This window comes from Muntiacus reevesi, chromosome 20 (genome assembly GCF_963930625.1).
Source record: "Muntiacus reevesi chromosome 20, mMunRee1.1, whole genome shotgun sequence".
NCBI classification, from domain to species: domain Eukaryota; kingdom Metazoa; phylum Chordata; class Mammalia; order Artiodactyla; family Cervidae; genus Muntiacus; species Muntiacus reevesi.
Genome location: NC_089268.1, coordinates 45757498 through 45901304, shown reverse-complemented (window position 1 = coordinate 45901304; position 143807 = coordinate 45757498). Strand labels below are relative to the sequence as shown.

Genomic DNA, 143807 nt, shown 5'->3' with positions numbered 1-143807 from the left:
AATCCTTTTAGTTCCCATCCAGTGAATTTTCCTTTAAACCAATACGTCTACCTGAGACCCGCACGCGTGCATTTCTTGGAACCCCAATGCATTCACAGATTCAGGCATCGTGTCTGCGGAAGCTGAACCAATGCATTTCAATGCAACTCAGCCAATTTTCCACGACATGTATTCAGATTCTCTGGGGAATATAAAGTCTCCTATAATTGTAAATGCATGTGATTGCGAGGGAAGGCAGGAACTGTCCTGCCTGGATTGTCAGGGAATACCACAACTGTGGCTTTCGTAAAACCTTGATACCCGACGTGTGCTCTGGGGGCCTGCAGCACTGCCATTCTGGAAGCGAGTGCGAGAGGAAGGCTCTCAGCCCCCATCCAGACCTACTGACCCGGAATCTGGATCCTAGCAAGATCCCTAGTCGATGTGTTTGAACAGTAAAAATAAGAGAAACGCTGTGTCAAAACAAACTCTTTAACAACCGTAGTTATCTCTGGGGTGATACTCAAAGTTTTCTGAGTTGCGCGCTTCTTCCAGTGGATGGACAGTTTGATGAGACAGAGGTTGAAAGCAGCTTACTTTATACACAAAGGTGACACTACCCCCTTTTGATTGAATACTTGATTCATGCATACATTTTCTTTGAATCAATTCACACATACACTTTCTTTGAATCAAATGATTTTTTTTTTTAATTAAACCATTCAGGGCTTCCCTGGTGGCTTAAGTGGTCAAGAATCTGCCTGCAATACAGGAGACGTGAGTTCAATCCCTAGGCTGGGAAGATCCCCTGTAGAAGGAAATGGCCACCCATTCCAGTATTCTTGCCTGGAAAATCCCATGGACCAAGGAGCCTAGCAGGCTAGAGTCCATGTGGTCATGAGAATAGGACAAGACTTAGCAACTAAACCACCACCATGAACAAGAGTTACTAGAGTTAGCAATAGAAATAAACAGTGAGGTCACTGGTGACCTGGATAAGAAACTGGTCAGTAGTGCTATGGGGAAGAACTTCTTTGCAATGGTTTCATAAGAGAACGGCCAGAGAGAATTGCTGGCGTGGTGTCCTGCAGCAGGAAAGAGATGGGTGGGATGCTTAGCCTGAGGAATAAGGTCAGTCCATCCACATCAATAGGAGAGAAGGTAGAGTGTGTGGGAACTGATGCAGGTGTGTTGAAGTGATGGGGGGAGCTTGTAGTAGTTCTGTTCTATTTACTTCACTCTTCTCAGAGAATCAGGAATTATGTCATTAGCTGAAAGTGACAGCTGATGGGAGGAGGAGTTGTTAAGAGGCTTGAGGTGGGAGAAGCTACGAAACAGTCACTGGGAGAGAGGGGGAGTGTATGGAGCCCACCATGGATTTAAAGTATTCTGCACAGTTGGGTGCTTTTCAACAGCTTATTCCAGCTGCCAGGGTACAAGCGTAGAGGAGGCAGGGAGATGGGTTTCAGCAGCCTTGTGGTTGAGCCAGGTGGGAAGGACTGAGCAAGGGACAGGCAGGAGAGTGGTGGGGTCAAGCAAGAAGTGATGGTAATAATGACCCTGGAATTTAGTTGGCTAAGGCGGAGAAAATGAATGTGGGGGAAATGTAGGAAGTAAAAGGATGATGGGATCAATAGGTTAAAGTCCCACTGGGGTTAAAGGATTGTTGGAGTTTGAAATGTGAGAACCAAAATACCTGGAAGACAGCGGCGGAAGGGGGTGAGTTATGGACACTGAGGTTGTGTGGGGTTGTTGTTATTGGCCACGACAAAGTCACGGGCAAGGACATGGGAGTGAGCGGCCAATGTGGGGTGGTCAGTAAGACCGCTGGAGGAGAGGCCGTGGAGTGGAGAGGCCAGGGTGTTGGAAGGATCACCTACGTGGACATGGGACCCACCAAGAATTAGGGCAGCCGTGGTGGGCAGAGGGGCCGTGTGCCTCTCCACAGAATGAGGGTGTGATCCCAGGCTCAGTAGGTGACCTTCAACAAAGAGGAATCGTGGGTGGAATCATCTGATAGTGGCATGAGGTTCATGGCTAATGAACCTCATGGTTTCAGCTAATGACATAATTCCCGATTCTCTGAGAAGAGTGAAGTAAATAGAACAGAACTACTACAAGCTCCCCCCATCACTTCAACACACCTGCATCAGTTCCCACACACTCTACCTTCTCTCCTATTGATGCAGATGGACTGACCTTATTCCTCAGGTTCATGGTATGTGGGAGAAGAGACGGAAAAACGGCATGAAAGTGAAAGTGAGGACCTGGAAGATTTCCTCCAGGGCTAAGCTCAGTGGCGCCAAAGGATAGAACAGGGAACAGCCCTCTGAGAAGCTCAAGGAATGTGGGTTCCTCCTGGTGGGAGGGGAGCCAGGTCTCAGGTATAGAAAGAAGGTGAAGGGATGGATCCCCGATGAGCCTGAAGGAAGGGAGCTCGCAGAATCCCAGCCCTCGAGATTGTTCAGCTGATTTAGCAGACACCATCATTTAACCAACATTGAGAGCAGTTTGCTTTTGTTTTTTTGGCAAGCTCATTTTTTGTGTTGCTAATAGATACAGAGGAGGTAAATCGCTGTTATCAGAGAATTAATGCAAAAGCAGGTGGTAACTTGGACGCTATACAAAGGTGAGGTTTTATTATTAGTTGAGAGAGACACAGCCTTCTACCCCAGGCAAAACTGCCCCACTTGATGGCTTTCGATGATGGTACCAGAATTTCTTATTCCTGCAGGAGGCCTCCTTTGTCAGCTAGTCTTTCTCTGTTTAATTGCCTTCATGGCGCTTATCACCACCTAGCACATGTGTTATTTATTACCTTTTTTGTTTCATGGTGAAGGCAGGACTTGGTTTTTGTTCATTGTTTTATCTCAGCGGAGCCTAGATGAGCATGTAGCTCAACAGATACTGAATGAATGAATGAGAAAATGCAATGGCCTCTGTCCAATAACAGGTCACCAGACGTGGTTTTAGAGTAGGGGAAAGAGCACAGGTTTTGGAGCAAAAATCCTAAAGGGGGACTTCCCTGGCAGTCCAGTGGTTAAGGCCTCACCTTCCAGTGCAGAGGGTGAGGGTTCGATCCCTGGTCTGGGAACTAAGGTCCGACATGCCTCGAAGCCAAAAAACTGAAACAGAAGACAGAGGCAATATTGTCACAAATTCAACAAAGACTTTTAAAGTGGTCCACATCAAAAAAAAATTTTTTTTTAAATCCTGAAGCATACAGTCTAAAGCATAGCCTCTGAGCCTCAAGTTTCTTCATCTATATAAGAGATGAAGAATTATTGTTATTAAAAAAAACAATAAAACCTCTCACAATTGTTTTGGAAATTAATGAGGCGTCAAATGTACGACAAGTACATGAATAGATTTACCCAGCTCATAACAACCCTGTAATTGAGTTCAGTTGCCGGGGCCAGGGGTGGACACTTGATCCAAATGAGGGCAATCAGAAGCTCCCTCCTGGAAACTAGACATCAGCATTATGATATTTTGGAGCTGCCTATCTCTTGAGTGGTGGGCGTGTAAACTCAAGAATTCTGCAGTGACTATATTTTTACAGGTGGTGGAAAAAGAGAGTCTATTCAAAGAGAGAAGAGAATGACTAGTTACATATGTAACTTAGACATTTTCACAGCTGGTTTTTGGCTTGGAACCTCCATAAGACTTATTTGGAGCCTTTTCAAAAAAATTCCTTTATTGCTCAGGCTGGTTCAAGAGGGTTTATTACTCGCAAACAAAGACTTGTGATAAGAGAATGTAGTCACTCTACATTCTCTACATTGTGCGGTGATCTCTATATGCTTAAATACATTTTCTAAACACAAATGGAATACATATTATATATTACATTTTTTTCACTTGTCTACATGTTTCTAACGTCGGTCCTTGTCCATATATTTTGGACAACCTCAGTCTTTTTTACAACCACGTAGTTCTCCATAGTATAGACACACGATCCTTTGCACAGCCAGCTCCTTATTTATGGCCATTTGGGTTGTTTCTATTTTTGTTTCTGTTGCAAACAATGGTATGTGAACATCCCTCAGCATCAATCGTTGCGGCGATGTTGGAGAATTTTAGATTAGATTCCTAGAAATTGAACTTTAGGGCCAAGAAAAACAAATAGAAGGATAAAATTAAGAAACACACACGATACTATGTGGGCTCTCAATCTCTTGCGATTGGGCAAGAAAGTACCAGGAGTTGCTCCAACTCAACAACAACAAAGCAGTTTAAACCTGGGCAAAGAACTTGGAACGTTTCCCCAAAGAATTTATACAAACGGCCAATGAGCACACGCAAAAATGTTTAACATCACTAACCATTACCCAAGTGTAGATCAAAGCCACAAAGAGATACTCTTCACATCCATTAAGATGACCACTATCACTCTTTTCTGTGGGGCCTCGGACGCAGATGGGTGCCTCAGAATGAAACTCAACATCTCTTTCCCAACCACTGGCTGCCAGAAGCTCATTGAAGTGGACAATGAATGAAAACCTTCATATTTTCCAGGAGAAGCATACAGCCACAGAGGTTGCTGCTGACGCTCTGGGTGAAGAATGGAAGGTTATGCAGTCCGAATCGGTGGTGGGAATGATAAACAGGGTATCCCCATGAAGCGTATTTTCCCTGTGGAAATGGGGGAAATGGAAGAGAATGGGGAAGTGGAAGAGAATGACCTGTGGCTGAGTCTGACTGCAGCCGGGAAGGGGCATTCCTATTCAGACCAAAGAGGGCTGGAGACAGAAAGCACAGATCTGTACAGGGCTGCGCTGTGGATGCCAACCTGAGTGTCCTCAATCTGGCCATCGCAGAAAAGGGGGCCAGAGGGTATTCCTGGGCACGCTGATCCAACTGTGCCTCGTCACCGAAAGAACTAGCTGCTGCTGCTACTGCTGCTTAGCGGCTCGGTGGTGTTCGGCTCTCTGCGGCTCCATGACGGTAGCCCACCCACCAGGTTCCTCTGTCCATGGGATTCTCCAGGCAAGGATACTGGAGTGGGTTGCCATTTCCTACTCCAAGGGATCAGCCCAACCCAGGGATCAAACCCATGTCTCCTGAATTGGCAGGCGGATTCCTTGCCACTCCGCCACCTGGGAAACCCCCATAAGAGATGGCAAAATCCGCAAACTTTTCGATCTCTCTAAATAAGGTAATGTCCACAAATACGCGGTGAGAAAGCCCCTAAACAAAGAAGGTGAGGACTCAGCGTCTTGGTACTCCGTGTCTTCTGCCATGTTGGTGCTTTACTCCGCAGAAGCATCATACCAAGAAAATTAAGGAAGAGGCTGATGCTGCTAAGTCAGGTCAGTCGTGTCCGACTCCGTGTGACCCCACAGACGGCAGCCCCCCAGGCTCCCCCGTCCCCGGGATTCTCCAGGCAAGAACACTGGAGTGGGTTGCCATGTCCTTCTCTGAAGAGGCTGCAGAAGATGTCAAACTTTTGGCCAAGAGGTTGAAGGAGGTCAAAGGAAAACACCTGGAACAGATTGCCAAGAGACGGCGGCTGTCGTCTCTGAGAGCTCCTGCTGCCCAGTCTGAGAGCAGTCAAAAACAAGACGTCCTAAGAGCAACAAATAAGATCAGACATCAAGAAAAAAGAAAAGAAAAAGACGTTGACTCTAAAAAAAAAAAAAAAACAAAACCCAGCAATAGCAAATTTTGGTAAGAATGTGCAGAAATTGGGCCCCTTGTGCATTGCTGGCGGGAAGGTAAAATGATGCAGCGACTATGGAAAACAGTATGGCGTCTCTGATTCCAATCCCACTTCTGGGGGTATCTACCCCAAAGAATTGAAAGCAAGGTACCGAAGGCATATTCATACCTCCATGTTCCTTGCAGGATTATTCACAGTAGCCAAAAGGCAGAAGCAACCCACGTGTCCATCAATAGATGAATGGGTGAACAAAACTCACTGTGTGCATACAATGGAATATCACTCAGCCTGAAAAAGAAAAGAAATTCTGACACAATCTCCAACGTGGATGAACCCTGAAGACATTATGTTAGGTGAAATGAGCCAGAAAGACAAACACTGTATGACTTCCCTTACAAGAGGTGCTTAGAGTATCAAGTTCACAAAGACAAAAGCAGAATGCTGGTTGCCAGGGGCTAGAGCGAGGAAGGAATGGAAACTGCTGTTTAATGGGCACAGAGCTTCAGCTTTGCAAGACGACAAGGTTCTAGAGATCTGCAGCACAACGTTATAGATGTACTGAGTACCACTGAATGGTATACTTTAGCATGGTTAATGTGATTTTATGTTATGTGTATTTTACTACATTTTTTTTTTTTTTTAATGCAAGAGAGAACTGTAGAAGACAATTTATGGAATGGTTATAATTTAGTTCTTTTTGCAGGAGACCCAGGTTTGATCCCTGGGACTGGAAGATCCCCCGGAGAAGAGAATGGCAACCCACTCCAGCATTCTTGCCTGGAGAATCCCATGGACAGAGGAGCCTGGTGGTCTGTATAGTCCAAGGGGGTCGAAAAGCATCAGACCCACTGAGCGACTAATGCTTTCACTTTCACTTTGCTCCAAAAAAAGAAGATACAAGACTGGAGGCGATGACCAGGCAGTTGAAGTCTGGGATTGAAGACCAGAGAGCCTTACAGAGAAACTCTCATCTGCAGTGGAGCCCAGAGAAAGCTGAGGACACAGCCCGTGGATAAAGCGTCTGATCCCAAAGAAGGCTAAACTCCCAACCTAGCAGATCAGCTGTGCCGAGGTCAAGGCCTTGCCTGGGAAAGCATGGGGCGCTGACACAGGATCGTATATCTGTGCTGATGCCCGGTCTTGAATTTCTAGTTTCTTCTGAACCCTCCCAGGTGGCTCAGTGGTCAAGACTCACCTGCCAATGCAGGAGACGCAAGAGATGCAGGTTCGATCCCTGGGTCGGGAAGATCCCCTGGAGGAAGAAACAGCAACCCACTCCAGTATTCTTGCCTGGGAAATCCCAAGGACAGAGGAGCCTGGGGGGCTACAGTTCATGGGGTGGCGAAGAGTCGGACACGACTGACTCGGCTGAGCACAGTAAAAGACCATGGCCCTAGGGGCAAAACACATGTCAGCAAGGACACTGCACAGTTGATACCATCAGGAGAAACTGAGAATGGATAATCAGAAGGCTGATGGCAGGTACCCCAATAAGAGTCAGAACAGCCTGCCCTGACTTGAGCACCCCGAGTGAGAAGGATCTTGCAACACCAGGGAAAAGGGCACAGCCACAATGCTCTGGGTCTTTCTGCAGAGGAACCTAAGGACTCAGTGAACTGTTCACTGGGGATGGAAATGTCAAATATTTGGAGAGCTGGTGGGGCTGACAGTGAGACATGGAGACCTGAAGCATCATCACGCCCCCTGGCTCTGTCGCTGTGAGGCGTCAGGTACTGCCCATGGTGGAGGCTCACCGTAGGTCCCACAGGTCCACAGACCAGCCAGTGGTCTTTTCCCCAGACCCCCAGTACTGTTGGAGTAGATCTTCTCAGAAGTTGGCACAACCCTCACATTGGGTCTTTGACCTGAGGGATAAGAGCCTTCAGTGGGAAAAACCAACTGCAATTTACTGAAACTGCCCCCATCCAACTAGCCAAGATAGCAATTAGCACCATCGAACGGTGACAAAATGGAAACATCAGGCTAGGACTTCCCTCTAATATTTCCAGTTCGTTAGCTTTTGATGGGGATCTGATAAGACCAGCAGAAGAAAAAGAAAGAAAGTTCCTGGAGAAGGCCATGGCAACTCAGTCCAGTATTCTTGCCCGGGAAACCCCATAGACAGAGGAGCCTGGCGAGCTAGGCTCTAAGGAGTCACAGAAGAGTTGGACACAACTTGGTGACTAAACAACAAAAGCTTGATGGTGATTTTAAAAGACTAGCAGAAAAATAAAAGTAGAAAACAGTTTCCTTAATTTTTTCTTTTTTTTTCCCCACACCGAGAGACACGTGCGATCTGAGTTCCCCGACCAGGGATCAACCCCTCACCTGCGACACTGGAAGCACAGACTATTAGCTGCTGAACCACCAGGAAAGTCCCCGATTTACTTACATTTAAAACAAATCATTGTAATTCACGGCTTTCCTGGTGGCTCAGGCGGTGAAGAATCCACCTCCAATGCGGGAGACCCAGGTTCAATCCCTGGGGTGGGAAGATCCCCTGGAGAAGGAAACGGCAGCCCACTCCAGTGTTCTTGCTGGGAAATCCCGTGGACAGAGGAGCCTGGGGGCTACCGTCCATGGGGTCGCAAAGGGTCTACTGAGCGGCTAATACAACAACAATTGTAATTTACAGCGTTACCTGCAGGTGGCGGCATATCACTGCTATTTTGCTTTTTCTCTTATCCACTGTGTTTCTCTTGGTTTTGTAATGTCATCCATTGGCAGAGTAGGCAATGAAATGTATAATGTGGTACCGCGGACACTAGGAAGACTTCCAGAACGATTTAATCTCAAGTTGAATTTAAGTTTTTATACTCATCAGATGTAGGGTCCTCGGAACTACGTGGGGACAGGTGAGATATGACTCTAAAGCAGAGATTCTCATACTTCTTGTTTATAATTTAAAAGAACACTTTATGCACTTAAAAATTACTAAGCACTAAAAAAATTTTTGTTTATATGAGGTATATCCATTGATATCCACCACGTGACATTAAAACTAAGAAGTTATTGAAATACAAAAATACACAAGTATATATGACTTCCGTCATTGAAACAATGATGGTATATCCTATAGCTTTTGAAAAAGCCTACCATACACATGTGAGAGGATGAGAATGTGAAAAATAAGAGTTTAAATGGCAAATAACGTCACAGCATTATTATGAGAAAAGTTAGATCCCTTGGGTTTCCTTAAAGGATTTTGCAGCCCCCTGTGGTGTCAGAAATCTATTTAATGTTATCCTTGCTATAAAGCACAGGAAGCCCCTCCGTGATGACCTGGAGGGGTGCGGTGGGGGACTCCAGGAGGGAGGAGATATATGTACACTTGCAGCTGATCCACTTCATTGTACAGCAGAAACTAACGCAGCATGTAAATCAAGTATATCTCAGTTTTTTTTAAAAAGCTAAACTGAATAAAGAAGAAAGCACCTTTATAATGGATGGATCTGACTGACACCACCTTCGCTTTGCCCAAAATAAAACAGACTGAGTTTAGGTCTCACACTGGGATCCAATGAGGGATGTAAACTATCACCTATGTAGCAGTCAGGTAAAAAACGTTTCAGTTGGTTCTAACCATAAAGAAACAGTAAGGACTGCCCTGGTGGTCCACTCCTTGAGACTCTGCCTGCCAATGCAAGGGGACACGGGGTTTGATTTCTGGTCCAGGGATGGTCCACGAAGATCCCGCCTGTCTTGGAGCAGCTAAGTCCGTGCGCCACAATTACCGAAGCCCAAGTGCCTAGAGCTGTGTTCCAAAACGAGAGCAGGCAGGACAACGAGAAGCCTGTGCTCTGCAACCAGAGGGGAGCCCCCCAACCCCTCACCCCCCGCCGCCGAAACTAGACAAAGCCACCAGCTCGCAGCAGTGAAGACCCAGCACAGCCAAAAATAAATGAGTAATCTTTTTTTAAAAAAAGAGCTCCCCCCCAAAAAAATAAATAAATAAAAAAGAGCTCCCTGTGAACATTGCAGGGTGTATTTTTTTAAGCTAGGAACTTTGCAGTTCAAATGAGATGGATGCACCTAGAGCCGATTAGACAGAGTGAAGTCAGTCAGAAAGAGAAAAGCAAATGTCATATATTAACACACATATATGGAATCTAGAAAGGGGGCACTGATGAGCCTGTCTGCAGGGCAGCAGTGGAAACAGAACAGACTCACTGACCTAGTTGGGCGCAGTGGGAGGGGGAAGGAGATGGTGGGACAAACGAGAGAGTAGCCTGGAAGCGAGCGCACCCCCGTGTGTGATGAAGACTGCCAGCGGAGGTTGGCTGTAGGGGCTCAGACTGAGGCTCTGTAACAACCTGGCGGGATGGGGGAGGGCGGGCGGTGGGAGGGAGACCCAGGAGGGAGGGGACCCATGTATACCTGGGGCTGATTCATGTTCCCGGCTGGCAGAATCCAACGGACATGAGATTGAGCAAGCTCCAGGAGCTGGTGATGGACGGGGAGCCCCGGCGTGCCATCAGGTTGCAAAGAGTCGGACACGACTGAGTGAACAGTGACAACGGCAGATACCAAAGCCATATTGCAAAGCAATTGTCCTTCAATTAAAAATAAATAAAAAGCTAAGAACACTGAACTATTACTGTGACCTGCTGTCTCTTCAGATGTCCACCCAAATCTCCTTTCAAATGTGTGTAACGATAAACTGGCCACACTTTTTGTTATGCTCTCTCCCTTTATAAGATGTACTTTATACATTTGTTTACCTAAGAATATAAGAACTGCACTCTGTGGATCCTGAAATAATTTCTGGAAGGTGGGGATGAGGATCTAACCTCAGATTAATTCTCGTAAAAATGGAGAGAATATAAAAAAAATTTAGGTGCTGAGAGGTAGTGATATGTACTTGCCTAATTTCTTCCTGTGGACAGACTTTTTAGCAAACAGCAAAAGCCAGATTTTGTAAAATTTCAAAGTCTGTTGTCTTATTTCCATAACAGGATTCAGGAAGTTAATAGTTCCTAAGAATATTAGGAAGTTAATAGTTCCTAAGGTCCTAAAAGTTCCTAAGAATTCTTAGGAAAATACTTTGATCATAGTTAAAGTTTCATAAAAAGAGAAAAAAAAGTTATATCTGTGATTTTGAAAATACTTCTATAGGAAAAATTCTTATAGAAACCAACACTGTAAAGTAATTATCCTTCAATTAGAAATAAATTAATTTAAAAAATCCTTAGAAATGGATTTATTGGGCAAAGAATATAAGCATGTAATATTTTGATAGATATTGAGTCATACTGCCTCAAAAAGTTTATGATAATTTATATACCCATCAACAGTACAGGAAGAGGGATGGGATGGATTGAGAGATCAGAATGGACAGCTATCTACTACTATGTATAAAATAGATAAAAAGGACCTAGTGTAAATCACAGGACACTCTGCTCAATACTCTGTAATGACCTATATGGGAAAAGAATTTTTAAAAACAGTATGTATGTATATGCATAACTGATTCACTTGGCCATACACCTAAAATTAACACAACATTGTAACAGACTTCCCTGGCGGTACAGTAGATAAGAATCAGACACAGGTTCGATCCCTGGTCCAGGAAGATTCCACATGCCGTGGAGCAACCAAGCCCGTGAACCCAACTCCTGAAGCCCCCACACCCGAGAGCCCGTGCTCTGCAACGAGAAGCCCCTGCAGTGAGCAGCCCGTGAACCACAGCTAGGAGGAGCCCCCTCTCGTCTCAGCTAGAGAAAGACTGCACGCAGCAACGAAGACCTGGCACAGGCAGAATATAAATACTTACACAAATAAGTAATTTTTTTTTAATGCGACATTGTAAAGTAATTATACTCCAATAAAAATTTTAGAAATTTAAAAAAAAAACCATATAGGAGTACCATTCCCCGCACATCTCAGTCAACCCAGGTATCATCAGACTTCCTAATCATAGTCTTATTTGCAAAATAGTGACCTGACTATTATTTCATTTTGCATTTTCCAAGCACGAGGGTGAAAGAGGAGCACAAAAGGCTGGCTTAAAACTCAATATTCAAAAAACTAATAAGATCATGGCATCTGGTCCCATCACTTGGTGGCAAATAGATGGGGGAAAAAGTGGAAACAGTGACAGACTTTATTTTCTTGGGTTCCAAAATTACAACAGATGGTGACTGCAGCCAAGAAATTAAAAAACATTTGCTCCTTGGAAGAAAAGCTACGACAAACATAGACAGTGTATTAAAAAACAGCTATCACCTTGCTGACTGTGGCCTGTATAGTCAAAACTATGGTTTTTACAGTAGTCAGAAATGGATGTGAATGTTGGACCCTAAAAAAGGCTGAGCGCCAAAGAATTGACACCTTTGAAATGTGATGCTGGAGAAGACTCTTGAGAGTCCCTTGGACTGCAAGGAGATCCAACCAGTCCATCCTGAAGGAGGTAAGTCCTGGGTGTTCATTGGAAGGACTGATGCTGAGGTTGAAACTCCAATACTTTGGCCACCTGATGTGAAGAGTTGACTCATTGGAAAACACCCTGATGCTGGGAGAGATTGGGGGCAGGAGGAGAGGGGGACGACAGAGGATGAGATCGTTGGATGGCATCACCAACTCGATGGACATGAGTTTGAGCAAGCTCCAGGAGATGGTGATGGACAGGGAAGCCTGGTGCGCTGCAGCCCATGGGGTCACAAAGAGTCAGACACGCCTGAGCGACTGAACAACAAGCTCTCAACAATGTGGGTGGGCCTCGTCCAATCAGTTGAAGGCCTTAAGAGCAAAATCTGAGTTCTTCTGAGGACAGCAACATAAAAATACTGCCTGGGCTTCCAGACTGCCTCCCTACCCTACAGATGTCAAACTTGTGTCGCCCACAGCCTCAGCTTCACCATACAAAAGAAAAAAAAGAAAAAACCAGAACAGGCCAAAGACGGCTGGAACTCTGATTAATCTATAGCATGTTTTCTTCTCTGTTTCAAACTCAGAAAGAACCAACTGCAGGCGTGTGAGCAGGAGCCCAATTTATGATCATTGTCCTACCTCAAGATTATCTGAACTCTCAAGTTTATTGTCACAAGGGGTTTGGCCTGGTTGTGGGTCCTTAGTGTAAGACTATAACGTATTGATGACATTACGAAAACGTTGGAAACTGAAGAGCAGGCCAGGACTGACTTGAATAGTGATGGATCACATAACCAACGGAAACTCGCTAATAAACCCTGCAAAGATCCAAGGGCCTGCCTAAATGGTGAAATTCTTAGGAATGATGTAGTCCAGAACCATTAAGACATTCTGTAAGAGACTAAATATAAACTGCTGTCATCATTCACCCTTGAGGACCCAACCAAGACTCCAGCCTTTGGTTAGCTTATCTGGATTTTGGAGAATGTGTATTCTACATCTGGAAATACACCTATCTGTAAGGCAACCCAGAGGAAAGTCGTACCTGCATGAGGATCTGCAGAAAAGCAGGCTGTGTCTGAATTACAAAAAGTGATGGCTCTCTCACCGGCTTTGGGCCCTTGTGATCAAATATGATTTGGGAAGTGTCTGCCTCCTCAACTCATGCAGACCAGTGCATGCATGCTAAGTTGCTTCAGCCGTGCCTAACTCTTCGCGACCCTATGGATTGTAGCCTGCCAGGCTCTTCTGTCAGTGGAATTTTCCAGGCAGGAGTACTGAAGTGGATTGCCATTTCCTTTCCAGGGGATCTTCCTGACCCAGGGATCGAACCTGTGTCTCCTGCATTGCAGGCGGATTCTTTACTGCTGAGACACCTGGGAAGCCCCATGCAGACCAGAGCCAATGGTGAAAGCCAGTGAGTGCCTACCAGTGGCAACCACTTGGATTTTGCACCAGAAAATTGCCAAATTCTTCCTCCCCAGACAAATTATTGGAAACACAGTTACTAGTGAACTATGGGGCATTGATTTGGACTGCCTCAGGGACTGGAGGTCATCAAAACTTCTGGAACCTGAAGTATCCATAATGTCTTGGTGATGTCAGAGAAACACGCTGGTAAGAAGGCAGTGCTCAGAGGAGTTTCATAATAAAACGGAAATGGTTCGGGATTTCCCTGGTGGTCCAGGGGTTACGGCTCTGCACTTCCACCGCAGGGGGCGTGGGTCCCATCCCTGGTGGGGGGACTAAGGCCCCACCTGCCGCACATGCAGGTGCAGCAGAAAAATAGGAAATGGTTCACCCAGGAGCATGCTGCCAGGGGAATACAGAGATGTTCTCACTCTCCCTTCAGCAGGTAACTTCTTTTTCCCAGGACTGATTTTGGAACCACTTTGAAGAGAGCTGCTGCAACCCACTGCCACATGAACAGTGGCTGTGTGAACTCTGAACTGACTGAAAAAGAGCTGCCTGGTTACAGATGAGAGTTGAGAGATGAATAAGCAGTATCCTGTCTGGAAACACTGATTAAAGCAAATAAGAATAAACCAGCTCAGTGGACTGGATGGCGTGCTCTTTCCCTAGCAGCGATGGAAGAATTGAGCAATGGTAAACGCTCCTCCGTGTGGGTTTCCTCCCACTCATGTGCCCAGCTAACGGCCTGGTCATATTGTGGCTGGACCATGGAGAACTGGACTGCTAAAGGCAGGCTCATCTGAGGTGTGCCCCTGTGCAGGACGTACTGATAGGAACTGAAGGGGTATGTTTTCCCCAGCTTTATTGAGATGTAATTGACATGTAACTGTGCAAGTTTTCAAGGTGTATGGTGTGTTGATTTGAGACACATTGCAAAATGAGTATTATCATGTGTGTTCAGTTGCTCAGTTGTGTCTGACTCTTTGTGATCCCATGGACTAAAGCCCACTAGGCTCCTCTGTCCATGGGATTCTGCAGGCAAGAATACTGAGGTGGATCGCCGTTTCCTACTCCAGGGATCTTCCCGACCCAGGATTCGAACCTGTGTCTCTAACATCTCCTGCTTTGCAAGAGGACGCTTTACTGCCGAACCACTGAGGAATCCCCATTATTATCATAGTGTCAGCCAAAACCTCCATTACATCACACAAGTACCATTTCTTTTTTGTGATGAGAACATTTAAGACTTCCTCTTTTAGCAATTTTCAAGTATTCTATACAGTATTGTTTTTTAATTTCATCCCAGAATGTTTTAATACGCATTTCTAAAAATAAGGCCATTCTCCTACATCATTTGAAAACATACTGCACCTGAAATCATTTAACATGATCCACTCCCTCCCACTTCAAATTTCCCCTTTATTTTTCATACACACATATATTTTTTTTTTCAGATTAGGAGCCAAGTCAAGATTTAGGCTGATATTTGGTTGTTGTGGTTCTTTAGTTTCTTATTTTTTCCTGTAACACGAGTTCTTGAAGAGACTGGGCCTCTCCAGTCATGGAGAGTATTGTCCTCTCGTCGTGGAAAGTATTCCGTATTCTGGATTTTTCTGCTTGTTTCCTTACTGTGTCATCTAACTGCTTCGGTTACACCACTTTCCCGCTCTTGCTCTGTTCTTTACCCCCTGGCTGTTCTCCTGTAAAGAGCGGGTTAGATCGAAAGACTTGATTATTTTCTGGTTAAACTTTTTTTTTTTAAACCATAGTCCTTTGTGGGTAATGTTTACACCTCAGTTTATACCTTTTTATTTTTTAACTTTTTATTTTGTATTGAAAGAAAGAAAAGTGAAGTCACTCGGTCGTGTCTGACTCTTTGCGACCCCACGGACAGTAGCCCACCAGGCTCCTCCTTCCACGGAATTTTCCAGGCAAGAATGCTGGAGTGGGTTGCCATTTCCTCCTCCAGGGGATCTTCCTGACCCAGGGATTGAACCCTGGTCTCCCGTATGGCCGGCAGATGCTTTATCAGGGAAGCCCTATTTTGTAATGGGATATAGCCAATTAATATTGTGATAGTTCCAGGAGTACAACAGAACAACTCAGCCACATACACACATGCATGTACACACATATGTATAATGTACATGACCTCACACAGAAGTGTGACAAATACAGTATTTGTCTTTCTGTGTCTGGCTTATCTCAGCTCACACACATGCGTGTGTATATACATACGGGTGTGCAAACACAGTGCAGATACATGTGTCCATTCTCTCCAGGCTCCCCTCCCATCTTGGTTGCCACCTAACACAATCATTTGTAACGATGATCATCATGCTATACGTTAGACTCCCCGCCAGAACTTACTCATCTTGAAACTAAAAGTTGGTCCCCGTTGTCTGACATCACTCCATTTCTTCCAACCCCACCCCAGCCACTGATAACCATCAGCCTACACTCTGTTTCTGAGAATGGCTTCTTTAGTTTCCACATAGAAGTGAGGTTGTACCGCGTTTGTCTCTCTGTGTCTGGCTTATTTCAGCTCACATAACGCCCTCAACATCCACCCCATCCTCGCCATCATCTGTCACCTCTTTTTGATGCTAACCTTGCTAATGGGTGTGAGACAATACCTCTGTCTGGTTGCGATTTACATTTCCTGACAATTAGGGATGGAGAGCACCTTGTCTTACATCTTGGCCGTTTGTCTGTCTTCTAAAGAGACATTTGTGGTGTGAAATAACTAGATTTAAATGAGCTCACTCTTTTTCATTCTTTCTTTTTTGCTTCTCTGAATAATTTCAGTTGGTCTGTCTTCAATCTAACTCTGGATTGGTCATGTCTGCAGCTGGCACTCTCTGTTGAATTCTTCAGGTCTTCCGTGGTGACTGGTGACTCAGATGGTAAACAATCTGCCTACAATGCAGGAGACCTGTGTTTGATCCCTGGGTCGGGAAGATCCCCCTCGAGAAGGGAAAGGCTACGCGCTCCAGTATTCTTGCCTGGAGAATCCCATGGACAGAGGAGCCTGGTGGGCTACAGTCCATGGGGTCGGACACGACTGAAGTGACTTAGCACACAGTATTAATTATATTTATCATGTTGTATGTTACATCCCTAGTATTTAATTATAACTGCAATTAAATTGACTCCTTCATCCAACTCTCCCTTCCCTAGCCCCCTCCCCACCCTGTCCCCCCTCCCTGTAATCACAAATCTAATCTCTTTTCCTATGAGCCTTTGCTTGTCTGCAAAACTTTTAACCCCTCCATGAAATCTGAATGAAAGCCTTTCCAGGTAGCATATTCTTGGTTGTAGGCTTTTCCCTTAAATCACATTAAATGTATCAAGCTACTCCCTTCTGGCCTGCAAGTGTCTGCTCACTGATTCATTCTTCTGCATCATCTAATTTATTGTTAATATCTTTTAGTGCCTTTTAGTGTATCTTTCATTTCACTTACTGTAGTCTTTATCTCTGTTTGTTTCTTGTTTTCTCTTCTTTAAAAACTTCTAACTTCTCACTCTGTGCATCCGTTCTTCTCTCAAGTCCTCTGAATATCTTTACCATCAATTAGTGAGTGAGTGAGTGATAGTCGCTCAGTTGTGTCCAACTCTTTGCAACCCCATGGACTGTAGCCCACCAGGCTCCTCTGTCCATGGAATTCTCCAGGCAAGAATACTGGGGTCAGTTGCCATTACCTTGGACTTTTTTTCAGGTAGATTGCCTACCTTCATGTCACCTATTTTTTAAAAAATAAGCTTGTTTATTTATTTACTTGGCTGTGCAGGGTCTTAGTTGCGGCATGTGAACTCTTGGTTGTAGGATGTGTGATCCAGTTCCCTGACCAGGGATCGAACCCAAGCCCCTGTACTGGGAGCATGGAATCTTAGCCACTGGACCACCAGGGAAGTCACTCCAATCAGTTCTTGATTTTATCTTATTCTTTGTAGGAAGCATATTCTTCTGTCACTCTGTTTTTCTTAATTTGCTGTTTTTATTTCCTCCTATTTGGTAGGTTGGTTACATTTCCTGACCTTGGAGAAGTGGCCTTTTGTAGGAGACATCCTGTGCCACAGTCCCCTCTGGCCATCAGAGCTCTCTGCTCCGGGGGTGCCCCCTGGGTGGGCTGCATGGGTCCTTCTGTTGTGGCAGGCTGACCGCTGCGGGCGGTCTGTTAGGCATGCTGGGGCCCAGTCGGGGTGGTTGCCAGGCCTTGCCCTGTGTAGAGGCTGCCGGCCCCTGGTTGGCAGAGTCTGGTCAGGAGGTAGCAGGCTGCAGTGTCTCAGGGGGTCCCAGGGCTAGTGAGGACCCCCTGGTGGGCAAGGCCAAGTTCTGGGGTGGGCAGTCATGGACCAGGCTTGCTGGGTCTAGCGTCAGCCTCCTGGTGAGTGTGGATGCTTCATGACACGGCTGTCTGGGGAGTCCAGGGTATCCCCAAGCTGGTCTCAGCCCACCGGTCAGCAGGGCCAGAGCCTGGGGCTGCTGGCAGAGGGGCTCAAGACTTTGTCCTCTTTGGCAGGCTGTGGTAGCACTGTGGCTCATGTCTGCCCATATGTGGGTGGGATCAGGGTCCAGGGGACCCTGGGACTCATTCCCACACCCTGGTGGGTGAAGCCGGATCCCAGGATCTCTGGCCGTTATGCCCAGGGGGTCCACGGGTTTGGGTGTCAGCCTCCAGTAGGTGGGACCGGGCCCAGGGCTCCCTGGGGCTGATGCTTGCTCCCCGGGGAGGGAGGCTGGTCCCTGGGCTATGCTGGCTCTCCAGCATCTGGACGGGGACCTGAGCCCTCTGGTGGATGGGGTCACGGCCCGGGTTGCTGGAATCTCAGAACAGACAGCAGGCCCATTGGTGGGAGGAGCTGAGTCTCTGCCTGACTAGCTGGGTGGCTCCAGGAGTCTCAGTTCCAGCGTTGACAGGACAGCTGGCAGGACCAGTTCTTGCCCCGAGAGGCGGGAGGGAGAATTCCAGCATGGGCTCACCAGCTCTGACATCCTCGTCATAGAACGAGCCCCCCAGAGAGCCTGCTGTGGCATCTGCGGCCCCAGGGTGCCCTCCAACCACTGCCCGCCTCTCCTGGAGGCTCTCTGGGATCAGCAGGTGGGTCTGACCCCAGGTTCCTTCCACACCGTTTCTTCTGCCCTCGATGCCGGAGCGTATGCGAGTCTGCTTCCGTTTCAGCCACCCTGGCAGCTCCTGGACTGATGTCTTCTTTGGTTCTTTTCTGTTTTCTCTTTGTTGAATTTCTCATTTTGTTCTTGGATCATTCCCCCGATACCATTGCACTGTTTGCACTGTTCTCCGAGCATCTTTGGATAATTATCTTGAACTCTTTGTGGGCACTTCCTGGCTCTCCATTTCTCTGGGGCCAGGGACTGGAGGTTTACCATCTTCCTTCGGGGACTCCTTTTGCCCTGGCTCTTCGTGACCCCTGTAGCCCCGCGCCAGGCTCTGCCCGCATGAAGAATCAGTCACGCACTTCAGAGTTCATGGGCTGACTTCAGCGAGGCGAGACTGTCGCAGGCAGGTGGGGACACACTGGAGCGGGCTGTGACCCCAGGTCTAGTGGCGCAGAGTGTGGAGGTGCAGGTGTCTGGGGGCGTGTGGCTGCTTAGCTGGAGGGGCTCGTTTGTGGTCACTGTTGCTTATTTATTTGTTTATTTTAGGCTGAACTGTGAGGCTTGTGGGAGCTTAGCTCTCCAACCAGGGATCCGACCCAGGCGCCTTGCAGTGTTCGTATGAAGTCCAGATCACTGAACTGCCGGGGAAGTCCCTGGAGAGGCTAATCTGATGTGAGCGCTGCAAACGCAGGACAGAGAGAGAGGACAGGGCCTGACCTGGGCCCGCAAACGGCTCCAGGGGCCCTGGCTCTCAGGCCTCTCTCCTGTGGCTGCGAGTCTCCCCCGCGGCCAGGACGTACTCTGGCAGCCGGAGATGGGTGCCCGGCTGGCAGCATCTAAGTGCGCTGCTAGAGGCACCAGCCCAGAGGGCACCCATGACGGTGGGGATCGAGGCTGGCATCCTTCACCCACAGGGCGGCAGAGGCCTGGGCTGGGTGCCTGGGTGGTTCCAGGACCCCAGTGCGGGTGGAGGAGGAGGGGAAGCAGCAGGGAGGGACCCAGGCGGCTGGCATCAGCAAACACGAGCGCCTGGGCCAGGGGAGAAGCTGGTGCCATCTGCGGGGACTCACAGGCAGCCCCCTACTCACGTCTGTCTGCAGAGCGGGTCAGTGTGAACCAGACTGCCCCTCGCTGTGCCTGCCTTGGGTAGCGGCTTCTCTTCCGTGTTCACCGACATTTCTGCCATTGTGTTGCTGTACTTGATGAGTCACAAGTCGTGTCTGACTCTTTGAAACCCCGTGGACTATAGCCCGCCAGGCTCCTCTGTCCTTAGGATTTCTCCAGGCGAGAATACTGGAGCGGGTTGCCATTTCCTCCCCCAGGGGATCTTCCTGATCCAAGGATCGAACCCACGTCTCCTGTACCCCCTGTATTTGTAGCCATCTCTAACGTACGTCTCGGTCTCAGGCTTGCAGTCTGAACGGGATGGAATTGGCTCATTAGGTACCTGAAAGGCTGGGGAAATCGGTTGCTCACCTTGCTCTTTTTTCCTGCAAGAGGAACTCTTTCTACTCTTGGCCTGAGCAGTGCCAGCCCAGGGATGGATGACGCAGGCAAAATGAAGTTCTCCTCCTTACCTTCGTGCGCAGTTAGTCTTGGCTTTGTTGTTCTACTCTGTTGAAGTTTCTTAAGTGGACTTAAGTGGGCTCCAACACTCTCTGTCTCTGTTCATGGCTAGCTATTTAACTCTTGACCTTGGTAGAGGAGGAGGTGGGGCAGACACCGGGGTCTCCTATGCTGACATCTTGGTGACGTCATTCTAAGGGACATATTCAATAGGGTATGTCGATGCCCATCAGAGAAACTCCCTTCTTGGAACTTCCTGGGCTGTCCAGTGGTTAAGATTCAGAACTTCTTCTCCTGGGGGTGGGCGCAAGTTCAATCCCGGGTCAGGGAACCAAGATTCTGCATTCCGCACATTTTGACTGTGCGGTCAAAAAAAAAGAAAAAGAAAATCTTTCTTCCAGGTTCGGAAGGTGATTGGAACCACCAAGTGGACCTTTTGGAAGCCTAGGTCCAGGAAGTGAGTGGATGGACGCGGGGTATGCTGCAGCAATGCGGAGATGGACTAAAGTCAGACCCCCTCTGAGGCATAACACAGTAACAACAACTCTCCTGTCAACAAGAAACAGGACACTGCAGACGGCTGTGGGCGATAGGGGAAACCCCCTGGCGGAAGGCCTTGGCTGTGGTCAGCAAGTGGATTACACTGGACCAGTGCCAGTACCTCCGGGAGTATAAACGGGTGACAACAGATGCTTACTCAGTTGTGGACTCGAATACTCAGTTCAGTTCAGTTCAGTTGCTCAGTCGTGTCTGACTCTTTGTGACCACATGGACGGCAGCACGCCAGGCTTCCCTGTCCATCACCAACTCCCAGAGCATGCTCAAACTCATGTCCATTGAGTCAGTGATACCATCCAACTATCTCATCCTCTGTCGCCCCCTTTTCCCCCTGCCTTCAATCTCTCTCAGCATCACGGTCTTTTCCAATGAGTCAGCTCTTTGTATCAGGTGGCCAAAGTATTGGAGTTTCAGCTTCAGCATCAGTCCTTCCAATGAATATTCAGGACTGATTTCCTTTAGGATGGACTGGTTGGATCTCCTTGCAGTCCAAGGGACTCATACCATTAAAGGACTGGAACAGAAGATGCTAAAGCCATTTGGGCTGCCGAGTTACGTTTCTTCAGACGAAGGGATGTCATTTCCAGCCTGCAATATCCAACGGCGTCCTTTATCAAATGGGCAAATCGCATTGCATATCCTCATTAGAGTAATGGTTTCATAGAGGAGCAGAACAGACAGTTGAAACATTTGTTGTCTGAAACAGGGGGAAGAATAAAAAAGCAATAATAATTTTTTTTTTTAAAAGGATAAAACAGGGGGAAGAGAAAGGCATAAAGGGCTGGTTTAGACGCCTTCCTGAGTGTGTGCTTACACTCAGCGTGAGGGAGGCCTCAGGGAGGGTCAAGGATGGATAGATTCCTCTGCTTGAGGGTGGCGGTGGGGGAGAGGGAGAGGAGGATGCTGATGCAGCTATGTCATTTTCCTTTTTCCTAACCCAATGCAGTGGTCCCAGGACTAGGGATACAGATGCTGGAAGCAGGCATGATTCTTTTTTTTCCCTCCATTTTTTAAATGAAGACATGATTCTTGAGCAAGAAACTGGAACCACCTCTTTCAAACTTGGTGGCAGAATTCCTAAAGATGCAGTGGCGTGGACTGTGCTTGGCGTCATCTAGAAAAGTCCGGGTGGCAGTGAGCGCTGCTCTTGCCTAGTGGTGGGGACAGCCCCCTAGTTTGCACCTGCTCTGTGTGAGAGGGAGGCGGGGACTTCCATTGTGGCTCAGCTGGTAAAGAAAGGGAGGAGACCAGGGAGGAAGCTTTGGCTGGACTGTCAGCAATCCGGCCCAGTACGCAGGCCGAAATGAATATCCCTTCCAAAGGTGAACAAGTCTGGGTAAAAATTAAATGACACAAATGAAGAGGAGGAATAACAGCTGAGAGTAAAGGAGTGAATAAATAGGTTATGTGATGAGGGGAATCCAACTTTATATTAAGACCTGCAAAGAGGCTCAGAACAAGAGATCCACATTATCGTTCAGCACAATTGCACCTGATACCTCGAAGGGTAAGGCTACGCTTGCCAAGAGCAGCCCAGCTTTTGGAACTCAAAGAACTCTAATAGCAGCCTGCAAACTGAGCAGGCTCCCTCTGGGTTAAGGATGGCTAATGACAAAATGGATTCTAGTTAATGACCAAGTGGGCATTGCTAGAATTCATTTAGTCATTAGTGGTCAGTAGAGTTTTGACTCTAGTTTTTTTTACTCTATTTTTCAGGCTTTCAGTTTTTTTTTTCTTTTTTTTTACTTCTATTTACTACCAGGAATTTGGGAGGGAGTTTTGGGAACACTTTTTCTTTCCATGACTTCACACCATGTGGTGTATGGCTCCTAGCTGACTGATCTTTGTGTAACCATAAGCCCCTATGATCAAATATTTGGTTAGAGTGGACAGAATACAATGGTGGCATGTCCAACATGCCACAGTTATGCACAAATGCGCATCACCACGTTTTTGTGGGTTATTAAGCAAAATACCGGGAAACAATGGGCATCTAATGAGATTATAGCATAAGCAGCATGTGGTGGATTCGAGTGCCCCAGGCAGAAGGACCCCACTCTGAGACAAGAAGGGATGTGCAAGGCTTCGTGGCATTCTCAAACTAAGAAGCAGCTACTCGTGACCACCACTCGTCTACTGCTCGTATGGGGGACCTGACATTTTGGGGTTCGACATATGCATCCCAACTAACCCATGCCACAACATACAATGCAACAACACCCCTGGGAGATTGTATTTAGTACAGCAAGACTCATAAGATCATAGGGGACATAGCTGCTGGCCTGGGTGGTTTGGGACAACAGAGCTGGCCTTTAACGAGGCGTGGCATTCAGAGGGAAAAGATTGATCAACCAGATTAGGCAGATTAGAGGGAGTTCTCTTCCCAGAAGAAGGGAAAGGCTAAGAGTCAGCCTGGAAAAATAAGGAGGCTTTCACAAACTGAGTCAAGAGAACTCAGCAAATAAGGCCGGATGACAGATGATGGATGGGGCTAGGACCCAGCTTTGGGAAAGACTCTGCACCCTCACTCCTCAGGGCCTCTTGACCACTTTAAATACAATCGGAGGCTGAAGCAGCCACGGGGCCGGCCCTGCTTCCCCTCTCCCACGGGCAGCTCACGGGGCTGACCCCTGAGGACCCCATGGTTCTCCAAACTCGCAGAAGTCAGCTGAGGACACCTGTAACTCACAATGATGCACTATGACTGCTGTCACCCCCAAAGCAGGTCAAAGTCAGACACATTCAGTGGTACAGTTAGGAAGGACAGAAACTCTTCAAAGTCCCACTAATGTCCCCCTCGTAGGAGGGAGGTGGGCCCTGCCATACATATGACATCACAGAACAGACACCAGTCTCTGCACAAGCCTGTGAGATTAGGGGCATGACTGACTTTCCCCACAGTTAACTAGCATTAACCCCCAAATAGCATGTTGTTGTTGTTGTTTAGTCACTAAGCGCTTTCCAACTCTTTTACAATCCCATGGGCTATCCATGGGATCGCCCAGGCAAAATACTAGAGTGGGTTGCTATGCCTCCCTCAGAGAATCTTCCCAACCCAGGGATCAAACCTACATCTCTTGCATCTCCTGCATTGGCAGGCAGATTCTTTACCACTAGCGCCACCTGGGAAGCCCATGAATGCTATACCAAATGTAAATACTCCGATCGGTCTGAACGTTTGATGTAAGTCATCAATAGTCAAAGGACTTCCCTGGTGGCTCAGATGGTAAAGTGTCTGCCTACAATGTGGGAGACCTGGGTTTGATCCCTGGGTCGGGAAGATCCTCTGGAGAAGGAAATGGCAACCCACTCCAGTACTCTTGCCTGGAAAATCCCATGGACCGAGGAGCCTGATAGGCTACACTCCATGGGGTCGCAAAGAGTCAGACACGACTGAGTAACTAAACTTAAAAACTTATAGTCAAAGACCATAGAATGGTCTATGATATACTAGAACATATATATATGTTGGTCTTTGTTTCCAGTTCCTGATCGAGCTTCTGAAACTCTTGGGATTGCACCTCGGGTTATTCATAATTAGCCCCTTCCTTCCATACCTGTATACGCTTGGTGGATCCCTAGATAGCCTCAGAATGAGGCCTGACAGCCACCCGAACCTGTCATGCAATTAGAGAGCTGGAGATTGAGTTCAACCATCAACACGTGATGATTTAATCAATGATACCTTTGTGACGGAACCTCCATAGAAACCTCTAAACGGTGGGATTCAGGGCGCTTCTGCACTGGGGAACACGTTTCTGTGCCCAGAGGGGGAAGCACCCAGCTCCACGAGGACAAGGGCTCCTGGGCCTGGGACCCTCCCAGGTCTGAGCCTGGGCACCACTTGACCTGGCCGTCCACTGCCTCCTTTATAACAAACCGGTAACAGGAAGTCGAGTGTCTTCCAGAGTTACGTGAGCCGTTCCAGCAAATTATCCAACGTGAAGGAGGGAACCCGCCGACTTTGTAGCCATGTCGGACAGCAGTGCGGGTAGCCTGGGGACTGGATACTCGCAAACTGCCGTCTGATGCTGAGGCCATCTGATGGGACGGAGGCCCGTAACCTGCAGAGTCTGCTGCAAGCTCCGGGTAGTGAGCGTCAGAACCTAATTCACTTGTAGGACACCCGGTTAGTGTCCAGAGAACCAGAGACTTGGTTGGCGTGAGAAAAAACCTGCACATTTTGGTGTCAGAAATTTTGTGAGCAAAATCAGCTCGATCTAGGATACATCCTTAAGCACAAGATTTCAAGGAAGAGGACTTCTCCTGGTGGTCCAGTGGTTAAGACTCCACCCTCCAAATGCAGGGGACCAGGGTTTGATTCCTGGTTAGGGAACTATGATCTCACTTGCAGAGCAGTACAGCCAAGAAGTTAAAAAGATTTCAGGGCAAAAAGAGTATTCATATTTTTAAAAATTTATTTTTAATTGGAGGATAATTGCTTTACAATATTATGTTGGTGTCTGCCACACATCGACATGAGTCAGCCATAGGTATACGTACGTCCCCTCCCTCTTAAACCTCCCTCCCCCCTCCTACCCTATCCCACCTCTCTAGGTTGTTACAGAGCACTGGGTTTCAGCTCTGTGTCATATAGCAAATTCCCACTGGCTGTCTGTTTTACATATATTCATATTTTCACTAGTCGGTGTTGCCAGAACATCCCAAAAGAGGATGTTACATTTTGCATTTTATTCAGCAGTGTACCAGAAACTCTGTTTCTTCACTTAGGGAGTTTTTCGCATGCTTTAGAAATCACACGATAGTGGTCTTTGGGAAATGTCAGCTCGACTCAAGTCACGGTTTTTCCGGTCTGAATCCACCACCTCTCTAGAAATGGTTTTTCAACCAGGGCCTTTGCATGCCTGGGGAGTTTGAGGGTGAGTTAGTCAATGGGATTATGTAACAAGGGATTGAAAGGAATGATGACGGGTATCCAGGTTTTCACAGCCTCCAACATCTGACAAGGAGGCCGGGAAGTCATCGTTTTCCGGGAAAGCCGCAGCTGGGTTCTGCTGGTCTCTCTCCTCTGGTTGCCTGCTCTGTGCTGGCAGCAAGAGCAACAGCTGCCTTCGGCGGAGCATGGGAGGCAAGGAACTGTAAGTAATTCACAGAGATGGCATTTTATCCTTGACATCTTGGTATAAGCTCTTATTCTCACTGCAAAGACAAGGAGACCGAAACTCAGATATTAGATGACCTCTTCAGTGCAAGAGTCAGAAAAGGGTGCTGCCTTGCGCAGTTAGGTCCTTCCATGAAGGAGGAGGGGAAGGGCTGCCCCTCTAGAAACCTAACACTAGGCTATTAAACTTCATGTTATGAGCTGAGAACTCCAAAGGAGGGCAAGTACCGCCTCCTGTTAGACACTCTGAGGACACGGTTATCAGTGTCGCTTGCAGTAAAGATGAGTGAATCAAGCGGGTGGGAAATGAAAACGAGTCACCTCTGGAGAGATCCTTCTCCGTGAAATTTCTATGAAGCAGTTCCTTATCCCCATTGTGCAGACAAGACCGAGGCTCAGAAAGGTTAAGGACCTTGTCTGAGGACACACAGCCAGTCACCGTTGAAGCTGGAGTTTTAACCCAGGTCTGGAACTCTGAAGTCCTGTGTGCACGTTCACTCCACTAGATGGGCAGTATGCAGGCTGGGCCGTGCATGCCAGCGCCTCCCAGCGGCTCCTGCGCCCTGCCTGCTGGGCATGGCCCTTGGCAAACCACAGTGTGGGCAGAAAGCGTTCTGTTTGTCCTCCTGCCTCGCCAATGTACACAAGCCTGCTTCATCTCCTCTGTTATTCTTTGGTTAGCCAAAGAATACATACATCCAAGGGGTAATATTTAGCTTACAGAAAAACCCAAACGAATTTTTTTGCCAGTCCAGTATTTTAAAGGGATTCTCTCTTCCTTTGTCCAATCAAAACTGCCAATCTCTACTCTTACTCCCCACAACCTCTTCACCAGAAAATTCTCTCGTCTCTGTCTGTAAAACAAACGCAGAAATTGACAACCCCTTACCACTTCCATCACTACCAGCTTGGTCCAAGCTGCCATCATCTCACACCTGGATTAATACAATCATCTCTTTTCCAGGCAGGAATTCTGGAGTGGGTTGCCATTTCCTACTCCAGGGGATCATCCCAACCCAAGGATAGGAACCCACATCTCTGGCATCTCCTGCATTGGCAGGCAGATTCTTCACCACTAGCACCACCTGGGAAAGCCCCTACCTACTACGGTACTGTTTTCTTTTTTACTATACGTTTTTCAGATACAGCTGCTTGTAAACCCCACTCACCGTGTGACTGTCCTGAAATGCTTCTGACAAGGACTTCAGCCCAGGAGTGAGAGTTACCCAATAATGCCGTGACAATAACATCAATAATCACAACCACAGTGATGGCTGTGTAGCAGGCAGTGTCCCAGGCCATTCACTTGCATTCTTTCAACCTCCAGCAGTCTTGCAAGATGGCCATTTAACCTGTGTTTTCCAGAAGAAAAGACTGGCATTCCTAGGGGAAAGAATATCTTGCCCAAAGCCACATCATCGCCTTCAGGTTGAGTCAGAGTTTTTACCAGAATTGTCTGAGAGATAATACAGTTTTACTCTTAGGCTAACTTCTTACTTAAAATCGTTTAAGTTAAAGATGAGGATAATAACTGTTCATCTCTTTTCCAACCTCCTGTATATGCAGGAGACAGTGGAGACTTTCCGCCTAATTATTCAGTTCTTACAAGGACCCACTGAAGAAGATCATTATTCACACTTTACAGAGCATGATGGTTAATCTATGAGGTCAGTATGGCTAGGCTTTGGGGCACAGTTTCTTGATCAGACCTAGTTTAGATGTTGCTGTGAAAGGGTTTGTAGATGGGATTGACCGCAAGTGTATTTAAATCAATCCACTTTGCTTAACAAAGATTGCCCTTCATAAGGTGGGTGGGCTGCATATGATCAGTTGGAGGCTCTAAGAGTGAAGACTGAAGTTTCTAGAAGCACTTCTGCCTCAAGAAAGCAGCATAGAAACCCTGCTGAGTTTCCTACCCGTTGGTAGGAATTCAGACTTAAGGCCACTATTTAACTTTTACCTGAATTTCATATCAACTCTCAGCAGGATCTTCACCCTGACAGTCTAACCTACAGATTGTAGAGTTGCTAGCCTCCAAAATCACAGGAGCAAATTCCCTAAAATAAATCAGTCTCTCTTGATATCTATTGAGGAAGACAGAGAGGAGAGACCATATAGGTTCTGTTTCTTGGGAGAACCCTGACAATGCATTTACACAGAGTAAATGGAAACTAAAGATTTTAACAATCTGTCCGGAAGAACACAGCTGATGAGGGCCGGGGATGGGATTTAAACCCGAATCTGTCTGTCCCCTGCTGCTCAGCTCTGAGCAAGTCCTGCCAGAGGGGTAATGAGAAGCCAGGACAGCCATCTCTGGTCCTTGTGCTTTCAAGGAGCACAGCAGCTGGGCGCTGACTTTAGCTAGTGGTGAGAACGGCTCTTCTGGACACGAATTCAAATACGTAACACAAATCAGACCTGTGACGTGTACACGCTGTCCGCCTGCCATCTCCCCATCGTTACCAAAGCAGAGTGGAAAGGCTTATTTCTAATTTTCCCACCGATTCAGCCTCCAGGGAGAGACCTGTCCATTACTTTCCTTTCAAGAAGCCTCTCAAAGCAGGACCCAAAGGAAACAAACTGTTAGAGGTGTGTACTGACGGAGCTCAAGTCGGAACTCCTCCCGCGGCCACTGGGATTCAAGCGGCTGTGACGCGCTCGCCCCTCTCCTGCCAGGCGCCCCCTGGCCTGTGAGGGAAACTGTAATTCTTGAGGCCGGCTTCTTTCTCTCTTTGCCAGAATGGCTGCTGCCCTCTGATGACCCGGTTTTTCTACGCGGCGGTCAGCTTGGCCGCTGCCAAACTTTCCAGCCCGAGGGAGGCTCAGCGGAGTCACCCGGGGTGGAGGGGGAAAGTGCAGCAGAAGCCCCGAGTTCAGAGTCAGGCTCAGCCTCCTGACATGTATGGAAAATAAATTCTTCCAGAATTAAAAACAGCTGAGAATAGGTCTAATGAGCCTTTATGCGCCCTTGGGGACAATTCTTTCCCAAGTTACTCAGTTTGATCTGGGGGGTGAGCCAGGATTCATGGGGGGCGCCCAGACTCAAGGGTGGAAGGCAGCTTCTCAGGAATTTTAAGAGGGAGAGATGTAAATGACCACATTTTTCTCAAAGGAAGGTTAGAACTGGGGCAGGATCGAACTTGTCCAAGCATTCTGCCCTGTAGCTGTATTTGTGCTGTAAGGAGACTGTTGCAGGTTGTGGAGAAAGGATGCTGGGGGCAGAGGGAGGCGTGTGCATGCTTTAGGGGAGTACTCCTCCCTGCACTCTCAGGGTTCTCGGAAGCCAGCGGTTGGAACTCCCATCTATCCACACAAAGGCAGGGGACCAGGGTCCGAATGCTCCTAGATTCATGAGAACATCTGTCTCAGTGATTGATCCAGACCGACAGAAAATCTGTTTAGTTAGCTAATTATAATTGCTCATCTGGGTTGCATTTAGACTAAGATTGAGACCATGACAGTGGCTCCAGGGCTACCCCAGACCAGCTCATCTCCATGTTGATGAATGATGGGTTTTGTTTGTTTGTTTTACTGCATAGCCAGTCTCGGTGGCTGGGATTTTACTGAAGACATATGGGGTTCTGGAAAATTCTGAGGTTGTACCACTAATGCCTAGGGAGTGGGTTAACCCAGGAAGGGAAGAAGAAGGAAGGAGTTTGCCCAGAAGTAATTTCTAGGTGGCTCAGTGGTAAAGAGTCCACCTGAGATGCAGGAGATGCAGGAGACATGGATTTGATCCCTGGGTCAGGAAGATCCCCTGGAGGAGCAAATGGCAACTTGCTCCAGTTTCTTGCCTGGAGAATCCTATGGACAGAGGAGCCTGGTGGGCTACAGTCCACGGGGTGGCAAAGAGCCGGACACGACTGAGCTCACACACACACGCAAGCCTCTAACATGCTTTAGACACGTTATACACACGTTACACACACATTATAGGCTTGCGTGTGTGCCTGTGTGTCTGTCTAATTTTCTCTCTCTCTCTCAGCTAGGCTCCTCTGATTCCCAGTCTCGCTCAAGTTTACACAGTAAGTGCAAGAACCAGAACTCTGCTCTTCTTACCAGGAAAGCAACCCAGTAACAGAACTGTGTGTGCACGCGCACACTTTGTCCCAAATGCTCTAGAATGTTATCAAATCAGATGATCAATGGATGCCACAATTAATGAAAGAACACTTACGCTTACTCTCTTTATGGACACAGAGGACCTGGGGTCAGTTTTCCACTTAGCGGGAGGTTAAAGCTGTCAATGTTTAAGCTCCCCTAACAGAGTGTTAATGGAGAAGGCAATGGCACCCCACTCCAGTACCCTTGCCTGGAAAATCCCATGGACGGAGGAGCCTGGTAGGCTGCAGTCCATGGGGTCGTGAAGAGTCGGACACGACTGAGCGACTTCACGTTCACTTTTCACTTTCATGCATTGGAGGAGGAAATGGCAACCCACTCCAGTGTTCTTGCCTGGAGAGTCCCAGGGACGGGGGAGCCTGGTGGGCTGCCGTCTATGGGGTCGCACAGAGTCGGGCATGACTGAAGCGACTCAGCAGCAGCAGCAGCAACAACAGTCTTAAACTTAAGCCGGTTGGCACCTTAGGGACTCGGGGTTCGTGCTGGCGATGTGAGTGCAGGACCAGATGCCCCAACAGCCATGCTGGGATGGTCTGAAAGCCAGGCTGCAACCCCTACACCTCGGAGTGTACCCCTCATTATTCACCGATTCTAAATTTGCATATTTGTCTACTTTCTAAAATTTGTATTCCCCAAATCAATACTTGTGGTCATTGGCCCACGTGTACAGAGCTGCAAAAAAAAAAAAAAAGCCTGAGTCGCCAGACTTGTACATTCCCAGCTGAAGTCTAACAAGATGATGCTCTGCCTTCTGTTTTAAAAACAATAATTTTATTTATTTATTAAGTTACTTTCAGCTGTGCTTGGGGTTTCTCTAGATGTAGAGAGCGGAAGCTACTCTCTAGTTGCGTGGGGCTCAGGCTTCTCACTGCAGTGGCTTCTCTTGTTTTGGAACATGGGCTCCAGAGGATGGGCTCGGTAACCTTCCTGGACCAGGAATTGAACCAGTATCCCCTGCATCAGCAGGCAGATTCTTATCCCCTGGACCACCAGGGAAGCCCAATGCTCTGCCTTCTTGATTCTGTTCTGAAACAGATGAGCTGAGTATGGAGACAGGACAGGGGCTCCATGGCAGCAAAGAAGTCCAGCTCTGGGGCCAGTCGGATAGGGCTTGAATTCCAACTCTGGCTGCCGTCAGTGATGGGGGGGGGGGGGGGGGTGCGGCGCCCTCAGGCAAGTCATCTCACACAACCGAACTTCTCTGGGGGGGTTTCTAACCCTGACAGCCACGTGATTCCTAAGACCCTCAGGCTGGGACTCTCACTCCTCCAGGAGATCTTCTGACCCAGAGATTGAACTTGGGTCTCATGCATTGCACGTGGGTTCTTTACCATCTGAACCACCAGGGAAAACTCTAAATTACAAGAGAAGGACTAACATAAAACGACTTGATTTTGAGGTGTGTGTCTAGGACATTGGGTAAATTTTTATGTTTAAGACATATCTAATTCTGCAATGAATAATACAAGTGATGCAGCTCACTGCCTTCATATGCTCTCCAGGCTCCTTAGCTGTTGCTGCCAGAATATTCCAAAAAATTCCCACAAATACCCCGGGCTCCAGACCTTTCTGGCTTTTCTTCCACCTGATCTAATTTGTCTCTTGTCCCATTTTTTTCAGAACCTCTGTTAGATGTCCTTGTTTCCAATGACATTTTTTTTGGCCGGGGACCCAGCATGTAGGATCTTAGTTCCCTGAGTAGGGATCGACCCTGAGTCCCCTGCAGTGGAAGCGCTGAGTGCTAACCACTGGACCGCCAGGGAAGTCCCCCAGTGACTTAATGAGATGTATGGAAGTTACTGCTATGCTGTTTTTCTTGAATAACTCAGCAAAACAATTTGCTTCCCCATGAGACCTTCATAAACGTCCTTGTGGAGACTGTGGCTGGCTGATGGGGTTGGGATTTTGAGATCTGGCAGGTTTCTTCAGCAACGCTCAAACGCCACGTTGAGCACTTCTACTGTCTTCAAAGACAGGTTCTTCGTTCCGAGTTGCCCCCAGTCTAGTGGGCAATAAGACGCTGTCATGGCAAGAATTCGCCCTCCTGTCCAGCAGGAGGTCATCCACCAGGCCGAGCTATGCGCCTCACGGCCGCTGGGTGACAGCACTACATCTTGCCAAAGCTGGAGTCACGCTGGGGTCGGGCCGAGCATCGCGCTCTGAATTTCCAGTTCTAGAGTCTCAGGTGAGGCTCTGCGAGTGACCGGGTGCAGAGAAGAACGACAGAACCGTCCACTTTAGTGGATTCTCTGCGTTTACAGTCTGTAAACAAATGGCTATGTTCCAATGGCCTTGTATTCATGCACACTGAAATGTGAATTTCACGTACCGTGAAACATTTTTTCTTTCTTCGAATTTTCTTTCAGCCGTTCAAAAATGTACAGTGATGATGGAGAAGGTCATGGCAGCCCACTCCAGTGTTCTTGCCTGGAGAATCCCTAGGACAGAGGAGCCTGATGGCCTACAGTCCATGGGGTCGCAAAGAGTCGAACACAACTAGAGCGATTTAGCATGCACGCACGGTGTGGAAGAACTAAGTTCTCATCTACCATGGAAGAAAATCAGTATACAATGTCTGAAATGAGTAAATCAAGATACAGCAATAAAGGGTATTTTTTAAAATGCACACAAATTGTACAAAAACATATGGCAGGGACTTCTCTGGACGTCCAGTGGTTAGGACTCTGTCCTTTCAAAAATAAAGACTGCCCTTTCAATGCGGGTGGCGCGGATTTGATTCCTGCTTGGGGAACTAAGATTCCACATGCTATGCGGCCAAAAAAAAAAAGAAAGACAGGTGGATTGCGCCCCCTCTCCCCCGCCATGATGCCCATTGTAGTTTTGCCCACCCCTGATGTGGAGGGAAGAATGACCAGATTTAATTTTATGATGCATGCCTACTATCAACTAGGTGCCCAAAACGCCGTGATCAGTAGACAGAAATCATCTTCCCTGGGCTAGCGGCAGGGCAAACAGGCAAACAGAAAATGGGGTGCCAAGTCCCAGTGGAACAGGGGGAAGGGCTCCTAACCTGAACACGGGAGGCAGGGAAGGGGAACCACACAAGGGTCTGGTGGACAGGAGGAGCTCATCAAGTAAACGTGTGGGAAGAGACTATTCCGGGTAGAATGTTCTCCACCCTGCTAGAGTCGAAACCTGATGCTACCACGAACACATCATTGACTCTCAGGCAGGTGGGCTTCAGTCTCCTCCTGTGGGCATCACGCCCATGCTCACCCCCCAGACCGTCAGGGAGAAAGTGGAGCCAGGAGTGTGATAGAAGGACTTCCCTAGCAGTCCAGTGGTTAAGACTACACACTTCTACTACAAGGGGCCCGGGTTTGATCCTTGGCCAGGGAACTAAGATTCCGCAGGCCACTCAGTGCAGCCCCCCCACCCCCCAAAAATGTGATGCAACATCAATGACAGTTCATTTTCAAGGCATTGCATTTGTGACTTGAGTGAGCTGGTCTGAGTAATCTGCACGATTCCATCCAATCCTGCACGTCAATGAATTCTTGATTTTTATCTTTAGGTAGAGGGATGCAGTGCTGTTGAGGAATTCTGGGTGCCGTCAAGGTTAGTATCTGTCGGTGCCAGCAGTGACCTGCCTCGTGACAAATAAGACGGGCCCTAAACTGAAGAAATAAGCTGTCCCCTGGGCTTAAAGACGACATCAGTGACGGTGATGAGGTCCCTCTCTGGTGGGGGTAAAAGGGCTGTAAGAAGGACCCACGTTCAACCTCCTCCTCCCCACCCTCCCGGGAGAACACCCTGAGTTGGCAGCTGTGACAGATTGGCCAGGGTCTTCACTTGAAGCTGGCCTGGACCAAGGTACACACCACCACATCGCTCTTGCTGCGTTGGCCCCAGTGGCTTAGGTTCTTGGATCCACTCCGTTCCTTCATTGTAAGAGAAGAACTTCAAGCTTGGGGTTGACCCCTTGACCCTTAAGTGAGAGGCACTGTTTCTCTTCTTGCTCAAAATAAGAAGCAGAAGTTGATTCTCCAACAGTCAGAGGATGAAGCTGGGGCTGACTCTGCAATGATACACCGTGACAAACGCAGGAGCGATGGTAGGAAACATGAGGCTGAAGATGTTCGAGTTTGTTGTGGGGCTTACGGCCATTTCGATAACTCTTTGGTTCCTGTATACCGACCATTTCAACCTGCCAAAACACCTGCTCGTGGGAAAAATTGCAAACTCCTCGGTGCTTGCAGAGGTCTGTGACATGGCTGTAGCAGGGAAGAAAATCTTGGGTGGAAATATACCAATGACGCCACTGAAAGACATAACTTGCCAACGATACCTGACCCAGAATCACTACATAATGAAACCTCTGTCCAAAGAAGAAGCTGAGTTCCCTTTGGCATATGTCATGGTCATCCACAAGGACTTGGATACATTCCAGAGGCTCTTCAGGGCTGTCTACATGCCTCAGAACGTCTACTGTGTTCACGTGGACGAGAAAGCGACCGCTGAATTTAAAGATGCGGTACAGCGATTACTGAGCTGCTTCCCAAATGCCTTCCTGGCTTCCAAGATGGAGTCTGTGGTCTACGCAGGAATTTCCAGGCTCCAGGCTGACCTGAACTGCCTGCAAGACCTCATAAACTCGGAGGTCCCGTGGAAATACACCATCAACACCTGTGGGCAAGATTTCCCCCTGAAAACCAACCGGGAGATCATCCAGTATCTCAAAGGATTTAAAGGGAAAAACATCACCCTCGGGGTGCTGCCTCCTCCTCACATTATCAGAAGGACCAAATACAGGCACTTGGAGCAGGGATACGGTTTGTTTTCCTTTATGCTGCGTACTTGGATAAGAAAAATGCCACCTCCCCATAATCTCACCATTTACTTTGGTTCCGCCTACGTAGCGCTTACAAGAGAATTTGTTAATTTTTGTTCTCCGAGACCAGAGGGCTGTTGACTTACTTGAGTGGTCGAGGGACACCTACTCCCCTGATGAGCATTTCTGGGTGACACTGAACAGGATTCCAGGTATGTGGGACTTGATTCCGTTCTACATAAAGTCTGGAAGCACTGTGCGTGTTTGTGCGTGTGTGTTTGTGCGTGTGTATATGTGCAAGTATTTTACACTTGAAACTGTCCTTAATTGTGTTACATATGTCCACTTTGGGGCTTCCCTGGTGGCTCAGCGGTAAAGAATTCTCGCCTGCAATGCAGGAGACGCAGGTTTGATCCCTGGGTCGGGAAGATCCCCTGGAGGAGGGTATGGGAATCCACTCCAGTATTCTTGCCTGGAAAATCCCATGGACAGAGGAGCCTGGTGAGCTACAATCCATAGGGTCACAAAGAACTGGACACAACTGAAGTGACTATGCACGCATGCATATTCACCTATGTTTCCAGCTTTATCGGCACCCTATAGATTTTCGTGTGTCTGTTTCAATGGAATTCATAGAACATAAGTTAATTGTCTTGCATCTCAATATACTGTTTGCTTAGAGAAGGTGCCTATCAAGTTTTGACATGGTCATAAGTCTTTGATAGGACAAGTGAAACTGGTTTTTTAAATCAATTATATTATGTTGTTTGTGAAAATCTCTTAGTTGTGTCCAGCTGTTTGCGACCCTGTGGGCTGAACAGTCCATGAGGTTCTCCAGGCTAGAATACTGGAATGAGTAGCCTTTCCCTTCTCCAGGGGATCTTCCCGACCCAGGAATTGAACCAGGGTGTCCTGCATTGCAGACGGATTCTTCCAGTTATTTTCAATGTGGGTTATTCATTGTTTCATTTTTGTGTGAATTCGAATCGCTCAGGTTGGGAAAGTTTGAGATCTGGAAAATGTCAACAAAATTTCTATAAGAACAAGGTGAAATAATTCAACCTTTCCAAATCAAATTTTTTTTAACTGACCAGAACTTTCCAGAGTTCCGGATGGTCAGACTGTGAATCGTAGACTACGCTTAGGTCTGGCCACAGGGCGGCCTCGCTTCGGTGAGTGGAAACCTGCCCTCCTGTCCGCTCTGTGCTCTAGGTTTGCAGGAGTCAAGAGCTCACCCTCTGTGTAGAATTTGAAAATCCTGTACTAGTCATTGATGAGCAGAATATTAAAATATTTTTTTTCTCCGGACTTCCTTGGTGATCCAATGGTTGGGAATCTTCTTTCCAAAGCAGGGGGTGCAGGTTCTATTCCTGACTGGGGAACTCAGATCCCACATGCCAAGGGGCGACTAAGCCCACGCCCCACAGCTACTGAGCCAGGAGGCTGCAACTAAGACCCAACGCAGTCAAATGAATAAGATAATAATTTAAAAGAAACATTTTTTCTTGTTATAAAATATAATCCTATTGTAGAAAAGCTGTGAAATAGAAGTTGGTATGTAGAAACTAAGAAAATCTAAAAAAGCAGAAGTTCTACATTGCACAAATTGAGAAATAATTGCTGTGCATATATATTGGGTAATTGCGTTTGTTTTCATAGTATGGATGTATTAGAATTTGCTTAACAATTCCTCAGTTGTTGAGCGTGTGTTTCCAGTTTTTTCACTATGGAAAATGCTATTGCAATTAATGCTGGGAAGTATCAAAACTAAGTCACACCTTTTCACATACAGCTTTGTCAGGCGTCAGTATATCTGCCTCTGGAGTGAGCTCAGATCCAACTCTCTTAGAGGGCACTCCAGATCTGGGGCTATGGGCTTTCCCACCTGGGACTAAATTTGAGGGTGAACTTTAAGTACAAATAACCTGGAAAGAGGACTCCCTGGTGCTCTAGTGGCTAAGACCCCACACTTCCAGGAGTTTTAGGGGTCTGGGTGCCAACCCTGAACTGGAGACTAGATCCCACATGCCATAGCTAAGACCTGATGAAACCAAATAAATAAAATAAAATTTAAAATAAATAGTAAACAAAAAAAAGAATCTGTGAAGAAAATTCAAAAGTTCTTTCTCTGGGAAAAGCAAACCTCTGCATGGATAAACTGGACAGTAGTCTCAGGAAAGTTGTGGTTTAGTTGCTCAGTCGTGTCTGACTCTTTGCAACCCCATGGACTGTAGCCTGCCAGGCTTCCCTGTCCAAGGGATTTCCCGGGCAAGAATCCTGGAGTGGGTTGCCATTTCCTTCTTCAGGGGATCTTCCTGACCCAGGGATGGAACCCGAGGCTCCTGCATTGACATGGGCTCTATTTTGAGTGTCCTAGTGGGAGATGCAGTTATATCAAGGACAGTTATCTCCCCCATGGTGACATCTTACAACATTTCTGAAGTTGCAAGTGTTAGATTCAAAGCTTCCAGGACTCTGTAGGGCCGGGTAAGAGCCAGTGTTGGATAACAGTAACTTGAGACTCCAAGACTCCAGGTTGTTTGAAGGCTCAGTCTTTGGGACTCTGAAGGACAGGCCTTTGGGAATGGGACTGAGGCAAACAGAACGTTATGCTTCCACATTCCAGCTTTTGTTATTCTGCGTTTAAATACCAGCGTAAGCTCCAATAACGGCCTCCATCATAAGAGAAGGAGAGGATTCACCCTAGGATGCTCCCAGGCAACTTTATCCTCCTGAGAATGGAGAGAGATAGGGGTCAATCTGCTAGAAAACTACTGAGAGAGGAGGTTTTCTGGAAACATCACCTCTTTTATTAAAACTGAGGTATAGTTGATTTACACGTTCTTTTAGTTTCTGATATATGGCAAAGTGACTCACTTATATATATTCTTTTTCAGATTCTTTTCCATTGTAGGTTATTACAAGATACTTCCCAGGTGGTGCTAGTGGTAAAGAAACCGCCTGTCAATGCAGATGTAAGACTTGTGGGTTCAATCCCTGGGTAGGGACGATCCCCTGCAGAAGGAAATGGCAACCCACTCCAGTATTCTTGCTGGGAAATCCCATGGACAGAGGAGCCTGGTGGGCTTCCAGTGGGCTCACAGGGCTGCAAAGAGTGGGACATGACTGAGCAACTTGGCACGCAACCCTGAGCTGCTCTTCGTCTGTCAGCTCTTGGCCTCAGCTTTGCATTATACCAATGATATTTAATGGGCTGTTTTGACAAGAACCAGCTCTGGGCTTCCCTGGTGGCCCAGTGGTTAGGACTCCGAGCTTCCATTGCAGGGGATGTGGGTTCCATCCCTGGTCAGGGAAGGTCCTGCATGCTGCCTGGCGCGGCCAAAGAGAGAAAGAAAAGAACCAGCTTTTGCTTACATTTTCCTGCTATCCTATTTCCAGGGATTTTATGTCAAAAAACTGCAACCTTCCCCACCTCCTCCCCTCACTCCTTTCTTCCCAGTGGCTTTCCCTCAAGGTCTGAAATTCGCTCTGATGTCTCTGGCCACTCTCCGGCTGTGTGCTTTCTGTATGTTACTTCTGGAATCTTCCAGCTGCACCCGGACGTTGATGTTGGAAAAAACCCAGACTCAGAGGCATGGGTGATCTGCCTGAGAGGAGGCCAGCCTTGGAGGTCCCCGAGTGAGAGCAGGGGTTGTTTTCTCAAATTTACTCCAGAGGAAGCAGGGAGGTGTAAGATCAAATGACTTTCTCAGACGCGCCGGGCTGTGAAGAGTGGCTTTGACTCAACTGGAGACCTTCCTTCACACAATCCAGGCTGTTTCTCATCGCTCTTTCTCAACCACGAGTGGGGCTATTTTGAGTCCTGGTGCTTCAGACTGTTTCCTGTGGCTAATAAAAAAAAAAAATAAACCACACCCCACAGAGATGAAGGTAAAGCAGAGTCCAGAATTTAGTATAGTAAACGTACAGACAAACAGAAAGAGGAGGGAGAGAAAGGAGAAAGATGTACAGAGAAGAGAGTCCGGCCAGAGACAGAGCCGGAAAAAAACACAAAAGGTGACAAGCTCGTGAAACCAGTTTAACCCGAGCCGCTCTTTCTCTGTGATCGCTGTGGACGCGGCCCCAGTTTCCACTTGGTTTCCCTGGTTTCTCGCTTGGGCACAGAGGTGCTGTCACAATGAAGTGGATGCATGAGAAGTGCTTTGGGTACCGGTGTGTGGAGAAACCGCTCCGTGCAAACGGAGCCCTTCTCTTCTGCACCCTTTCTGCGGTCAGCCGTGGGGGTTAAACTCTCGCTGCAATTTTCGTAGTAGGATGAAAGTGAGTTTACGTCCTGGAGTGGGAATTCCTAAGAGCGAGCGTTACGTAGAAATAAGCAAGTAGGGGTTGAATCTAGGACTTCATCGTACACCCAACCATGTACTGAGGAGTCGACCACAAGTCTCCCCTGGGGGACGACTTCTCCAGAATTCTAACCTCAGTCGGTGCCTCCAACTTAGAATTGGGGGTATCAGTTTTGACCTGGGACTTGCCTGGTAAGTCCGGTGGCTGAGAATCTGCCTGCCCATGCGGGGGACATGGGTTCAATCCCCAGTCTGGGGAGATTCCACGTGACGAGGAGACTAAGGCCACGCGCCACAACTATTGAGCCCACGCGCTGCAACTCCCGAAGCCCACCCACCTAAGCCTGCGCTCTGCAACGAGAGAAGTCAGGGGATGAGAAGCCCGCGCCCTGCAACGAAACGTAGCCTCCTGCTCGCCGCAACTAGAGGAAGGCTATGCACAGCAGCGAAGACCCAGGACAGCCAAAAATTAATTAATTAAAAAATAGTTTTTGACCTAATGTTCAAACTGAGGAAAAGGATGGCTGTGCTTTTTCGTCACTTATTACCATCGCTTCTACCATCTTGCACAAATGGCAAGAGCCTCCTGCCCAGAATTCAGAAGAATGGTGAGTGGGGTCCTGCAAAAGGGCCTCAGGAAAACCAGAGTCTCCCACAGAACCATCAGGAGAGTAAACATCAGATAGCACTGGGGTAGTGCAAAAAGGATCAACACTAAAAATGTCTAGCATTGTCAAAAGTCTTCTGATTTTAAGGGTTTAGGGTTAGGATTCCACTGCAGCCAAGTGCCAACTTGCAAACGTTCTTCACCTTGTAACTTTAAACTCAGGGAGTTGTAGGAACTTCAAGGACTGGTGGTCCAGGCATTATGAATCCACGTTGCAATGCAGAGGACACAGGTTCAATCCCTGGCCAGGGATCTAAGGTCCCACTTGCCACGGAGCAGTTAGGGAAGCCCGAGAGCTGCAACAGAAGATCCCACAGGACACAACGAAGACCTGGCAGCCAAATAAACAATATTAAAATAACAACAACAATAAGAGCAAACTCGGGGAGCTGTAAATTCAGGGTAGAACAGCCAAATAATTAGAGGTGCTTTTATGCAAGAAACCTCCGGAGAAATGGAACTGTGCCAAGAATGAGGAGACAGCCAAAATAAGCGAAGGGGGAGTTTGTGTCATCATCTGCATGTACGAGGAGAAAAAGTTATACAAACTATTTGACTCATTTCGAAAGCATAATTAAGCACAGATGTCCCCATTTTTGACCCCTGAGGAGCCTTTCTGCACAGGTGCAGTCAGGGAGCTCTCCTGTAAGTCCAGGATGAAGACTGTGGTCATCATCTTCTCACTCAAGCAGAGCTCAGCTCCTCTCTGCTCCTGCCTTTATCTCTGCCGTGGAGCACCAACAGGAGACGGGCTCCCACTGCCCAGCCTGGGGCCCCACTGTCTCCAGCCTCAGCCCCACTCATGGACTGGGGGACCGTGAACCCTTGATACGTTTTTCTCATTGTCTTCTCACGACTGACTTATGAAGGTGGTAAAACTATTCTCATGTTTTACAGATACGGGAACGCCTTTGGTTTATACGTATATGGAATCTGAGAACGTCTCTCCTTCAGTTCTGGTGTTGTTCAGTCACTAAGTCCTGTCTGACTCTTTTGTGACCCCACAGGCTGTAGCCCACCAGGCTCCTCTGTCCATGGGATTCTCCGGGCAAAAATAGGGAGCAGGTTGCCATTTCCTCCTCCAGGGGATCTTCCCAACCAAGAGATCAAATCCATGTTTCCTGTGTCTCCTGCCTTGGCAGGCGAATTCTTTACCACTGAGCCACCCAGGAACCTGGGCTTAGATGAAATAAACTTGATATTCACTAACTTCAGCTTTAGGCCCTATGCAATTTGGGGGTTATAATGGGCTGCTAGGTTTTTAGGGGTATTTTTATTATTATTCTGTAAATATCTTTTTAAAAAAAATATTTATTCATTTGCCTGCATCGGATCTTAGGTGCAACACTTGAGACAAGGCACAGAACCCACATCCCTTGCATTGCATGACAGATTCTTAACCACTAGACCACTGGGAAGTCCCTGTTTTTTGTTTTTGTTTTTTTTTTAATTAGCTTTTATTCATCTTAGTGTAGTAAGTCAGGTGGTGAGGTTCGCTTGCTCATGTGCCTTTTTAAAGACCTTACCTCATAGCAGAGAAAATTAAGTGCTGGAAAGAATGGTTCAACAGCCAGTCATATGCCACGCTTTATGGCATAGCCAGCCAATATGTAGAGGGAGGTGTTGCCGGGAGCCGCTATGGGAGGTCCCGCCCGTGACGAGGTCATGAAGAAAATACCCGGCAGGCAAGGCCGCCCGGGACCCCATCCATGACGAGGTCATGAGGAAAAAACCTGACAGACAAGGCCGTCTAGGATAAGGCACCCTCCAGGTTGGCCTCAGCCTCTACCCCACCCTGTATCTCCCCCCTTTTCTGCTGTTGTTCTTGCTTGCCCTGCTGCGGATTCTTGTGTTGCCTGCCGAGAGCTCTCCTGTTCCTCTTTCACTGAATGAGGCCCAACTTAAAACCCTAATTAATAAATCTCCTGGACGCTGGTACCCTATGAAGGGGCCAGGGATGAAGAAAATGCTTCAATTCAAACCCTTTTGCTGGCATTCTGGCTTGTGTGATAAATATGTGCTCTCATTGCAAAAAATGCTCTTGATTGTTCTAAACATCCTAAGCACAGTACGCTAACAAAAGAAACTATTAAGCATAGGCCCCTTCACGGGATGAGAAAAGCTCCACAAATATTATAGCCACAAATGTGCCTAATAGAAAATAGCTTAGATAGAGATTAGCTGGCGACTTCTTGCAGGTGGTTAACTTTTAGACTAAGAGCCTGTTTTGTGCCATATCTGCTGTTTCTGCAGTCTTTCGCATTTCTGTCCTGTAAAAATGTAATCCTATCTAGTTCCCATAGAGATGAGCTTATTAGAAAGAAAATAGATTAATTATAAGAAAAACAGGGTCGGCTACTGAAGTTGCTTAAGTCACACCAGGTGCAAGCCGTAAAATATTAGCGGGGCTGAAGGCCAAATGATAAGAAAGACTCTTGTGAAGGAAAGTATGTGGGTAACATCCTGTTTCTGTTGAAGGTCAAGTTGCTGCAATGTTTTGAGATGCCCTGTGTGTAAGCAACACGCACTTCCCCCAAAGATGTTGCTAAAGGTATAAAGAGGCCACGCAAAAATAAACTCCAGACCCAGCCCCGGGCTTTGTCTCACTCTCTCTCTCATTCGCCGATGCCGTTCATCCTGAGGGTTCCCCTGGATCCTGCCGGGGCTGGACCCCGGCAGGGCGTGTGTGCAAAAAGACAAGGTGAGGTGATTAATTTTTAAGTACTAGATATTTATTGACAGAGTATCTCTCCAGGCACTGTTCACATGCTCGGGACCAATGCTTATAACTTGGCAGTGCTATTTGAGCAAACAAGCTCAGTCAGTTGAATGCAATGATTAACAGGAAGTTGGGGAGCTGACACAGTCGCCAGCCTCCTGGCTGAGAGAAGAGGCCGGGGTTAAAGTCTGAGAGCGGCGACTCGCAGAACCGTCCCTTCACCCTCACTCATCTTCCCGTAGGGAAAGGTGGACACGCCGGAGTCAGAACCTCCGTGGGGCAACTTTTTTTTGGTGTAGAAACAGGTTGCAAGATAAGTGAGGGGAGGAAACACAAAAGCAAATCCCTTAGAGTTCCTTCAGAAATGTGTTGGAGAAAGGTGGAAAAGCGGCACCGCGGGGAATGAAGAGGAAAGGAAGACCGAAAAAGGACGAGCAGGATCAGCCGGCAGGTCATGGAGCGGCCGGTCAGAGCTGCGTCCACCTGGAGGATGGTTATGGATTTCGGAGAAAATGTAAGTTAAGTCTGTCTGCCCTCTGACCACATGTCCCAAGAGACATTCGACTCATTTCCTGGCTTTGAACGATGGGGTTTTGGAAGCGTTGTCTCTTCTGTGTGTCTCTGGCCACCACCCTGATTTTTGTGTTTGTTTGCAACAAGTTAGGGGAGAATAAAAATTTCCTGCAAGCTTCCATATCCAATGCTTCACTGTTATCAGAAGTCTGTCACCAGATTTTTAAGGGGAAGAGTTTTTACCCTAAAAAGAACGCATTGAAGAGTACCTTCAGTGAAACCACCTGTCCTGAGTACGTGGCTCAGAGTCACTACATAACAAAAACACTCTCTGAAGAAGAGGCTGGCTTCCCCTTGGCTTATGTGATGACCATCCACAAAGACTTTGGCACTTTTGAGAGGCTCTTCAGGGCTATTTACATGCCCCAAAACGTCTACTGTGTTCACGTGGACGAAAAGGCGACAGACACATTCAAAGGTTCGGTGGAGCAGTTACTGAGCTGCTTCCCAAATGCTTTTCTGGCTTCCAAGATGGAGCCCGTGGTCTATGGTGGGATTTCCAGGCTCCAGGCTGACCTGAACTGCATGAAACATCTTGTGGCCTCAGAGGTTCCGTGGAAATACATCCTCAACACCTGTGGGCAAGATTTCCCCCTGAAAACCAACAGGGAGATCATTCGGCATCTGAAGGGATTTAAAGGGAAAAACATCACCCCCGGGGTGCTGCCCCCAGCTCACGCAATTGGGCGAACTAAATATGTTCACCGGGAGCTACTAAACCGAAAAGATTCCTATGTGATTAAAACCACAAAATTGAAAACACCGCCTCCTCACAACATGACCGTTTACTTTGGCACTGCCTATGTGGCCCTCACAAGGGAATTCGCAAACTTCGTCCTTCAAGACCCACTGGCGCTTGACTTACTGTCCTGGTCCAAGGACACGTACAGCCCTGATGAACACTTCTGGGTCACCCTCAATAGGATTCCTGGTATGTATATCTCTTAACTTTTGCTGTTATGAATAAACATCGCATGCCCAATACTGAATTAACCACTGAAAAATAAGTGTTTAAAAATTAACACCTTCATAAAGATCTTTCTTCATGTGAGTTCTATCCCTGGGTCAGGAAGATGCCCTGGAGAAGGGCTTGGCAAGCCACTCCAGTATTCCTGCCTGGAGACTCCTGTGGACAGAGGATCCTGGTGGGCTACAGTTCATAGGGATGCTAAGACTCGATTGAAGTGACTTAGCACACATTTACAGTTTCAAATGTTCATTAAAATATCTTTATAGCAGCTCTGCTCACAGGGTGGGTAGTGTAACTCATCTTCATTTTGTGTTGTTGTTGTTCAGTCACTGAATCGTGACTGGCTCTTCTGCAACCCACCCCGGGGACTGCAGCCCGCCAGGCTCCTCTGTCCATGGGATTTCCCAGGCAGTGGGGTGCCGTTTCCTTCTCCAGGGGATTTGCCCTACCCAAGGATCAAACCCATGTCCCCTGCCTCTGCTGCTTTGGCAGGCGGGTTCCTTACCACTGTGCCACCTAGGAAGCCCAAAGATTCCTAGACGAATGCCTTTATTTTATAGACAAAGAAGCTTCAGCGTGGTTGCATGATGTGTTCAAGTTACTCAGCTAGCAGGCAAATGTACCAATTGTATCAGGTCACCTAACCCTGATGTTCTTTTAAGGTGGTTTCCTAAATTAGTTGTTCGGTTGTTCCTAAATCAACTTCACCTTGGTCCTTGGTCCAAGTTCCAAATGCCTTAAATAATCTCCACCTGTTTACAGTGAACTAACTTCAGTTCTGCTAGTTCGATTGGAAATAAAAATTCAGATTCCTAGTTCAAAGGAAAACTAACTTGAATCTACATAAGGATTAGTTTTTTCTCAAGAATTACTAATTCTTGAGATTAGTGGTTCAGCCCTAGATACATAATAAAGTCTCCTGGAGCTTGTAGAAATACATTTCCTGATTTCCTGGGTGGATGTGAACTTCAGTATTTGTTCAGCCTCCAGGAAATTCTCAGGAACAGTCAGGGCTGTGAACGACTGTGGATGCTTATTTTTGATGTTGGTATACAAAGCTTGCTAGACTTAGAATGCTTTTTAAACCTATGGTTTTCCCAGAGCAGGAATGAGCGATGTTGTAGTGATAAAAGATATCAAGACAAGGACCTAGTGTATAGCACAGGGCAATATCTTGTAATAACGTCTATTGGAAGATGACCTGAAAAAGTTTTCCCGGTGGCTTAGCAGTAAAGAGTCTGCCTGTAGTACAGGAGACACAAGTTCAGTTCCTGGGTCGGGAAGATCCCCTGGAGGAGGGTTGGGCAATCCACTCCAGTATTCTTGCCTGTAAATCCCATGGACAGAGGAGCCCGGCAGGCTATAGTCTGTAGGGTTGCATATATATATATGTGCATGTGCGGTCAGTTGCTTCAGTTGTGTCCAGTTCTTTGCAACCCTATAAATGTATATATCACTTTGCTGTATACTTTAAACTAGCACAACACTGTGAATCAACTATGTTTGAATAAAAAAATTTTTTTTAATTAAGAAAAAAATAAACTGACCTCTTTTGGCAGAGATCACAGTCAAAAAAGAAATCAGGGCTCAAGAAAGTGAAGTGAAGGGACTTCCCTGTGGTCCAGTGGTTAAGAATCCGCCTCCCAGTGCAGATCTGGTTCAATTCCTGGTTGGGGAACTAAGATCCCACATGCCTTGGGGCAACCAAGCCTGTGAGCCAGAACTAACACCCAACTAACTCATGATGCTGCCAAAAACAATAAAATTTTAAAAAGAAACTGAATTGGAGGAGTCATGACCGTTTAGCTGTTCATGTGGAGTTGTAATACCCAGAATAAGGGAAATAAAAGCCCCACGTTTCTCTTATGTGTTGCTTGGACCAAATATGGTATCGACCATTTCCGTGAATCTAGGATTTAGAAGAGTGAACAAACCCAAGGGATGTTTGGAAGCTGAGGCTGGAGAAATGGTGTCAAGGAAACTCATTTATCAAGTGTTGGACAGATGGCCTGTGAGTGTCTTGCACTCTGGAGCCCATGAGTCTAACTAATGAGTCTAATCAATTTATTGAACAGAAATGTTGCATCCTCAACATGATTTATCTATTGGAACTAGATTGTTACATCTCTGATAAAGATCAGCAGTTACAGGTCAGCAAGACAATGGAAAACAAATGGACTGCTCCATGCGTTTCAAAACGTTTCAAGGAGGGAGCCTTTAGAATTGCTTCTGTGTTATGCGTCTGGAGGATCCTTGTTAGAGGCCTTCACTGGACCAGCCAACTTTTACAAGACCAGAGGCAGGCCTGAGAGTAGGGCTTGGTCGTGAGGAGGTGAGGGAACTAGAAGCTTAAGTGGCTGTCTTGTTTAATGGTTCCTCCTGCTATGTGAACATCTAGGTCATTTCTGTTTCAAGGGTCCTTCTTTGCTGATTATGAGTTTGTTGGGTATTTGCTTTGGACGTTTTAACATTCTTCTAGTTGACTGCAGTGATGGTGCGCGTGTTAGGATTCTCAAGTAATAGGACAGAGACTTCTCTGGTGGTCCAGTGGTTAAGAATTTGAGCTTCCAGGGCACGGTGGTGGGGGGGGCACAAGTTCAATCCCTGGTTGGGGGACTAAGATCCCACCTGCCAAGTGGTGTGACCAAAAAGTTAAAAAAAAGAGAAGAAGCAATAGGACAGAAAAAAACATCTCCTGGATGAAATGGCCTCGTGAGGAGGTAGAACACCATCTGAAAGAAATAAACTGTGAGCCACATAGGTAACTTTCCATCTTTAGCACTCATTAAAGAAACAAAAATGAGTAGGTCAAGTGAGTTTGAATCGTGTATTTTATTGAACCCAATTTAGCTCAAATACCAAAGGTGCCCGTGGCTGGTGGCTCCTGGGATGGACAGAGCAGGCAGCCAGGCATCCTCCCCACTCCGGGAAGAACAATCAGATAGCAGTGGGGCCGTCCCAGTGACACGGAGAAGCATCAGCGTCTTCATCTCTGGTTCTCTGTCCTCACCTAAGAGTCTTACCTCTGCTTCAGAGCTTCCTCTGGCTCGTGGGCCTGGCAGTTCTACTTTCAGCGTCTTCCCCTTGGGTCTCCAGCCAGATTCTGGGCCACTCTGTTGACGGCAATTCCTCTGTCTCCTTCAGATGTTTATTCTCAGACAGCCTCGCTGTGTGGGTCCTGAAGTCACCGTACAATGAGCATCCCTGTTCGCATCCCGGCCACTTCCTGGGCAGCAGGCGACCCCCCTGTAGAGGCGCTGCCTTTCATTAAGGCCCCCAACCATTCAGATCAGGTGGGGCCAGGGGGGCAGGGTCACATGGATTCAAACACAAGGCAAGCTGTGGTCCCTTAATACACAGTAAGACCATTCAGCAGCGGCTGGTCCTCCGGAAACCTCTCAGAAGTGAGGGTTCCTGCAGGCCCACTCGGGCGAAGGGGCCCACAAGGACAGAAGTGTTTCAGAAAGAGTGTTCACAGGTGCCTAAGATGCTGTCCAACGGACGTCCCCAGCTGTTGTGAAATGAGGGTTCCTGTCCTTCCTCCGTCTTTACCCGGCTTCTCTCCCAACTCTGCGCTGCCCCTTCCATTCCTTAAGCCAGTTCACACCAAGGTGGCAGCCTTTCAGTTTCCCATCGGCCTTGGCCGTGGCTGATTTCCAATTAGGACAGAGATCCTTTTATGGGCCAGAGGTGCCAGTTCACCACCTCCTGTTTCCTTCTAAGTTATAGATCATGTGCTCCTCCCGTCGGCATGGTTCTGCCCTGAGCAGGAACTTTCAGTGGGTTCTCATTCATCACATGCTCTTGGGATTTAAAGATTTTGAAACTGACCAATGGTTTCGGCCTCACTTGCAACAAAGGAATATTTCTCATTTGATTCAGTGGGAGCTTATTTCAAATTCGTTTTAATGAATGAATGAAGAAAGAGTCTTTCCTCTTTTCTCATTCTGAAAAAAATCTCGGAGAAAAAGAAAAAGCTGAGAGCAGGTTTCATTGGAATTGGGAGGAAAAAAGAACAAGAAATCTAAAGGGAAGGTTTAGAGAAGAGAAGAAAATTGGAGATTGTGGGCTTGGAAGACAGATTCTATTTGCTTTTCATTTTTCCCTCAGAGAACCAGCTGATGGACCCACCCTGCTGGTATTTTCTGCCGCATATGTGCCCCTGTGCCCTTGAAAGGGGAGGCTTGTTGAGTTTCTGCTGTGAAGTCCACACTGGCCTGACTCCATCATTATTGGAGGCTGGCGCGTTGCTTTAGTCTCTTTATATGTACAGATGCTTGCTGAGGTGCCAAGTGCTGAAACCATGAGGGAAGCAGGAAGAATCAGTCTAAATAAAGCTGGTTCTGAGAACTCACAGTATGGTAGACGCCCCCCTCCCCCCCTGCCCGCCCCAGGGATTTGGCTGGGATCTTGCTATATCCAGAGGGAATTTATGCTTCTCAAATACATCATGCTCACAGAGCTTCCAGGATCACTGGGTGTACGGGCAGCCTTGCTGGGGAAGGACAGTTGGGGGATAAGTTTTATTAGCAGCCCCAGCAATCTCTGTTTTCGTATCTGCTGAAATACAGGTTTTGGTCATAGGAAAAGAAATCAGCAAGTTGGGATACATGCGAGTTGTTTTTCAAGGAAATACCATCTTTCCTCAAAAAGAAAAAAATAAAAAATAGAACTACCATACAATCCAGCAATCCCACCACTGGGTATTTATCCTAAGAAAACAAAAATACTAACTCAAAAACATGTATTAATATATACCCCCTATCTTCATTCCTGCATTATTTATTATAACCAAGATATGGAACCAACCTAAGTGCCCATCAATATATGAATGGATAAAGAAGATGTGGTCTACACACACACACACACACACACACACACACACACACACACGGCGGGGGGGGGGGGAAGGAATATTACTCAGCAATGAAGAAGAATGAAATCTTATCATTTGTGACAACATGGGTAGACGTAGAAGAGTATTACACTGAATGAAAAAGGTCAGGTAGAGAAGGGAAAATACCATAAGATTTCACCTATATGTTGAATCTAAAAAGCAAAACAAAAAAACAGAAATGGAGTCGTAGATACAGAGAACGAACACATGATTGCCAGAGGGAAGAAGGTTGGAGGTAGAAATAGGTGAGGGATATTAAAAAGTACAAGCTGGAACTTTCCATGTGGTCCAAAGGCTAAGATTCCATGCTCTCAATGCTAGAGGCCCAGGTTCGATCCCTGGCCAGGGAACTAGATCCCATGTGCCACAAGTAAGAGTTTGCACAGTGACACTAAGATCCAGCACAGCCTAAATAAATAAAAAACATATTAAAAGAGAAAAAAAGTGGTACCAACTTCCAGTTGCAAGATAAATGAGTCACAGGCAGGAAAGGTACAGGGTGGGGAACAGAGCCAGTAATATCATAATGTCTTTGGGTGGTGACAGATGGTACCTGTCCATTGTGGAGATTATTCTGAAATATATAGACATGTTAATAGCAAATCACTGTGTTGTGTGACAGGAAGTAGTGCAGGTCGAGAATACATCAAAAACAAACTCAAAGGAAAAGAGATCAGATTTGTAGTTACCAGTTCAGTTCAGTCACTCAGTCGTGTCCAATTCTTTGTGACCCCATGAATCGCAGCACACCAGGCCTCCCTGTTCATTACCAACTCCTGGAGTCTACCCAAACCCATGTCCATCAAGTCGGTGATGCCATCCAACCATCTCACCCTCTGTCGTCCCCTTCTCCTCCTGCCCCAAATCCCTCCTAGCATCAGGGTCTTTTCCAATGAGTCAACTCTTCGCATGAGGTGGCCAAAGTATTGGAGTTTGAGCTTCAGCATCAGTCCTTCCAATGTACACCCACGACTTACCTCCTTTAGGATGGACTGCTTGGATCTCCTTGCAGTCCAAGGGACTCTCAAGAGTCTTCTCCAACACCACAGTTCAAAAGCATCAATTCTTCTGCGCTCAGCTTTCTTCACAGTCCAATTCTCACATCCACACATGACCATTGGAAAAACCATAGCCTTGACTAGATGGACCCTTGTTGGCAAAGTAATGTCTCTGCTTTTAAATATGCTTTCTAGGTTGGTCATAACTTTCCTTCCAAGGAGTAAGCGTCTTTTAATTTCATGGCTGCAGTCACCATCTGCAGTGATTTTGGAGCCCAGAAAAATAAAGTCAGCCACTGTTTCCACTGTTTCCCCATCTATTTGCCATGAAGTGATGGGACCAGATGCCATGATCTTAGTTTTCTGAATGTTGAACTTTAAGCCAACTTTTTCACTCTCCTCCTTCACTTTTATCAAGAGGCTTTTAGTTCCTCTTTACTTTCTGCCATAAGGGTGGTGTCATCTGCATATCTGAGGTTATTGATATTTCTCCCGGCAATCTTGATTCCAGCTTGTGCTTCTTCCAACCCAGCATTTCTCATGATATACTCTGCATATAAGTTAAATAAGCAGGGTGACAATATACAGCCTTGACATACTCCTTTTTCTATTTGGAACCAGTCTATTGTTCCATGTCCAGTTCTAACTGTTGCTTCCTGACCTGCATACAGGTTTCTCAAGAGACAGGTCAGATGGTCTGGTATTCCCATCTCTTGAAGAATTTTCCACAGTTTATTGTGATCCACACAGTCAAAGGCTTTGGCATAGTCAATAAAGGAGAAAAAGATGTTTTTTTCTGGAACTCTCTTGCTTTTTCGATGATCCAGCAGATGTTGGCAATTTGATCTCTGGTTCCTCTGCCTTTTCTAAAAGCAGCTTGAACATCTGAAAGTTCACAGTTCATGTATTGCTGAAGCCTGGCTTGGAGAATTTTGAGCATTACTTTACTAGTGTGTGAGATGAGTGCAATTGTGCGGTAGTTTGAGCATTCTTTGGCATTGCCTTTCTTTGGGATTGGAATGAAAACTGACCTTTTCCAGTCCTGGGGCCACTGCTGAGTTTTCGAAATTTGCTGGCATATTGAGTGAAGCACCTTCACAGCATCATCTTTCAGGATTTGAAATAGCTCAACTGGAATTCCATCACCTCCACTAGCTTTGTTCATAGTGATGCTTTCTAAGGCCCACTTGACTTCACATTCCAGGATGTCTGGCTCTAGGTGAGTGATCACACCATCGTGATTATCTGGGTCATGAAGATCTTTTTTGTACAGTTCTTCTGTGTATTCTTGCCACAGAAGTGGTTACCAGAGGGAGGGGATATTGGATGAAGGCAGTCAAAAGATACAAACTTCCAGTTACAAGATAAATAAGAACTAGGGTTGCAGCGTAGGTCATACTTAATATAATTAACTCTGCTATACTGGAGTGGATAGCCTTTCCCTTCTCCAGAGGATCTTCCCAGCCCAGGGATTGAACCCAGGTCTCCCACATTGCAGGTGGATTTCTTTGAACCCAGGCCTCCCACACTGCAGGCAAATTCTTTACCAACTGAGCCACAAGAGAAGCCCAAGAGAAAAAAAGAGAGAGAAGCCAAAGAATACTGGGGTGGGTAGCCTATCCCTTCTCCAGTGGATCTTCCCAGCCCAGGAATCGAACCAACGTCTCCTGCATTGCAGGCAGATTCTTTACCAGGGAAGCCCGTAGGGTCAGTGGTGGTTCCCAATTTGTAGGTGGGATTTAAAAGCAGGCAGTCCTCTCTTTGCCACCTACACTCTGTGTCATTTGGGGGAAAATGTCTAATTTCTCTGATTTGTCATCAAAACATCTCCTTGTCAGGCTGTGGGAAGGATTAGACAGCACACAAATTATACCCGGGATGTTGCAGGATCTTATTAACTCTTCCAAAGAGAGAGAGAACAGAAGAACTTCTTAGATGCTGCTTTTTGAAGTTTTAGTGTTACAATTCTAAAACTTCTGTGTGTGACCAAAAAAAAAAAATGTGTTTTTGAAGGTGCAGGGATATTGTTTTTACTAGAAATCGGATGTGCAGCCCACAGAGGTCACCGCTCAGCTGTTGCTTTTCTTAGCAGGGTCACGTGCGTGGGGTCTGAAGTGGCTGCTTTCTCTTTCCTCTTATTAGGAAGTGGCGTTCTGAGCCGAGTCCAGAGCCTCTGACTCTGCCAAGTTTCTGTCACCCTAGCTTGGTCAGAAGACAGACAGTCTCCAGGCCCTTGCTCACGCTGCCCCTGCCTTCTGAAATGCTCTTTTGTCACTCGTTCTGGAATGTTCCCCAGATCTAGTTGAAATAGCCTCAGAGCGAGTTGAAAGGTCACTTACTTCCTCAGGGAAGTTTCTCTGCTCCCCTCCACTCCCACAGGAGCAGCCACCCCTGCCCACCCTCTTGACTGCTGTCCTGGGGTGACCTCCACAGCATCTTACTGGTCCCCCCTCAAGCCCGCCTCCCTGCCCCGCCCCCCGTCCTGTTCCCCAAAAGGAGAGCGTGAACTGCCTGACTGACACCAGCCCCTGGACTTTGGCCCAGCTCCCTCCTCCTGTTGGGCTCCAGCAGAATGTGGAGTGCAGAGCCATGAATGGGAGACGATAGTGCAGTCTTCTCCTTCTCTTAAATGTCATCTTTTCTCCAAGTGATGGAAATTCTCCTTCCATTTTGCAGAAAGTTCAGTCTGCTATTTTCGGTCTAGTTCAGCTTTTACGTCCTGCCCCCCGCTCCACCTCCTTTTCCAAAGAGCAGACATCCTTGCCATCTAGGTCAAACCCACGAGAAAACTTGAGTGCAGTGGGTCTGTGGGAGTCAGCAGTTACCTGAGACCTAGCTCACCTTGCCTCAGCCTGTGTTTCATTGCAGTGATGGAAGCTGTTTTCGCTCAGGTCTTAGAAAATCGAAATCAACACAGGGGAATTTGCCAGTTGTACTGACCCTGAGAGGCTCTGATTAAAACTATCCAGAAAATGTAGGTAAGTGCTTTACTTTGCTACCACTTGAATTCCTTGTAGAATTGCTAAGCCCCAAGCCGACCTCTTTCCTCTGGGTCAGTTTTTTCCCTGAGGCCTCTCTTTGCCTGAAGAAATTCTGATTATCTTTGAGAGCTGTACCGAGTTCTGTGTACTGACCGCCCACCACCCTCAGGTAGAGTTTGTCATCTGTACTCTTTTTCTCCTGTTAGTATCTTTATCTTCTTAAGGCTTTATTGTTGTTCCAGTATCTGTGGAGACAGAGGGCAGAGTCCTGGAGGATTAGAGTGAGATTTCTGTCTTTAACAGTCTCGACCACACACTGCTGAGTGTCAAACTGAATTTGATTCACCTGTGTTGCTACTGTAAAATAAATGTGGCATTAAAACAGGCAGGACAGGGGCAGGGCCCAACCTTTCAAAGAAAGACAGAGCTGTTGAGAACACAACATAAACTGGCTAGAACCCCAACTTGGTTAGGCCCGAGAAGGTGGAAGGTTTTATTTCCAGTGGACCTTGAGCTTCCTTGTAATACAGTAGCTAAATGACACACCTATAGGCCGCATGACAGTTCCAGGGTCAACCATAAAAGTGGGTGGTGACCAGTTCCTGGAAATCTCTGCCCCTTCCCCAAATTTGTTGATGTTTTCCGTTGCTAAGTCCTGTCCAACTCTAAGACCCCATGGACGGCGGCACACCAGGCTTCCCCATCTGTCACCAACTCCCAGAGCCTTCTCAAACTCATGTCCATTGAGTCAGTGATGCCATCCAACCATCTCATCCTCTGTTGTCCGCTTCTCCTCCCGACTTCAATCTTTCCCAGCATCAGGGTCTTTTCCAATGAGTCGGCTCTTCTCATCAGGCCACAGTATTGGAGCTTCAACTTCAGCATCAGTCCTTCCAGTGAATATTCAGAGTTGATTTCCTTTAGGATTGACTGGTTTGATATCTTTGCTGTGCCAGAAACTCTCAAGAGTCTTCTCCAGCACCACAGTTCAAAGGCATCAACACTTCAGCACTCAGCACTCAGCCTTCTTTACGGTCCAGCTCTCACATCTGTACATGACTACTGGAAAAACCACAGTTTTGACTATATAGACATTCGTTGGCAAAGTGGTGTCTGGTTTTTAATTCACTGTCTAGGTTCGTCATAGCTTTTCATCCAGGGAGCAAGTGTCTTTTAATTTCAGGCTGCAGTCACCGTCTACAGTGATTTTGGAGCCCAAGAAAATAAAGTCTGTCACTGTTTCCATTTTTTTCTCCATCTATCTGCCATGAAGTGATGGGACTGGATACCATGATTTTTGTTTTTTAAATGTTGAGTTTTAAGCCAGCTTTTTCACCCTCCTCTTTTACCTTCATCAAGAGGTTCTTTAGTTCCTCTTCGCTTTCTGCCATTAGGGTGGTGTCATCTGCATTCCTGAGTTTATTGATATTTTTCCCTGCAATCTTGATTCCAGGTTATGATTCATCCAGCCTGGCATTTCACCTATGAAATTACCCAACCCATAAAAACTAACAATCCTGTACTCTGGGGCCTCTTGCCTTCTGAGATGGCCCACACTTTATCTATGGAATGTGTATATCCCTCAATAAATTTGTTCTTTCACTCTGGCTGGTTCTTGAAGTCCTTCCTGTGAGGACCCAGGGCCCCTCACTTGGCAACCCTCTCCCGGGACTCGCCTGAGACCTGGGAAGTGACCATCCTCTTGCACCCCATTTTTTTCCCTGCAAAATTATTGCTTTCATGCAAACCAGGCAGTTTTCTACTGTCCAAATCACTAACCACTTACAATCAACCCAGATTTAGTCACTAAAAAAGAAGGCAAGTAAACTCATCATATGAATATTTTCTATGTCAGGCGCTGGACAAACTGCCTTTCTTCCCCTAAGTTTACAGCTTTATTGAGGTACAATTTACACACCACAGAATTGAGGTGTGTTATTCAGAAATATAATAATTTATATACTGTAAAACTCACCTGTTTCAAGTACACAACTAAATGGCTTTTAGTATATGTACAAGTGTACCACCACGACCCCAGTTGAATTTAGAATATTTTTTATCACCTGCAGAAGAAGCTTCATGCCCATTTGCAATCCTTTGTTTTCTGTCTGAATAGATTTGCCTTTACTGGACATTTTTAAGTCAAGCCACAGATACGCTTTTTCATGTCTGTCTCCTTCTACTTAATGGAATGATTTTGAGGATTATCCAGGTTGTAGCATGGATCAGTACTTCTCTTCTTTACATGGATGACTTCTATTCTGTTATGGGGGTAGATCATGTTTTGTTTACTCATTCATCTGTCGATAAGCTTTTGAGTTGTTTCTACTTTGGGGCCATTATGAATAATGCTGCTATGAACATTCCTAGGCAAGTCTTTGTACAGGCACATGTTTTCATTTCTCCTGGGTAGATTCTACAAGTAAAATTACAGGTCCAGGGACTTCCCTGGAGGTCCAGTGGTTAAGACTCTGCGCCGCCACCAAAGTGGGCAGAGGTTCTATCCCCGGTTGGGGACCTAAATCCTGCATGCCACACAGTGGGCCCCTAAAAATTTAAAAATTGCTAGTCCATGTGGTAACTCTATGTTTAACATTTTGAGGAATTGCCAAGCTGGTTTCCAAAGCAGGTATACCATTTTGCGTTTCCACCAGCAAGGTATGAGGGTTCCAATTTCTTCACATACTCACCAACACTCATTATTGCCTTTTTATTTTACCCATTCTAGTAGATGTGAAGTGGTATCTCCTTTGGTTTGATTTGCATTTCCCTATTGAGCAATGATCTTGAACATCTTTTCACGTGCTTGTTGGCCTTTTGAATATTGATTGGACGGACTGCTGCTGAAGCTGAAGCTTCAATACTCTGGCCACTTGATGCAAAGAGTCAACTCATTGGAAATGACCTTGATGCTGGGAAAGGTTAAAGGCAAAAGAAGTGGGTGGAAGAGGATGAGATGGTTAGATAGCATCACCGACTCAATGGACATGAGTTTGAACAAACTCTGGGAGATTGTGAAAGACAGCGCTGCAGTCCATGGGGCTGCAAAGAATCAATCACAGCTTACCGACTGAACAGTGAGCAATGATGCTCACTTTTCATGCGCTTCTTGGCCTTTGGTCTGTCTTCTTGGAAGAGGACTAAGTGCCTCTTGGACATTACTTCTTTGAATCTTGGCGTTGTTTCAACCTCTATTTTATAGGTGAGGAAACAGATACGGAGAGTTTGTGCTACTTTCTCAAGGACGTCCAACTCATAAGTGCCAAAGACACTTGAATTTGTTTTGAAGGCTGGGTGGATTAAAAGATGAAACTGTCCAATGTTGAATTAAGGACACTTTGCTAACATGCCTGGCCACAATGTCAGTTCCCGTTTCTCCTTCCTGAACCCTTTGACTAAGCAATTGGTTAAGGTTCATTTAAAAAATAAAGTAACACTTTTAACTGAGATACTGTATTAAGATTTGAGCCCTTTTCTGTGGTTTTATGCAAACCACAATTCTTCCTCCTCCGAAGGATAAACTGGCTACAATCCCTTCCTGTCTAGCCAATCCATATTTGCTCTCTCTAGTCTACGACCTTCCCCTTTCAGCTCTTGAACTGTGAGACACAGGACTGCTACTGAAGCCCGCGTAAGTGTTTGTGTCACTTTTACTTTCTTTCTTCCATTTCACAAGCTTTGCTCCGTGGCCTCAGTCTCCTTTAGTATGTATGTGCATTGGTCTGTGTTGGCTATATTTGACCACCTAGAAACACAGGAGGGGGTTGTTTAAATTCACACCACTTTGCTGCTCCCAATACTATTTCTTGTGTTACCAAGCTTGACAAATTTGGGGCAGAGTCTGACAGAGTTTCACAAGTGTTTGTTTTTACCTCCAAGGATTCATAAATGTGTCTCTCTAGTTTTATCCTTATTAGGAATGAAGGGAACTTCAAATTCCTGTAATCTTTGCAATCCTAGCTAAGCTCCTTCTAGTCATGGTGAAAAATCATAACAATTTTTATGGAAGGTAAACCAGCCCCCCGGGTAGAATTTTCCGTGCCAATACTGAGCTGTGTGCAGCTGTTTGTGACTTTACAGGGCTTCCATGGTGGCTCAGCGGGCAAAGAATCTGCCTGCAATGCAGGAGACCAGGGTTTGATTCCTGGGTTGGAAAGATCCCCTGGAGAAGGGAATGGCAACCCACTCCAGTATTCTTGCCTGGAGAATTTCCTAGACAGAGGAGCCTTTACAGTCTCGATCCCTAAAAAGCCACAAGGCTTCAATCTTGTGAATCAGGCCAAAGCCAGGAGTAGGGGTGGCTTTCTAGCTTCAAAAGCATAAAAGAGAAGGTTACGATAGGAGGGGAAATGAAATTAAGGACAAGGCAGGATTGAGAATAAAATTAATCGTAATGATAGGTCTCTATTGACAAGACATGGAGCCTCTGAATAGGAACCCAGAGTTGCTCTGGGGGTTCCCCTGCTGCCAGTGTAGCTGGAACCGGCTCCGTCTTTTCCCAAAGTGTATGGAGGGCTTTTAGGCTTCTCTGGTGGCTTAGTAGTGAAGAATCCGCAGGAGGTGTGGGCTCGATCCCTGGTCTGAAAACATCCCCTAGAGAAGGAAGTGGCAACCCACTCCAGTATTCTTGCCTGGGAAGCCACATGGACAGAGGATCCTGGCAGGCTGCAGTCCACGGGGTCGCAGAGAGTCGGACATGACTTAGTGACTAGACAGCAAAGGAGGGCTTTTCGTTTGTCCCCAGACTGCTTCCCGTCGAGGCAGCCTCTTTCCTTGTCATACCTTGTAGACGCTACTAAACTTCCCAGCCGTGTCCACGCAGGCTGACCTGCTGGGGGCGGTTGCTGAGACGCTGCCTGGTGATGCTGGTAGTGTATTCTGCCCACAAGGCCCGCAGCAGCCGGAGACCCTTGTCTATCCACCTGTGAAGGAGAGAGCTTTGTTCAGTTATTATTGTTATTATTATTTTTTAACAGGTGCCAGACAAATGACTGCTCTCAATAAACGCCCTGGCATGGAAACTGTTGAAAATGACTTCCTTGATCTAACACCCCACATTAAAAACCAGATTTCAAAATCTCAGAGGAGCAAAGTTTCTGTTTGATCAGAAAGGGTGGGGAAGAGCTGACTTTGGTCATACTAATCTCTGGGTAGAATTGTCACCCTGTGTTACCTTTATAGACGGGGGCTATTTCCACAGCCTTGGTGCCTCCAATGTTGGCACTGTTTTGGAGGTTTTTGTTTATTTGTTTTCTTGAATTTTGTTTGTTTTTTGTGTTGTTTTTGGCAACACTGAGCAGCTTGTGAGACATTAGTTGCCTGACCAGGGATTGAACCCCCACCCTTGGCCGAGAGAGAGCAAAATCCTAACTACTGGACCTCCAGGGAAATCCCTGGCGCTGCTTTGTTAGTGAAGGTAATATACATGTGGCTAAAGAAGAAACTCTGTGGAACAAACGTTATCTCCAGGAGAGGGTAGAAAGATTTCATGTTAATGCTTCGTTTGACTAAGTCATTTAAACCTCTGAGAAATCCTCTGAGGGAGATCGATATTATTCTTTGCAATTTTCAGGAGCCTTCCCTGGTGGTTCAGTGGTAGAGTGTGGGTTTGATCCCTAGTCCAGGCACTAAGATTCCGCTGCAACTAAAGATTGAAGACACTGCTTGTTGCAACTAAGACCCAGTGCAACCAAATAAGTAAATATTAAGAAAGAGTGATTTAAAAAAAAAACCCTCTTTCCCTTAAAAAAAAAAAAAAAGAAAGAAAGAAAAGAAAATACTCCTCCTTGAATGTCTAGAAAATGTTTGAAGATCTTAATGAGTTTTCAACCTCTTATACTGATTCCAAAATTACTATGCTTAAAATACTTAGACTTACATGAATAGTATAAAGAGCTCCCCTATACCCTTCACTTACACTCCACAACCCATGACATTCTACCATATTTGCTTATTCTTTGCTTCTGCTGTCTCTCCTTTATACTTTTCTTAAGCCATTTGCAAATTATCTCTTACCATTTCAAAGTGTAATAGTCTCTAACAACAAAGGTACCCTCCTGCATAACTTCCTGTCATAGTATAACCATCAAGGGCTGCGGCGTTACTCTTTAATCCACAGACCCTACTCCAGTCTCACCAGTTGCATTAATAATGTCCTTCCTAAGCTTAAAACTTGAGTAAGGATCTTGAGCTACACTTAGAGGTCACATTTCTTTTCTTGTTGTTGTTCGGTCGCTCAGTCGAGTCCAACACTTTTTGACCCCATGGACTGCGGCGCGCCAGGCTTCCCCGTCCTTCACCATCTCCTGGAGCTTGCTCAGACTCATATCTGTTGAGTCAGTGATGGCATCCAACCATCTCATCATCTGTCGTCCCCTTGTCCCACCTTCAATTTTTCCCAGCATCAGGGTCTTTTCCAATGAGTTGGCTCTTCACATCAGGTGGCCGAAGTATTGGAGCTTCAGCTTCAGCATCAGTCCTTCCAAAGAATATTCAGGATTGATTTCCTTTAGGATTGGCTGGTTTGATCTCCTTGCCATCCAAGGGAGCTTTCTTTAATGTCCTCTAATTTAGAACAGTTTTTCAGTCTTTCTGTGTCTTTCAAGGTCTTAGAATTTCAAAAGAGGGCAATCTGATGTTTCCTCATGGTTAGATTCAAGCGATGTCTTTGGGCAAAGATATCACAGAAATAATGCTATAGAAGCATGAGATATTGATTTGTTCTGAAGGTGGTGATGTTAACTTTGACCCTTGGTTAAAATAATGCTTGCCAGTGTCTCTACTATAAGTTCTTAACTACTTTGAATTCATTACTAAAAACTGATCAATATGTTGCGGGAGAAAACTTTGAAGCTACGTAGATATCCTGTTCTTCAAATGCTCACACCCCAGCCTAATCATCCACTGATGGCTCTTGCCTGACTCTATTCCTGGGTCGGTTGCCAACTCCCTGTTTTCTGTATTGGTTAGTTGGCTTTCATCTGTAACATCAGACTTTCTCTTTCCCCCTAAGTGTTTGTTCATTTGTTTATATTCCCATGGACATGGATTCCCATTTTATCCGATCCAATCCATTACTAGTTTCACTTATTTTTGGTACTCAGAATGTTGTGTTCCAGTCCTGGCCAGTCTTCATCAGGCCCCCATCACTCTTTCTGGGACAAAGGAGCCCTCCCAAGCTAATCTTATACTTGACCTGCCCCAGCTTTGGAGTCAGCCATTTTCTCCAAAGAACCCTGGTTCTGTTTAGTAGAGACTGGTATTTAGAAACCAAGATCTGGGCATGGAGGGTTTTATGACTTCTGTGCCTTTTCAGGGGTCAGAGCTGAGATTAAAATTATATATTTATGTGTACACACAATGTCTGTATACACATGTGACCCACAAACGTGTGCATTCTAAAACACATACTCCAACTCACTCACGTATCTCATACATTCACATACACACACCTGACTACTTGTGTATCAGTCTATCTAGATCTACCTTTGTATCTATGTGTTGTTTTTGTTGTTTAGTTGCTCAGTCGTGTCCAACTCATTTGAGACCCCCTGGGCTGGGGCCCATCAATCCAGGCTCTGCTGTCCATGGGATTTCCCAGGGAGGAATACTGGAGTGGGTCACCATTTCCTTCTCCAGGGGATTTTCCTGACCCAGGGATTGAACACAAATCTCCTGCCAGTCTTCTGAATTGCAGGTGAATTCTTACCACTGAACCACCGGAGCTTCCCATGTTATCTTTGTCTATCTATATATATCTATATTCAGTTCAGTTCAGTTCAGTTGCTCAGTCATGTCCAACTCTTTTGACCCCATGGACTGCAGCACGCCAGGCCTCCCTGTCCATCACCAACTCCTGGAGTTTAGTAAAACTCATGTCCCTTGAGTCGGTGATGCCATCCAACCATCTCATTCTCTGTCATCCCCTTTTTCTCCCACCTTCAATCTTTCCCAGTATCAGGCCCTTTTCAAATGAGTCAGTTCTTCGCATCAGATGGCCTAAGTATTGGAGTTTCAGCTTTAGCATCAGTCCTTCCAGTGAATATTCAGGACTGATCTCCTTTAGGATGGACTGGTTGGATCGCCTTGCTGTTCAAGGAACTCTCAAGAGTCTTCTCCAACACCACAGTTCAAAAGCATTTATTCTTCGGCTCTCAGCCGAAGTCTAAATCTCTCTAACTCTCACATCCATACATGACTACTGGAAAAACCATAGCTTTGACTAGATGGACCCTTGTTGGCAAAGTAATTGTCTCTGTTTTTCAATATGCTGTCTAGGTTGGTCATAACTTTTCTTCCAAGGAGCAAGCATCTTTTAATTTCATGTCTGCAATCACCATCTGCAGTGATTTTGGACAAAAAAACAAAGTCTGTCACTGTTTCCACTGTTTCCCCATCTATTTGCCATGAAGTGATGGGACCAGATGCCATGATCTTAGTTTTCTGAATGTTGAGCTTTAAGTCAACTTTTTCACTCTCCTCTTTCAATTTCATCAAGAGGCTCTTTAGTTTTTCTTCACTTTCTGCCATAAGGGTGGTATCATCTGCATATCTGAGTTTATTGATATTTCTCCCCGCAATCTTCATTCCAGCTTGTGCTTCATCCAGCCCATTTCTCATGATGTACTCTGCATATAAGTTAAATCAGCGGGGTGACAATATACAGCCTTGATGTACTCCTTTTCCTATTTGGAATCAGTCTGTTGTTCCATGTCCCGTTCTAACTGTTGCTTCCTGACCTGCATTCAGATTTCTCAAGAGGCAGGTCAGGTGGTCTGGTATTCCCATCTCTTGAAGAATTTTCCACATAGGTGTCTATGTACCATGTAGGTACCTATGTACCTATTTATATCTAACTATGTACCTATCTATCTCTGTCCGCTTATTAAGAACCAAAGGGAATTCTCTAGTGGTCCAATGGTTAGGACTCACTGCTTTCACTGCCATGACCCAGGTTTGATCTCTGGTCAGAAAAGATCCCACAAGCCTCACAGCAAGGCCAGAAAAACAAACACAAATTCACATGACCTCCAATTCCAATTCAACAACAATGGCTTCTTTATTCTCCAATTCCTACCCCAGGAGTGAGGAACCAGGCCCCCGTTAAGCTCAGCCCATTCACTCATCTTCCCCCACTATGTAAAGGGTCTTTCCCATGATGCTTAGCTGAAGTCCTGGCTCCAAGACATGCTGGTCCCATCTCCACCAGTGGTAGCCTTGGCCTCTGGGAAGAGCGAAGGAGCTTGGAATGAATTTTGATGCCCTTATAGACATATTTGTATTGGAAGGCAGCTCAATATATAAATATATAAATTAGGAGGTCGCTCCAATGCCACCCAACTTCATGAGCTTTGGTATGTGTTGGACACTTCTAAGTCTCACTTACTCATCTGTGAAATGGGGATAATAATTTGTGCCTACTTCACAGAGTTACTGTGAGTATTAAATGACAATCTACACGAAAATTGGTGACTTGTTCTCTGCAAAAAGAGAAGAGTTGGAGATGGTTCACAAGGGCTTGGTCCCCAGAGAGTATCTTTAGGTGCCTAGTTAATTACTAGTTCAAGGGTGGGACCTTGGAAACCCAGTTTGGCCCAGGACCAATTACTCCTCTGGATCAGGTTCAGTACCTGCAGAAATGTGACCACCTGAAGGGGGAGCTAGAGAGGCGGAATTTGGAAGTCAATTCTACGGTAACATCAACCAAAAGGAAAAGACTTGCCCAGATTGTTTTCTGAGCAATAAGGAAGCTTAAAGGAAAGATTTGTAGTTCTCCAGACCCAGTGCTTCCCAGCACATACTGATGGACTGAATGCCAGAGAAAGAAAAGGAATGTTGGAGAAAGTCACGTGCCTTAGTGAAAGTGAGTATAGCTCTCTCTCTCATGGTGAGGCACACCTGGGTGCTGACTCCGAGCCGCCCCTGGGCCTGTCTGAACGGTAAGGGATGGGACGCCGACCAACAGCGCGAGCTCTGGAGCAAAGCTGCTCACAGTCAAGTTGCGGGTCAGCCACTTCCAGCACAGTGACCCTGGGCTGGGAGGTCACCGGGAGACCAGCGACCTTCTGAGCTGAGACTCGGAGTTTCCTCACTGGGCAAGAGGGAGTGAGAGCCGCCCGATGCCCAGCTACCAGCTGTGTCATTCACACTCCCCGGTACCCTGTGTAACATACACTCTGCTTGGCAGCCCGGGTGTCCCCCCGGCCTTGTCTGATCTAGACTGTTGTTGTTGTTTAGTCCCCCAGTAGCGTCCAACTGTTTTACAACCCCGTGGACTGTAGCCCACCAGCCTCCTCTGTCCATGGGATTTTCCAGGCAAGAATACTGCATCAGGTTGCGGTTTTCTTCTCCAGGGGATCTCCCTGACCCAGGGATCGAACACGGGTCTCCTGCATTGACAGGTAGATTCTTTACCACTGAGCCACCCTGGAAGCCCCTAATCTAGATTTCAAGTGCCTTAAGGCTGGCACTCGGATTTGTGTTGGGTTTGAATCCAGCTGTGACCTCCTGTTCTATTTCCTCTTGGGTCCTTTCCTGCTGGACATTGCTCACTGGTAGGAAGGAGAGAGCTCTGGGTCATGACTGAGGGTGGCTGGTGTCAGGAACCAGAGTGGAAACAGACCCGGTCGCTTAGGGAAGAAGTCATGGAATGTGGTCTTGCAGGGAGTTTGGCCAGAAGTGATAACCATAAATACAAGCTGTTTCAGAAAGACACCTGATTCCCTGCCCACCTAGGAGACGTCGCTGAAAGCGTGTTTCTGGGAGAAGGACTTTGACTCTGTTCTTCTTTCATTCTCATTCATTCATTCATTTCTGGTGAGACACCATATCGCAAAGAAAAGCGCACAGATCATTAGGGTTCAGCTCGATACCGTTTCACAAAGTGGACGCAGCCACTCCATCGGTGGAAGGACGCAGGACGTAACCAGCATCCTGCTCACGACCATGATGTCTGGCAGCATAGACGCTTTGACCTGTCTTTGTCTTTTATAGAAACGGAAAGACACAGCATGTACTTTTCCTGTCTGCCTTTTTTTTTTTTTTTTCCTTGCTCAATGGTATGTTTGTGAGATTCCCTTTTTGGTGGTTACAGACAGTTTTACGACTCGTTCTCGTTGCTGTGTAGAGAACAGGAGGTACGCGAAGTTGGGGTGGGAGGGTGGGAGGGGGATTTTGCCCCCCCTGGACCATTTAGCCATATCTGGAGACATTATTGGTTGTCACAACCCGGAGGGGGCACGAGGGGTAATACGGGCATGCGGTGCGTAGAGACCAAGGATGCTGCTAAATATCCACTGGGCAGCACCTCCCAACCCCCCACACAAGGCCTATTCAGCCCAAAATGCCAGTGGTGCTGTGGTGGGGAAACCCTGCTATGTAACAAGTGTTGGTGGGCGTTTGGGTCTCTTACGAATGTGGCCGCAGTGAAGGTTGAGCTGTGTGACCTTTTAACTGTTGTTTAGTCGCCAAGTCTTGCCCAACCCTTTCGCGACCCCCTGGACTGTAGCCCACAAGCCTCCTCTGTCCATGGGATTTCCCAGGCAAGAATACTGCAGTGGGTTGTCATTTCCCTCTCCAGGATATCTTCCCAACCTGCGGAGGGAACCCGTATCTCTTGCCTCTGCTGCATTGGCAGGTGGATTCTTTACCACTGAGTCATGTGTCCTTCAAACACATAGACAAATACCTGGGGATGGAATTGCTGCGTGAGGGAGGTCTGCGCTCAGCCTGAGTAGATATCGCCAATGTGCTGGCGTGATCCCGGTTCACGCTTCCTCGTGCAGCGCACAGATGTTCTCGTTGCTCTCCATCTGCACCAATATATGGTATTTTCTGACTTTTTTTCATCTTTAAAAAAAAATGTTTGTCTCCTCGCCTACACCCCCCTCCATTTCAGCTTATGGCACATTGGATACTCAAAACATCATTGTTTGTCGGTAAATAACCCTAGTCTATACTTTGTGAAAGACTGGGATTAGGATGGGTGTGCGCGCTGTGTACAGTAAATTAGAGAATGAATTTGGGGCAGGATGACCTGCGACTAGGGTTTCTCTTATTTAAATAACAGCAACTAGCACCATTCCATCCATTTTCTTCCATTCTTCCTAAAAGTACCAATTACCGTAGTGAATTTGCCATAGTAAATTTTATTCAAGGAATCAGGCTATCGACCATTTGAAGTCACGGTTTGGGAGATTTTTTTGCTCGTCTGTGGGGTTTGTTTTTTTTTTTTTTGTCCGTACCTTAAGGCTTGTGGGAATCTGAGTTCCTGGATCAAAGAATGAACTCAGGTTCTCGGCAGTGACAGCTCAGAATCCTAACCTCTGGACTGCCAAGGAATCCTAAGCATTCATTTTTATTCAGTATTTCCAAAATATACAGTTTTTATTATCCTGAAATAGTGGTTTTTTGTTTTGTTTATGATGTATTGCTTAGTCTTAAAAAAAATAGATCAAGTGGGATCACTGAGGAAAAAATAATCATAGAATTTTGGCATCTGATCCTTTGGTTCTCAAACTTTAGTCTCAAGAACTATTAGAAATCCAAATGATTAAATTCCACCTGGAACTAACTGACTTCTTGGGGTAAGGGACCTGCAACCTACATTTTAACAAGCCCTCCATGTAATGAGAGGTTGAACAGAAGGTTGCAATCTTTTGATCTAAACTACTCTTAACCTCAAGTCACAGGCACACTTAGTTTGGCTTTTGGAAACAAATGCTTTAGTAAAGCAATGAGTCAGTTCTTCCAAGGTTAAGCAGTTAGTTTCCACAGGTAATTCAATGGTAAGTCTCACCCTACAATGCTAACTTGTTGTTCAGTAACTCAGTCATGTCTGGCCCTTTGTGACCCCATGGACTACAGCACACCAGGCTTCCCTGTCCTTCACTGTCTCCAGGAGTTTGCTCAGACTCATGTCCACTGAGTCAGTGATACCATCCAACCATCTCATTCCCTGTTGCCCTCTTCTTCTCCTCCTGTCCTCAATCTTTCCGCGCATCAGGGTCTTTTCTAATGAGTCGGCTCTTTGCATCAGGTAGCCAAAGTATTGAAATTTCAGCCTTTCATCAATCCTGTCAATGAATATTTAGGGTTGATTTCCTTCAGGATTGACTGGTTTGATCATCTTGCAATCCAAAGGACTCTCAATAGTCTTCTCCAACACCACAATTTGAAAGCATCAATTCTTTGGTGCTTAACCTTCTTTATGGTCCAGCTCTGACATCCACACATGACTACTGGAAAAACCACAGCTTTGACTATACAGATATTTGTTGGCAAAGTAATGTCTCTGCTTTTTAAGACACTGTCTAGGTTTGTCATAGATTTCCTTCCAAGGAGCAAGCCAGTGTCTTTTAATTTCATTAACTGGCTATGACTTATTTGAAAATGCTTTTTTTTTTTTTCATTTTCGAAGCCCCTCCCCAGTTTCAGACTCTTTATGGTACCAGTGGCTACATTTCTGTTACCAGAAGATTGCCTCCTTCCTCTGCAGGTTTTGACATTTGCCTATGGGGATTTGTGAGGACTATCTTTTGCAAATATTTGCTTAGCTCCTGTAGCATCCAGGAAGTGTTTCCTTGATACCTTTGTGCCATCAAAATGAGATGCAGATCAGTTCAGCTCCCACTACCATGATAGGGTTTGGTGGAACTACCTTCTGTCCTGCCACCTAAGCCTTGAAAGTTCTGCATGTTAATCTTCCTCCCCGCTTTGAGGCAAGAGTTTGAAATCATGCTTCGGGTTCTGTGATCTAGACAACAAACTCTGCTACTGCTAATTAGAAGAACAGTATAGAAAGTAAAATGATTGGGTCCCCAGAGAAGGTGGATTTTCCCCAGTGAGCTCCCTCGGAGAGCTCTCAGTTCTGGGAGAAATTGTTATTTTAAAGATGTGCTTAGAAAATGTCTTCGTCCTTCTCTTTAGCATCATGATCATCACAGATACGGACTTCCCTGGTGGTCCGGGGGCTAAGACTTTGTGACTCCACTGTGTGGGGCACCGGTTTGATCTCTGGTCGGGGAACTAAGATCCCACATGCCTTGTGGCATGGTTTAAAAAAAAAAAAAACTGCATAGATACATAGACAAACAAACAAAAGGCTTCGTTTATAAAACATCTGGCCACTCAGAACAGAATTGTTTAACTGACTGTCCAAAGTGAAATGGACCATCACTGTTCTCTGCTTTTTCATGAGATACTGTTAGTTCCAAGGGAAGAAAATTAATCCTTATATTTTATAATTAAGGAATGAATCCCTGAGTCACTTGACCTCCTTCAATAGCAATGCAAAGCACACACAGATGACCTGCTGAAGAACAGCCACCAGTGAGGCCAAGAAACGATAGCATCTCACCTCACTTACCCAACCTTTTCTGCTGACATGACTTTGCACCTCCGTGCCACGTCAACAAACGTCACCAGACCCAATCCTTTCAGTGCCCGTGCGCTGATTTACCATTATCAATAGAGTGTTTTTGCTCAAGCCTCTGTCCCCTCCATTTCTTTCCCAACTCCAGGATAACTGTTAATTGTGAATGGCAAAACAGGTCCCAGAACAATTATGAAAGTATAATGAAGTTTGCATTAGTCCATGCAATTAAACCAAGGAAAGATGCATGAGGAATATGACTAGAATTCAGTACTGATGTGGTATATTTGTAGGTAGGTCTTTGAACAGGCATGTACTGCGGGGGAAGAGAGAAAAAAGCACTATTTGTACAGTAAAATGACATCTCTGAATAGCCAGAAATCGGCCTGAAAGAAGGGGAAGAAAAAAAGAACGTCAGAAATGACTCTTCTAGCCTCTGCTGTTCTGACATATAAATTAAAACAGTGGACAAATGTGAGCTTCAACATGCCTTCTTCCAGAGCTGAAAATTGCGCTTTCAAATGCCCAGATGATTCTGGACCCGTTTGGCAAGCGTTGAACACACGTGTGCCAGGCCCTGGTGGAGCTGCTGGCTTGTGAGAGAAACAGGAGGTGAAAGTTCCTGCTCTCCCGCACTCACTGTTTAAACACGACGGGTTCTTTGAGGTCGCAGTTCACTGACTCAAAGGTTTTTATCTGCTGCCCTGCCAAAGAAATTCTACATTTACCACTCTCCCTGGGAAATTTCTGCACATGAGGCTTTCTCGTTTTGGTGTTCTTGCTAACTCTTGTAATTTCCCCAACTGGAATGCCTTCTCCTTGCTCTGTCTGAATCTCACCATTGGAAGCTCTTGCAAACCATCCCAGCTGCAAGGGAATTGTTTGTTTCTCTTCCCAGTTCCTGTCACATTTATTGGACATCTTCTTGTCTGGAACTGATCCATAGTCTTTCCTGTTCTGTCGGTTGTCTTTCCAGCTGTATGTATCTTAAATCCTAGTAAAGATACACTTTCCTACAGGTCAGGGGCCATACCTCAGACTTCCTGGATTCCATCACTGTTGCTTAGTGATTCACCTTACATCATGCTAAATTGTACTTCATTTTAAAAGCTGGAAAGGGAGGCTTCCCTGGTGGTCTAGTGGTTAAGACCCCACACTTGCAATGCAAGGACTGGTGTTTGAGTCCTGGTTGAGAAACTAAGATCCCACATGCCATGTAGCACAGCCAAAAATTAAAAGAATAAAAATGAAAAATAAATAAATCTAGTTTTAAAAATCTGGACGGAATCATGGAGAACATCCTTTTTATTTATTTTTAAGTTATTATTATTTTTTAAAATATTTATTTGGCTACGCCAGGTCTTAGTTTCAGCGTGAGGAATCCAGTCACCTGATAAGGGGTTGACCCTGCATTGAGAGAACGGAGTTTTAGGCTCTAGGTCATCAGGGAAGTTCCAAGAACATCATTTTTAAAAAAGAAACCAGTGGGAGCCTAAGATCACATAATCAGTTAAAGGTAGAAAATTCACCAGTACCCGGGTTTCCTTATTTTTCCACCATTCCCTGTTAGTAATTGTAGGGTTAATGGGTAACCTTTCCTTGAAACACAAGAGAAAGTACATCTCACATGGTTTCCCCCCTCCCCCTGCCAAAAAGTGATTAAAAGTTGTGTTTTTATGTTATTTAATCTATCTGGTCAGTCAACGTGGTCAGAGCTTTTGCTTGTCAGGAAAAAAGATACCCGTTGTTCTGTTCCTAATTCTAGTTAGAAGAACATTTACCCATGAGCACTTAGAACTATGGGGAATGTGGGCTCCATTCATTCATTCACCTGTTCATTCATTCATCACATTCAACACATATAAATGTAAATAAATCACCTAAGTAAGGTAACGTACATATTTCTCATCAAAAGGTAGAACACAGGAAAATAATAATAGAAGTAGACTCTACTCATTCACTGTCTATTAATTCCTTACTGACCTTGGGACTTTAAATCTCTCCCTTATCTTTATTTCTTTATTTAAGAAAATCTCAAACAATTGCAGTATCTGATGTCCTGTGAATATCTGCAGGACTAAAGCCTCAACTGTAAGAGCCTCTTACATATCCTTCTACTTCTAGAAAACGTAGTTAACTGAGGCATTGCTATCACCCTTGCTTTGTAGTTTAAGATGCTTTACTTTAGTTATGTGTAAATGAACTCAAGGGGCTTCCCTGGTGGCTCAGATGGTAAAGTGTCTGCCTGTAACGCAGGAGACCTGGGTTCGATCCCTGGGTTGGGAAGATCCTCTGGAGAAGGAAATGGCAACCCACTCCAGTACTCTTGCCTGGAAAATTCCATGGATGGAGGAGCCTGGTAGGCTACAGTCCATGGGGTCGCAAAGAGTCAGACACGACTGAGCAACTTCACTGGTTCAAATGGACTCACTGGACAAGAATTTGAGCAAACTCCAGGAGATAATGAAGGACAGGGAAGCCTGATATGCTGTAGTCCATGGGGGTCAAAAAGAGTCAAACATGAATTAGGGGCTGAACAACAGCCACACTATAATACTATTATTATTATTACCGACAAGTGCCTTATGCATTTGTGGGCTGACTCATACTTTCCACCATGATTTATTTTGCTCTTGTTCTCCCTCCAGTTGGCACTTGTTGCCTGGGAGCTTCTCAACCCAACATCTTAGGTGCTGCCCCTTGGACAAAAAGGTGACATCCAGGTTTTTCAAAACAATAACATGCAAGGTCTTTTATGACCTTTTATGACTCAGCCTGGCAGGCAGCAACTCCAGGCGCTGCTCCCTCAGCGCACCTTCTGTAGGTCTCCCAGCCTCAGGCAAGTGCTACCTTGCCTCCTCGCACAGAAAGCCTAGGGGTGCTGAGGTTCTCCTCCCCCACTTTGATTATTTCTTTATTTTGCTGAGACTGGGAGTCTTCCATCATTTCACAAAAAAGGATGCCCTCTTCATTTTGGAGCTATGCTCCAGCCAGCTTCAAAATTGGATAAATTCTTCTTTTTTTTAAATAGGACTATTGGACCTTCAGTTGACTGAAGGTTTCCCTGGTGGCTCAGACGGTTAAGAATCTGCCTGCAATGCAGGAGACACAGGAGATGTGGGTTCGATCTCTGGTTCGGGACAATCCTTCGGAGAAGTAAATGACAACCCACTCCAGTATTCTTGCCTGGAGAATCCATGGACAGAGGAGCCTGGTGGGCTACAGTCCATGGAGTTGGAAAGAGTTGGACACAACTCAGTGACTAACACACACACATAGTCAACTTACAATGTTTCATGTGTATAGCAAAGTGATTCAGTTATCCCTAAACACGTATTAATCTGTTCTTTTTCAGACTCTTTTGCATTATAGGTTATTACAAGATATTGAACATAGTCCCCTGTGCTGTTGTGTTGTACAGTAGGTCCTTGTTGGTTATCTACATTTTCGTGTGTATATGTTAATCCCAAACTCCTAATCTATCCCTCCACCCCCCTTTTCTCCTTTGATAACCAGAAGTTTTCTTTGTCTGTGAGTATATTTTTATTTTGTAAATAAGTTCATTTGTATTATTTTTTTTTAATTTCACCTATAAGATGATTTTCATCTTTCTCTGTCTGACATACTTCATTTAGTATGATCATCTGTGTGTGTGTGCACACGCTCAGTTGCTCAGTCGTGTCCAACTCTTTGCAACCCCATGAACTGTGGACTGCTAGGCATCTTTGTCCATGGATATTTTCCAAGCAAGAATACTGAAGCGGGTTGCCATTTCCTACTCTAGGGGGTCTTCCCAGCCCAGGGATCAAACCCCCATTTCTTGTATCTCCTGCAAGGGTGATTCTTTACCTCTGTGCCACCTGGGAAACACCCATGATCATCTCTAGGCCCATCTATATTGCTGCAAGTGGCATTATTTCATTCTTTCATATGGCTCAGAAATATTCTATTGTATGTATATATACACCACATCTTCTTTATCCATTCCTCTGTCAATGGACATTTACGTTGCTTCTATTGTAAACAGTGCTGCAGTGGACATTGGGATGCATGCACCTTTTCAAATCAGAGGTGTTATCTTTTCTGGATATCTGCCCAAGAGTGGAATTGCAAGATCATATGGTAATTCTGTCTTTAGCTCTTTAAGGAACCTGAATACTATTCTCTATAGAGGCGCACCCAGTTACATTCCCATCATCAGTGTAGGAGGTTCCCGGAAAAACTCAAATGATGCAGAAAACAATAAAAGCTTCTAAATGGAAGAAAGAACAAGCTTTTAAGGTGGCCCTGGGGAGGGTAAACATGTCTAGCCTGATTAATTGTCTATTTCGGGAACAATTGCTGCCAGAGCGAGCCAAAGGTGGGGTTGCTAGGCCTGCACGCGTCTCTCCTGCCCTTCCTGCGGTCACAGGCAGGGAGGCAAGGCTGAGCTGTTCAGTCTCAGCAGCCAAGAAACAAAAAAACCCCCAAATGCCTGGTGTCTGTGCTGGAAAAGCAGGTCTTATGGCCTCACAGGCAGGAAAGGGAACAGTGGTCTTTCGCTGTTACAAGTGGTTTTTTTTTTTTTTAAACTTCTTCTGTAGGGATTTTTCAATACCCAAGGGCAGACAGGAAAGGCAGTTATATTTTAAAAACTCAGACAATGCCGCTTTAAGTAACAGATTGAATACCAAAGAAGTATGCTGAAAGTTCCTAATTGGCTAATGTCTGTATTTCTCAATAGAGTAATATTATTAACGTCTACCCTCTAAGCCTGTAGAAATCTGAATCCCTTTCTTGCCGGCCAGTTGGAAATAATAATGTAAACAGACTCTTGTGGCCTCATTAAGTCATGTGTCTGAACACTTTGTCAAACTGCAAATATTTAAAATATTTTAATATTCATTTAAGCCAAAAAGGCTTTGCCAAACTAGATATTGAAATTACTCTGTTGTTTTGAAACAGAATAGATTATGGCCTGATATTTAAAGGTATTATTTGGAGGGAGGAGGGAAGCAGCCTGGGATTCAATTTTCCATTATCTTGAACTATGGAGACACTAAGAATTAGATTAGTCTGTTCTGTCCAGCTAAAGGTTCCATCTACTTTTTCCACTTAGCATAAAAATCCAAAGGTGGGTTCCATGCAGAGTTTATTTGTGATAGATCTTAGAGGATGAGGAGAATTTAGTAAGGGAGGGAGAAAAATAATGTATGAGCTGGAAGAATGAAAAATGTGAGCAATAAAAGGTAGAAGGAAAACCTGCCATGGCTCAGGAAGTGATGAGTCATTCAGTTGGAGTACAGAGTGCCTTGAGTCGTGGGGATTAACCTTGCTTTTCCTGCCTCTGCTGAAAGCAAAAAAAATCAGCATATTGGTCTATTAATTTTATTGATAGCAGAGTAGAGACTTTTCAAAAGGGAGCAGGGAAGGGGCATTAAAAAACATTTTCTTCTTCATCGGGTGGGGTGGCCATAGTGCATTACTGCTACAGAATGAAGGCTCAGAGAGTTACTTTCAGATCAAAAGTGATGGGAAACGGGAAGGCAGGTAGTAGTTGCATGGGAAGTCATCATAAAGAGCATATGTTGATCTGCATGAAAAAGGAAATGACCACCCACGCCAGTATTCTTGCCTGGAAAATTCTACAGATGGAGGAGCCTGGTGCGCTACAGTCCGAGGGGTTGCAAAGTGTCAGACACGACTGAGCGACTTTCACTTTTCATTGTAAAGGCACAAGGCAAACAGGATGGGTGGCGTATGCTCTAAAACCCTGAACTCCCCAACGGCTTGGGGGATAGTTTTTAAGAAAAATTTGGGGATGAGGGCGGCAGGGCGTGTGACTGTTCTTACTGACTGGAAAACTGAGCGCCGAAGAATTGATGCTTTTGAACTGTGGTGTTGGAGAAGACTCTTGAGAGTCCCTAGGACTGTAAGGAGATCCAACCGGTCCATCCTAAAGGAGATCAGTCCTGGATATTCATTGAAAGGACTGACGCTGAAGCTGAAGCTCCAATCCTTTGGCCATCTGATGCGAAGGAAGAACTGACTCATTGGAAAGACCCTGATGCTGGGAAAGATTGAAGGTGGGAGGAGAAGGGGATGACAGAGGATGAGAATGGCTGAATGGCATCACCGACTCAATAGAAATGAGTTTGAGGAAGCTCTGGGAGGTGGTGATGGACAGGGAGGCCTGGCGTGCTGCAGTCCATGGGGTCACAAGGAGCGACTGAACTGAACTGAGATAGGAGGGCTCTTTGCTCATCCTCTACCTGGGAGGGGCCCTAGATTCTGCAGATAAAATAAGGACACTGTTCCCTGTATGCCCTGAGGTGGAACCAGGACCCTGCCCCAAGGCTGTACTTCTGTTTCTTGGCTCTTCTCCCGTTTTGTCTGCACCTCCCCCTGCCTCCCCCTGCATTAGCAACTGTTTGAATCTGCCCTTTGGAGGGCAGGGAAGGTCAAGGAGGCTGAAAGTGAAAGTGAAGTCGGTCAGTCCTGTCCGACTCTTCGCGACCCCACGGACTGTAGCCTATCAGGCTCCTCGGTCCATAGGATTTCCCAGGCAAGAACACTGGAGTGGGTTGCCATTTCCTTCTGCAGGGGATCTTCCCAACCCAGGGATCGAACCCGGGTCTCCCGCATTGTAAGCAGACGCTTTACCGTCTGAGCCACCCGGCAATCCCGAAGAAAACTTATTTCCTACAAACAAGAAATGGGGGACAGGGAGAGGCCGCGTCCCCGGGAGGACCCCAGGGGGTCCTGCGCTGTGTCAGCCCTAGGACGAGCAGCACTGGGGGAGGAGCGGGACTGCGCCCCGACCTGAGTCACAGGACACGGGACCCTACACTTTGAGATCCCCTAGGACAGGAACTCCTTTCAGCGCCCGATTGGGAACGGAGAAGGGCGGGGCGCCCGCGGTACCGTCCAGCCAGTTGGATGAGGCTTTCTTTGGGACCTTGCGGCTGCATTCGCACCCACCCCGCCCCGACGCGGGGTATTTGAGGATGGAGGCCGCCGGGTACACCCGAGAGTGTGCGGTCACGGGAAACAAGCGGGGGTGAGTGTCGCAGCCTGTGGGGGACTAGCAGGAAATGGCACGCGAAGCGCATCATTTCGACTTTTTACTCTTACTGTACTCATTACCCGAGTGACCACAGTAAGGGGTGGGGGTGGGGGGTCGGAGAGAGAAGACCCTTGCGAAATGGAAGAAATAAGTGTTTCGAGAAACTAAAGCTGCAGGCGGCGGGGGGGAAAGGAATGACCGGAGTTGTAGTGAAACCGGCAGCTGCGGCGAGCTGGGAGCCGCTGGGAGGGGAAGAGGCTGGGCTTAAGGCAACCTGCCGCGGGGTGTAGACAAAGGCGGCTTGGGAGGCAGAGGCCGGGGCGGGATCAGTCGCTACTATCAGCCTGGGGAGAGCGCAGCGGCTGGACTCCCGCGAGGAAACCCGGGAGATTCACCAGCCTCCCCTTCAGGGCAGGAATGCCCGGAGTATGCACCAAGCTAAGAACCCAGAGGGAAAAAGTAAGTGTGGGAGAGGACTTAGCCGATTTTGACGGTCTTTGAGCTCGGAACTCCTCTTGGAGGCATGCCTTCGCCGATGCGTTCCCTCTTCATCGTTTCTGTCTCTTGTGTCATCGTTTTCATCGTGTTTTGCGTGTTCAACTTTGGGGGAGAGCAAGGCTTCCAGAAGCTAAATAACTCAGACACTTGGATGCTGACTCAAGTTTGCACATCCCTCATCAAAGACAAAACAGCATTACTCTGGAGAAACAAACTGATGATGTATGAGAAGTCTTCCTGCAAGGCGTCCGTGACCCATAGCCACTACATCACGGAGCCCTTATCCAAGGAAGAAGCCGAGTTTCCTTTGGCATATATCATGGTCATCCATCACAACTTCGACACCTTTGCAAGGCTCTTCAGGGCTGTTTACATGCCGCAGAACGTCTACTGTGTACATGTGGATGAGAAGGCGACAGTTGAGTTTAAAGACTCAGTGGAGCAGTTACTGAGCTGCTTCCCAAATGCTTTTCTGGCTTCCAAGATGGAGCCAGTGGTCTATGGTGGGATTTCCAGGCTCCAGGCTGACCTGAACTGCATCAAAGATCTTGCAGCCTCGGAGGTTCCATGGAAATACGCCCTCAACACCTGTGGGCAAGATTTCCCCCTGAAAACCAACAGGGAAATTGTTCGGTATCTGAAGGGATTTAAAGGGAAAAACATCACCCCCGGGGTGCTGCCCCCAGCTCACGCAATTGGGCGGACTAAGTATGTTCACCGGGAGCACCTAGGCAAAGAGCTTTCCTATGTGGTAAGGACCACAGCCTTGAAGCCGCCTCCTCCCCACAATCTCACCATCTACTTTGGCTCTGCCTATGTGGCCCTGTCCAGAGAGTTCACCAACTTTGTCCTCCACGACCCACGGGCCCTTGACTTGCTCCAGTGGTCCAAAGACACCTTCAGTCCGGATGAACATTACTGGGTGACGCTCAATAGGATTCCAGGTATGTAGGATTCCCTATTTCATGTGAAGGCAACATTCTGTGCTTGAAAGGGCTTTTCGAGCGCCTGCTCCTTTTCAATTAGGAGATAAAAGCTGAAGTATGTCGTTTTCACCTGAATTCTTTCTAAACCCTGAAAGAATCATGTTCTTTAGGTGACAATTCAGTAGTCTAACCAAGCCAAACCAATACCTCTTAGTGGTATTGATCTGCAGTTTGTCATGTTCTCTTGCATTTATCATCTTATTAAATCTTTGCCGCAGTCAGGATGAATTGCGCCCCATCCCCTCTGGTGTTCTTTCTTTCCCCCAGATTTGTCAGACTTGCTGTAACCCCAGGGTCATTGGCTTGGCCACTCCCCTGCCCATTCCTAGTTTCCCCCTCATCAGCCAGATATCAACTCTGAGAAGCTGAACTGACCGTCCCATTCTTTTCCTTCAGAGATTTTCATCATCTTTTGGAATTATTAAATCTACTTATTTGCATGGATTTGTTTTTGGCCTTCTCTGCATTAGCTCTGTGAGGTGGGTCATTTTCTATTTTACCTGCTGTATCCTCCGTGCAAAGAACACATAGTAAAATGCTCAATAAAAAAATGAATGAATGAATGAGGCAAAGCATGAGGCTTTACTGTGGCACCACAGCTGTCTCCCTAAGACCCAGTGGGCAGAGAAATATTTGGACTCATGCATGTACCACATCATAGGCATCACATTTTAAAAATATATTTATTTTTAACTTCAGATAAATAATGAGATTCCAGGAGACGCTCTTTCCTTTCTCATCTCAACAGTTCTACCTGTGCTAATGGACCAGATCAATGATTTTTAAAACTATATAAAACATGATTGGATTTCTTCTGAAGGAAACAGCATGCTTTGGACTCACTGAAAAATACAAAATGGATCTCTGATGAACTCGACAGCATTATTATAGCTAGAGAAAAACAATCATTGTTCTGGTTTTTGGGGGGCTGCCAAGTTGGAAACACTGGTAGGTGCTCTTAGACTGCAGGGCAGGGCCTGCTGGGCGATAAACATGCCAGCATTCTCTGGAAAATGCCGTGTTTGGTCTCTGAGTCCCAGGGTGACTGGCTGGGGAAGAGGGCTTGCTCCCATCAATGCACACTCTCTGTCCTGACCTCCCTCTGCCTAGGGCCTCCGCCTTTTCACCTTTTACGTGTTGTTTCCATCTTGGGTGGGGAACATTAGGTACTTAGAGGCTGGTTTTCATGTTTAAATGTTTATTCCCTTTGTGTTTTCACTATCCTCTTGAGATTTATAATGGTTTGATACTAGCCACGTGGTTCCAGAGATATACTGAGATGAAGGCAGTTGTCACTTCACAAAAGCCTGAATTGTCATTTCTTAAAAAAAGGAAAAGCATGGGTTTGGGTTAATGTTAAATGTCTGTGTTTGCTTAGCAGAGAGATGGTTAGTCTTAGCAATGTCAAATCAACTTAAGAAAATCAAGGAAAAAATGACCTTTCACCGCCCTCCTCCCGTCCCCCTTTTCCCCCTTAGTCCCCTTCTCCTTTCAGCCCTGCTGAAATAAAGGCAGGAGGCTGAGAATGATATACCTGGATAGGCTCAGGAGACAAGCCCATTTTTGCCGTAGGTTCGTGGGGTAGCTCCCTGCCTTCTGCCCTCTCTTGGTGAGTGTATGGTAGTGGTGGTGGTTTAGTCACTAAGCCGTGTCTAACTCTTGTGACTCCGTGGACTGGAGCCTGCCAGGCTCTTCTGTCCAGGGGATTTTCCACATAAGTCATCTCTTGGAACCTCCTATCTCCCCAGCTACAAAATAAAAGACCCAATAGACAAGACCCGTATTTTTTGTTTCTACGTATGCCCTCTTTTTTTTTTTTTTTGCAGAGGGCACAATACTCAGAACCACATAAACACATAGCACGCAGCTGTTGAGAACTTGTAGAAAGGCCGAGATACTGGTGAGTCTAGACTCCCTCAGTCTTGTTGCCCCTTGGCCTCGGCAAGGGCATGGCATCACCCCTGTGGGAAACTGGAGGCGAGGGCTTCGCGCTGAGGACCCTCAGTGATCTGATTCTTCAAGGGATGCCTTTCAGAATATGCCACTTCCCAGGGGCTTGTCACCTTCTTCTCTTACATTCCGGGTGGCATCCTGGTTCAGGGAGCTGGCAGGAGGATATCCTGCCCAAAGGTGGCCACTTCCCGAATCACAGGTGACAAAGAAAAGAAGCCATCAAGTGCTCTGGCCCCGGTGCTGGACCGCCCCTTCTTCAAAGGCGATGCCAGTGCTCCAGTCTCTCCGGCGGTTTTCCACTTGAGCGTTCTCTGTGACTTAGGATCGGGTGCGTGAACCTGGTTCTTTATTAACAGGCACCCTTTGACCATATCAGCTCTCTCCTTCTCTGTGTCATGTTTTAAGGGGAAAAGTCCTTTGATAAACACAACATAAACATCTTTCTCCAAGTTCAGATAGTGCTTTTCCTTGCCTCCCTCAAAGTTTCCTTCTCTCTCTGTCTCACACATCCTAAAAGATCTTTTTTTACGTAGTTATTTATTTACCTCCTTGGCTGTGCCAGGTCTTAGAGGGATCTTTAGTTGTGGCTTGCGAGCTCTTAGTGGTGGCAGGTTGGATCTAGTTCCCTGACCAGAGATCGAACCTGGTCCCCCTGCATTGAACGTGCAGAGGCATCTTAGCCACTGGACCACCAGGGAAATCCCGCTAAATATCCTAAAGTATTTGTGTTAGAAAGAGACCCTGCACAGACATATCATGCTCCCTGAAACACCCACAAAAGGACTGAGACCATGAACATACTAGGATCCTGTTTGTGAATGATATCAGAAAACTAAAGGAGAACAGTTTAAAATGAGTGACTCCGTGAAAGTATATTCATTGAGTTAGGACGGAGTCGCGTATCCTCACTGCTTTTTTTTTTTTTCTATGTTGTCTTTCTATTGAGACAATGAATTCTCTCTTGGTTTCCAACACTTAGGTTTTCTCCAACTCTGTTAGAATGAGAAATGGTGCTGGTCAGGCCAGAGAGAGTCCTTCTTTGGGGGAGGCCAGGAAGAGCGGCTCTCATTCCATTCTGTGTGGCTGTGTACAGATGGATTATCTCAATTTCTACCTTCTGGCCACATTCTCAAAGGAAACCCTTCAGGAGCACGAATTTCTCTGACTCATGCTATAGAGCATGGGGTTTAGAGTGAGCCTGAGGCTCTATCCTATGCCCCTGGTATGAATTCTGGTTCATGCTGATGTTTCTGAACTTCTCCAGTCTTTGTTATCACTGCTATCTGTCACCTGAAGAAAAGCCTGTTTTCTCTAGTTTTTCTGGTTATTCCCATAGCATTTTCTTTGGCTGGTCTGCCCCAGGGCAGAGTGCCAGAGACCATTGAGATGTTTTAAGTCTTGTGTGGTTGTTGAGTGTCTGCAGAAGCCAGTGCTGGTCGAGTTTTTTCACAGTCCCTTCCACAAGAAGCTCACTTGTCTTCTTGTCCCACTTTACAGTGGATCTAACGAAAACCTAAAGCTAGACTTCCCTGGGGGTCCAGTGGTTAAGACCCTGCCTTACGGTGCGGGAAACGAAGATCCTGCACGCCACAGCTAAGGAACCTGCGTGCCGCAGCCAAAAATATAGGCTTAGAATAGTTTGAGAAAAAAAGAAAAAGAAAAGGCAAAACTGCTCCATGCTTTGGCTTCAGCTCCTTTTTACACCCCCCCCCCTTGTTCTTTTGGATTTTTGCTCATCATTCCTCTGACCTTTCTCATGCCATGAGGCCTTTCTTCCATAAGAATGTTTTCATTTGCCTTTTCCTCTTTCCATTTTGTATACTTTTGTTTCTTTTGAGCCCCTTCATCAAATAGATTACCTCAACCTCAGAAATGACCACATTTCCTCATCTTTCAATACTAAAAATAGCGTGTTTCTTACTTTGATTTATTTTGCTTTTTTAACTTTGAGTTTTATTTATACGTGGACTTTCTTTGGGTGTGTGTTATGACTCTTTGAGGTGCATGTGACAGAAATGCAACTCGAAGTTGCTTAAACAAACGCACCAGGATTTACCGGATCTTGTCAACAGAACTGAGGTGTCCAAGGAGGGCCTCCAAGTAAAGCTAGACCACGGCTCGGAACAGTGTATTTGGGATTCTAATACACCAGAGTCCTCTCTCTCTAAGGTGACCCCTTGTCCCTGTGTGCACATGCCCGAGGGAGCATCTTGGGCATGGGCCTTCCATGCTAAAGCCAGGGAAGTCCCAGTTTGGTCCGAGATGGTCACTGTATCTCTGAGCAGACGGTTTTCAGTTTCTCCCTCCCCACATGGTGTCAGAGAGACTCAGAAGTAGCCCCAAGTGTTTGCTTCTCACAGCTGGCCCTCTCGGGAGAAAAGAAAGGTTTTTATTCCTGACAGTCCCAGCAGCAGCTCAGGGCAGTCATCAGAGTAGCCGTGTAGCACAGACATTGAAAGCTGGACCCAGGAGCCGAGCAACTGCTCTGCCATTCACAAGGCATGTAACTGGACAAGTTACCTAAATGTGGGCGCCTCAGTTCCCCCATCTGTAAATGGAGGAAATAATGATGTTTACCTCAGGTCTGTGAGGCTTCAATGAGTTTGGCCAGCACATATTTTGAGGTTTCATTTTTTTTTATTGTTGTTACTGTTATTATCATATTCTTCACCTGTAATATACATATTCATTCAATAAATTTATTTTATTGAAATATAGTTGGTTTACAATGTTGTATTAGTTTCAGGTATATAGCAAAGTGATTCACTTATGCATACATACATATCCCATTTTCAGGTTATTTTCCCTTACAAGTTATTACAAAATATCGAGTATAGTTTCCTGTGCTACACAGCAGATCCTTGTTGATTATCTGTCTTTGTAGATGTTTATTTGGCTGCCCCAGGCCTTGGTGGTGACACGCGGGATCTTTAGTTGTGGCACGCAGAATCTAGTTTCCTGACCAGAGATCAAACCCAGGGACCCTTCACGGGCGCACACAGTCTTAGCCACTGGACCACCAGCGGAGCCCCAGTTATCTATCTCATATACAGTAGTGTGCCTCTGGGCTTCCTGGGTGGTTCAGATGGTAAGGAATTTGCCTGCAACGCAGGAGGCCCAGGTTCAATCCCTGGGTTGGGAAGATCCCTGGAGAAGGGAATGGCAGCAACCCGCTCCAGTATTCTTGCCTGGAGAATTCCATGGACCGAGGAGCCTGGTGGACAAGATTGAGCGAAGACTGGAGGGCAGTGTGTCTGTGTTCATTCCAAACTCATAATTATCCCTCCCCCCCACCCTACTGAGCACTTGGACACTGTGCTGAGTCTGAGATAGAATAGTGAATAAGCGTATTCTGGGCTTCCCTGGTGGCTCAGATGGTAAAGAATTTTTCTGCAATGCAGAAAACCTGGGTTCTATCCCTGGGTCAGGAAGATCCCCAGAAGAAGGGAATGACTACCCACTCCAGTGTTCTTGCCTGGAGAATCCCATGGACAGAGGAACCTGGCGGGCTACAGGTCATGGGGTCACAAAAGAGTCGGACACGACTGAACGACTATCGCCTTCACTTTCAAGTATATAATAGTGAGTAACAAATCAGGCCCCTCCTTTCATGCAATATCCTAGGAGACAGACAATAAAAAGCAGACTGATAAGATAATTAGACTCTAAGTGCGATGAAGGAAACCCAGGAAGGGACCAACCTCTCGGTGAAAGCTGCAAAGTGAGGAGAGCCGTGGGAAGGAGTAGGGGGTTCCCGGCAGGGGGGTGAGGGGTTGCCAAGACCCCGCGGTGAGCAAGCGTTCCATGTGTCCAGGAGCCAGAAAAGCAGCCAGCGTGGGGGCCCAAGGGATCGAGGGTGAGAGCTGGACCCGGCGTGACGTGGGCGAGGCCCTAGTGTGGGGGTCACAGGGGGAACTTGACCCGGCAGCACCCATTCATAGGGTTATTAGCAGCAGAGGCAGGGGCTTGGCTCCTGCCAGGGACCCGGTGAATGGTCCGTGAGTGGGGTCTGGCTGTCGGCCTCCTTTCCGAGTCCTGTGCCATCACCCCCTCTCTGCTCATCTCTCTCCGACGATACTCGAACTTCCTTTCCTAACAACTTCCCCTGATGTCGTTCTCAGCCTGCTTTAATCCATCATCCAGCGATGGAATGACCTTGATAAGAGCACTGTGGTCCTGTGACCACGTCTCTCTCCTTAGACGCTAGCCGTGGATCCCCGTTACCTAAGCATGACATCCTGGCCCCTCTGCTGGAAGGGGGCTCATTGCCATGTGGCCCCCTTGACCTTCAAAGGGCTCAGCCTCCCTGCCTCGAGTCTTGCTGGTCCCCCCGCCCGGAGGCTCTAGAAGGCTCTGCCTCCCTCTCCCTCCTCTGACTGGCATGTGCTTTTCTTCAAAGATTCAGCTCAGAGTCACATTCTCTAAAGAGCCTTTCCTGATGCTCACTCCGATGGACTCCATCCCCGCCGTATCCCACGTACTCCTGTCAGTCTTGCGGTGCTGTGTCCGTGTTCCGAGAGGCCCTGGGAGACTGACCTGCAAGGGTAGCACCGGCACCTGCTAGTTTCTTTTTCCTTATTCCCTGCACAACGTCTGGCGAATGAGCAATGGAGTCCTGGCTCCTCGGAGTCATTTAACTTGTGCAAACTCAACTAGATTCTCTCTCTCTCTCTGTCTCACACACATGTACGTGCACACACACAGTGTATGTAAGTTTAAATGGTCATCCCTCCCCTGCCCACCATTCCACACAATGAGTCTGGGGTCCACAGGTGCATTCTGCTTATTCCCATGAGGAGGTCTTGGTTTTCAGGGCTCACCAACCTTAAAGAGACAGTGTGATCTCATGACGGCTCCTCAGCTAAAGCCAAGCTCTCCATCCGGTACTCATAACAGGTCACTCTCTGGACCCAGATTCAAGGGAGAATGTGCCGTGTTGGAATTATGGACAGACTGTTTCGTCTTAACGGGGCTCCTTCCCAGGGCCTTCCTCCAGAGGAATTCTGACTGCACGCTGTCTTCCCCTTACCTGTTGACTTTGAAACCCAGCCTATCTGCGGTATGAGTACCTTCTCTAAATGTTTGTTATTTATTGGCTAGGAATTGGAAAGGTCAGGGCCCAAATTTAGATCATCTAACTTCTAATTTAGGGTTCTGCCTCCGATCCTCAATGCATTGTATAGAATTGCTCTTTTTGAAAAGTTCTTCTTACTCCGAAAAGGCAGACAGAGATAAAAGTGCCATGAAGGAATGATTGTCTGAAGCCAGCAGTCTTTGGACAATACTTTGTCACCCAGAACTTTGAGCGATGGCTTCCACCTTAGGAAAAAGTTGCCATGTGTGTTAAAAGGCATTGCTTTTATAATCCCTCTGGAAATGTATTTAAGTGGATTCTGCTCTTTTCGTATTCTTGGTTGCTGGCTGCTGAACTGCGACTTGGATAGAGTTGATTTAGATCCACGGGTCTCGGTGAAATGTAGAACTGGGGAGAGTCTAGGTCTCAGGAAACATCCCCCTCGAGTCTTCACCAGGTTTGCTTTTTGGCTCTTGCTATTCCGTCTCCCTTGGTGATCTTACTGGCCTCCAAGCTCAACCCCATTCTGTCCTGATGAATCATAAGTCTCCATTGTGTTCCCCAGGCCCTCTCTGCATTCCTCCCAGGCCTTTGGGTATCTATTCCCGAGGCTCCCACTGGCCCTGCTCACACCTCCCCCTTTTATTGGCCTGCTTCCCATCACCCCCTTCTCCAGAACCCCAAGCACCGCCATCCTCCAAGTCAGCTGACATCTCCTCTCGCAGCGCCTCAGACCTGATCAGCACTTTCCACACATTCTGCGTGTGTCCAGTGAGCATCTCCATTGTGGTCCATCGTTACTGCTCTAACTCCGGCCCGTGGTGCCGACCTGTCCATGTGGTGCCCCTGGCCCACAAGTCTCCCTCTTCAAATCATTCTAACACTCTTGACATATTTTTCTTCGAAGAATAACTTCTCAATGCCAAAAGCCTCAGTGACTTTCAACAACAGCTTACTGAATTGTTCAATCCAATCGTCTCAACGTAGGACGTTTAAATCATGACCTGAATATGTCTACACTCAAGGCCTTGTCATGTGGGAAGTGGTCTCTGATTTTTAATCTCAATTTTGTCAAGCTTTGTTGTAACTCCTTTATGTCATTCTGTGATCTTCTTTGCGCTATAATTGTGAACGTGGATATCATATTGCCCTGACAACTATTATCTCTTTAGGGTCTTTTATATTTTTGGCAGCTCAACATAGGGAGCATCCAGTGGAATAAGAATAAATATTTACTGAACTGAATCAAATGGAAATAACGTTTTATATGCCCATCAGCACTGCTGCCAACTCAGCTTCAAATCAACCACCCTCTCTGTCACCACACACACAGACACACACACACATGTCTAGATCTCTTTGCCAAGTCTTAATGGGTCAGCTTCAGACTGCATCTTCTAGCATATTCAGGTTTCCTGGGAATTTTCCTGAAGTCCTTCCTACCCTGGTCAACAGCAACAGGACTGTTCTCCCTCTCTCTGTTTCTCCAAAGCATCTGGTTCATCTTGGGAAGGCTGCTCAATGCCAAGTTCATCCGGGGGTCAGCACCGGTTCAAGCCAGACTGGGCTCCAATCCACGGCCCACTATCTGTGAACTTAAGCAGTGGGCACCTACCTCTGCTCCAAAGAAATGCAAAGAGCAGCCTAATAGCAGAAGACCCTACTTTAAAGACCAGATCTGGGTTTGTACAGGGCTGTTGCTTTGGGCAACAGTGATGGCAGTAACCCATCATCTAATGAAGAAAATGACCCTTCTAAGATTTTTAGTGATTTTTTTCCCCCTGGATCTTGCGGTGAACAAATCTGCAGTCTTAGAAAGCAATATCCAAAGCAGCAGTTATAGAGAATTTCATGTGTGGCATGGAGTGGTTAAAAACAAAATCCAAACCTACACACCAGCAGTTATATTATTTTTCTAACCAACCATTTCTCCTTTGCTTTCATATGCATTACATTTATTTTCATCACTGCATCATTATTGATTGACTTTAATCTGTTTAGGTCAAGAATGATATGAAAGAATGCTGACTGAACTTAGGGCAACGAAAGCAAACATTCTGAGCCTTTTTTTTTTTTTTTTGAGAGAAACATGGATCATACCGTTTAATGCAGACCCAAGGCCTTGCATTTTTTGGAGGTAGGGATTACTTCCATTACAGATTCTTTTCATGTAGATCACATAAATACAATGCATTGTGATGACCCCAATTCAAAAATTACATGCTGCAGCCCATATTAACACTGACAGCTCCTCATAGAGAAAAAGAAAATTAAATTTTCTTGGCCTAACGAACCAGTTCTTAATGTGGTTTCTCAATGCCTGTCTTTCATCCTCTGACCTGAACAGTATGTGACATTCTTTCTTGACATGCTTTAGACAAAGCCATGGGTAGAAGGTTTTTTCCAAATGTCACTTCAGTTGTGTCCGAGTCTTTGTGACCCTATGGACTGTAGCCTGCCAGACTCCTCTGTCCATGGGATTTCCCAAGCAGGAATACTGGAGCAGGCCACCATTTCCTCCTCCAGGGGATCTTCCCAACCCAGGAATCGAACCCGAGTCTCCTTGTCTGTTGCATTGGCAGGCAGATTCTTTACCACTAGCGCCACCTGGGGACAGGTTCAAATAGTTGTGGCAAATGGGCTTAGCTGCTCTTAGGCATGTGGAATCTTCTGGCACCCTGCATTGGCAGGCCGATTCTTAGCCACTGTCCCTCCAGGGAAGTCCTCAGTTCCTAAGTGTGTTCTTTCAGGCTCACTCTTATTATGCATCACTCTGTGCTCAAGCCACAGTGGCCTGAGGATGTGTGTGGGAGGTCACAGAGGTTTTCTGCACTATTGTTTGCTAACTTTTGATGGTCTGCGTGGGCCTCTTACCCAGACCAGTGATTTCAACATTTCCTCTCCCTCCATCAGTTCAGTTTTCAGTTGCTCAGTCACGTCCAACTCTGCGACCCCATGGACTGCAGCACACCAGGCTTCCCTGTCCATCACCACCTCCCGGAACTTACTCAAACTCATGTTCATCGAGTCAGTGATGCCATCCAACCATCTCATCCTCTGTCATCCCCTTCTCCTTCTGCCTTCAGTCTTTCTCAGCATCAGGGTCTTTTCCAGTGAGTCAGTTCTTTGCATCAGGTGGCCAAAGTATTGGAGCTTCAGCTTCAGCATCAGCCCTTCCAATGCCTATTCAGGACTGATTTCCTTTAGGATGGACTGGTTGGATCTCCCTCCATACTGATCAGTTGTTGAATATCTCCTGGTTGGTATATCTTTCAGCAGTGAGGGCTGAGGACCAATGATATCTAGGATAACAAAAACATTTTGGTTTGCCCAGGACTTTCTCACTTTTAGCACTAAAAAAAAAAAAAAAAAAAAAATCCCTTGTCCTTGGAAATTCCTCAGACCTGGGCAAACTGGACAGTCAGTTACCCTGAGTACTGCCCTGACACATTGCCTCTCGTCTTTCTGATGCCCGAGGCATCCTGGGGCTGAGAATTAGTGCCCTAGATACTTATATTCCACTGATCAATTACTGGGTGGGGGGCGGGGGGAAGAGAGAGAACCAAGGCTACTCCGTTACATAGGTTACAACACATTTCAGACACACTGGAGGGTAGTAATCCAAACTACACCATCAGCCCTGAGCGCACTAACCAAAGGAGACCAGGGCTGAGCCTACCCTCCTTATAACAACTTTCCCTTTGTTTTTGAGGAGAAAAAATTGAGTTCAAGGATATCCTTTAAAAGGAATGATTGGTAAACAGAAAATTTTGACTGGAAAACTGTTTCAGGGCTTCCTTGGTGTCTCAGTAGTGGACTCCACCTGCCAATGCAGGAGACACGGGTTTGATCCCTGATCAGGGAAGATCCCACATGCTGTGGATCAACTAAGCCTCGTGTACCCCAGCTACTGGGCCTGCGCTCTAGAGCCCGGAGCCCCAACGACTGAAGCCCGCACATCTTAGAGCTGGTGCTCTGCAGCCAGAGAAGCCACCGCCGTGAGAAGCCGCAACTAGAGATCAGACCCCGCGCTGCAACTAGAGAAAGCCCGAGCAGCGATGAAGACCCAGCACAGCCAAAAATAAATAGATAAAATGATATTAAAAAAAGGAAAACACTTTAACCAGTGGGAAAACCAAGGGTGAGGATTTTCTTCCATCAAATACAGACACAGGACATATCCTGGAGGCAAATTTTATCCAACTTTCATTTCTAGGAAAGCAGAAGAGACATCTGCTTGTGGAGATTCAGCCAAGCCACTCTGCCCCGACAAGCAGTCTAAACTCAAAGAAAGCGACAGGTTCTGTGGAAAAGAGGCTAGTTTAAAACTAGTTTGAAACAGAAAGCTAAGCAAGAATTTAATAGGGCTATTAAAACTAGAAGTTGGAGGAAGCCACTGGCTACCTCTATTTTAAGACAGTTTTGCTTTCATTTATTCGAATACGTTTAGAAGAGAAAGAGTGTCTTCAAGATATAGATTGTTGGTAGCAGCTGAATGATAAGATATTATCTCTTAGTATAATCTCTGTGCAACTTAGTAGAAATATCTCTGTGCAACTTCAACATTCAAAAATATGGGGGTGGAGGAGTTTGGTGGATGAGAAGGGTACCAGAAGTATGTCCAGATTTGAACAGAGGCAAAGTCTTCTCATGAATTTGCCATCTTCTTTTTTCCTCAGGGCAGACACTTGGAAACAGAGAAAAGTTGCATAGAAAGACAAATAGTCACTGATTCTGTCCCTTGAGATTTAGCGGAATCAAGCCAAAGATCAAATATGTGTGAGTTTGGTTTTTGCTTTTGTTTTTGTTTTGGCTTGGAAAACTGGAATTAAATCTAGGCAACTAACCATAAGAGGGGAAGAAATTGGCTGCCCCAAAGAGGCTGCCAAGGAAGTAGAAAAAAAGTAATGTGATCTTAGAAGTAAAAGGGTAAGCTGGAGTGATGTTATGTGGAATAGTATAGAAAAATACAGGAGCCTTCCAAGCCAGATTGACTTTCATAGACTTCCTATGACTCCTTTTTGAATATTCAGCAGCTAAGATACAATGATCCCAGGAAACTTTCTGAGGGCCATATAGTAGACAGCTGAACCAGATTTAAACCCTGCTCTAAAGCCTTGGTCTTCACCAGCATGCTCTATCACAACCTTTTACAGGGTGCACCAGCCCACTGGGTCTCTAAGTATAGGCTGCAACTATACTTTGAGAGGCTGCAACTGGGGGACTTCCCTGGTGGTCCAGGGGCTAAGATTGTGAGCTTCCAACGCAAGGGGCCTGGGTTCAATCCCTGGTTGGGGAACTAGATTCTTCATGCCATAACTAACACCCAGTGCAGCCAAATAAATTAAAAAAGAGAGAGAGAGGCTACAGTTGGGAATAAAGAGCAGTTCCCTCACTGTGGGATGCAGGAGAGGGCTGCAGAGACTGGCTCTGCCTGTGATAACCACGGCTTTGATGGCGCCCACCTGTCCTTTGGGGTCTTTTAGGGCTACCCAGGTGATGCTAGTGGTAAAGGATCCGCCTGCCAATGCTGGAGACACGGGTTCAATGCCTGGGTGGGGAAGAAACCCTGGAAGAGGAAATGGCAACCCACTCCAGCATTCTTGCCTGGAGAATCCCCATGGGCTGAGGAGCCTGGCGGGCTATAGTTCATGGAGTCGTAAAGAGTTGGACATGACTGAGCGACTAAGCAAAGATGAAGAATGGCTCGTCAAGCCCTGCAGCTCTGCCTCACGAGAGGTACCCAGAAGGTCGACGGGTGCTTCAGGCTCTGTGTGAACCGTGTTTGGCAACAGAGAGAGATGCTATAAGATTTGTTGAGTACACCTTCTGTGCAAGGTATCACTCTAAGCTCTTTTTGTGTACTAACCTATTAAGATCTCTTTGGAACGCTGTGAGGTCAGTCTCCTAGTATCTCCGTTTTATAGGAGAAAGGAAACAGGCACGGAATCCCGTGTACTTTAACCCTGATGGGCTGTGTTGGGCATTCAGGCAAGTACAAGGAAGACCAACATTACCCTTTCTCCTCATTTCACATTTCTTCATCTGGAAAGTAATTATGAATACTCTGATGTTATAAAATACAGGCCTGGAGGAACTTGATTATGATCTAGAAAAGAAATCAGCCAAAAACATACAACCTGTGGGCTAAATCTGACCTATTCTTTTACTGACCACAAGCTAAGAATGATTTTACATTTTTAAAGGGTAGTAAAATAAATTTTAAAAACCTATTTTATGACTTGAAAATAGTATGAAATGGAGATATCAGTGTCCATGGATAAAGTTTTGGCAGGACACAACACATATTGTTGTGGCTACTTTCAGAGCACAGTCTAGGGTTGACTGGTTGCCTCAGAAGCCAAACAGCTCACAAGCCTAAAATGCTTACTACCTGGCCCTTCACAGAAAAAGCAGTGGCTTCTGCTATAGAAGCCTGTGATAGACAAGTTTTGGCAGAATTGTGAGTTTGCTGGGTAATTTAGAACCTGCCCTTTTGTGTGCAAAATGGTTAAACTAAAAAAGGAAAAACAAATTAATTTGAATAAGCATATTTTAGAAATGCCTTTTTAAATAGACTATGCAAAATACATGTACAAGAATATGTGAATGTATTTACATTTCACTAAATGCTAGTACTCTGCTTGTTTTCAACCCCCAACTGCTAGGTTGGCCTGCACAGTTTTCAAGCCTTTTCACTAACTGATTTGACAATTTTGTTTATTTTTAAACATTTACTTATTTATCTGGCTGCATCGGGTCTTCGTTGTGGCCCGAGAGATCTTGGTTGCATCAAGCAGATCTTTATGGCACATAGACTCTCTTGGTGCTGTCCACAGGCCCTGTAGCCGTGGTAGCTGTGGTACTGGGGCTTAGTTGCTCTGAGCATGTGGGATCTTAGTTCCCCCACCAGGAATCAAACCCACGTCCCCTGCATTGCAAGGCAGAGTCTTAACCATTGAACCACTAGGGAATTCCCTTATCCAATCATTTTAAATACTGTACAAAATGCCAGTCATTCTTTAATCGAATGATCTTGAATTGTTTATTTTTCAGGTTAATTTCCATTATAGGTTATTACAGGGCAATACCAAGGAATATAGTTCCTTGTGCTACACGGTACATCCTTGCTGTTTATCTATTTTATATACAGTAGTGTGTACCTATTAATCCTAATTTACCTCTCTCCTTTCCCCTTTGGTAACCGTAAGCTTGTTTGCTATGTCCATGAGTCTTTCTGTTTTATATTTAGATTCCCTGTATTAATTTTTAGATCCACATATACATGGTATGTTTGTCTGACTTACTTCACTTAGTATGATATTCTCTAAGTCTATTCATGGTGCTGCAAATGGCAGTATTTCATCCCTTTTTTTTATGGCTGAGTAATATTCCATTGTGTTCCACATCTTCCTAAACCAGTCATCTGTTGAAGGGTATTTAGGTTGTTTTGGTTCCTTCACTATTTGTGAGTGCTATGAACATTGGGGTGCATGTATCTTTTCGTATTTGCCTTCATTTTTTCTGGATATATGCTCAGGAATGGGGTTACTGGGTCATTTGGTACCTCTATTTGTAGTTTTTTATGGAGTTTTTCTTGAACCTACTTTACTCTGAGTCTATCACCTATTGCTGACCAGAGGATGCCCAGTCTAACTGTTCTACATCCCTCTTCTAATTTGTGACTTCTTACCTGTTTAGTTCTAAGAAAGTGTGTTAGGATTGTGTCTAAACTAAAAGTAAATAAACTAAGCCTCAAGAGAGATTCAAGTACATGAGCTCTGATGTTTAAACCAAAGGTGAAAAATTGTATTGTGGGGGGCTGATGCAGTCTTCAGGGTGCTGGTGTGGGCATTCACTTGGGTCTTAAAAATTTGTTTATTACCCCTAAATTTGTTAATTACTTGATAACTTTTAAAGAGTTTGGAAATTTTTTTAATATAAAATTCAGATTTCTCTCTCCTCTTAAAACATTTGCAGAGCTGGCAGCTTTGGCCCCATGACCCTACATGTTACTCACTGCTGGCTGTGAGAGGGAGCTGCTTACTGAAGGTGGCTCTTGTTCAGTCTCAACCCCACGGACTGCAGCACGCCAGGCTTCCCTGTCCTTCACTATCTCCTGGCGTTTGCTCAAATTCACATCCACTGAGTCAGTGACTATGCCATCCAGCCATCTCATCCTCTGCTATCCCTGTCTCCTCCTACCTTCAGTCTTTCCCAGCATCAGGGTCTTTTCCAATAAGTTGGCTCTTCACATCAGATGGCCAAAGTACTGGAGCTTCAGCTTCAGCATCAGTCCTTCCAATGAATATTCAGGGTTGCTTTCCTTTAGGATTGATCTCCTTGCTGTCCAGGGGACTCTCAAGAGTCTTCTCCAGAACATTTAGAAAGCTGTAGGTGACTCTTCACCACCGTCCCCACCTTCTCTCAGCCTCCCCGACACCACGGCCAAGTGTTAGCTGCCGCTCAGGAATTCACTAGCCCCATTTTTCCTGCTCTTCACCAGCTTAACCTATTTTTTTTTTTTTTTTTCACTTTTTTCACTTACCTGTCTGTACACATTCAGATGTATGAATCCAGCCTATGATGTGTGATCTTTATTTTGGTTGCCAGGAGACCTTTTCTTGTTTACCTTCTGGGTTTCCATATGGTCGAAGTGTTTGAGGTTGTCAGAATGACACAGCTCAAGCCTTGGGTGGGAAGCTGGATGGTGTGACCTTGGTGGACCTGAGAGCACCCAACAAAAACCAAAAACCATTGCCTTGATGCAGTAGCCAGTACTTGCGGTGAAAAAAAGCAGCTGAGCTTTAAGGACTTGAGAACAGATCAGGCCCAGGCTGTAACTCTGCCTGGACAAGAAGCCATTCATGTTTTACCTCTGAGAGCCCAGCTGGGGTGGACACACAGCTCAGATGAGGTTAATGAGGACTGAAGCTGTTGGGGAAGCACACCGACTGAAACCGCCCACCGAGCAGGCACCATGGCGATTATTTGCGTGAGTTATTTTACGACAGGAGGTCTTGGTGAGGAACACAGGAAGTGATAAGGCACTGTCCTCCGGAAGATTTCGGGAAGGGTCAAAAGGAGACGCCACGTGTCCTACCGCCTCCCAGAATCCTTCTCGCTGGCGTCCATCTTGGCTGAGCGCCGGGAAGGACCCTGAGTCGGAGTGATTGGCCAAAAGCAACCCGGAAACGAATTCCGTGGCCATAAGACTTCAGACTGTGAGCCACGCGGCAGAGCGGTTCTCCTGCTCTCCACCCGGGCGCCTCTTGCCAGCAAACTCTCTTCCTTTGTCAGCGCGTGTGTCTCCTCAGGCAATACATCTCCAAGTGTTAGACAAGAGCCCACCCTCGGGTCCTGGAAGGGGTCCCCCTTCCTGCAACAAAGTGATTGTAGAGGGAAAAAAGATCCCGCCTCATTCTCCAAAAGCTCCCGGCCCCACCTAGCCTTTTTTTGTTTTGATGTTTGAGCTGATCTCACTATGTGTCTATCTCCTTGTGCTTGCTGGCTCCTTGATTGTGACCATAAACATGTCCTGGGGGCAGAGAGAGGCAGGGAGTGATACAGAATGTCCACTTGACGACAGTTTTCAATCTGTTAAGCCAACCGGAGGGAGGAGAGCAGATATCCTGTCCTGGTTGGAAGGTATTAGCTTAGTCTGCCCAATTATTTGCTGGAGGAAAATTATTTGCCTGCTCAGTTGCTTCAGATACCAGAAAACAAACCTCCTGCTGGGCCAGCCACTACAAAAGGCATCGCACTCTCATCTCCGGCTGCTCCTCTGCTGCCGCTGCTAAGTCGCTTCGGTTGTGTCCGACTCTCCGTTGGCTCAGGAACTGTCCCCCAGACGCATGCTTCCCACCCACCTGCCTTGAACGCACTCCACCTTTGCTGAGCGCTGGAGGCACCTGGCTCAGGTGAGCTATGAGAAGCCATCTGTAATGTGACCAGACCTGCTGAGCTTCTCTTCCTGGCTTCCCTGAACGACACTGGAGGAGACTTCCAGGAATTTTGCTCAGTCCCGAAACCTTTGTTCTCCCTTCAGAGTAAGGAAGTAGGAGCGGAGTTGGGTGGAGAGGGAACTCTTTGGAGCTCTCTCAAGTGACCTACAGTCTGAGGATGTCAGGCTGTTAAAGAGACCTAATAGCTAGTTGTGCCACACGTGCTAGATAATACTGTGTCAACAGCTCCAGTTATCTGAAGCTCTGTGTGAAATGGGAACCAACCTTTGCCTCTGGGAACAAGCTATCACCTTTCTCCCAGGCAGGTGGAACTAAAATGCGTTTCATTTATGCCTCCACACTGACTCTTGAATATCAAGTCACTCCTAGCTTCCTTCTGCCCTCATCCTGTGCCCTTGAAAGTGTAATTCTTTTTTTCCTCTATCCATGGACATATATATGCTACGTAACATCATTAGAAACTGTCTGATTTATTTCAGGGAACACCTACCTTGCCATCAGATTTTTTTTTCTCCTCCAATAATCTTCTACTTAGGCATGTTGCAAGGGTTTTTTTTGTTATCTGTGTCTGACTTATACGCCCAAAGGTAGAGGTAACACTGAAATGAAATAAAGTGGCAGAGACCCAGAAAGAGAAATAAACCCGAGGAGGAGAAATCCACAGGCAGCAGTTTTCAAGGACTGCTAGCTTGTCGGGGTGAGCCAGAAAAAGGAGAACCATTTAATTTGAAAAGGAAGGGGAAAGCGTGAGAAGGGAGATCAGGCCACAGAGATTGGATGGAGGGGGGGCGGAGTGAAGCCCGGGAAACAGCCCGGGTGAAAGGAGCCGGCACTCCAGACTTTGCTGAGATCCACTGGCGTCTTGTATGCAAATGAGAAGGGCTTCCCGGAGCTGCCCTCCCTGAGCCCGGCGCCTTTTGCCAGCAGCCGGGTGGCACCACGGAGGCCAGAAGCCCAGGACGCTTTAAGAAGCATCTCTGGTCGTTGCCAGGAGAGGATGGACAGCACCCAGAAGCAGAGAGTAAATGCGGATTAAAGGACCCGGCAGAAGGAAGCCCGCTTGAGAAGCTGTTGAAATTCCAAGATTGGCAAAAGAAGTCAGTTCCACCTCTTCACTCTTGTTTCAGGAGCCAATTGTTTCTTAGTCTTTGGAGAGAGATTCCTTCCCCAGGGAAGTGAAAATAATGAACTTCTGGAAGTATTGGTTTTTTGCTTTCATGGGAGTCAGTGTGGTTATTTTTGTGATCCTTTACAGTGACCAGTTAAGCCAACAGAAAAGTCACAGAAATAGCTCCGTTGAAAGGGACTTGGGGATACACGCCTGTAAGGATGCCTTAGATGAGAAGTCAACCTTCTTGTGGGAAAAGACATTGATGTCCCCTGTGGGAAGTGTCAATTGCAAGGACTACCTGATCCAGAATCGCTACATCACAAGGCCTCTGTCGAAAGAAGAAGCCGAGTTCCCTTTGGCATATGTCATGGTCATCCATAAGGACTTTAACACTTTCGAAAGACTCTTCAGGGCCGTCTACATGCCCCAGAACATCTACTGCATTCACGTGGATGAGAAAGCCACAATTCAGTTTAAGAAGTCTGTGTGGCAGCTGCTGAATTGCTTCAAGAATGCTTTTCTTGCTTCAAAGATGGAGCCTGTGGTCTACGCAGGAATTTCCAGGCTCCAGGCTGACCTGAACTGCCTGGAAGACCTTTTAGCTTCTGAAGTTCCATGGAAATACTCCATCAACACCTGTGGGCAAGATTTCCCCCTGAAAAGCAACAGGGAGATCGTTCAGTATCTCAAAGGATTTAAAGGGAAAAACATCACCCCCGGGGTGCTGCCTCCCGATCATGCGGTAAAGCGGACGCGATATGTCTACCAGGAGCACTTGGACAGAGGTGGCTCCTATATGAAAAATACTGGTATTTTGAAAACCTCCCCTCCCCACCAGTTGACCATCTACTTTGGCACTGCCTACGTGGCCCTCACCAGAGAGTTTGTCAAGTTTGTCTTCCAAGACCAAAGGGCCATTGATCTGCTCCAGTGGTCCAAAGATACCTATTCTCCTGATGAACATTTTTGGGTGACTCTTAATAGGATCCCAGGTGGGTATGAACTTCCATTCCTGTTGGGTTTTTATTTTCCCCTTATCCGTAGATTGAGTTTGCTAACATTCAGCTCTTCTTTGAAATTATTTGGGAAAAAAGAAAAAAATGCCTGGAAAGCGATTAGTCAGCTTTCTTTTTAATGGCAACTCTACTGTCTTATGGGCCTCCCTTGTGGCTAAGATGGTGAAGAATCTGCCCGCAGTGCAGGAGACCCGGGTTTGATCACTGCATTGGGAAGATCCTCTGAAGGGATGGAATAGAAACCCACTCAAATATTCTTACCTGGAGAATCCCATGGACAGAGGAGCCTGGCGGGCTACAGTCCCTAGGGTCCCAAAGAGTCAGACATAACGGAGTGACTAACACACATGCTACCATCTTATAACTGTGCTACATAGTGATCTAAGAAATATGCCAGTTTCCCGGAGTGCTGGCAAAACCGCCTTTGAGGATGTATCACATAGTTCCTGACCTTGTGTTCAGTCTTTTTTTTTTTTTTTTTTTTTAAATTGAGGTATAACTGACATACAATAGCTCAATCTTTTGAATAAATGCCTTTCATAGTCCTTGATAAGAACAATTTTGACATAGTGAGACTGATTTTGAATAAGCATCCTATGAATTGAAATAGGTGGTGTTTCTCTTAGAGGCTGTTACACTGTATTATACTGATGCTCAAAGTTCACGGGGCTGTTTCATCTTTGGATGTTTACAAATTACCACTCTGGCTTGAACGTCTCTAGTCTCAGACCTGACCAGGTGTCCAGGTCTCAACTGACTTGGTTCAGTAAATCTAGTCTGATATTTTATTGCCTAGGAGAGTGAATCACCGTGAGTTGAAACATACGGAGAGACATTCTAGCTGGAGCTGACCTCAAGTCACTTCTCAATTGTTAAGTCCCATTTTCTTAGAAATTCCCCTTTGCAGTCTCTTGTTTTGATATACTGTGAAGTCTTTCCCATTGTTCATGATAATTTGGGCTAAGGTATTTGAGGCATGGAGGCAGGAAACAGCAGCAGATTCCCCCTTTAGGTTCAGGCTTGGGTTTCTTTTCAAAGTTCTGTTTCCCATATGTTGTCTGGGAAGGTCCCTGTGACCTGTAGGGCTTCTTCCTGGTGATGTCCCAATGCGCTAGTTTCTATTATTGCGCCAGCTTGCCTGTGGGTGTCAGCCCTGCGGGGAGGTGACCCCGAGCCTGCCACGCTTGAAATACCTCCTTTCTCTTGGCTGCAGTATCGCTCTTGTTGGCACATACGAGTGCCACCTTCATACCTGAACGTGGACTCATAGCAATTGTTAGGTGCCCAATAGCTCAGCATCCCTGAGGGCTAATCTAGAGTGGCGGTTACAGAAACCTACTTAAAGAGGGGTGGGAAAAGGACTGGCAAGGTGGTTGGGGACAGACCAGTAGTAATTTCAGTGAATTTCAGACAATAGTAAGTTAACAGTTCACAGAGACTTGCAGAAGGGGGTGTGAATCAACATTTTTCACAGTGTAAGTTGCAACTGAAAGTGGGGTGCGGTGGCTTGCCGCTCAGAAGAACCAAGGTTGGTGGGAAGGAAGGTTTGCTTTATTTTGGATGCTAACCATGGAGTGGGGAGGGCAGACTTCTGTCCAAAGGAGGACTTTCCCCTACTGACAGCCAGTGGGCAAGAGCTTCTATAAGCTGAGGGAGGGGCTACGGGCAGAAAACAGCACAGTCAGCGCTGACAGTCATCTTGAAATTGGTCATCAGTGGTTGGTTTGCTCCAATTTCCTTGACACCTGTTCTCAGAATTGTGGCGGCTTATGTCATGGCTGTGGTCTTACCATCAAGTAGTTAACTTACCTGAGGTTTCAGTATCTGTAAGACAGCTCACAGGATACGGCCCAGATATTTATCTATAGCCCTTGAGAAGGAACTCAAGATCCTTGACTACGCTTAATGACAGCATTATTATTATTTGATCTCCTTTGACTATTTTCTTTTGTTTCTGCATTTTCTTACTTCTCTGATTCAACTTATTCTTTGGCTAAAGTTTTTCCACAGACAAAAGGCAGGCAGAGGACATGGGGGGTGGGGGGACAGAGGGGGTGGGGGGGCAAGGGCCATAGGCAGGGTCCTGCTCCATTTCACAGTGAGTGTTCATCCTAATTGTTCACAAATAAGTGTAAACATTCTGTACATGGCATGTGATACCGTTTTTGTTAATACAGTCTGTGCTGTGTATGTTATGCTCTATAGCACCTCTTTTAATTATGACAAATAATTATTGTTATCCTCATGTACAGATGAGGAAAATGAGGCTTAGGAGCAGTGGAAGCCGTTCAGTCCTGTCTGACTCTTTGCAACCGTACGGACTGTACCCCGCCAGGCTCCTTTGTCCATGAAATTTCTCCAGGCAAGAGTACTGGAGTGGGTTGCCATTTCCTTCTCCAGGAGATCTTCCCGACTCAGGGATCAAACCCGGTTCTCCTGTATCCCAGGCGGATTCTTTACCATCTGAGCCCCTAGGGATGTGCTAGGTTCACACAGCTTGTCCAAGGCAAAGCTGGGATCTCCTGGATTTGCGAGCCCTAAAGACTGAAGTGTTTCTCTTGTACCAGGAAAAGGAACAGTCTTGTTTTGTTTTTTTTCTTTGCTGTATATCTAAAGCAAATTCCCTGCAGAACCCCAGAAAGGTGAAAGGACGAGGTTGGAAGAAAAATGCAGAGAACAGTGAAAGTAAGCCCTGCCTGACCACTCTAAGCTAGAAGTCAGGTTAGCAGGGATATGGAAGAGAGTGTGTGTGTGTGTGTGTGTGTGTGTGTGTGTGTGTGTGTGTGTGTGTGTTTGGAGCCATAGGAAGGTGCCCTTGCTGGAACCGACCTCCACAACCCACCCAGGCTTCTGTACCTGCTCCCCAAGCCCGCTCTAGACCAGGCTGTGGTTTGGCTCTCCCTTCATGCAGCCAGTGGGCCTGGGAAGTGATCTTCAGGGCTCCTCTGCTGCTCATAGAAAATGGTGGGCGAGACCCATCCAGGCTGACTTTGAACCTAGTCCCTGTTAAATGATAACAAAAAGAACACGAAGAATCTTGAGGACATCATCTCCCTACAGAGTAGAAAAGAAGTCTTCAAAAACAAAACAAAATAAGAACATTGCGCCATGTCTGTTTTCAGCAATTAACAAATACTTACTAAGCCCCGAGTGGTACCTGGCACTGTTCCGTGAACTGAGGGTGACTCTGGAAGGAGACAGGTATGACTTTATGGAATTTAAGTTTTGAGATTTGAATGGTTGTGTATCAGGTTTAGTGACTTTTTTGTTCATCAGGTTTTAGTATATTGAGCTAATCCCCACTCCTACCCATTCCAACTCCTCAAAATGTTGTGGGTTGTTTTTTTTTCCTCCTGATTATCTGTCCCTATGTTAAAAAATAAGGAATGTATTCAAGAGCTTTAAAATTTTTAAGTTAAAATTTTTTTAACTCTATGAGCTGCTGATATTAATGCTTCCTTGTATTCTTCCAGAGACATTTTATTAAGTTTATAGATAATAAGATTAATTAAACATTGTGTGTGGAAAATAGTATGCTTTCTTTCTTTTTTTTTTTAAGTTTACAAAATACACAGGAAAAAGAATGGTCCTTTTTTTAGGCACCCTATTGCTGACTCATTGGTAAAGACCCCGATGTTGGGAAAGATTGAGGACAGGACTATGGGGCAACAGCGGATGAGATGGTTGGATGGCATCACCAACTCGATGGACATGAGTTTGAGTAGGCTCCAGGAGTTGGTGATGGACAGGGAGGCCTGGAGTGCTGCGGTCCATGGGGTCACAAAGAGTCAGACACGACTTAGTGCCTGAATGAGAACAAAGTGAGTGAGAAACGGAAGTTGACAAGATGTAACCTCTATTTAGATCATATGCAGACATTTAGGAAACTAATTTTCACTTGAAGTTTTTTGAAGCATTTCTGATTGTTCACTTGTTTGTTTAGTTTTTTGGCCATATCATGGGGCATCTTACCTTCCCTACCATGACTGAACCGGTGCCCCTTGAAGTGGAAGCACAGAGTCTTAAACTCAGGACCGCCTGGGAAGACCCATTATGTATTTTTTTTAATATGTACATATTTTATTTTTTTTTTAATTTGGCCATGCCATGCAGCATGCATGAATGATCTAAGTCCCCTGACTAGGACTTGAACCTGGGCGTGAACCCCTAGACCGCCAGGGAGCTCCCCAACAACCCAGCAGGACTCTCTGACCTGACCCCTCCCCTCCCTTACCCCAACTCTCTCCCTTACTGCTTTGTACGTAAGGCCTCACACTTCACCCCCCAGCAACTACTTGGTCCTACACACTTCGGCGATTTTCCCTTAATTTTTTTTTTGGTGACTTTTTATGATGTCTTCTCTGAGCTACCTTTCCTATCATCTCTGACTATTCCTATGCATCCTTTGTAACCCTCCTTGGATGTCACCTCCTCCAGAAGCCATCCTTGATAACCCACCTCCCAGACGACTGGTGCTCCTATACGCCCTGCCACCGCTCCCAGCACTGAATTATAACTACCTGCTAAGTGAAACGCCCCTCTGCCCTTCCTTCTCTGTGTTTGCGTCCTTTAGGGTGGGAATGTGACATCCATTTTCATCTTTTCCGTCACCGCCCCTACACTGCGACCTATTGCTGTGCCTGAAGAGGGCTCGACGCTTGTGGGTTGGGTCTGGGGAGGTGTTAGTTAGGAGACACTGGATACACGCATATGTATGGCTGAGTCACTGCTTTGCGCCTGAAACTGTCACGACATTGTTAATCAGCTATAAAAGTCTGAAAAAGAAAGTTCAGAGAGTGATGTCCGCTATCTGAGGTGGGGAGGAGTAATTTTTGATAGTAAGAATCAGAGAAACAGTAGGTAGGCTTGAAGGTATAATTCCATAAGAGCTAGGCCAAAAAGTGATACCAGTAACAAGAAAGATAACCAGTCCTTGTGGAATTATAAGAGTTTCAGCTGGAATGTTAATAGGGCAGAATCATTGCTTAGAAAACTGATTCCCAGGGACTTCCCTGGTGGACCAGTGGTTAAGACTCTATACTTCCACTATAAAGGGTGCAGGTTCAATCCCTGGTCAGGGAACTAAGAGCTGAGTGGTCCAATAAACAAATAAAAACTGGTTCCCAGGTAGCCAGCTGGGCCCGTGCAGTCTCCTCTGATGACCAGAGCAAGCACCCGTTCCCTGGGTGGACCCCGCCAGCTAGTTTCTGTCTTACCTGCCCTCAGTCTGAGTTTCTCCCACAGCTCAGCACTTGCCCAGCCCTGCAGTTTGTCTCCCACTTGGCTACTCCCGGTTCACAGAGTGGGCTTCTTCTGTCTGAATTTGACCCAGAGTATCCCTTGGGAGCTTTCCTGTGGCTCAGATGGTATAGAATGTGCCTGCCATGCAGGAGACCCAGGTTCACTCCTTGGGTCGGAAAGATCCCCTGGAGAAGCGAATGGCAACCCACTCCAGTATTCTTGCCCGGAGAATCCCATGGACAGAGGAGCCTGGCGGGCTACAGTCCGTGGGGTCGAAAAAAGTTGGACACCACTGGGCAATAAACGCCTTCACCTTCAACCCTTAGCCACTGGCTCGGAAAAAACAGGAGCACAAGGAAATGAAAGGTTAAGGAAAAACAACAATAGAAACTTGAGAAGCGTTTCTCCAGGTGTAGCTCTCAACACACGTAAACACTGAGCTCTTGGGAAGGTGTGTGTTCTCTCCGGAAAGGTTACCCCGACCTTAAATCTGGGCGTGGCTGGATCAGCCCCCAGGCCTTTTCAAAGTATGCATTGTGTTCTCTGTCCAGCAGCCTAAATTTAGAGTTCCGTTTCTGGTGCCACAAAGGATGCATTCAGTCATGTTGATTGTACCATTGATTGAGAATGATGAACATAATTGGACTGGAAGAATCCTGTTTTAATGAACATTATTAGAACGTTCAGGCTTATACTCGAGTTATTTTTCTGTGCCTGAATGACAGTCCACAGTGACACTTATTTTGCTGATATGGAGGTAAATTCAGATTGAAGGAGAAATTACACTAAACAGGTCCTTTTCATGGGTTCCTATCCGCTGAGCAGTTTTCAAGTGACATCATTTCTGTATGGCCAGATGATGTTAAATACACATAATACAATTGGACATGATTTTCACAATATTGTATTAGGGAGGCAGGCCTGTTTTGCTTGTTTTGTCTCTTTGGTAAATGTAGGCGATTCTTGGGGAAATCATCTGAGGTCAGAGAAGGTCACAATGTAGCCTGGCTCTTGAGAATCTAGAAGTCAGCCTGGCCCCTGGTAGAGAAACCCTAGACAGGTTACAGAGTATTTACATAATTAAGCTATACTAACCCAGTGGCTCAGTGGTAAAGAACCCGCCTGCCGATGCAGGAGACGAGGGTTCAATCCCTGGGTTGGGAAGATCTCCTGGAGAAGGAAATGGCCACCCGCTCCAGGATTCTTGCCTGGGAAATCCCCCGGACAGAAGAGCCTGGTGGGCTACAGTCTATGTGGTCGACCCAGTGGCTAAACAAAAAAGACAGAACTATCCTGAAGCCATAGCCAGTTGAAGGCATTTATTTATGATGCCTCTGGCCGTTGGCTGTGCTGTATAACACCTGGATCATCTTCTTTTTAAAAAATATTTGTTTATCTGTTTTTGGCTGCATTGGGTCTGTGTTGCTGGGGGCTTTCTCTAGTTGTGGCGGACAGGGGCTCCTCCCCATTGCGGTGCAAGGTCCTGACTCTGCAGTGACTTCTGTTGCAGAGCACACGCTTTAGGGCCTGGGGGCTTCAGTAGTTGCAGAGCACAGACTCAGTTGCCCCATGGCACGGGGAATCTTCCCGAACCAGGGATCGAACCTGTGCTGCCTGCATTGGCAGGCGGATTCTTGACCACTGGGCCACCAGAGAAGCTCCTGGGTCATCCTCTTCACTGGGGAATCTGTGCCCAATTCTTTTCCCCCCAGTCCCGTGAAGGAAATAATCTGGAAATACGGCTCTTAATTAGCTTTTGATCCCTAATTCCTAGAACAACATTACACAAAACAAGAAAAATTGGATTATCGTATATATACACATTTAATTATGTACAGATACCATTCCTGTTGGTAAATATCCAGTAAGGTGATCTTAACACGACTTTAAGTCATGCAGAAAGGATTAATGTAGGTACCGCTTTAGACCCAGCAAGGCCATTTGTTTGCAACTTTCATTCCACTTCCAATCAATTTTTCTACCAAGTGTCTGAAATTAATCTTTTCTAGAAGAGCCAAGGATTTAGGTTTTATGTATTTTTGGCCACACTGTATATTTCAGGATCTTTAGTGCCCTGAGCAGGGATCAAACCTTTTTTCATGTAATGGAGTCCCAACCATTGGTCCACTAGGGAAGTCCCTCAGTGACTCTTTAAAACAGTAAAATGAAAAAAAAAAAAAAAAAAAAAAGTAAAATGTTCATTGCATGTCACAGTCATAACAGATATGTAATCAGTGTCTACAGATCTCGTTATCGTCTAGATCTCTACTCTCTCTGAACCCCGGCAACGGCATCTCCCGACATCTCCCCTCGAGTGCATGTGATACTGTGAAAAGGTTTTGGAACCAGATAAGTGAAGGTTAAATCCTGGCTCCCATTACCTGCTAACTGTGTGATACTGGTCTTAGTCTGTGCTGTCTCAGCTAACCCATCTGTGATGGTGGGAGTAATAAATAGGCTTTAGTCTCAGGAGGAGTTATGAATATTAAATAAGATAACGTATATAGTGCAGTGGTTCCCAGAGAGCATGCTTCAGGGGCCCCGGTGGAGCCCATTCAAACACAGATTGCCGGCCCCTAGCGCCAGGATTTCCGGTCCAGTAGGACCGGAGCAGGGCCCAGAATTTGTAGTTCTAACAAGTTGCAGGGGATACTAATGCTAGAAGCCCCCCTTGAGAACTGTTGGCATGGCACTTTTACAGAGTAGCACATAGATTTGCAGCAAATGTTGGTTCTGTTTATTTCCATCTCCTTAACTGAGAAAAAATGGTGATCACCAGTAAAAATGAAAGTGAGTTTATATAAAGCAAAGCTTTACAGTTTTGGTTGCTTAGGGTGGCTATTGTAAAAGTGGTGTGGAAATGACTGATCCTTGGGAAGGACTCATGTTGAGCCCCGGAAATATCCCGGGCTTTGGGGTGAGACAAACCTGATGATGATTTTTGGCTCTGCTCTTAGTAGCTTTGTGACCATGGGTGGTGGTGGTTAGTTGCTAAGTCATATCTGACTCTCTGTGACCCTGGGAACTGTAGCATGCCAGGCTCCTCTGTCCATGGGATTTCCCAGGCAGGATTACTGGAGTGGGTTGCTATTTGCTTCTTCAGAGTATCTTCCTAACCCAAGGATCAAAGCCTGGGTCTCCTGCGTCTCCTGCATTGACAAGTGAATTCTTTACCACTGAGCCCCCTTGGGAAGCCTGACCATGGATCTCCAAACCTTAAACTCCTCATAGTAATGATGGCTACTTAGTAAAGCTGATTTGAGAACTGAGTGAACTTGGGTGTAAACTGAGAGGTGAAGTGTTTTTCTGTTTGTTAATACGAACACGTATTAACGAAAACCTAAATATGGTGTAGAATTCCTAAACTAATGAGAGCCTCAAGGAAGGTGTTAAATTAAACCCGTTTAAATCTCTTTTCACTATGAAAAGACATCTACACTATGGCCCCAAAACCATGTAAAACTAGATGTAAGTACATCCAAAGAGAAATAGGAGGAACTATAAGAAAACTTAAGCAGTTTAACATGTTGGGATGCGCGTTTTTTATAATTTTGATTTCCCTAAATGTTATTGGTATAATTTCTGAAGCTACGGAAAAGTCTTACTGAGTTCTTAACAGTAATACTGTCAAGTATGTTCTCACATCCATGAGAAGAGTGTTTCCGTAAAGATGCAAAGGATGTTAGTATCTTCAGGACTCTTTCTGAGATCACATCACATGAAAGGAACAGGAGTTGGGATTAATAGGGTTGTTTTATTTCCTTAAACCTTATCGTGTACAGATGTCAGTTTAGAATAAATATAATTTCTTGGAAAAGGAAATCGACATAACCAAGACTTAAAAGAAATTGGAGTTGTTTTTTTCTTTTTTTTTTCACAGTCATTCTGTATAGGTTTCTACGCATCCAGCCACATCCTTCTCATTTCAGTGTTCAACTTCCTGGATGTTAAAACAAATATTGCCCCTCCTAGCTACTACAAAATTCTATTTGTAGCCACTGTAAAATTCTATTGTGTGTATGTGTGTGTGTGTGTGCGAAGTCGCTCAGTTGTGTCTGACCCTGGGCGACCCTATGGACTGACTGGCTGTGTCAGACTATGTCTGCCTCTGGGTGACCCACCAGGCTCCTCTGTTCATGGGGTTCTCGAGGCAAGAATACTGGAGTAGGTTGCTGTGCCCTCCTCTGAAACTCTATGAGAAATTTACAAACACACACAGCCGGATGCAGAATGGTACAGTCATCCTCACATGCCCATCAGTCAGTTTCAAACTGAATGTATTATAAGCACATGTTCTTTAATCTTTAGAAGCAATATGTTTGTTTAACGACGCTCATTTTGGCATTTCTCTTCCTGTAGGAAACGTGGGAGAAGTTTGTTACTAAGAGCAGGAATTGCTTAGTGGGGTAGACTATTCCATGTGCAGTGTTTAGAGGTAATTTTTCCATCTCTTCTAGCTACTGAATATTCTGCTTCCTCTATATAGGAGGGAAAAAAGACATTGAAAGTCTGATTATCTTATGAATCGCCTTTGGAATTGACTTGGGGAGTTCCCTCTTGGTCCAGCGGTTAGGACACCAAGACCCCACTGCCGAGGGCTCCAGGTTTGATCCCTGGTCAGGGAACTAAGATCCCGCAAGCCATGTGATGTGGTCCGAAACAAAAGCAAACAAAAAACAATGCCTGGGTTCAATCTCTGACTGGGGAGCTGAGATCCCACAAGTTGCATGGTGCAGCCAAAGGGGGGGAAAAACCAAGCAAATATAGCATGTAGTTATGTCATTATTAAACTTGAATTTGATGTGCTTTTGTTACTTTCTGTTTGACAGTATCTGTGATTCAGAATAAATATTAGGAACATCATGAACTCAGTTGGAAGAATAAGAATAACCCAAACTGTATCCACTTCTTTTTCAGAAACTTCTTTTTTCAGAAACACAAAAAGGAAGAGAAACTTCTTTTTCAGAAACACATGTGACAGACTCACAAATCTTCCTATCATGAGTCTTTGCAATCCATCAGATCATCTGAGGATTTTATACTGGTTTTGTCACAATATCCCAATAGGATCTCTTATCAGAAGTCATACAGAAGAGGATTTGTCTAGATTTGTAGATGGCTCAAGGGTTTATCTTATCTTTTCCTGTAAAGTGAACATATTAGTCACTGGTCCCTATCCACAATTCAGAGTTGCTAAACTATTGAAATAACTGTTGCACAAATGGAAACAGCAGTATTCAAGTGCTTAAAAGTAAAGCTCTCCAAACCTGAAAACTGAATGCTCAAAATTGGCACTTTGATCCCTAAAATGACCCTGAGCAGAGGAGAAGAGGGCAAGGAACTGAGGGGGCCAACATTTCTCTGAAGTCTCAGGTTTTGTTTTATAAATTTATGTACACATCACATTCCCACCTCCTCTAGAACTTTCTTAAACTGCTAATTGAAATATATTACACAATGTATGGGACTTTGCTGGTGGCTTAGACGGTAAAGAATCACCTGCAATGCGGGAGACCTGGATTCCATCCCTGGGTCGGGAAGATCCCCTGGAGAAGGGCATGGCAACCCACTCCAGTATTCTTGCCTGGAGAGTCCCCATGGACAGAGGAGCCTGGTGGGCTACAGTCCATGGGGTTGCAAAGAGTTGGACACGACTGAGCGACTAAACACAGCATATACAGTGTATTACCTACTCCTGATGCATGTTGATGTATAGCAGAAACCAGCACAATATTGTGATTAGCCTTCAAATAAAAGTAAATAAATTTTGAAAAAAGAAATACACATACCAGAAACTGCACATATCAGAACTGAAATCCCTGAATTTTCAAACTGATCCTCACCTGAGTAACCAGTACAAGAGCCCACATTCCTACAAGTACTCCAGGAATCCCCCAGTACTCTCTTCAAGAGTAACAGTCATCTTGACCCCTAGTTTTGCTGCTTTTGTGTCATCATAGAGCTTCTAATTGCTGCCTAGTGCTTTTCATCCAAATGCTCAGGTTAAATTGATTCTTTCAAGAAGAAATGCTTAGGCTACTTTGACTTCATGTGTTTCTAAAAACTGCTGGGGACTCCATGGGTTGGGGGTGAGGGGCGGGGGTGGACTGGGATGCCCACATGTGCCAGGTACAACCTAGGACCCTTTCTCCCGTGTTTCTTCTCTTTTTATTTTTTTTTTTAAAGAAGTTTCTCATATTTGCAGAACAGTCTAAATAGAAGTGCTTCTGTGGTTCTATGTAAAAGGTTAGGCTTGTGGTAGATAGGCAGTTAGTTCCCAGAATTAGCAACCTATATATACCCCAGTGCATGCAGCACCAAATGGAATTTACCACTGACCTTCAACTCCTTTGGACTTGTCTTGGGTTGTAGATAGGGTTTAAAATTAGACAACAGCCCTAAGCAAGCATGGTTTTTATTTGGCTGCTTTTACATGGACTTGGAGGGACTGCTTTACAACTTGGGAATGCATTCTTGGTTTACATCCAACTGGGTGTAACCTGGTGCCTTGTTTTGAAGGTGAGGTAGGCACTGCATGCAGGGCAAGATGAAAATTTGTCTAATGGATTCATTAAGGGCCTTTCCCCAGACAGGAAACAAAGCAATACAGGGCGTGCTGTGTTCTATTGATTCTAATAAGGAAAGGCCTGGCCATGAAATAGCTTTCAGTGTAATGGGGTGAGGAGGACAATCAGTACTGTAAATACTTTTATTTGAAACAGTCACATAAAACTAGGAGATGCCACTTGAAATGCAAATGCCTGTGAACAAACACATCTAAACGAATAGATTACAGGGAAAACATTACTTGGTGTTCACATGCTGCAAATAACAATGCTTCATCCTAAGGAAACAGGTTTGGGGGCTGATAAACCTATGAAAGTGGTGAACATTTGTACATAAGGGATGCCCAAACTCATTTTAGGAAACCCAGCCCATATTTCTCAGTGGTAAAGACCACTTATGGGTAGGTTATTTGCAATCTATATTTGGTAGGGTTTTGTCAGCTAGTTGGGGGCATCCCAGGTGGGGTATTCAGTGACAAATAATCTGCCTGCCTGTGTTGGAGATGCAGGAGTCTCAGGTTCACTCCTTGGGTCAGGAATCCCCTGGAGGAAGAAATGGCAACCTACTCCAGTATTCTTGCCTGGAAAATTCCATGGACAGAGGAGCCTGGCAGGCTATACAGTTCATGGGGTCGAAAGAGTCAGACATGATTTGGTGACCCAGCACACCCACAGTCAGCTAGTTCATAGCTATGCCATAGTCTTAAGGTGATGTGAAAGTATTTATTTGTGCAAAAAATACTTCATGAAATGTTTTCTTAGTGATTGTTACTTGTAAGATTTTGTAGTGTTTGGGATCTTTTTAACTTTCATTTTGTTTTTTGTACTTTTATAAGTCTTTTGAATCCATTCATATCAGTGTTTGATTTTTCACAAATTATAGAGTAATATTTTTAAGAGAAAAAAAGTCAAGATTCATAAGGTAAATGTTCCAGGATGCTTAACACTAGTTAAATTGGGGAAGTTGGGGGAAAAAAAAAAAAAAAACAGTTGGTCTCTTCTTTGAACTTCTCTGTATTTTTAAAATCTTCAAAACTTAAAGTTCCTTTATTTGTTGAAAAATAAAATCTCTCCTTACTGAGGGATACTATTTGGTGTTTTAAAAGCTGAAAACTATTATCCCTATAAAGGGATGCTCAGTGCATTAAATAGCCTATGGAAAACAGAGCTGCTCAAACCTGGCTACACATTACAATCATATAGAGTGTTTTAAAAAATTCCAGTGTCTGGGCCTCACTCCTGACCAGTTAATTCAGAATACCTAGGAGATGGGGCACAGTCACTGGTGCTTTTCTAAAAGTTCCACAGAGGATTCTAATGTGTAGCCAGAAGAGAATACTGATACAGATGAAGGCTGGACTTAGAGATAAAAACTGAAGGATGGAGTTGATTATCTTGCGGACTTGGCCCACATGCATTCTCTGCCATTTTACCTGGCACCTACTTTTGTAAAAAGTCAGTTAAGGTTTTGCTAGGAGGAAAAGAACTTCCAAAACATAGTAGCCTAAAGAAGATTCCTGTGTTTTCTGTGAGGACTTCTGACCAGGGCCCGCTCCACCAGGGCTGGAAGGGCTTGGGTGGACCTTCACGTGCAGAACCTGGTCTTCTAACCCCATGGCCCTTCATTCCCTAGTGGGTTCAGCAGGACTGTTTTACTTGGTGACCTCAGGGAAGGTCACCCTATCAATGAGTACTTTCGTAAGTCTCTGCTTGAATCATGTTTGCTAACGTCCCATCGGCCAAAGCAGGTCCCGTGGCCAAGCCCAGATTCAAGGAGCGTGGAGAAGCATTCTCTGCCTTTGAATGGAAAAGTTGCAAAATCATACTGAATGAAGGCATGTATATAGCAATGGAATGAATCTGTGACCATTTTTGGCAGTTGACCATAACAAGTTAAAATGCATTCCTTTTTTAGTGAAAGCCCTTGATAAGGCAAGCTATTTACTAGTCTCTTTAAAAAATAATTCTTTTGGAGGGAGCTTCCCAGGCAGTCCAGTGGTTAAGACTCTGCACTTGCACTTGAGGGGGGAGCAGAGGGTTTGATCCCTGATTGGGGAACTAAGATTCCATGTGCTGTGGCACAGTCAAAAAAAAAAAAAATTTTTTTTCTAGTTAATTTTGGGAAAGTACCTTTAACTTGCATTACAAAAGAAATCTAATGGTAATTAAGGAATTTCTAAAACACTTTAAAAATTAGAAAAATCCAGAAAATTACGAAGACTAAAATAAAAATCAACAGAAATATTCAGAGATAATACTTTAGCACATTTCTTTCAGTATTTGTTTTCATATAAAAACATCTATTTCATGTGTTTTTATAATTGGCTCCCTTCATTTAATAGTATGTCGTAGTTTTTCTGTGTCCTGAAGAATTCTTCACCATAATTTATAATAGCTCAGTAATATGCCATCATCTGAATGCAGTGTCATTTATTTAGCAAAACTTCCAATTGGGGCTTTTAAGAGGTATTATCAGTAGTAATAGTTCATTGTTTTATTAAAAATATTAGTCATTAATGATTACTGAATCTCAGCAGTTATTATGTCCCAAGTACCATTCAGGGTGTTTTAAGTATATTACACACTTCACAACAACTCCATGAGGTAGGGAATTTTTTTTCCTAAATTTTTTATTTTGTATTGGGGTATAGTCTGTTAACAATGTTGTGATAGTTTCAGGTGAACATGGAAGGGATTCAGCCACACATATACATGTATCCATTTCCCCCCAAACCTTCCTCCTATCCAGACTCTGTAGGAACTCTTCTGACACTCCTTTAGAGTTAAGGAAACCAAAGAGGAGAGGGGTTAGGTAATCTATCAGTGGCCCCACAATTAATAACTGGTCCAGCAGGAACTTGAACCCAGACAATATAGTTTGAGTCTTTCCTTTTAACTATTATATTACATTGCCTCTCAAATAAGAATTTAGAAAGAACTTCTTTAGGACAAATTCCAATATATTGAACTGAGTCAAAGTATATGCAAGGGTTTGTGTTTTTTTTAATTGATTAGTTTATTTTTGTCTCTCCTGGGTCTCCGTTACTGGTCCAGGGCTCTCTCTTGTTGTCATGCTTGGGTTCCTCATTGCAGTGGCTTCTCTTGTTCTGGAGCATCGGCTCTAGGTGCACGGGTTTTAGGAGTTTGGCACATGGGCTCAGCTGCTCCTTGATATGTGGAATCTTCCTGGACCAGAGATTGAACTCATGTCCCCTGCATTGACAGGCAGACTCCCAACCACTGGACCACCAGGGAAGTCTGTATGCAGGTCTTTTAAGGGTTTTGATACAAAGTGTCATATTGCTTTCCCCAGAAATGGTCCAATTGAACTCCCACTGGCAAGCCTGAGACTCTCATTTCCCCATACCTTCTCCAGCACCAGGTATTCAATTCAGTTCAGTTCAGTCGCTCAGTCGTGTCTGACTCTTTGCGACCCCATGGACTGCAGCACGCCAGGCCTCCCTGGCCATCACCAGCTCCCGGAGTTTGCTCCATCGAGTCGGTGATGCCATCCAACCACCTCATCCTCTGTCATCCCCTTCTGCCTTCAATCTTTCCCAGCATCAGGGTCTTTTCAATACCACTAGGTATTATCACTTTCTAAATCTTTGCCAGTTGAATATAAAATGATGAGAGGGGCAGGGAATATATAGGAAATCTAAGTACCTTCCACTCAGTTTTGCTGTGAATCTGCAGCTGCTCTAAACAAAAAGTCTATGAAAAAATTATTTTCTTAGGAGAGGCTATCTTAAGATTTAAATTTTTACTAACTAGTTTCTAGCAAGCATGAGCTTCTTTTTTTAAAATTGAGACATAACTGACATGTAACAGTTTCAAGTGTACAAGGTAATGATACAAAATTTGTACATGCTGTGAAATGATGATCACAATGGCTTGTTAACATCTGTCCCCACCACCATAGTTACAAATTTTTCTTTCCTTATGATGAGAACTTTTACCATTCTCTCCTAGCAACTTCCAGATAAGCACTGCAGTGTTAATAACTACAGTCATTGTGCTCTACTTTATAGCCCCATGAATTATTTTGAGCTTGTTTTCTTTTATTAGATATTTGCATAAGCCAGGGTACAGAGAATGGCGTGAAAATGGAAGACCAATTTGGGAATTCCCGAAAGCCTGGTAGGACAGCTGGGTGTGTATGGACAGTGATGAAAGGTGATGTGGGCAGTGTTGAAAGGTGACGTCGTGGACAGTGATGAAAGGGGAGGCATGGAAACTCAGTGTCGCAAACTTCACGTCCACAGGGCCAGGCAGACAATGTGAGCTGGTGAAACCTGGTCGGGGAGCTGGGGAGCTGGAGAGCTCCAGGCTGGATAACACTCTCGTGACTTGTGGACAGTGGACTCTTGGCAGTCCAGACTGTTGTGGGAATTTTTCTTTTTTGCGGTGTCCCACTCCGCTTCAGTGGGGATCAAACCAACAGGTCTCCCAATCAGATATGATTTCTGGGCTACCCGTCTGCTGCATAGGGTCTGCAGACATGACTGCAAAGATCCTCTTGTGCCATATGCTCAACACACTGATGTCTTCCTGGCCCAAATGTGACCTAGAGTAGCAAACCGCTGGACCCGGCCAGGGTCACAGTTCTGAGGCACTAGCTGGGGCAGTTGATTCGTGACAGCCTGGAGCAAAAGAAAAAAATGCCCATTTACACTCAAGTTTTTGTGGCAAGAGGTCACTTTGAACTGGGTCCCGAGGAGCAGAAGCAGCAACATAAAATGAAGTACGGGGCGAAGAGTCAGAATTCTAGGGGGAATGGGCACCCATGAGAGGGATCTGGGATGACAGCAAGTCTGAATTTGTCATTTGTCCGAGGGTGAGTTGGGGGGCAGGCATCACAAAGCACTAGAAGAAGCAGATGCAGGTCAGAGGGTTCAAAGTAATCCCACATACCCCAGATAGGCCACACAGTCAACGCTAATGATAGAAAAAGCCATTTGCTGGTATGGCCGACAAAGTGGGCAGACTGGAGGCAGAGAGACTGGTTTATAGGCAATTAAAATAGCCGTGGTGAGCGAAGTCAAGCACCTGAATTCGGGCAGTGCTAACCAGGAAAATGATGCCCTGAAAAGCCAGGTGAGGCTTGAAGAACTGCTGGTAGATGAGAAATCAGTCAGGGGCTCACCCAAAAACCAGTTCATTGCTAACTGAACTTACAGTGGTGATCATTTTGCAATATATACAAGTATCGAGTCACTATATTGTACACCCAAAGCTAGTATAATGTTATATGGCAACTGTACTTCAATTTAGGAAGATAACAGAAACTCCGGGAATAGAAGACTTTAGTTTTATTTTAAGCACTCCAGAAAGTTTTGATATATTCTGAGGTTTGGAAACATCAAATTCGTTCTTTCGTCCTTTCTTCTGTGTCTTCCTTCTTTCCTTGACCTCACTCAACGGTGTACAGAGTATTTGCTAGTTATTTGGCCACTCGTCTGAGGGTGCTGTGCTGTGCTATGCTCAGTCGTGTCCAATTCTTTGTGAGCCCATGGACTGTATCCCACCAGGCTCCTCTGTCCATGGGATTCTCCAGGCAAGAATCCTGGAGTGGGTTGCCATGCCCTCCTCCAGGGGATCTTCCCAACCCAAGGACCAAACCCGGGTCTCCCACATTGCAGCTGGTTTCTTTACTGTGTGAGCCACCTGTCTGAGGGTATATCTATCAAAGACAGCGTGCTGATGTTTGTTTAGATGTTATGGTATTTCTGGGACACCTGATAAAAGTCTCACATGAGAGTACTTCCCTCTTGTTCATGCCAGAAGCCGGCCTTGCCTGACCCAGCTCCCCCAAAGGACACTCTTACCACTCGGTGAATAGTCTGTCAGCCAACAGTGGGCATCCTATAATTCGAATTTTTTCTTCTACGTGCTTTCATGAAACGTTAAACAAAAAAACTCACCTCTTTCAATGTGTCCACTTGATCTCAAATGATGTTTGATGAAACATCATTGGAATGAATTTGCTGATCATTTCCTACTTTACTCACAAAACTGCACACTCTCAAGAAAACAGATTAACTTGAGGACAGTTTTAATACAAAGAAAAAAAAATGATCATCTTTCAGCTGCTTGAGCTCTGAGATCCTAAAGAGAGGGTTCCTTAAACAGAACTAGAGAAATATGCCACAGAAGAGTGCATACACATCTAATCTAATTGCTCTTCATTTCAGCATTTCTTTCTTTTCTCCATTGAATTAGCATAATTTTGCACTAAAGTCAAGCAAATCAGATAAAAGGAAACTTCTTTCTCTCTGACATATTAAAAACTACAACATATACCCACATAGATCAAACTCTTCAAAAGAAAATATAGAGAGGAAACACTGAAAGACTAGTTATTTATCCAAATTTATTCTCAGAGAGCTGGAGTTCAGAAACTTGGTCTACACCCCTGGAAGCAATATTCTGTCAAAGAGAAATCATTCTTAAAGTTTTTATAAATTCTATTTGTTCCCTGTTGGCATACTTGGGGCGTAAACGGTTCAGTTCTGGCCTCTCCTCACATCCTTAAGCCGTTTTTATCTCCAGACAATGACTTGTGGGGTGGCTTTCTAGGCAAGGGACAAGTTAGTGGATCAGGGGTCACCATGAGTGGAGGATAGTGAAGGCTGTCTTGGTTTAGTGAAGAGAAGAAGGAAAAGTTGTCTGAAAGCAGTGAAAGGCGGGCCTTTGCTGCCGCAGAGAAATCTGCCGTAATAACAGGGGTGTTTGACAAGAGCTAAAGATGATAAACAGACAGAGAACAATAGAAGCAGAGGGTCAGGGGATCACAGCCAGCCTTTAGGTCAGGACTGCAGTGAAACCTGAACTGTTCTCTGGGGCTGCCCAAGGTTGTCTCCTTCCCAAAACACAGCCCTAACCTTTCCTGTCCGTCAGCGGAGGACCATCCAGGAAACACTCTTTAGCAGAGGAATCTGGGTGCTAATAAAAATATCAATACAACCCAGAAGGGGAAAGGATCTAGAAAAGAAAATCGATTCCTGGGTTGGCGGAGAACCTATAGGCTGCCCACCCCAGTTTTCTTGGGCTTCCCTGGTGGCTCAGCTGGTAAAGAATCTGCCTGCAATGTGGGAGACCCGGGTTCGATCCCTGGGTTGGGAAAATCCCCTGGAGAAGGGAATGGCTACGCACTCCAGTTTTCTGGCCTGGAGAATTCCATAGACTATACAGTCCATGGGGTAGCAAAGAGCCAGACATGACTGAGCAACTTTCACTTTCACTCTCATACATATGTATATATATACATATAACTGAATCACTGTGCTATACGTTGTAAATCAGCCTCAAAAAATAAAGTATAAAAAAATAAGTACATATAAACCTTTCTGGATCTGCTAGGCCAAGGTGTCAGTATCAGTAAATATAAACCCAGGCTTCCCTGGTGGTCCAGCAGTTAAGAATTTGCCTTGCAATGCAACGGACTCCAGTTCCACCTCTGGTCCTGGAAGATCCCACGTGTCGCAGGGTAACCAATCCCGTGAACCACAAGTAGTGAACCGGTGCTCTCAAGCCTGTACTCTGCAACAAGAGAAGCCGCCGCAGCTAGAGAGTAGCCCCTACTCGCCATAACTAGAGAAAGTCCTTGCCCATCAACAGAGACCCAGTGCAAGCAAAAATAAGTAAATATTTTTAAAAAATAAATATAAACCCTTCTGGATACTCTGGGTCAAAAGCTCCAAGAACATCTCATTTGTGGCTTTGCCCCCAGCATCTCCTCTGGAACACAGGAGGCCCACAAGTAAACTGTTTGAATAAGCGAATAAATTATCTTGAAACAAACTCAACAAGGACTTTGGCATGTCCACACTCCTGGGCAATTCACGTAAATATTGTGGGCTCTTGTTTACAGAGCTTGGCAATGAAGGGAACATATTAAAATATTAAAGCATGAAAATTTCTAAAATCCCTTCCTCTATAAAATTTTAGTTTTCTCCTTTCCTTGTTCTATCTTTTCCTCTTAAAACCAAAGAAGAGTCTATTTGTTGGCAGTTGTCAGAGGCGATGTAGAGAGGTCATCATCTCAGAGATCATAGAACTCCAAAAAAAATCCCCATGAAAACAAAAGAGGATCTTTCTGTAAGTTACATATGTTAAACCAACACAATGTTGTAAAGCAATTATCCTCTAATTTAAAAAAAAATTTTTTAAGTAAGGGATTAATGAACCATTGGAAGGCAAAAACAAATATACCATTTTATTTCTCAAAATAACCCCAGTTAACGATGGGGGGAAAAGGCTACAAGGTACTTAACGTATGTTTCCCAACTATCAGGTAATTTTCCATTGTTTTAATGGTTTAAGTTAATCAGCAGTGAACACTATTTTTTCTTTGGTTGCATTTCATAAGCACAATTACTAAATCAGTGAAGGAAATCAGACTCGGATGCTTGTAAATAAACCTTTTTAAAATATAAAAGCAATGTAACATTAAAGGAAGTTTTGTAAACACAAATTTGCACATTTCATATTCAAATACTGGGTTGGTCAAAAAGTTCATTTGGGTTATTCAGTAAGAGCTTATGGAACCCAAATGAACTTTTTGGCCAACTCAGTATTTATACATGGTTTTATTGTGAAAAGTGAAAGTCACTCAGTTGTGTCCGACTTTACAAATCCTCCAGGCCAGAATACTGGAGTGGGTAGCCTATCCCTTCTCCAGGGGATCTTCCCGACCCAGGAGTTGAACCGGGGTCTCCTGCATTGCCGGCGGATTCTTTACCAGCTGAGCTACCAGGGAAGCCCACGTGGGTTTATTAATAAGGTACAATTCCATGTTCTCACCCAGAGGCAGTTTATCCTCCCAGTGGACATTTGGCAGCATTTCACTGTGCTCAGTCGTGTCCGGCTCTTTGTGACCCCATGGACTGTAGCCCACCAGGCTCCTCTGTCCGTGGGATTCTCCAGGCAAGAAGAATACGGGAGTGAACTGCCATTGCCTCCTCCAGGGGATCTTTCCAACCCAGGGATCGAACTCCCGTCTCCTGCCTTGGCAAGCAGGTTCTTTACCCCTAGTGCCACCTGGGGAGCCCACATTTGGCATTATCTGGAAACACTGGGGTCACCACTTAGGGTTCAGGGGAGCAGGTGGAGATGGCACTGGCATCTCATGTGCAGAGGGCAGAGCTGCTGCAAAACACCCCACAATGCCCAGGACGGGCCCCACGACAGAGAATCGTCCAAAGTGCCACTGAGAAACTTGCTTTAGGTTATAGTACAAAAAAGCAGTCTCTTCCACAGCTACCCTGTCCTCATGGCTTGAATAGAAATGATGACATTTTCAACCATTTATTTAGTTAAGCATGCGAGGCACTGTGCTAAACACAATGCATACCTCATCTTAGGTAACAAAAACTCTGAAGTTTTGAAGATTAGCACATGATGTCTGAAAGAGAGTACGTAATTGTTCAGGGTCACCCAGGCCTATAATAGCACAGACTGGGATTTTTTGCAAGGGGTAAGCCCCATCGGTGGCTCAGTGGTAAAGAATTTGCCTGCAGTGCAGGAGACACAGGAGACATGGGTTCGACCCCTGTGTTGAGAAGATTCCTCTGGAGGAGGAAATGGTAACCCATGCCAGTACTCTTGCCTGAAAAATTCCGTGAACAGAGAGTAGCCTGGTGGGCTATAATCCATGGGATCACAAGAGTCAGACACAGCTTAGGGGCTGAACAACAGTGACTTCTCCTATTTTTCTAAACTGACTTTCCAGAGTTGTGCCAGTTTCCAGCACCACTGTGAAGCCGTGAGAAAAACCTCTTTCAATACACTGACCCTAACATTACTTTTGACATTTAAAACCAAAATTCTTGCTTATTTAATAAGCTAAAAATTATGTATCTGAGCTTAAATATTAAACAGTTGCTGGAATTTGTTACCATGTATATGTCTCCCAAAATGAGGAGCACCACTCGCTGTATAAGAACAATAAGGAGAAAAGTCAAGTCAATATAAATAAAGCTTGTGTTTCAAAGAAACACATTCATTTATTCAACAAATGCAGCTGTTTGTCTAATAGAGGCTAAGCCCCAAGAAAAACATTCCTGCTTAGTCTGTAAACTTGATCTCAAATCTTTTGTTTAAATAAGCCTATGAAGAGCAAATGAGAGAATTGTGTTTTATAGTTTAAAATGTTTTCTCTGATAATATTAGTGTCTTTTTCGCCCCATCCTAGAAATACTGCAAAGTAGATGCTACCTAGGATACCTGTGGATTGAGGCAGACTTGTACCCACATACCCCATAACCCCCCTCCTGACAATGATCATAACAGCAACAATCATAGCACAATATAATCCAGTTTTTTAAAATATATACTCATAGTGTATATAATATGTATAATGGGATATAGTAGTACATCCCATTAGTGGATCATTTTAGTAGGTCTTAAAATTTTTAACATAAGAGTAGACTAGAAAATAGCAGACAAGTGTACTGCTACAACATTAAATATTTTGTGAAACTTCTGTGTGTGTGTATGTGTGTGAAAGAGAGAGAGAGAGACAGTGAAATTGTTTTCCTGTGGCTTGCAGCCTAAAGGGCTGATAACTTCTGATCTTATCTACCTACTTCACTGAAAAGTAAGTCTGGTGGCCACTGTGTGATGGCCAAGAATGCACAGCTAGTTCTGGGGTGAGAACTCAGTTCCCCGCTCCCTAGGCCAGTATCTGTTCCACTGGGGAGTTCAACCTAAGGTCAGTCTCTGGGGGAAAAACCAGAAAGAGACGTAGAGATGTTTTTAGGGGAGTAAAAGGGGCAACTGGCCGTTGGCACAAATAACAGGATCAGTAGCTTTGGGGTCTCCACATTTTTTTCAATTATTAATTAATTAATTTTATTTTTTGGTTGCACCGGGTCTTTGTCGCTGCGCACGGGCTTTTTCTCTAGTTGCGGCGAGCGGCGACTACTTTCCGTTGCGATGTGCGGGCTTCCTATTGCGGTGGCTGCTCTTGTTGCAGAGCGCGGGCCTGAGACGGGGGTGGGGGGGGGGGCTTCAGTAGTCGAGGCTCTCAGGCTCAGAAGTGGGGGTTCACAGACTTAGTTGCTCCGAAGCATGTGGAATCTTCTCGGACCAGGGATTGAACCTGTGTTTCCTGCACTGGCAAGTGGATTCTTATCCACTGCATCACCAGGGCAGTCCTCCCTGTTTTAGCCAAAGCCAAAGTGAGCCAATTACTGACTAGTCGCCACAGTGGACATTCAGGCCACTCAGCCTTTAGCCCTCTGTTTTCGCCCCAAAATAATAACCAAGGGATGATGCCTACAAAGTATTTGGATAGAGCTGTCACCAGAAGCCTTGCCGAGTGTTCTATCTCCTCCTTAAAATAGTACGAGGCAGAACAAGTATGGAGACCAGATGACTGATGGCCACCTAGGCCGCTCTGTAGGCAAACTGAAACGTGTCGGCCCTTGCCAAGAGGGCAGAAGAAATACTTTCCAATACTGAGAAATAGAGCGTTATTATACCTTAAAGCAGTGGTCCCCGCTCTCCAGCATCTGATGCTGATAATCTGAGGTGGAGCTGATGTAATAATAATAGCAATCAAGTGCACAATAAATGCAATTTACTTGAATCATTCTGAAACCATACTACCCCTTCCGTGGAAGAACTGTCTTCTATAAAACATGTCCCTGGTGCCCAAAAGGTCAGGGGCCACTGCATTAAAATATGGTGGCCTATTGGGAAGCCAAGAGAGCAACCAAGCCTGTCCGATCTACGCACAAGCTAAGCAGTCCTCACCATCAGTGCTAAAGACTAAGGTGATGGTACAGCCTTTGAGGGCCACGCTTCATCCATTCTTGAACCTCAATCAGTGCCTCCTGTGAACCAAAGTCTAGAGGCCCTCCACTCAACACAGCCTTTCCACACTACAGAGGGGCTGACTGTCGTCAAGAAGGATGTGGAGGGGTTCAGATGCATATGCAGTTGACCTTTGAACAGCACAGGGCTTGGGGCGCAGACTCAAAAATCCCAGGATAACTTATATTGGCCCTCTGTATCCAAGTTTCCTTTTATCCAAGGTTCCACATCCATGGCTTCAACCAACCTCCTATTGCCTAGGATTGTTGTATTTACTATTGAAAAAAATCTGCGTAGGAAAGGACCCTTGCAGTTCAAACCCATGCTTTTCAAGGGTCAACTGTATTCTCCACAGAGGGGACAAAGATGTAAGTATCAGATTCTTTCACGAGAGCAGAATCTGAGTGAGAAGAGCAGAGGGAGAAGCTCCCGGGAAACTGGATGAAGGCTGCGGGGCGACTTCCGGAGGGGAGGAAATGAAGCCGAGTTCCTGGCCGTGTTGATTGCAGCCCAGGCTGGACTGTGCACAGGATCCTCCCGGGGTCTTGTGAAGATGCTCTTTCTGGTGCAGGAGGTCTGGGTGGGGCCCGAGATACTGCATGAAGAGTCAGTTTGTGATGTTCAATATTAATGAGAATGAAAGAGGAAGAGAAATATCTTGTCCTTTTAAAAATTCAGTCCTTTAAAGGAGGGCCAGGGACCTTTCTTCATGATAATGTTTTATTCACATCTTTCTGCTATAGTTATTTAATTGAAAGAGACTTATAAATCACACATCCACTGACCTTACTGACAGGAGTAAATATACCAGGTTACCTGTTTGCTTTCCAGACTGCCTCTACCCACCCCTCAACTTAACCAAGGCGAGTTTTATTCTAAATTCTTTCAAAGTTTATTCTGGGACTTCCCTGGTGGTTCAGTGGTTAAGATTCTGTGCTTCCAATGCAGGGGTGGGTTCAATCCTGATCAAGGAACTAAGATCCCACATGCCTTGGGGTGCCGCCAAAACAAAAGTAATTTTTTAATATGTGTGCTAAGAACAAAATAAAGAAGGCGCCTTTCTGATAGGCAGAAGACTAAAGTAACTTTTAAAGTATTAAATGCAACCTAAAATAATAGGAAGAAATATTACTTAATAAAGAGTTTTTCTTGAGTACTCAACACTTATAAACAGAGTTTTTAAGTTTGGCAGCAAGGAAAGAAGAATCCCTGATAGAGAGCCTGTAGGGGTGAAGACACATGCTAGTTACAGAAAAGACTGCAAAATTTAGTTTTAGCTGGAAGACCTTAGTACGGTTCTTGATTTAAATTCTCATGTGATTATTATTTGACATCAGAGCAAAAGAGCAGAGCTGTTTTTTGCTTTCTAAAAATGCACATGTTTTCATCAGGTTTTTTTTTTTTTTTTTTTTTTTTTTTGGCTGTGCCAGGTCTTAGTTGTGGGAATCTTTTTAGTTTCACCATTTGAACTCTTAGTTGCGGCATGTGGGATCTAGTTCCCTGGCTAGGGATCGAACTCAGCCCCAACTACACTGGGAGCACGGAGTGTTAGCTACCAGGCCACCAGGGAAATTCCTTATCAGTGTTTTTAAAGAGGAAAAAATTTTGTGTGTCTAAATCAATTAAACTTCTCTTAATATACTGATCTTGTCCAATTTTTTAATTAAAAATATCCATCATCTTGGGTAATTTGGTTCTCATTAGCTTGTGTATTTGTCTTCTATTTGCCATTGTCACAATTTATCACAGACTTAGGCGCTTAAATGATGTACTTGTCTCCTCTTATAGTTCTGTGGGTCCGAAGTCTGACATGGTCCCATCAGACCGAGGTCAAGGTGCTGGCTGCGCTACGCTCCTCTCTGTAGGGCTGGGTCAGATCCTTGCCTTTTCCAGCTTCTAGAGGCCACCCACATACCCTAGCCCCTTCCTCCTCCTCACCTTGTACCACCCCAGCCAGTTCTCCACCTCCCTCTTCCACTGTTAAAGGCCCTTGTATTTACAATGGCCTTGGATAAATCAGGATAATCTCCCTAGTTGAAGGTCAACTGATAAGCAACCTTAATTTCCCTTTGCCTTGTGACAAAGCATATTGTCAGGTTCCAGGGATTGGCATGCAGACTTGTATGAGGATATGCTGGGGGCAGGGGCGTTATTCTGCCTACCAGAACTTTTAAGAAAGGACTGTTTTGCATGGCGTACCAATGGCATTTGCATGGTATTCACATTGCGTATCTCACTGATGAGAACCGCTAGAGCTCTTGTGACACAAGTTAGCCCTCATTTAGTTGCACTTACATTGATTCCCATATTCAGTACTCCTTTTCCTATAATGGAATCTCTTTTACTTATTAGCATTAAGGACATAGAGTGGCCTGTTTCGTGAGCTTTTACTGTAAGATAGATGTTATCTGGGAAGTCCATTGACAGAGGAATGGATAAATAAGTTGTGACACATATACACAGTAGAATATTATTCAACCATAAAAAAGAATGAAATAATGCCACTTGCAGTAACATGGATGGGCCTAGAGATTACATTAAGTGACATAAGTTGGACAGAGAAAGACAAATGTCATATCATATCACTTACATGAGAAATCTAGTTTAAAAAATGATACAAGTGAACTTATTTACAAAAACAGAAACAGACCCACAGATCTCAAAATTAAACTTACGGTTACCAAAGGGTGAAACATGGGGAGAAGTGATAAATAGGGAGATTAGGATTAACATATATACACCACTATATATAAAATAGATAACTAATAAGAACCTGAACAACAAAGACCTACTGTATATCACAGGGAACTCTACTCAATATTCAGTGATAATTTATATGGGGAAAGGACCTAAAAAGAAGGCATATATATGTATGTCGAAGAAGGCAATGGCAACCCACTCCAGTACTCTTGCCTGAAAAAATCCCATGGACGGAGAAGCCTAGTAGGCTGCAGTCCGTGGGGTCGCAAAGAATCGGACACGACTGAGCAACTTCACTTTCACTTTTCACTGTCATGCATTGGAGAAGGAAATGACAATCCACTCTAGTGTTCTTGCCTGGAGAATCCCAGGGACGGGGGAGCCTGGTGGGCTGCCGTCTATGGGGTCGGACACGACTGGAGCGACTTAGCAACAGCAGCAGCAGCAACATATATGTATATAAACTGATTCACTTCTTTGAACATGAAAAACCAGCACAACATTGTAAATTATCTATACTCTAATAAAAAGTTTTTAAGTAAATTCAATTAAAAGGCATTGAGATACTAGAAAGTTCTCAGCTTTCCATTTGCACTGTGATTTCATCCAATGGCATTTCTTGCAGTCTTGCATGAAATGAAAAATGGAAAAAAAAACCAATAGATTCTTTTTACAGGGGGCAAGTCTAGGTTCGTAACTACCAACAGTTCACACCACAAGCCTTTGGGGTTTTGTACCAATGATGAGAGATCTGATGCAAAAGAAACTATACTGAGACAATGAGCCTGCGTTGGAAGCTTAGGTTCTTATTTCTGCTTTTTCTTCTTTATCAACATTGCAGGTGTCCCTGGCTCCATGCCAAATGCATCATGGGCCGGTGACCTCAGAGCTGTGAAGTGGTTTGACATGGAAGATAAACACGGAGGCTGCCACGGTGAGGCATTCTTTTCAAACTTTGAGGCTGCTCTGCTTGTTGACGTTGGCATGAACGGAGCTGTGGAATACAGGGGTTCTCACAGACAGATCCGCTGGTTCATTTAGACGGCCTGTGAATTATTAAACAGAGTAACTGGAGGCACAGTCCTTGAAAAGTTAATGTGTTTCTTTCTAAATAGTATTAATTTCTTAAAACATTTATTTATTTCTGGCTGCACTGCGTCTCTCTTGCTGGGCGCGGGCTTTCTCTAGCTGTAGTGAGCAGGGGCTGTTCTCTGGTTGCAGCGACTTCTCTTGTGGAGCACAGGCTTCGTTGCCCTGCGGCATGTGGGATCCTAGGTCCCACACCAAGGATCGAACCTGTGTCCCCTGCATTGGCAGGCAGATGCTTCACCACTGGACCACCAGGGAAGGCCCAAGTTTAAGTATCTTAAAGACATTCTCCATCTTATGATTACCTAGAGAGATGTAGAGGGAGGCTCAAATGATAATGGTACTTTCCTCTTGCCAGTTTCTGTTCTCTTCTTCTTCTTCTTCTTCCTTCCTCTTTCTGTTTCTTTTGAGGGTGCAGCAGTTAGGAGGAGCAAGTGGTCAGGATGAGAAGTGCTGTCACCTTCTCTCCATGGACCCCCATCCCTCTGCCCCCTCCACTGAGGGGTTTCCAGGTGGCTTGGAGGTATTTACTCTGGCATGATGGCAGGTGACAGCAGCAAGAGAGATTTCCCCTCCAAATGGATGAGAACTAGAAGACAAGCAGCTGGGAAGAAGACTTTTTATCAGTCCTGGTGTATATTCCATTAAGACTCTTGCCTGGTACACGGCAAGCGTGCCTATTTGTTGACAAGAGCGAGCAAAACAAAGTACCATAGACTGAGTGGTTTAAAGCACCGAAATTTCTTTGCTTACGGTCCTGGAGGCTGAAGTCGGAGATCACCATGGCAGTAGGTTTGGCTTTTCCTGAGGCCCCTCCCGTTGGTTTGCAGACGGCCGTCTTCGCCCCGCGTCCTCACGTGCCCTACCCTCTGCGTGTGTCTGTGTCCTAATCGCCTCTTATAAGAACACCAGTCCTACTGGATCGGGGCCCATCCACCAGACCTCATTTACCTCAGTTATCTCTTTAAAGGCCCTGCATCTAGCACAGTTACGGTCTGAGGTGCCGGAGGTTAGGACTTCGACGTGTGAATTTGGGGGAAATACAGTGCAGTCTATCAAAGAAGGTGATAAATACATATTCGGTGAGTGAATGATTAAGCGAACAGTGGAGTGAGTCAATAGGAAGGTTTGCCCTGTTCTCTTTGGTGACGAAGTTTGGCCTCCTCCCCCCGCCACTTAGTTTATAGCTTCACTTATTAGTCCTTTTATTCTGCACCTAACGTTTCAGATAATAACTAATAATAATATTTTCACCCAGTAGTGTCCGACTTTCTGTGACTACAGGGACTGTAGCCTGCCAGGCTCTTCTGCCCATGGAATTCTCCAGGCAAGAACACTGGGGTAGGTTGCCATTTCCTTCTCCAGAAAGAAGAGAAATGGCAACGTTTCAGATGCACACTCCCAGTTGCTGCTTCTCACCAGCTCTCATCATGCTCACCCTCCTTCCCAGGTCTATCTCTCAAGGGGCCCCTCCCCCCCATTATAGATGGCAGCATCCTTGCGTCCCTGCAGTCTTTCCTCAAGTATATGCACATCGTTACCTTAATCAGCCCACGTTTTCCCCAGAGGACAGCTCATTGCCACCTGCCTGCGCTCTTGTCATAACCTGCCCTCCTTGTGGGGAGAGGAAAGTGGAGAGGAGGATATTTTGCACTTTGATCTCCTGGGTCTTCCTTAGAAAATGGACCTTCTCCATCAGTGAGGGTACCCGTATTTGGAACAGGCTGTCTTCTCCACATCCTTCTATAACCCCTATAACCGGGGCCTCTAGGGCCACTGCGGTCATCCTCCGATCTGCTTCTCCTCCTCTTCTCTGGCTGTAGCACTTGGGGATGTCAACATCTACAATATGGACCCATGTGACGTGATTACTTTGAGGCCCAAGCCGTCCCTCCCCGCACCCTACAGAAGTTCATGTCCATTGTGTCTCAGCCACGTATACTCCCCACCCAAGTAGAGCCTTACCTTCAGTCTCCTTGACATCACCTGTATCCAGGACCTGCCTCAGTAGAGAAGGTGTAGACTAGTCAGATTTGCCTTTTTGTAAGAACTTTTCGGCTTCCCAGGTTGCTCAGTGATAAGCAGTCTTCCTGCCAATGCTGGAGATGCGAGTTGCATCCCTGGGTCAGGAAGACCCCTTGGAGAGGGAAATGGCAAACTGCTCCAGTATTTCTGCCTGGGAAATCCCACGGACAGAGGAGACTGGTGGGCTAGCGACTAAACAACAACAAAAGACTTTTACTGATCACATGACAGGTGGGGCCATGAAAGTAGCCTCTCGCCAGGAACTGCATAGGGTTCAAAGCTTGGGTAGCTCAGCCTGCCCCCCTCAAACAGATGTCTCAGTTTTTTCTTCTCTTAGCACCTATTATGCCATTTGAAAGCCTTGAACTGTTAGCATTAAAAATATTTGTCCCCAAACCACTATACGGGGAAAAGAAAAAGACACAGTCTGGACAGAGGAGGTAGAACGTTATGTCAAACCAGCAAGTCAGTTATACCACCTGGATCTCGTCCCCTTGGCTGTATTTGTTCCGAACCTGTGAGTGTACCCACTTTCCAAGCCTCATTAGCGTTTAGAATCACAGAGTACCATTCTAGACCTCTGCTCTTGAACCTGGAGCTCCCATCTCTGATTCCAACCTCTTCGTCACCCTACAGTTTCCTTCACCAACTTATATACTATATATTTTTTAAAGTTGGGACTTCCAGAGATTCAACTTTCCTCCTCCCTCCTCCTGCAGGTTCTTTATGAGGACACCTTGTCTAGCCTGTGTACTGTGTCAGCTTTTCATGCTGTGCCCTCAAACATTTTAGATTCCTTTGGCATTTGATCCTAGGAGGCTGATTTCTACACATAATCATTACTGTCGTCTGCTTTTCACCATTTGTGGTTGCCTAGGCAGAACACTTGGAGAAGGCAATGGCACCCCACTCCAGTACTCTCGTCTGGAAAATCCCATGGACGGAGGAGCCTGGTAGGCTGCAGTCCCTGGGGTCGCTAAGAGTCGGACACAACTGAGCGACTTCACTTTCACTTTTCACTTTCATGCATTGGAGAAGGAAATGGCAACCCACTCCAGTGTTCTTGCCTGGAGAATCCCAGGGACGGGGGAGCCTGGTGGGCTGCCATCTATGGGGTCGCACAGAGTTGGACACGACTGAAGCTACTTAGCAGCAGCAGCAGAAGCAGGCAGAACACTGCTGAAGAATGCTCCAGAACTGTCCTAAATTCACCCACCATCTCCCTTCAGCTGGCCCCTCTGGCTGCCCGCTTGTACTTTTATTTTCATCATTATTGTCCTCGTACTCTTTATGGTGTACACATTTTCAGCTTTTTGGTTCACCTTTAAACTCCTAATCTTGTGCTGAAACAGCCTCTCTACTCTCCAAGGGTGATCATTTCAACTTTAGGAAGAACTCTGAAGACATTTGATTAAAATCACCTTATCAATTCCTTTATCAGGTCACCCCTTTCCTCCATCTTGGAGCATTTTGGTTTTGTGTGTATGTGTGTGTGTGGGGGGGGGCTGCATTGTGTCTTAATTGCAGAATCTTTGTGGTGGAATTTGGGATCTGGTATGTGGGATCTTAGTTCCCTGACCAGGGATTGAACTCATGTCCCCTGCATTGGGAGGTGGATTCTTAACCACTGGACCGGACCACCAGGGAAGTCCCCATCGTAGCGCATTTTGGACCCTTTCTCCCATTGTTGCTTCCTATTTCAAGAAGAAAAGTTACCCATCCTCCCAACCAAGGTCCCCATCTGGCCTCAGTTACGTCTGGGTCCACCTCAATTATCCCATTGCTCTCTTGCATCCTGAGTGACTCTGTCTCTGCCGGTTCTTTTCCTTCTCTCTGCCAAGATGTATTTTCTGCCTCTGTCCTCAAGACCAAGCTGTCTAGGCTCTCTCTACACGAGCCAGCCCCAAGTCTTCTCTCCTGTTCACTTCATTTCTTAGGCATGGGTGTGCTGTTTGTGTACCAAGTTCTTCTTGCCTCCCCCCGGGTTGTTCTCTAACACCCCCTGAACCCTGGCTTCTTTCTCCATGATTTTCCCTGTCTCCTGTCCCTCTTCCCAGTGACACTGAGGTCGGTCCCTCTGTGCTCTGTCTCCAATAGCTTTCCTTTCCCACTCATGGTAACCATCAACTTCAAACAAACTCTGGTTTACATGATTACTAGTCTCTTGATTAGTTCCTAATGTACCTTTGCAAAGCTCTGCGAAATTAATCTTGCTGAAATCTGTTTCATCATTTGATTCTTCTAGTAAATTTCTCCAACCCCTTCACAAAAAAAGGGATAAAAATGGCCCAAAACTTTCATCTATTTTAAGACAGTCAACTATAGTAGTTCTACCATATGCCAAACAAATTCTGGAAAGAGTGCGAACTTCTTACAGCTTCCTTGTTTTGAACCTGTTGCCCAGCCAACTCTTTTTTGTAGCAGAAAATTCCCCTGTCTGCATTTTCCCACCTGATGCTTTCCTATCCATCTTGAGATGCTCCCCAATTCTACCCACCTGTGAACTCTCCACTCATCCTTCTCTACCCTTTTCATTCAATAACTATTAATTTAACATATGATATTTACCAGACACTCTTCCAAATGTGGGCTTCCCGAATGGCTTGGCAGTAAAGAATCCATCTACAATTCGGGAGACATGGGTTCGATCCCTAGGTCAGGAAGATCCCCTGGACAAGGAAATGGCAATCGATTCCAGTATTCTTGCCTAGAAAATCCCATGGACAGAGGAGCCTGGCAGGCTAGAGTCCATGAGGTCACAAAGAGTCGGACTCTTGAAGTAGAGCCCTGAGTGGTGCCAGAGGGAGCCTTGAGGATGTCTGGTGGAAGGGTGTGGTCAGGGGAAGAAGGGCAAACACGGATGCTTGGGTTGCTGAGGACCAGCAAGGGGGCCAGTGTGACTGATGTGAAGGTTATTAAGGGTTTATAACTGAATGAGTAAGTGGTGAGAGGTGAGTCTGGGTGATGAGGGCCAGACTCCAAGGAGTCTTGAACGCCGTTGCTAGGATTTTGGCTTTTACTCCAAATGACACCAGAAGCCATCAGGGGGTTTTGAGCAACAGACACATCTTCTGCTTCCATTTAGAACGGCCACTCTGGCTCTTGTGCTGAGAATATACTAACAGGCAAAAACGGAATTGGCGAGCCCATCTGCAGGGAAGGAATGGAGACTCAGACATATGAATGGACATGTGGACGCTGCGGGGGAAGGAGAGAGCGGGACGAAAGGAGAATGTAGCCGACTTTGTGATGACCTGGAGAGGTGGGGCAGGCACGGGCTCAAGAGAGAGGTGATACATGTACAATTATGGCTGATTTGTGTTGTCGTGTGGCAGGAACCAACAACATTGTAAAGCAATTAAAAGTAAATTAAAAAAAAAAAATGGAGGCACTGGGAACCAGTCAGACAGGAAGATGGAGGCAGTTTGGACTAGGATGGGGGTAGCAGAGGGGGTGAAGTGTGGCCAAATTCCAATAATATTTTGAAGGCACAGTCCTAGCCACCCAGCAGTCAGGTTCTGACTGCAGAGCTACCGTTCTGCAAGCTCACCGCCCTCGATGTGAAAACAAGCCTGTCTTGACTGTTTCTTTTTCTCTCCTATTACAGGCCACTATGTCCACGGCATTTGTATCTATGGAAACGGAGACTTAAAGTGGTTGATTAATTCGTCAAGCCTCTTTGCGAACAAGTTTGAGCTCACTGCCTACCCCCTCACCGTGGAATGCCTGGAACTGAGGCTTCGAGAAAGAACCCTGAATCAGAGTGAAATTGCGATACAGCCCAGCTGGTATTTCTGATCCACTGCCACTCAATGTCTGAAGGGAAATCGCCTCTGGGAAGGAGAGCCTTTCTTTGGGCGAAAAACTTTGCCTGGGTTACATGAACAGTCTCAGGGCCAGGGTTATAGCTTCAGGACCTGACTTCATAATTACACGTCAAAATGTCCGCTAGACACTGTGAAATGTGCCGTCAGGATGCTCGCTCGGCGATACTGGCCCTTAGGCCGCTCTGGCAGTTTCTTGAGGTTCACTGCTCTTTCAGGCTCATGTCCTGATCTGTGATAAATTAAACTGTCGTCAGATCTCTGCATCAGATCCTCATCGTAGACAAATGTTCTCATGAAAAGGAGATTGGTAGATAATACTATTTAGGGAAATAAGAATCAAGTCTCTCTGAGGAAGGAATCTTTTATCACAGATCTGTAGCCTCACATGAATGGACTCCCCCTGCTTTTTGCTCAGCTGCATGTCGGCATACAAAGTGCTTTCTGCAGAACTCTCCAATCTCCTTTAGAACTTGAGCTGCTAGAACTGAGAACTCGGTCTTGTTCCTGAGTTTCAACAGTAGCATTTTCAAGTTTCCTGTGCCTACAGTGGTTTGTTGTTGTTTTTTTTTTTACATTCTTTACATTCTGTATAGAATGTAAAGTCATTCACAGGAGACCAAATTTAAGCAGTCACTGCCTCTTAAAAGTAAAGTAAGTAAAAGTAAAAGATCCTCAGGTAGTTTGCTTCTTGAATATTTGTCAGAGTGTCCTCTGATTCCCTCGTCCATCATTTTCCATTGAGAACATGGAAAAGATCTCGATGAACAAAGAAATTTCAAGAGGGGAAGTGCTATTGCATGCACTTGACTATTTCAGGGTAAATCACTTCCCTTTTTTGTCTCCACCCCCACCAAAGTGGGGCTTCCCCGATGGCTCACCGGTGAAGAATCTGCCTGCGATGCAGGAGACACGGGAGACCCGGATTCCATCCCTGGGTCGGGAAGATCTGCTGGAGAAGGAAATGGCTACCCACTTCAGTATTCTTGCCTGGAGAATCCCACGGACAGAGAAGCCTGGTGGGCTACTGTCCATGGGGTCACAAAGAGTCGGACAGGACTGAAGCGACTAAGCATGCACATACCTCTGAAGTGATCTTACCTGCAAAACGGAGACCAAATTCTATCCCATGAGCCTTTAAGGAGTCCACAGTGTTCTCTGGGTAACTTTGCAGTGCCTGTGGGGGTCATAGGAGTGCCTGGATTTTTAAAAGCTTTCAATTGTGGGAGAGCCTCTTTGTCACTTATCCTTTGTCCCATTCATCCATCCAGTCCATCAGTCAGTTATTTCTTTGGTGTCTATTATACACCAGACACAAGCAGAGACAAGAAGAAGTGAGAAGCTTTTTCACTCTGAAAATCTTGGCAATAATGCCAACATTGGAAAGAGAATCTTCTAGAACTCCAGAGAATCTCACAGAGTGTATCATCCCCCCGGCTCCGGCCTCCCCACAAGGCATGTGGAACTCCACTGACCAGGGATCAAACCCGCGGCCCCTGCAGTGAAAGTGCAGAATCCTAACCACTAGACCACCAGGGAGTGGCTGTATACAACCAGAGTGGTTGTATTTTAACACATTCATGGTGGGCTTATGGATTGTCATATCAGGCCCCAGATATCACCAATTACAAAGTGAGGTCTAAATCAATAAAGAGAATATTCCGAAGAAGAGAGAAGGGAGGGAGGAGACAGAAGCCACACTGATTGTTTTCTAGGCATCCTGCTTTCTCTTTTACATCTCAGGGCATTCAGATCTCACAATGCTCTTGCAAAACTCATACCATTACCCCCGTCTTGCAGATGAAGTGACTGAGGCTTAGAGAGGTTGTCAGTAAGCATGAGGAAACGTGTTCTCTGAGAGTCAGGCTTCTCTTCCTGGTCTCCTTAGTTCATTCCTAAGGTGGAGCATCTCGAGAAGGTGAAGGGAAGCCATATTTAGCATCCCAGAATGGTCTCAGTCCTGTCAGGTCAGAAAAATGTGAAGCCTCCTTTTGTACTCCTTCCAGTTCCTTGATATTTATTTATTCTAATGAAAAACAGCAACTACAACTAATGATACATTTAATCCACGCAATGTTACTTTTTCTACAATTGTGCCTGTTGAATGTTAATCATATTAAGGAAGCCCTTAATCATATTTAATGACCTTGAACTTAATGACTTTTAATGATTTTGAAGTAAATCCTGTTGCCGAGAGAGATGGAAGTGCACCGGGTGATGAGAAGTCAAGGGGTAGGGAACACACCCAGAGCTAAAGGCAGAATTTAAAACCACCTTTTTTTTTTTTTTTTTTTTTTAACTTACATCACACCACTTGAGAAGAGGAATGCTTTACACTGGATCTTTCTCTTGAAGAAGAAGAAATCTTTTGGAATAGAAGATGTTTACATGTCTGTTGTTGGTCATTTGTTTTGTGTCTTAAATTACTTTAATGTTGGGAGAGTTTAATGTTTGGACTAGTGGGTTTCTGCGGGCCCATGGAGATGCCCTGAAAATTTTGTTTTTGATGATGTTCCATGTTGTTTTCTTGGAAATAAATTAATATATTGTTTTCCACACTGAGGACTGTTGTACAGCTTTATTTGATTGGTATTTAACAAGACGGTCCTCCCAGCATTCTTTCTTAGGAAGTTTTATTTGGCTGCATCGGGTCTCAGTTGCAGCCGGCGGGATCTTTTGTCGTGGCTCTCGGACTCAGTAGCTGTGGCACGTGGGCTCAGCCGCACCAGGATACCTGGGATCTTAGTTCCCCAGCCCGGGATCGAACCCGCGCCCCCGACATTGCAAGGCGGATTCCCAAGCACTGGACCACCAGGGATGTCCCCCTCCTAGCATTTTCTAAAAATACACAAGTAAATACATTCATGCAAACATATACCTGTCTAAAAATGCCCATCCCACTGAAAAATAATGAAGCTTTCCCTTTGTGGAGTACTGGAGAGGATAACTGGGAATGATAGAGACGAGAATACAATGGAAGCTCAGTTTCATTTCAATCGGGATTTTAAATTCAAAATCTGAGGCAGGAGGAAGTTATCTCCTATACATGCCTCCTTTATTTATTTTTTTTTTAAATCAAAACAATTTAGGTACAATTTAGGAAAAAGACATGTTGATATTATCTTAATTATTCAACCATCAAATGCCAAAGTTTCTGAGCAGTCTTTCAGTGCTGTTTGGGTAAATGAATATTTCCTCTACTAGACACAAGGAAAATGATAGAAATACTAAGGAAAATAATTCATGTAAACAATATCCGATGCACCATTTTTTAATGCATAATATTTTAAAACTAAAGTGAAAAATATTTCAAACTACAAAAACAAAAATATGTACTCATAAAAAATATTTTGTGGTTTGAAAAATATTTAAAGCTACAAAAACAAAAATATGTGCTGTATATCATAGGAAATACATAAATCAACTATAAAAATAAATAAAATATATAAATATATTTTCTAAATAAGTATTTCCTAAAAATAGAAAATACATAGACCCCAAAATAAATACAAATATTTTCTAAAAATAGAAAATACACAAATCAACTCCAATACTTTGTCCACCTGATGTGAAGAGCTGACTCATTGGAAAAGACCCTAATGCTGGGAAAGATTGAGGGCAGGAGGAGAAGGGACAAATGGGGATGAGATGGTTAGATGGCATCATTGACTCAGTGGATATGAGTTTGAGCAAACTCGGGGAGTTGGTGATGGACAGGGAGGCCTGGCGTGCTGCAGTCCATGGGGTGGAAAAGAGTCGGGCATGACTAAGTGACTGAACAACAAATCAACTATACTTCAATAAAAATTTTTAAACATGATTTAAATCAAGTTAATAAAAAATAGAATACAGAAGAATATAGGATAAAAAATGAATGAATACAGAAGGATATAGGATAAAAAGTGCAGTCCTTTCTCCAGAAGGAATCACTCTTTGGTGTCACTGTCTTTTCAGTATGGTAATATACACTCAGATATCCTAGGGCAGTGCTGCCCAAAAGAATCTCTGCCATGCTGGGAACGTTCTATATCTGCCCTCTCCAAGAGAGTAACACTCATACTAGCTATTGGGCACTTGAAATGTGGCCAGTCTGACTGAGGAAATGTTACTTATTTTATGTGAGGAGTGGCAGTATACTGCACAGTTCTGTAGCTACACAATGTACCTGTACACAGTGGAAATACAAAGACACACAGACTGGCTTTTTTTTTTTAAGAGTTGATTATATAGATACATAATAGAATTACAGCTTTTTGTAACTTGCTTTTTTGAGCCCTTCAAAACTAAACTGTTTTTAGAATAGTTTTTCTATTTTTTTTTATTTTCTGGTTACACCATGCAGCTTAGATCCTTGCTGGGGGATCCAACCCACACCCGCTACAGTGGAAGTGTGGCATCTTAACCACTGGACCGCCAGGGAAGTCCCACATGGTGGGATTTTAGGATAGCAGTCTGTGCCAAGTGGGAAATGGGAGCCGAGATCCATGTGAACAGACTAAGCAAATAACTGGAGTTTGGGAACACTGGAGTTTGGGAGTCTTTCATTCAGTTCAGTCTTTCATTCAGTTCAGTAATGCCAGAACTACACATTTTCTGTTACGACTACTCCCTCTTCTGGTCAGGATTGCTGAGGTCAAGCCAATGGGAAAGACACTGGAGGTCACGCTCCCAAGGCCAAGTTCTGACCTTAGCAAGAGGTCTGCCAGTGATGGCTCTGGGAGGAGGAGGAAGGCAAAGAGATGATGCTGACTGTGCTCACTTTTCAACACCTACAAGGTTTGAACGTGGTGGGCTTCCACGGTGGCTGTCGGGAAGATTAACTGGGGTGAGTCCCGCTGGGAGCCCAGGAAGTCTGCCCTACATCGTGGGAAGGATCCTGGGGGCTGTAGCAGACAAGGGGGCTGAATGGTCTAAAAGGTATTTCCCAGGGGGCGCAGGTAGTAAAGAATCCGCTTGCCAGTGCAGGAGATAGCAGAGACACGGGCTCGATCTTTGGATCAGGAAGATCCCCTGGAGAAGAAAATAACGACCTGCTCCAGTATTCTTGCCTGGAGAATCCCATGGACAGAGGAGCCTGGTGGACCTCAGTTCATGGGGTCACAAAGTTCAGTTCAGTTCAGTAGCTCAGTCGTGTTCGACTCTTTGCAACCCCATGAATCGCAGCACGCCAGGCCTCCCTGTCCATCACCAACTCCCCGGAGTTCACCCAACTCATGTCCATTGAGTCGGTGATGCCATCCAACCATCTCATCCTCTGTCATCCCCTTCTCCTGCCCCCAAGCTGCCCCCAAAGCATCAGGGTCTTTTCAAATGAGTCAGCTCTTCCATCAGGTGGCCAAAGTACTGAAGTTTCAGCTTCAACATCAGACCCTCCAATGAACACCCAGGATTGATCTCCTTTAGGATGGACTGGTTGGATCTCCTTGCAGTCCAAGGGACTCTCAAGAGTCTTCTCCAACACCACAGTTCAAGAGCATCAATTCTTCGGCACTCTGCTTTCTTTATAGTCCAACTCTCACATCCATACATGACCACTGGAAAAACCATAGCCTTGACTAGATGGACCTTTTTTGGCAAAGTAATGCCTCTGCTTTTTAATATGCTGTCTAGGTTGGTCATAACTTTCCTTCCAAGGAGTAAGTGTCTTTTAATTTCATGGCTGCAATCACCATCTGCAGTGATTTTGGAGCTCCTCAAAATAAAGTCAGTCACTCTTTCCACTGTTTCCCCATCTATTTGCCATGAGGTGATGGGACCAGATGCCATGATCTTAGTTTTTCTGAATGATGAGCTTTAAGCCAAGTTTTTCACTCTCCTCTAACTTTCATCAAGATGCTCTTTAGTTCCTCTTCACTTTCTGCCATAAGGGTGGTGTCATCTGGATATCTGAGGTTATTGATATTTCTCCCGGCAATCTTGATTCCAGCTTGTGCTTCCTCCAGCCCAGAGTGTCTCATGAAACAAAGAGTTGGACACAGTCGAGAGCGTGCACACGGACACAGACACACACACCAGGTTCTTCCGAAAAGAACCAAAATTCAGAAACCAACAGCTGCGTCGTGTGTCAAACGTAAAAGTGAGCCTCAAGCATGTGACTAGGAGTTGAGGCTATTAGGTGAACTACTGAAAAAGTGAGTCGAAGTGAAAGTGAATTATTTATGAGCTTCGGGCTTTTTATTTCCATTAAAGTGAATGATCAGTGAGCTTCAGGGCATCAACTGTACAGAAGGCAAAATGGAAGATTTCTGATGCCTTTCCAAACTGTCTTATTTTAAAAAACTTTATAGACTTCAGAGAAAATTTGCCAGCATGATATGAAGAATTTGTCTCGACCTTTCACTCAACGTCTAAGGTTAACGTCTTACAAAATCAAAGTTCAGTGACCGAAACCAGTTTAGTTTGGTTTTTAATTCTGTGCTGGCTGTGTGTTGAGAGTTGGAGCTGGGCGACTTTTACCTTCGTACTGGACAGACCAGATGGGTAAGGCATGTCCCAGTAACATGGAGGGCCTTCACATTAAACCGAATGATGGAAACAGACTGGACTGGTCTCAAATACCATTTCCTGATGAAGATGGTTCTATGGAAAGGAAACGTCGGGACCTGCCTGGCGGTCCAGTGGTTAAGAATCCGCCTGCCAGTGCAGGGGACACGGGTTCCATCCCTGGCCCTGGAAGATCCCACATTCTGAAGGGCGCCTACTGAAGCCCTTGCGCCTGGGAGCCCGTGCTCTGCAACGAGAGAGTAGCCCCGCTTGCATCACTAGAGAAAGCCCGAGTGCGACGAAGACCCAGCACAGCCATGGATAGGTAATGTTTTAATTTAATTTAAAAAAAAGAGAAAAGGACAAGTCTGTATATTCTTTATCTAGAGTATGGGAATGGGATAAAAGAAAAGGATGGGGAACAGAGCAAATCCACAGCCAGAGCACGAAGAAACCAGTGGGGAGAGCAGCAGGGTAGAACAGTAAACCGTATCCTAAAGATCGCAGATCGCTGGCTGGGAAACTCTAGATTCATTTCCTCAGGCTCTGACTAAATAGGTGTAATGGGTCGTGAAGGACGAGGAGAGAAAGCACCCATGACTCCCAGGACCACAGATTGAAGCTCTGGTTCTTGACGGGTGTCTCTGAGCAGGTGAGGCGTGATAACCCCACGGTCAGCACTCCAAGGAGGCTTTCACAAAGGACCCAGCAGGAAGCCTCTGAATTAGACTTTCCACCTGCATGGCTGGCTGTGTATCAGATGACTCAGTGGAAGAATGATGGCTTAAAAAGTAACCACAGTTGTTAACAGATTCTTGGGGATAATGACCACAAAAAGCAACAGAGTGACTTAAATAGGGACAGGCTGGTAGAGAAATAATTTGAAGGCATAGGAAACTTACTGATGCTGTAGTCATTACCACCTATGGAAATTTTCCTATCAAGACATTTTCCCAGGGGGTGGGGGTCATCTAGGCTAATGCCATTTAAAAAGCTTCCACCAATATAAAATGGGGGTAAAGAAATATTGCTGTGTTTATGTAGGATTTTTTTGAGCTGGAAGCTTCCACTCATTCCTTCATATATATATATGTATGTTTAATTTTATTTATTTTGGGTTGTGCTGGGTCTTCTTGCTACATGGGCTTTTCTCTAGTTTCAGGCACTGGGGGCTACTGTCTAGCTGCAGTGAGTGGGCTTTTCACTGCAGTGGCTTCTCTTGTTTCGGAACTCCAGGGCACGCAGCCTTCAGTAGTGGTGGATCCCCGGCTCTAGAGTGTAAGCTCAATAATTGTAGCACACAGGCTTAGTGGGTCCGCAGTATACGGGATCTTCCCAGACCAGGGATTGAACCCATGTCTCCTGCATTGGCAGGCGGATTCTTTACCACTGAGCTATCAAGCAAGCCCCTGTATTTTTTTTTTGTTTTTATGGCTGCACCACGAGGCTCTTAGTTCCCCAACCAGGGACCAAACCCAGGCCCTAGCAGTGGAAAGCACAGAGTCCTAACCTCTGGACCGCCAGGCAATTCCCTAGACACGTTTTTAAAACATTTGCCTTTTTATTTGTATGTAAGATGGATGTAAGTGAAACAAACTGGCTATTTCTTGACAACAAATATGCAAGAAAACGTGGACTTGTGGTCACTTTTCTAACGACAAATATTGACTCTCGAAATTCAAATTTTTGCTGTGCTGACTTGTGTCTTTGTCACACCCCGGTCAGATCATAGTGTAATCTTTTTGTGTGCTCGGCTGTGTCCGACTCCTCGTGGCCCCTGGACTGCAGCGCCCCAGGCTCCTTGGTGTGCAGGACCCTCCGGGCTGGGGTGGAAAACAGGATCAACTCTAGGGCTGGCCCCCCCTGCTGGTCTCCCCTGGGATCACTCCTGGGGGTACAGTCAGCGGACAGTCCGAGATGCCAGGTGAGTGAGGCTCTGAGCTGGCTCTTTACCAGGGCACCCCAGTTCCCTTCCCCATGACCTTTCATCTTTAGGTTTGAGTGGGTTTCTCGGCATGATGGCAGAAGTGCTCCGCAAGAGTAAAACCCCAGAGTGAAAGCTCATCAACCCGCGCACTGAAGCTGCAGAATGGTGTCTCGGGGGTCCACGTGCTCTGTCTCAGAAGGCTGACGGGCTGCTTTGATCAAGCACACTTTTTCCATGCTGAGGACTCAACTGTCTTCTATCATCTAGTGCTCTCATAGGAGAGCCTGAGGGTCTGGTGATGCAGATCAAACATCTAGTTCTAATCTACGTTTTTCTACACCAGATGCTGGTGAGAAGGCTTGCAGTGTTTGTGAACAGAGGAAAGCAGCAAATCATTCTATATATCAGAGTAGCTAATGCCACCATCAGTTTAGGTCAGGCCCATGGCATATTAAATCCATTACCTCCTTTTGTTCATATAGTTTTGTATAGTTGATTTACAATGTTGTTTCATAGTTGATTCACAATGCTGTTTTAGGACACCTATTTTCAAATGCCTTACAGTGCAGCCTGGTCTAACTTGATAGTTCTGTGACCTCTCTTCTCTGTTGTTACTGTTTAGTTGCTAACTCTTGTCTGACTCTTTTGTGACCCCCATGGACTATAGCCCGCCAGGCTGCTCTGTCCATGAGATTTCCCAGGCAAGAGTACTGGAGCGGGTTGTCATTTCCTTCTCCAGAGGATCTTCCCGACCCAGGGATGGAACTTGAGTCTCCTGCATTGGCAGGTGGATTCTTTACCAGAGTCACCAAGGAAGCCGGATGTGACCTCTGCTGGCACCCACATAATACAACACACTTCCAGAAATGAATGTGCTGGTAAAGTTTATTTACATTACATTCTCTCAGCTCAATCAAGTTTAAGTCCTGGGAATCTGTATTTACATACACAATCCAGTGCCTTCCTCGGAGAACTTTTTTTAAAACAGAAACAAAACAAGACACAATCTATATGTTAGTTGGGTAGCTTAATAAGCATCTTGCTCTTGGCGGGTCTTGTCTGGGATTTCTGAGTGCACTGTATCGAGAGGCTGCCAGTGGCAATTCATGAGAGATTGGTAGAGCTCTTCACTTTTCACCATAAACTCTTTGTTGAGTTCCTCAATATTCAAGTGGAGATTCGGATCTGCAGAAGCCAATAATACAAAGGGGGAGAAAATAGAGTTTTACAGGACACATATTAGAAATGGCTTAAAACCAGAGCTTTTAAAAAACATCAGCAGGAAATAGTGCAGATATTTAGTATTAATTTTTTAAATTGCATGTTTACTTTCGATAAGACTTTAGAAACTGAAGCTAAAAAAGCGGTGCTACCAGATTCAATGAGTAGATGATGGGAGAAATGGAGAGAATGGACAGAATTGAGAGAATCTGGAGACAAATGGACAGTACTCAGAAATGCATTCAACTTGGAGCAGAAGAGAGAGAAGGGATGGGGCAGGCCGGCGGGGGTGGGGGCAAGACTTGAGTTTCTAGCATGAGGACCTGGGTGGATATGACGCCAAGGAGTAAGCCAGGACCAGATCCCTAAGACAGGGCTCTATGAAAAATAACATGCTGCTTTATCTGTTCAGTTAACAGACTGATAGAAATGAAGAAATGGTTTATAACAATTAATTCAGAAACCGAGGGAGGGAGACCTACGTTGGAACTTTCCAGTAGGCTCTCTCAGTTTATAGCCAGCTAAGTGAGTGAGGGACCTGGAAAAAGGGTAAGTTTTGTTTTTAACTAAGCGTAAGGTTTCTGTTACCTTCGAGTGAATCTTCATCTTGGTTTTCAGCGAGAGGTGTGGTTTCCTACAATGCAAATCAGTATGTTAAAAAATTTTTTTTTTACTTAAAGGGTTGCTATTGACACACTTTCCTGGAAGAATTTAGCTCTCAAAAAGAGTATCTACAACACTAAAATCCCTTTCAGGCAAACTTTATTTTGAATTTTGATTAAACAAACCCTCATAGGGACTTCCTTGGTGGTTCAGTGGTTAAGAATTTGCCTTGCAATACAGAGGACGGGAGTTCAATCCCTGGTTGAGGAACTAAGATCCCACTTGTCAAGGAGCAACTAAGCTCATGTGACGCAGCTAGAGAATCTGTGCTAGATCCTGTGTGCTGCAACCAAGACCCGATGCAATCAAATAAATACATATTTTTAAAAATAAATAAATAAAAGAACCTTCAGGGACATCCCTGGAGGTCGAGTGGCTAAGACTCTGTGTTCCCAATGCAAGGGATTAGGGGTCGATCCCTGGTTGGGGGAACTAGACTCCATATGCCGCAACTAAGACACGGCACAGTCAAATAAATAAAATTGTTTTAAGTCCTATTTTAAAAAAAAGAAATCTACAACACTAAACTCCCTCTTGAGCAAGCTTTTGACCTTTGATTCGGAGTCTTTAAATGACAAAATACTACGACCATGCAACAGGTGAGCTGAGCCCGTAGAAGAAAACCCACACAGGAGGAGCACTGGTCAGAGGCGCCTGCCTTCTCTGCAGTTTCAGGGATCCGAGAGGCCCCCTGGAGTCGGGGGGAGGCACCAGATAGCAGAGACCCTGGCATCAGACTCCACAATCCCTGCACCCCCACCTGCACCTGCAGCTCTGCCATTCCTGCCAGGTGACAATCTGCAAAGTCTCCATGGGCACATACCCCTCGTGGCCTTCCAATCCCATCCCAACCCCGCGGCTCAGCTAAGGACCAGACGGTAGCTGTTGAGGAAACGAAGAGGCTACAGAAAAGAAGACTAATTCATCATCCTCTTAGGTAAGGAAGGACATAAATTCCAGACGCGCTCCCCAGACAGATCTTGGTTAGTTACTCCAGACTCCGTGGGCTCTCCAGGGGCAGTGTAAGTTATTACCATTCCTCCCTACAGGCACCAGTGGCTCAGCAGTAAAGAATCTGCCCACTATGCAGGACACCTGGGTTCGATCCCTGGGTCAGGAAGATTGCCTGGTGGAGGAAATGGCAACCCACTCCAGTATTCTTGCTTGGAGAATCCCATGGATGGCGGAGCCTGGTGAGCTACAGTCCACGGGGTCGCAAAAAGTCGGACATGACAGTGACTTCACTTTCACTTTCTCCAGGGCATGGAGAAAGGAAAAAGATGTCCCCATACCGGACACGCGAACAACACAGAATCCATGCCAGGGAGAGATACCTTGGGTGGAAGCGAAGTCTCAGCCAGGTAAACAGAGGTCTCACACACAGAATAAAGGTTGCGTCCATTTCCACCCGTCCCGCAGCCAGAGCTGTAGCCAGGATAACCACTCTGCTGTTGTTCGTACCAGCTGCCAAAGGGGTGAGGCTGGCAGGACGGGAAGTCTGGCTTCACTCTAAGTGCAGCGGGGAGAAGAGAGGAAGGACATCAACAGTCAAGGCAGAATCACTCAAAGCCCCGGGACATGCTTCTTCTTTCTCCAAGTAAGGAGGATGCCTGCTTTCACTAAGAGCACCTATTTTCAAAGCGGTAGTTTGTCAATTGCCAAACTGTGTTAAGAAACAGAACACTATCAGCCTTTTCATTCAGAACAGGAAAAACCGGCGCACCTTTGCCAATACCAGTAATAAGTATCCTGCTGAGCTGAGTCCAAACCTGCACAGCTCTCCTGTCCAGCCATTTATCCAGACCCTTGATAAAATGACTGGGAATCCAGTTCTAACCCCCGCATCAAAGATCCCAGCCCCTGGTCTAAACCCTCTCAAGCCCACAAATAGCACTGCCAGCTGCCCCAGAAATAGGAAATACCTGCAGTGATCATTCCTGGCAGGTAGTTAATTCCTCGACTTTCAGGTGGGTTAAGGAGTGGGTGGGACGGGCGAGGATTGGAGACGAGTATTGGGACGAGGAGCGTATTGGAGTCACCTGGAGGAGCCCCTGCAAACTGTGGGGTGGGCTTTGAGCTGCCTGCCTCCTCCCCCAAGGGTCGGACCCCGGGAAGCCGTCAGAAAGGGGAGGGTGGGGGGGGCAGACAGGGGGTGAGTGGTGGGCAACTGTGAGGCACACAGAAGTCTCCAGCCCCCGCACAATAAAGTGTAAGCGAGTCACTTTTAATCAAAAGTGATTACTCACTTTAATTAAAAGCTTAAGGCAAAGACTACAACTTGATGTTTCTCTCCTGTTATCTGCAAAGAATGACTACTGGAATCAGCATCGAGTGGGCTTTTCTTTAAACACCCACTGCAGGCTGATATCATCATCCTAACCAGCTGGCGGGAAGAAGTGCTCGCTCGCTCTCTCTCTCACACACACCCTAACCAAAACACCCTAACACACACACGTTAACCAGCTGGTGGGAAGAAGTGCTTGCTCTCTCACACACACACCCTAACCAACACACACACACCCTAACCAAAACACCCTAACACACACCCCCCTTAACCAGCTGGTGGGAAGAAGTGCTCTCTCTCATACACATACACCCTAACCACAGAAGTGGTGCTATCTCACACTCATACACGCACACACACACCCATACCTTAATGCAAGTATGGAAAATTTTTCAAAGAAATATTTCTGTAATTTAGTTTTTTTAAAGCACAACAAACTGCCTCCTAAACTTTAAGGCCCATTCAAATTACCTGAGCGTGTTTACAATGTGGGTTTGAATTCCATCTGGAGGGGAGCCTGAGGTTCTGCCAGTTTCCACGCACTTTGAGCAGCAAGTCTAACACAAAATGTCAAAACTTAAGAAAATAACTTTTGAGTCTAAACAGGGACACATAGAGCCTGGCCATTTCCTTGTAGCTTCTTAATACTAGTCCACTATTCAAATGCTTGTGTGCATGCTAAGATCGCTTCAGTTGTGTCTGACTCTTTGTGACCCTCTGGACTGTGGCCCACCAGGCTCCTCTGTCCATGGAATTCTCCAGGCAATACTGGAATGCATCGCCATGCCTTCCTCCAGGGGATCTTCCTGACCCAGGAATCGAACCCACGTCTCTTACGTCTCTCGCATTGGCAGGTGGGTTCTTTACCACTAGCGCCACCTGGGAAGCCCCATTCAAATGTTTAATGTAGTTTCTATTTACCTGTAATGTGAAAAATAATCATCATGATGAATTCTAATCGTTCAACCATTCACCCGTCATTTACTGAGCCCCTCCTATACACAATGCAGGTGCCTGGCACTGGTGCCAGAGTGGAGCTTATGCCCTAGTAATTTAATCTCCCTGTGTGTTCAAGGGAGATGTTATCGATTAGCAGCTGTGCACACACAGATAGGGGCACCCAATATCTGGTTTCCTTTTCGTCCTTAATAATAGAACCTTGATTTTATTTGGAAGTAGCAATGTGCCCTGTGGCCAGGTGGCCAAAGTCTAGCTAATAAGATGTAAACAGCACTATCACAAGGGGCTTGAGGAAAGCTTCGAGGGCAGAGGGAGCCTGCTTAGCTGGAAGGTGTTTTTTGTTGCTGTTTTCTATCTTTCTCACTTCCAAATAGGAAAAGGAGTGTGTCAAGGCTGCCTATTGTCACCCTGCTTATTTAACTTATATGCAGAGTACATCATGAGAAACGCTGGGCTGGAAGAAGCATAAGCTGGAATCAAGATTGCCGGGAGAAATAAGATATGCAGATGACACCACCCTTATGGCAGAAAGTGAAGACGAACTAAAAAGCCTCTTGATGAAAGTGAAAGAGGAGAGTGAAAAAGTTGGCTTAAAGCTCAACATTCAGAAAACTAAGATCATGGCATCTGGTCCCATCACCTCATGGCAAATAGATGGGGAGACAGTGGAAACAGTGTCAGGTTTTATTTTTTTGGGTTCCAAAATCATTGCAGATGGTGATTGCAGCCATGAAATTAAAAGACACGTACTCCTTGGAAGGAAAGTTATGACCAACCTAGACAGCATATTTAAAAGCAGAGATATTACTTTGCCAACAAAGGTCCATCTAGTCAAAACCACTGATTTTTCCAGTGGTCATGTATGGATGTGAGTTGGACTGTGAAGAAAGCTGAGCACCGAAAAACTGATGCTTTTGAACTGTGGTGTTGGAGAAGACTCTTGAGAGTCCCTTGGACTGCAAGGAGATCCAACCAGTCCATCTTAAAAGAGATCAGTCCTGGGTGTTCATTGGAAGGACTGGATGCTGAAGCTGAAACTCCAATACTTTGGCCACCTCATGCGAAGAGTTGACTCATTGGAAAAGACCCTGATGCTGGACCAACCCGCCTCCAAAAGCCTTTGTCTTAAGAAAGAAATCTCTTGTTTAAGCCACTGCTGTAAATTACATGAAATTAAAAATAATTCTTGGGGCTTCCATGATGGCTCAGGGCTAAAGAATCTGCCTGTAATGCCCGAGATGTGAGTTCAATCTCTGGGTCGGGAAGATCCCCTGGAGAAGGCTACCCACTCCAGGATTCTTGCCTGGAGAATCCCGTGGACAGAGGAGCCTGGGGGACTACAGCCCACGGGGTCGCAGAGTCAAATACAACTGAGCAGAGCACAGCAGCAGTGGGCGCACTTAATGAGAAATGGCGGCGAGGAGTGGAAAACTGAAACATTAAAAAATAATTCCCTAAAATTTTTATGCCATTTTGAAGGTTATTTTCCATTAACAGCTATTGTAGCTATGTTCCATGTTGTACAATACATCCTTGAGCCAATCTTACACCCAGCAGTTTGCACCTCCCCTGCCCCCTGACCCCACCCAACACACACTGGTAACACTGGTTTGTTCTGTTATCTGTGAGCCAGCTTCTTTTTTTCTTTTCTTTTCTTTTTTTTTTTTGCTGTATTCACAGTTTATTGATTTTTTTAGAAAAAAAATTCTTAAATATTTTAGCAGCTTAGAAATCAAACTTCATGTTATCAGTTAAGATTCTTTCAGAAAAGCATTATCTTTTTTCCTTCTACTTTAGACTTTTTTAAAAAAAGACAATGAGAATTTTGGCTGAGTGAGAGATGGAGCGGTAGTGGTAAAGCAATGTGGGAGCTGACCCTTCATGATACGGTGGTAAGGAGGCTGGTATTTGGGAGGAAATCTGTAAGGCATGTGCACCCACCCAGGAAGATGGCAGGGGCCAGATGCTACGAGCAAGACTTCAGAGATGAAGATGGACATTCAGGCAGAATTTTAGATGATGGTGACAAGTAAGAGTTCACAAACGTTGCTTTGATCTCTAAGTCTCAAACACAAACCCTCCCACAGTTCACTTGGATTATTCTCATGAAGCAGGTGAAACAAATTTCTTTCAGGTCTAGGTCCAGGGAAAGTAGCCCACTTTCTCTGCCT

The 143807-nt window shown here is 45.6% G+C and overlaps 2 protein-coding genes, 1 non-coding gene and 1 pseudogene across 7 annotated transcripts; 3 read left to right on the top strand and 1 right to left on the bottom strand.

Annotated features, from left to right (window-relative positions):
- The first annotated feature begins 33985 nt into the window (after positions 1 to 33985).
- On the top strand, positions 33986 to 42694 carry LOC136151248 (N-acetyllactosaminide beta-1,6-N-acetylglucosaminyl-transferase-like; annotated as a pseudogene).
- GCNT2 (glucosaminyl (N-acetyl) transferase 2 (I blood group)) lies at positions 42455 to 130661 on the top strand. Of its 5 annotated transcripts, none has more exons than XM_065912545.1 (3): positions 42465 to 43899; positions 122002 to 122094; positions 127882 to 130661. In XM_065912545.1, the coding sequence occupies exons 1-3, from the start codon at positions 42981 to 42983 to the stop codon at positions 128070 to 128072; spliced, it is 1203 nt and encodes a 400-aa protein (XP_065768617.1). In that variant the 5' UTR covers positions 42465 to 42980; the 3' UTR covers positions 128073 to 130661. The 5 variants fall into 5 exon arrangements, with proteins under 5 accessions (XP_065768621.1, XP_065768617.1, XP_065768618.1 ...); XM_065912546.1 differs by lacking the exon at positions 42465 to 43899 and adding an exon at positions 74421 to 75672; XM_065912547.1 differs by lacking the exon at positions 42465 to 43899 and adding an exon at positions 93826 to 94809.
- Positions 69400 to 69471, top strand: TRNAY-GUA (transfer RNA tyrosine (anticodon GUA)). Its single transcript has one exon. It is a non-coding gene; the product is annotated as a tRNA-Tyr (tRNA).
- Positions 130662 to 137390: 6729 nt separating the features above from the next.
- Positions 137391 to 140186, bottom strand: C20H6orf52 (chromosome 20 C6orf52 homolog). Its single transcript, XM_065912190.1, has 4 exons — positions 140116 to 140186; positions 139727 to 139901; positions 138318 to 138363; positions 137391 to 137693 (listed from the first exon to the last, which is right to left on the bottom strand). The coding sequence occupies exons 1-4, from the start codon at positions 140184 to 140186 to the stop codon at positions 137536 to 137538; spliced, it is 450 nt and encodes a 149-aa protein (XP_065768262.1). The 3' UTR covers positions 137391 to 137535.
- Between the last annotated feature and the right edge of the window lie 3621 nt (positions 140187 to 143807).

Excerpts from the sequence above, each read along its gene's own strand:
- C20H6orf52 (XM_065912190.1), bottom strand. The coding sequence starts at position 140,186 with ATGGCTGGACAGGAGAGCTGTGCAGGTTTGGACTCAGCTCAGCAGGAT. Across the intron at positions 139,902-140,115 it reads TATTACTGGTATTGGCAAAG|AGTGAAGCCAGACTTCCCGT; the intron begins GTGCGCCGGTTT and ends CGCTGCACTTAG. Across the intron at positions 137,694-138,317 it reads AGATGAAGATTCACTCGAAG|ATCCGAATCTCCACTTGAAT; the intron begins GTAACAGAAACC and ends TGGCTTCTGCAG.
- GCNT2 (XM_065912545.1), top strand. The coding sequence starts at position 42,981 with ATGGGGTTTTGGAAGCGTTGTCTCTTCTGTGTGTCTCTGGCCACCACC. Across the intron at positions 43,900-122,001 it reads CACCCTCAATAGGATTCCTG|GTGTCCCTGGCTCCATGCCA; the intron begins GTATGTATATCT and ends TCAACATTGCAG. Across the intron at positions 122,095-127,881 it reads TAAACACGGAGGCTGCCACG|GCCACTATGTCCACGGCATT; the intron begins GTGAGGCATTCT and ends CTCCTATTACAG.